The sequence below is a fragment of the Piliocolobus tephrosceles genome, chromosome 1 (genome assembly GCF_002776525.5).
Source record: "Piliocolobus tephrosceles isolate RC106 chromosome 1, ASM277652v3, whole genome shotgun sequence".
NCBI lineage: Eukaryota > Metazoa > Chordata > Mammalia > Primates > Cercopithecidae > Piliocolobus > Piliocolobus tephrosceles.
In genome coordinates this window covers 189553940-189697048 of record NC_045434.1, presented here as the reverse complement: position 1 = coordinate 189697048, position 143109 = coordinate 189553940, and the positions used below count along the sequence as shown (strand labels likewise).

Here is a 143109-nt window from a genome sequence, read left to right as displayed (position 1 = left end):
CCACTCCCTACCCACGACCCCTATCACCCCCTGAAAACCAGCTGGGAGCTACTTCAAAGGCAGGGATCAGCTCAGCTCCTCTCTGTGGCCCCAGTGCCCAGCAGGGCTTGGTACCAAGGAGAGATCCTAAATAACCTGGGGCCTGGGTTCTATGCAGGAGGGACTACTTTGTGGTATCCCAAATGTCCAGCCTGTCATAGATGATATGAGGGAGGAAGGTCACGGACAGGAGCAATTTTATTCAACTGCCTTCCAGGAAACTGAGGCCAATGAAGGGGTAGGGATTTGCCCAAGGTCCCGCAGCACATCAGCCATGAAGCTGGGCCTGGAACTCAGGGGTCCTGGTGCTTGGTCCCCAGCTCTGGCTGCAGCAGCCTTGAACAGTGTCCAGGCATTGAGCCAGGGTGTCTGGAGGCCTCAGGGGCCCACCCATGCAGCTGCTCACTCCACTCTGGCTCAGCCCCTCTGGCCCGGCTCTCAGCCAAAGGCAGCATGAGGCTCTGGCTGCCCCTGCCAAAGGTCATGACATCAGCAATTTGGGGAGGTGGCCAGGCCACTTCCCTACGGGCAGTTCAGACACAGCAAGACCTGGAGTAGCGTCTCTATTGGACTGTGGGCTCTGAGGCTGGTCTCCCAGGTGGACAGTGTCCTTGCCAACCTGATCAGAACCTGGTTAAACCCAAGGTAACAATCTGCAGCCCACAGAGCAAAACACGGTATGGAATATGAGTTCGACAAATGTTCATTAGCATATCATTATTACTGTGACAACGATGAGATCCTACCCAGCACAGTAACTAAAAGCACAGGCCCTGAAGTGCGCCAGTCAGAGTGCAGTCAGGCCTGCCATTTACCAAGTTATGCAAGTTATTTAATTTTTTTATGCCTCAGGTTTTGAACCTTAAAGTGAGAATAATAGTATCTGTCTCTCAGGGCCCTGGGAGAATGAAATCATTTAAAATGCACAAGGTGGCTGGGCACGGTGGCTCATGCCTGTAATCCCAGCACTTTGGGAGGACAAGGTGGGTGGACTGCTTCAGGCCAGGAGTTTGAGACCAGCCTGGCCAACATGGCGAAACCCCATCTTTACTAAAAATATAAAAATTAGCTGGGCATGGTGGTGTGCGCCTACAGTCTCAGTTACTTGGGAGGCTGAGGCATGAGAATCGTTTGAACCCAGGAGGTGCAGGTTGCAGTGAGTGGAGATCATGCCACTGCACTCCAGCCTGGGCAACACAGTAAGGCTCTATCTCAAAAAAATAAAATAAAATAAATGCATAGGGTAATTAGAATGGGGCCTGCAGAGAGTAATCAGAGTTAAATGTTAACTGTTGTTAATACCTTTTTTTTTTTTTGAGATGGAGTCTCGCTCTGTCGCCCAGGCTGGAGTGCAGTGGCGCAATCTCGGCTCACTGCAAGCTCCGCCTCCCGGGTTTACGCCATTCTCCTGTCTCAGCCTCCCGAGTAGCTGGGACTACAGGAGCCCGCCATCTCGCCCGGCTAGTTTTTTGTATTTTTTAGTAGAGACGGGGTTTCACCGTGTAGACCAGGATGGTCTCGATCTCCTGACCTCGTGATCCACCCGTCTCAGCCTCCCAAAGTGCTGGGATTATAGGCTTGAGCCACCACGCCCGGCCGTTAATACTATTAAGTGGCCAAAATCCTTGGGCTAACAGAACACCCCTGGCCTCTCTCTCCTACTCCACATTAAAACACAAACTGACTACATCATCCCTTCCCTGCTTGAAAAGCTTCAATAACGGGCTCTAAAATGTGTCCAAACCCTTCGAATGACAGTAAGGTCTGCTCTTCCTTGTTCTCTGCCTGCTTCCCTAGCTGCTTCTCCCACACACTTCCATTCTTCCCAAGTTCCTTCAGCCATACGCATACTGACCCTGGAACCTGCTGTGCTTTTTCATGCTTCCATGCCTCGTACAAGCTCTAGTGTCTTTCTTTCACCACCTAGCAGATTCCTGCTCAATTTCCCGTGTGCCCAAAGTAGTTGATCTCTCCCGTGTCCCCTTCATGTTCCAGATATCCTTTCATCCCAGCACACATCACCCAGTATTACAATGGACTGTTTGTTTACATGTGAGTTTCTCTCTGGACTGTGAGTGCTTCCAGGGTTGGATTGTACCCTTTGCTTCCTGAATTCTTTTTGCCTGACTCGATGCCAGCAGGCCTGTGGCAGAAGCTCAATGTTTGTGGAAGAAGTGAGACTCCTAACTACCCATCCCTGCATCAGAGATGCAGCTCTGATCAGTCAGTGCTAGGCATGGCAGGGTAGAGATTGAGACCTACTCTTTGTCTTTGAAGGAGCCCCAGTCCCCTGGAGAAGATGAGTCCATGTATTTACAAATAAAAGGGTGCAGAGGCTGCGTGAGTGGAGTGTGGGCCAATCACATTTCCAGGAGACAAATTAGAGGTTGCCAGGTGGGTGTGGAGAGGAAGGAGACATAGGAGGAGAAACAGGGAGGTACTGATTTCATGGAACTCTAGGTGGTGGTTTTGCGTGAACGTAAAATTAAGAGAAACATGAAGCCAGACAGGCCTCGTGTGGCAAGATGATGAGCCTAGACTTTAGCATGCAGGCAAACTCTTCCCCAGTCCCTAATTCTAGGAACTCTTGGCCCAGGGAGGGGTTTCTAGGGCATTTCTTTGTTTCCTACGGCAGCAATGCAAGCTGAGGTATGAACCTAGAAGGGAAAGGCAGCCCAATTTATAAAACACATTTAATTTGACACAGCTTATCTGATTCTCACAAAACTCTGCCCTCAGTGGCTGCCTGGCAAACTCCTACTAACCCTTCAAGGTGTGGCTCAGATGTCCCCTACTTTGAGGCCTTCCCAGATCCACTTAAGCTAAGCTGATCGCTTCCTGATCTGTTTTCCACTGCTCTCCACAAGTCTCTCCGATTTTATACCCATCTCCTCTGCTAGACTGTGAGGTCCTTGAGGGCAGGCAATGTCTCATTCATCTTTGTTTCTTGGTCTCCCAGGCCCAGCAAAGATAAGGCAAGAGTAAATCTGTTGAATCAACAAATGTGGTATTACTGTGACTATTTTGCAAATGGAGAAACTGAGGCTCAAAAGTGTGAGTGATACATTCAAGGCCACCTAAGTGAGGAGCAGAACCAGGACCTAGACCTGGTCTGAAGAATCCATCTGGTGAGGAGGGAAGGCACAAGGTTTCACATAGTTAAGGTCAGAGTTTGGCAAACTTTCAAAGGAACTGTGCTTTGGTTCTGATCCCTGCTGCCCTGAAAACAGCACAGCTGAGGGAAGAACTTCACATTCTGCACTACCTCTGTGATGACCCGAGGTCAGGCCACTTCCTTAACTAATGCAAACTTCCCAGGTGACCATTGTCTACTTTACTCACCAGCTTCATAGCTCTAGGCACAAGCTTCTCAGCCAGACAGACTGGGTCCCAGTCTCAACCTCAACACTTACTATGTGACCGCTGGGTTTCAGTTTCTCATCTGTAAAATGGGGATAATGATGATATCAAACTTGCAGGTCACTGTAAGGGTTAATTGAGATAATGTATACAGAGAATTTTTTTTTTGAGATGGAGTTTTGCTTTATCACCCAGGCTGGAGTGCAGTGGCACAATCTTGGCTCACTGCAACCTCTGCCTCCCGGGTTCAGGCAATTTCCCCACCTCAGTCTCCTGAGTAGCTGGGACTAAAGGAGTGCACCACCATGCCTGGCTAATTTTTGTATTTTTGTAGAGACGGGGTTTTGCCATGTTGGCCAATCTTGTCTCGAACTCCTGACCTCAGGTGATCCACCATGCCTGGCATACAGAGGGTTCAGCATGATGTCTGGCACATGGGAAATGCTCCTTCCTTTCCACCTCCCTACCCCACTGCCCAAATCTTTTATCTCTTCAGGGTTTGGCTGCAGTCTCTCATCCTCCTCCATGAAGCCTCCCTGCTCTGAATGCTGCAACCTTCACTCATTGCCCTCTAACTCCTGCAGCCCTTATTGATGCCACACAATTCAGGGTATTCAATCGAGCTGGATTCCTGTTGGTTACATCCTCAGGATCCGGACTGCTTTCCCCTTCCCCAAAGTCTCAGTTCCCATCAGGAATCCATGTAGTTTCAGGGAAGCTGATTCTACTTTCTCCCTCCCCTATCCCCCCAATTATAAGGGCAAGGCACATGATCTAGGCTAAGCCAGTAAACAACCCTTGCCACTAATTGCTGATTCAGAGGTGGGCATGTAATCTTATTCAGTTCACAGTGACTCTCAGGACTTTTGCTGGGAATTCTGTGATACAGGGTCTCTGTATTTTCTCTCTTGTTTTGGATGTTGTAGAGTACAGATGTGACGTCTGGAACTGCTGCAGTCATTTTGCTACCATGAGAGACAAGCCTGATGATACTGAGGGGGCAGTCATGAGACTGGCACATAAGTGAAGTCCTGACCACACCATGCCTGACTGCTGGGCTCCACTAGACTTTCAGTTGCATGAGTCAACAAATGTCCTTTATTAAGCCAGTTTTCTGTTATTTACAACTCAAAGCATTCTGATTTAAACATCTAGTTAAATGATTTTGTTTAGGTCACCAAGAGATGTATTTATTCACTTATATGTTGACTAGGTCCCTGCTATATACAAGTACTGTGCTGGATGCTAGGATTTAACAATGAATAGCATTAATGTGGTACTAGTCTCATCAGGGAGCCCAAGCATGATGTATGGTATGGCAAAAAGAATTGGAGATTAAAATGCCTGTGTTTAGGGGATGGCTCTGATGTTGTATTTAACTTCCTCAGTATCCATCTTACCTCCTTTGGATAGCAGAACCCTGACTTTTCTTTGGGAAGCCATCTGAAAGCCTGGTCAGTGGACCCAAGACTGGCCAAGAGGCACATTCCATGCTTCTGGCCACAGCAACTAATTCAGCGACGGGCATAAAAGTCAGCCGAGACTGCAAACTTTAAAAACAGGTCCTGTCCTGCTGGGGTCACTAAACTGGGGAAACATAAGCCTGGGTTTCCTCAAGCTACAAAAGAGTGCTAAGACTAGTTAACCTCTGAGAGTTGGTAGCAATAAACTTCTCTGACTTCACCCATTATTCAACTAGATATTATCAGTGCCTCCTCCCATGCCTGGCCCTGGGCTGCATGATAGGGAAAGAGGGATGAGGCAGACTTATTCATTTGCCCTCTTTAGCTGAGTCTTGAAAGGACTCAGCTAAATATACACATTATAGCCATACAAGGGGTAATCAGAGGGCACCAACTCAGCCTGAGTTGTTAGTTTTGTATTTTAAAAGTATGTGACAAAGGCCAGGCGCGGTGGCTCAAGCCTGTAATCCCAGCACTTTGGGAGGCCGAGACGGGCGGATCACGAGGTCAGGAGATCGAGACCATCCTGGCTAACACGGTGAAACCCCGCCTCTACTAAAAAATACAAAAAACTAGCCGGGCGAGGTGGCGGGCGCCTGTAGTCCCAGCTACTCAGGAGGCTGAGGCAGGAGAATGGCGTAAACCCGGGGGGCGGAGCTTGCAGTGAGCTGAGATCCCGCCACTGCACTCCAGCCTGGGCGACAGAGTGAGACTCCATCTCAAAAAAAAAAAAAAAAAAAAAAGTATGTGACATGTTAAACACAGAAAAATTAGAAGACATACTAAAAATTTTAAAACAAAAATCTCCCTTAGTTCAACCACTCAGTTATGATCATTGTTAATATTTTCACCTGTATGCACCCGGATGCTTTTCTATGTACATAAACTTTTAAATTAAAAAAAAAAAAAAAAAAACAAAAAAAAACAAAGGCAATGGAGCCTGGATAGAAAAGACATTAGTGAGAGGCTGGGCGTGGTGGCTCAAGCCTGTAATCCCAGCACTTTGGGAGGCCGAGACGGGCGGATCACGAGGTCAGCAGATCGAGACCATCCTGGCTAACACGGTGAAACCCCGTCTCTACTAAAAACTACAAAAAAAACTAGCCGGGCGAGGTGGCGGCGCCTGTAGTCCCAGCTACCCGGGAGGCTGAGGCAGGAGAATGGCGTGAACCCGGGAGGCGGAGCTTGCAGTGAGCTGAGATCTGGCCACAGCACTCCAGCCTGGGTGACAGAGCGAGACTCCGTCTCATAAAAAAAAAAAAAAAAAGAAAAGACATTAGTGGAAAAGCTAGTGAAAACCAAATACTGTCAGTCTAGTAATGTACCAATGTTAATCTCTTAGTTTTGACAAATGTACCATACTCAAGTAAAATGTTCATAGTAGGGGAAACTAGGTGAAGTATATACAGAAACTCTCTATACTATTTTTAGAACCTTTCTATAAACTTAAAATTACTCCAAAATACAATGTTTTCTTTTAAAAATAGATCCATTCTTTACCCAGACATGGTGGTGCACAAGACCAGCCTGGACAACATATGGAGATCCTGTCTCCAGGAGGAAAAAAAAAAAAAAAAAAGCAAATTCCATTCTGTATTGTTTTAAAACCTTTGTTTATTCACTTAATAAATTTATCATAACATCTTTCTGTCTTAAAATGACTTATTTCGTGATCACATACGACTCTATCCCATGAATGAATCAGCCAATCTCCCCTTTTGTTGGAAATTTAGGTTGTTTCCAATTCTAACCCTGTTATAAAGAATGCTTTCTGCACATACTTAGTCATTTCCTTGGGGTACATGTACAGACTGGAATTGCTGAGCCAGAGCTGCTAGCTAGGAAACACTTACTGAGCACTATGGGCATCACTGTTCTAAAACACCTGATAGACATGAACTCATCCTGTCAACAGCACGAAGAGAGAGGTGCTGTTCTCATTCCCTTACCACAGGACAATTTTCAAATTTCCAAAACATGAGCCAACATATTCTCACTAAACACTCTCTCGGCCCACTGCAGCACCTCACTGGTGTTGAACGTGTACCCCATCATGATCTTTTGTGCTCCCTCCTATTTTGGCCTCAAGATAGGAGCAGGTACAGCCAGGCCAAGGTATGGTTTCAGCAGTTGAAGATGCGCCCCTCATCTTCAACTACAGAATGTCCTACTCTCAGTAAGCTTTGGGGGTGACAAGACCGTCGCTATGTGGTTGGCTGCCGTGTCAGGACCACAATGTCTCCTGCCAGCCTGGAGTAGAATCAGCATCCCTGGGGAAGATAACATTGATTCCCATCTCCACTCAGGGGCACATTTGGCAGCTCAGGAAACACCCCAGTGAAAAGCAACCTGTTTGGGTTTGGTACAGAATTCCAGGGGGATGAGGTGTCACTAAGGAATAGGAATGGGTAAAGATACCTATTCTGAAATAGCTGGTAGCCATGGTAAGGTCCTTTTTTCCTCAGCAAATGGCCTTGGGAAAGGACATAGAAAGGATCATTTATTGGGCAGCTGCTATTTCTCAATTCATATGAACTTCACCACTCTTCTAGATGAGTGCTATGACCCTCATTTTACAGATGAGTTCATTGAGGCTTACAGGTTAAGTGTCTCCCTCAAGGCACACAGTAAGCTACCGTCAGGGCCAAGATCTAACCACAGACCATCTTTGTCATCCCCAGAACTCATGCCCACACCACTAGACACATGACTGGAAAAGAGAGCTGACAGTAAAACTGAGGCACTTCCCCCACTTCAGCCCCACAGCAAAGGATTGCCTGATTCATGGTCAAAGCACAGACTGTGGTGTGTTTAGGGGAAGGAGGAAGAGTGGCACATGGGCTGAGCTTAAAGCGGCCCATCAAATCTCTATGTATGTATCCTTGTCTTTTGCTCTTCTGCATTCTTGACATTATTCATGAGTTGAAAATCTTCCCTTCTACGGTCACTGTGCTTTGTTTGAAAACTTATCTCTAACCAGATACAGATTTCCCAAGAACTCTGGTAGGGGTTCTCTAGGTCAGCAGTCCCCAACATTTTTGGCATGAGGGACTAGTTTCGTGGAAGACAATTTTTCCACAGACCAGGATGAAATTGTTCCACCTCAGATACTCAGGCATTAATTAGATTTTCACAAGGAGCAGGCAACCTACATGCCTCGCATGCACAGTTCACAATAGGGTTTGTGCTTCTATGAGAATCTAATGCCACTGCTGACCTGACAGGAGGTAGAGCTCAGGTGGTAATGCTTACCTGCCTGTCGCTCACCTCCTGCTGGTGGTGGTAGTCATGGCCTGGGAGTTGGGGACCCCTGCTTGAGACCCCCGCTTGAGGTTAAAGCAGCCCAGAGCACCAGTGGCCGCTGTATACCCTCCCTTGTGCTGTGCCCTCAGCTGGAATGCTGCCACCCTCTGCATGGAGTCACCCAGATCCTACCTCCTTCACAAAGCTACCTTCTTCTCTGCAGTCTGACCTCCTGTACTGCATAATTAGCCCTTCCTTTACACTCTGCTTCTCTTCCAAAATAGACTCAAGGCAGTTTACAACACACACGAGTACAAAAATGCTAAACACAGAACTAAGATTGGACTGGCGTTGGAATTTCATTAAGAAACCATGTCTGAGGAATGATTAACAACTGAACACAAGACGTAGTTTTGAGTTTCCTCACAGCCAGGGCAAGAAGGAAAACAGTAGAAAATGAAGCATTTCTTTTTCTTTTTTTGAGACGGAGTCTCACCCTGTCACCTAGGCTGGAGTGCAATGGTGCGATCTCAGCTCACTGCAACCTACGCTTCCCGGGTTCAAGCAATTTCTTCTGCCTCAAACTCCCGAATAGTTGCTATTACAGGTGCGTGCCACCACGCCCAGCTAATTTTTTTTGTATATTTAGTAGAGACAGGGTTTCACCATGTTGGCCAGGCTAGTCTCAAACTCCTGACCTTGTGATCCACATACCCCAGCCTCCCAAAGTGCTGGGATTACAGGCATGAGCCACTGTGCCCGGCCAAAAATGAAGCATTTCCTATCTAGTAGAAGAAAGAAGACCAGGTAAACAGGAAGCATAATGAACTCCTAGCTAAGCTCAGAGGAATTTGTCTGGAAAACCCTTACAGAACACCACACAATCAAATTATTTGCTCCATAGCAACTTTACCCCCAAAGTGCAGATCTGTTTGGCTTATTGGCTTGAGGACTATCTGCACAGGATCTAGACCCATTGTTGTCTTGCCCTTTGATACTTTGTCTTTCCATTCCCAACCTGCTTTCTGCTGGGGGCACCTCAATCTGGACTGGGCACCTGGAAGGGGCCCTTTGTGAGAGCAGCTCATCGTCACACTGCCATGGATGACTCTAAACACAGAGCTGCTGCATTCCCAAGACATCAGAAGCACACTGCTCCCTCTGGAGTTATGAATAATGCAACACCATCAGCCACACAGAGCTGTAGTCTGAGAGAGCTGCCTGTGCCTCAAGAGCCTGCATACACACCCTCCCCGGCCACCTTTTCCAGAACCAGGAGACAGTCATGGAGGACAGGGGATGGGAACCGGCTCCTTTCCCCCAACATAACTCGCCCCTCCGGTCTTTCTGGAATATGGGTGATTCTAAGAGCTATGCAAATCCAGTACATTGGAGCTTTAGTACCAACAATAAGGAAACAGCAGAGGATGACAAAATAGAAAAAGGTCTTCTTACCTGTGGCAGGTCCTTCACTGTAACACAGCAAAGCTACTCGAGTTTCTCCTTTTGTTTAGATCCATGGCTCATAGCCTTTTCTGTATCATGAGTGTCTTTGAGATCATTTCCTCTCTCCCCAGCAAAGTGTCAAAGCAATTGGTACAGTGGTAAGAGGTTGGGGTGTGGAGCTAGACTTGGGCTCATGGTCTGGTTCTGCCATTATCAGATGTCTGAACCTCAAAGTCCACAGACATAGAGATAATAGCAGTACTTACCTCCATGGGGTTATTGAGAAGAATAAATGAGATAGTGCATGTAGAACCTCCCATACAGTTAAGCATTTAATACATTAGACTATTATTAATTATGAAAACACATAAGGAATTCTGCATATAATTTCAGAGGTTTGATTTCTAGGGGATCCTTAGCCTGGTTCCAGATGGTAAGACAACTTTCATCAATGCCTACATTTTCCCTCTGAATTCCATCTGTGTTTACCACGCATTGCTGTGTCCTGGGCAGTCCAACCCACATGAGTATCTTGGACACTAGTGTCATCAGCACCTTTGAGGGGTAGGGATCGTTCCCATTCTACTGATGAGGTGAGATAACTTGCCCAAGGTCGCATGGTGAAGTTGCTGTTGAAATCTGTCTTCTGACTCCCTGTCTTCATCTGAGGAAAGACTTGTGAGGCTTCTGAAGAGGCTGCCTCCATCCTGCTGTGTTCTCTCAGTGACACTTTGTGCACACAGGAGATCCTAAGACACATACCCTAGGCCCTCAGAGCCGGCAGTGACTTCTTTAAAATCAGTTCTGGCAGTGCTGAGTGTCCATGGAAAAGAGCTCTTATTCAGAGCAGCCCTTCCTGTCTGCAGAGCTACGCAAGTAATTAAATCACTTCAGCAACAAGGTCAAGGGGACAGGTAAGTGTTAGAGACTGTGTTTCAGTCCTGACTGCCTCTTATGCATGACCTCAGGAATGCCACTTCACCTCTCTGAGTCTGGTTTCCTCACCTATAAAAGCGAAGGAAAGTTCTGACTCCACAGGGTGCTGTGTGAGGGTTACCTGAAGAAGTCGAGGGTTACATGAAGCCTTTGCATAGTACCTGGCATAACGTCAGTCTTCTGGGAGTGGTAGGACTAGTCTGCATTCTTGGTTTGCAGATTGGAAGAGGAAACCCAGGCCCAAAGAAGCAAACAAACAATAGCTCACCCAGTCTTCTCTGTTTATTCTTCTCACTACACCATGCTGCTTTGCAGGCTGGTTTGACAAACATTTCCCCGCAATTAGATGCATGATGACCGACGGACGAAAGAAAATTTTCATAGGGCATTTAGAAAGCTCAGGGAACAAACAGATCAGTGCAAATCAGTATAAGGATGACACCTGAAAATGACTCTGCAGAGGTGAGGAAGTGGAGCAGAAGAAGGAGGGGCTGGTTCAGGGAACAGGATTTAGTATGTCAGTGAAGATCCTGCCTCTCTCTGTAACAAGATGCCTAAAGAAGAATAGTGGTGCTTCCAGCCAGCTCCCTCTTGTTTTGGGAGCAACAGTCATTTCTCAGAAAACTCACTTGCAAAGGCAGCCCTTCCAAAAGCATGAGAGCTTTAGTTTGGACAAATGATTTAAACTCACTTTTGCTGGAGAGGAAATGAATTTAAACTAGGACACACAGAGAAGCAACAAAGAGTGCTAAAGAAGCAACTGAAAAGGTAGTCAAAGATCTGGCTTAGGGATTAGAAGCCCTGGCTTTCTAGACTATGGACAAGTGTCCATTCAACAATTATCCAGTCTGGCAGGAAGCAGGTATTTTTCTGTGTGTATCTGGATCCAACTAACATTTATCCAATGTCTGTTGCGTGCTAGGTACTAAGCAAAAATCTTCTTCCTATAAATTTCATTTAATGCCATTAAGGCCAAGAAGGTGGCATAACCAACTTCCTTTTTCAGCTGAGGAAACAGGAGCAGAGTGAATAACTAACTGGCTGGGATTTGTCCTAGGTCCCCTGAACTCCAAGCACAGTGCTAGCTCCACTGGACCAAGCTGCCTTGTCTCTGGGCTCAAGAAAAGCCTGCATAGGAGCTGAAGGTCCAGAGGTTACACGCTTATCTTATGTGCACATACTTGGACCTCCCTACCACACAGCTGCCAGTGACCATAAGAAAGGGCTTCTTTTCCTTCCAAGCCAGGTCCAGAATTCAGTATCATTTTTCTAGCTTAGATTATCTTAAAAAATGCCACAACAGGGGATACAAATTTTAACATTTTATTGATTTAGGGGCCAAACAAGGCAGCATTTGGTCAGTTAAGAAAGGCACCTCATTGAAAATAATACATCACAGTGCTATTGAGTGATCCCAGTCACAGGATTTGATCATGGAAAGGACAATCTTTGGATGACATAGCTTAGGACACTTGCTCATTTATTTAAAAGAGTCCCTTCACACACTGCAGATAAAAGAAGGCAAGAGCATAGGATTGTGGCATGTGCTGCATAGCTGTGAGAGGTTACTCATGAGAGTAGGTAGCCTAGTAAATCAGCGGTAAGTCAGGGGAAGGGAATCAGCCTCCCTTTCCATTCCATTCCCTTCCCCCTCCCCTTGATTCCAGTATGCTTGATTTGTTGAGCCACCATCCCTATGAATACACCTTACATCTCTTTCAAATGTGGAGACGGTTTTTTGATCTTACAGTGTGTGGAACCAGGGTCAGTAATCAAAGCCTCCCTGTTGCAAACTATAGACACACAGGACAACAATTTGATTTCCTGTACTCTTGGTCTGGAACCCATGGGGTTCTGAGATAAAAGCTGAGGTCTTAGTGCACTGGCTTTAAAAAATATTTTCACCAGTCCAGAGTAAATGAAAACCCGATTCCTTAGAAATAATACTGTATCTCTCTATTTCTACCCCCACCCTCCAAGCATGGCATTTTTTAAAAAATTAATTTTTCCCTTACACTTTAAAAACTCCCACCTATGTATAAAAGAAACTCCCACACTACAGTAACACTGCTGTTGTTCCAACCATTCCTTTGAGCCCCTCACCAGCCCTCCCTCACCATCCTCACCCTGACCACCCTTTCCTTCTGCCCAGCACCTAAGAGCAGGGATCACGCCGCAGGGTGATGAGCAGTGGTGTAGTCTCGCCTGGCCTTCTGATACTAGGCTGAAATAGAGAGGAAACAAGAGAGAACAAAATGGGTTTTTAAAAACCAAGTACATATCAAAGGAGGCTGGCATGTAAGCCCCAGCAACCAAATGCATTAAACACTGGACATTTCTCTGACAGGTAAAAGCAGAACCTGCTGAGGCTAAGACTCTGGAATTAAACAAAGCAAAAACAGAATTCTAACCATTCTGAGAAGGGTATATGTATTCCCTATGAATCTTCTAGTTCTCATGGGCAGCCCAAATATTACTTGCACATGTTGTATGCACACATGAATCTATGTGGATGGATGACAAATATTTGGGCAAGGATCATGCACATTCAATTAGCAAACATTCAGGGACCTCAACTTTGAGGCCAAGTGCTTACAATTGTCCCTAGTGCAAGGGGAGCTGATTCCAAGATTCATGATGCCACTGTCACCCAGAGAAGGATCCCAGGCCAGGCACATATCGCTGACAGTTTTTGTTTCACTCTTCTTCCTTGCCCATTCCCAGAAGTCATGTGCTTCCCAGAAACACACAAAGCCAGACTGAGTTTCCATTAAGAGTGGGTGGAGTTAGTTTAGAGTCAGGAAGACAAGGCAGGACAGAGGCAGCAGACACTCACTTGGACCAGGCAAAGAGGGAAGCAAGGTGGCCACGTACTCGTGCCCAGTTGCCATGTGGACGGCAGATAAGACCTCTGGTAGTCTCACAGATGGCAGGAGAGCTCAGGTCAGAAGGAGGCTGGGCACTTTAGAGTCCACTAAATCGAGTCAGCAGCAGATTATGCTGAGGCAGGCGACATTATTTACTGGATCTGCCACTGACTTTCTAATGGTTTTTCCAGAGGCTGCTGTTTTTGTGGTCCTTCACAGTAGTCTGTTACTTCATCTGTTTGCCACAAATCAAACCAGAGACCAAAAGACATAGCAGGGAACTTAGAAAATGCTCAATGGTTGGGAAGCTAAGGTTATGAATAAAAGCTGGTTACTGTCACAGGTGGTCTTATTTCTGCATGATCTTTTCTTGGGGGAAGTCCATGGCTATAGCCATCATAAAATTAGGGGTAAAGGGTTGGATCTAGAAGGGAGAGGGTTTGGGCTTAAAAAGAACATATCTGGCCGGGCGCGGTGGCTCAAGCCTGTAATCCCAGCACTTTGGGAGGCCGAGACGGGCGGATCACGAGGTCAGGAGATCGAGACCATCCTGGCTAACACAGTGAAACCCCATCTCTACTAAAAATACAAAAAAAAAAAAAAACTAGCCGGGCGAGGTGGCGGGCGCCTGTAGTCCCAGCTACTCCGGAGGCTGAGGCAGGAGAATGGCATAAACCCGGGAGGCGGAGCTTGCAGTGAGCTGAGATCCGGCCACTGCACTCCAGTCCGGGCGACAGAGCGAGACTCCGCCTCAAAAAAAAAAAAAAAAAAGAACATATCTGATTTCAGTTTTATGTCCTGGAGAGAGACTGGGTTTGAGTAAATACTGATCAAAATAAATCCAAGAATAGATCACACACTGTTTTGTCGACACTTGGAAACAGGCAAACATTAAAAATAAAAGCAAATAAACCTACCCTGGTCTCTCTTTGGGGAAGTAGATTTGACTGCTCTCAGATGCTCAGCCTCCATGTTCAGAAGACAATCTGAATTCAAAAGGACCTTTCACCTGGTTTAATTCTCTGGCAACAATTCAGTTTTCAAACCCAATTCCCAAATAATCGCTACTTTTCAGCATCATGATGCAGATCACAAAAATATTCCAATTTGGCCTGGCTCTTTTTATGATGATACCCTCTCCCAGTAATTTCTATAACCTGCAACGTAAGCGCCTTTTTCCTTCCACCTAGGGGGAAAAAAATTAATGATCCCTGTTCACATGTTGACTCATGTGGGTTTTCATTATGGGTTAGAAAACAAATGGAATTCTCTGTCCATAATGTACCATCAGGAACTGAGACCCTGCCTGACTTCACATGATCCTGGACTTATAATAAGCTGCTGGAAATGGAAGAAATACTATGAGGTTTTGGAATTGTGGCCCCTGGAAGATTACCTGGGTTAGTTTATTTTGGTCAAAAAATAAAATCAAAAGTATGGTTAAAGTAAACAGCTGGGCCGGGTGTGGTGGCTCACATCTGTGATCCTGGCACTTTGGGAGGCCAAGGTGGGTGGATTGCTTAAGCCCAGGAGTTCAAGACCAGCCTGGGCAACTTGGCAAAACCCTGTCTCTGCAAAAAGTACAAAAATTAGCCAAGTGTTATGGTGTGCACCTGTAGTCCCAGCTGCTCAGGAGGCTGAGGTGGGAGAATTGCTTGAGCCCCAGGAGGCAGAGGTTGCTGTGAACCAAGATCACGCCACTGCACTCCAGCCTGGGTGGCAGAGTGAAACCCTGTCTCAAAACAACAACAAAAAACAAGTAAACAGCTGGTAAAGCAACCTAGCCTAAAACTTAGAAAATAGGAGAGTGAACACATACGTACACACATACACACAACACACATACATACAGATGAGATGAGAGTAGCACACACGCCAAAGATAAATCAAGCAAGTGCTTTTTTAATCAATACATCAAATGATATTTTTGCTAGCCTGAGGAAGCTTCTCTTTGCCTGTCCTGTCATTCCCACCCATTCCCTCACAGAGATAGGAAGAAATTTCTTCTTGGACCCAACATTAGATAAACATAACCAAGTCTTTACATGTGGCTTTGGAGAAGGCTGCTAGGATGCTTGCGAACACAACATCAGGGGTCTGGGATGCATCGATAGCAGAGTGGATCCCCCGTTTCCTGTAGTACTCTATGAGTGGGGTGGTTTGAGTGTGGTAAGCTTGCAGGCGGATTTTCAAGGCCTTCTCATTATCATCTGATCGACGAATCAAGGGTTCCCCAGTGATCTGAGAATAGGAAGGACAGCAATGAAAGGCTGGGACTGTTAGCAAGGTTTTCATATTCCACGCCAGATGCAGATTTGAGATGGGACCATTCTGCCCAGGATGCTGTCTGTTCCCAAAGCCCATCAGAGGCAAAGACGGGCAATCCAGACCCTCTCCAATGAAGAACCTTGCTACTCCCAGGAGCAGAGCAGCTGGTGAACAGAAGTCAGAGAGTTTGTCAGAAACACCAACTGTGAGGAAAGGGGCTCATGAGGGGAAGATAGGCAATGACTTTCTCATCTTTGTGCTCAGGTGATCCAGCTTCCAAGATAAACACTTCTAGGGTCAAAAGTAAGGAAGTCAAAGGCCCCTAAGACCAGGAGAATACATCAAAATCAAAGATACATTAGCAGTTGTAATCTTAGTTGCTTAAATATTTAGCATATGTACTAGAGTGTCACCCATCAACATTTTAAAAGTGGCAAGTAAAATGAGAAAGAACTTTGAATGGTAGAATTAGCAGCTTTGCAAAATGTGACTATGTTGCCATAACGGCTCTGGAACCTGTATTTATAGAACCTGGATGACCTAATGAACTTGTTTCATAGGACGAAAGTAAACCCAGGAAATTCTTACTGTTGTCTGCATGCTTTAAAACAGACCATATAGACTCTTTATTGCAAATGGTGCAGTGACCATGTATGAAACCCCAGGACACAGTACAGCCACAGTAACTATAAAAAGAGAATATTTTTCTGGAGGACTGGTCATCAAACTTCTCTTCAGTGCCACACTCTTCCCACTCTCCAATTCTAGGCTTTTTTTTTTTTTTCTGAGACGGAGTCTCGCTCTATCACCCAGGCTGGAGTGCAGTGGCCGGATCTCAGCTCACTGCAAGCTCTGCCTCCCGGGTTTACACCATTCTCTTGCCTCAGCCTCCGGAGTAGCTGGGACTACAGACGCCCGCCACCTCGCCAGGCTAGTTTTTTGTATTTTTTAGTAGAGACGGGGTTTCACTGTGTTAGCCAGGATGGTCTCGATCTCCTGACTTCGTGATCCGCCCGTCTCGGCCTCCCAAAGTGCTGGGATTACAGGCTTGAGCCACTGCGCCTGGCCTCAATTCTAGGCTTTTAAGAAACCTTCTCCTGATTAGCTGATCACTTAGGTGGCCATGATGCCAGAAAGGGGCTGCTCTTGACAGAAGACAGGTACAATCTGGGCACTGCAAAAAAAGCTGGCACCACTGGTAGCAACCTTGAGGCCAAGCAATAAACCACCTGAGAAGACACTGAACAGATCTGACACAGGCCATGATTTACTTGATAGTGTTATTTTTCATGACTAAGTTAGTAATATTGGTAGAAATAAAAGGAAGATGGAAAGACTAAAGGAAAAAGAAAACAGTGAAGAAAGGGGAAGGAAAGAAAAGGACATTTTTTGTCTGAGTTTACATACGTCATCTTTCATGGGCTCTTTTGGAGGGTTGAACTCCTCATGGTAGGAACGGCCACTCTTGGGGTGAATCAGCCTGAAAGACAGCAAATGAATATGAGTTAGGTTAACTGACAGTACGCGCCTGCACTCCACTCTAGGGGGCTCCGGAATGACAAGCAGAGACAGGGACCCTGGATGCAAGGACCCAGCACCCAGCAGAAAATCCAGCTAAATAACTGGGCTTTCAGGAGAGCTTATGCCAGTGGCAGAGTATATTTTCTATTTTGACCAAATATTATCATGAGTATCTGGTTGAAGAGCAAACGGGCTGGCCTAACTACCTAATTCAGGACTTGAGAGAAGGAACTCTGGTGCTGGTCTCACACAGCCATCTATTCTATTCACCCATTTACTCGACAAACATTAATAAGTATCCCATTCAAGCCTTAAGCTGAATTCAGAGGCTACAAAGCAATGAGTAATGATCCCTGTTCACAAGCAGTGCTTAGTGGGAGAGACAAATGTGGAAATAAATAACAAACGTGATAATCCTTTAACAGATTTGTACAAAGTGCTATGGGGGACAGAGGACAAATAAATGAACTCTATTTCCTAACCTAGTTTGGTTACAAAACCAGGAAGGTACTAACAGGAGAAATAATTCCCATGGATGCAAACACTGCCAGATAATGCAACACATCTCTTCGATCACACAGATAAAAGACAGGCTAACCCTGATGACTTGAATTTTGGTTGGTACTTGAGACCAATCCCATTTTGAGAACTTGGAGAGTGGGGTTTCTTTCATTTACCAAAAGTGGTATTTGTGAATGGCAAAAGAGCAGTGTGTGGGAGTCATATTTGTTGCAGCCTGGCTGCTAACCCTAACCCAGGGTTAGCAATATTCAAGTCATCAGGAAAAATGACTTATTAAACAAGTTATGAAATATAGAGCTCAACAAAAGGCATTTATTTGGCACTGAATGTATAGCAGGTAGCTGCATCTCTGCTGAGTCCCCACAGGCAACAAGCCCATGTTCCTGACTGGGAATGGCCACACCACAGGAGCCTAGAAACCTAAGGAAAGGAGGCAGGCCAAGCTCTGCTCAGCAGCCAGGCCTTGCTTCAGTTCTGTGGTTTCTCAATTCTCTGCCAACCAAGTGTTTGTTTGCTTATTTAACTAATGGTTGCTCTTCTCATGAAGGTCTATTAGACTAGAGCTCCCTAGTATTTTTCACCATTTGGCAGGCATAGCAGTATTTGGGCTGGGCCCAGCAGCTTATGCCTGTGATGCCAACACTTTGGGAGGCCAAGGTGGGCAGATCACCTGAGGTCAGGAGTTCGAGACCAGTCTGACCAACATGGTGAAAGTCCGTTTCTACTAAAAATATGAAAAATTTAGCAGGTGGCAGGCACCTGTAATCCCAGCTACTTGGGAGGCTGAGGCAGGAGGATCGCTTGAACCTGGGGGTGGAGGTGGCAGTGAACTGAGATCATACCATTGCACTCCAGCCTGAATGACAGAGCAAGACTCTGTCTCAAAAAAATAAAATAAATAAATAAATAAATAATCTATTCAATTCTATTTAGGTTATTGAAGTAGCACCTCTGTAAAATGTGCTACTTTCTTTTTTGTTAATCACAGCATATTTTGGGGGAGAAGATGGTCCATTTGTGACATAAAGTGGCACTGGATTATGGGCAGGAGGGAGGTGACAGTAGAGAAAATAAGCTATACAGTCATCCCTTGGTATCCATGGGGGGATTGTTCCAGGAGCCCCCTCTGTGGATACCAAAATCCACAGATGCTCAAGTCCCTGATATAAAATGGTACAGCATTTCCATGTAACCTATGCATATCCTCTTGTGTACTTTATTTTATTTCTATTTTATTTTTGAGACAGACTCTCGCTCTGTCACCTAGGCTGGAGTACAGTGGTGTGGTCTCTGCTCACTGCAAGTTTTGCCTCCCGGGTTCACACCATTCTCCTGCCTCAGCCTCCCAAGTAGCTGAGACTACAGGCGCCCATCACCAAGCCTGGCTAATTTTTTGTATATTTAGTAAAGATGGGGTTTCACCATGTTAGCCAGGCTGGTCTCGAACTCCTGACCTCGTGATCTACCCACCTTGGCCTACGAAAGTGTTAGGATTACAGGCGTGAGCCACCACGCCCAGTCTAACTTTTTTATTTTTTGTAGAGATGAGGTCTCATCATGTTGCCCACGCTGGTTGTCCTGCATACTTTAAATCATCTCTAGATTATTTATACCTAATACAATGTAAATGCCATGTAAATAATTGCTATACTGCATTTTAAAACTTGTATTATTTTTTATTTTCTTCAGCTTTCCCACGTTAGATTTATTGGTGGTTGTGTTCTGAATTTTTTTTTTTTTTTGAGACGGAGTCTCACTGTCGCCCAGGCTGGAGTGCAGTGGCGCCATCTCAGCTCACTGCAAGCTCCACCTCCCAGGTTCATGCCATTCTCCTGCCTCAGCCTCCTAAGTAGCTGGGACTACAGGCACCTGCCACCACGCCCACCTAAATTTTTGTATTTTTAGTAGAGACAGGGTTTCACCATGTTAGCCAGGATGGTCTCGATCTCCTGACCTCGTGATCCACCCACCTTGGCCTCCCAAAGTGCTGGGATTACAGGCATGAGCCACCGCGTCCAGTCTGGTTCTGAATATTTTTAATTCACAAATGCTTGAATCCATGGATATAGAAGGCCAACTGGACAATGGAGAAAAGGTTCCTGTGACTGCAGTCATGTACTGTGAGGTTGCACCTTCCAGTATTTGAGTGCCTGGAAGGATTCCTCTGATGCATTCATTCAGAAATGGCATCCACTGGGAGACCCAGGGAGAGGAGAGAGCAGGCTGCTGGGCTCAGCAGCAGCAACTTTGGGAAGGGGTAGGGGCATGAGATGTGGACCAGGATATTTTTTTACCTTCTAGACAGCACAGGGCACATAGCAGCCAGGCTGCAACAAATATGACTCCCACACACTGCTCTTTTGCCATTTACAAATACCACTTTTGGTAAATGAAAGAAACCCCACTCTCCAAGTTCTCAAAATGGGATTGGTCTCAAGTACCAACCAAAATAGCTCCATGAGCCACTGAGTCTGGCTCGGAGGTACCATCAGGGCTGGGAATCTACAATCACTGCTACTATGAGTATGATACTTTATTTTTATTTTTTTTTGAGATAGAGTTTTGCTCTGTCACCCAGGCTGGAGTCCAATGGCCTAATCACGGCTCAGTGCAGTCTCGACCTCCCTACCTCAAGCAGTCCTCCCACCTCAGCCTCCCAAGTAGTTGGGACCACCAACACAGGTGCATACCACCATACGTGGCTAAATTTTTTTGCTTTATAGTAGAGACGAGGTCTTGCTATATTGCTCAAGCTGGTCTCAAACTCCTGGCCTCAAGTAATCCTCCTGTTTAGCCACCCCCCCCCCAAATGCTGTGATCACGGGCATGAACCACTGTGCCCAACATTCAGTGTGACACTTTAAACACCTGTTTTCTCATCCACAAAATTGGGATGGTACCAGGTATTAAGATAATACCAGAGAGCCAACTGGTAGGATAATTAGGAGACAATTATCTAGAGAGACAATATAGAATAAGTTTAAAAACAAAAACAAAAACAAAAAAACAACCACCAACTATTCATATTCAAGAAGCAGAACAATGACTCAAAATTACTAGAAGTGACGTCAGAACTAATTCAGAAGATTGTTACAATGGGGTCCGTATCATCTCAGACTTGAAAAAGATCCTGTGTGAGGTCTGGGGTTCATTCCCCAGCATCTCCAAACAGCTAACATCTGTGTCCAACCTGGGCAACAGAATGAGACTCTGTCTCAAAACAAACAACAACAACAACAACAAAAAACAAAAAACAACAAAAAAAAAAGCAAGATCCGTATTAAACTGACTAATTCCTGCCTCATTTTCTTCTAACCATCAACATGTTTGACTAGGAGGCAGAAAGCAGGCTTCCAGGGCTAACCCTGCCACTCATCTGCTGGGTAAACTTGGAAAAACACCTTCAGCAGTGACATGCTCTGTAAGGAAGGAGGCTCTTCTCTCTGTGAGGGAGGAAGTTACAGTAACTACCTACTTCCAAATGGAGGGACTAGTCTTCTCTCTTTCACCCTTTACAGCAATCCTGCTGTTTGTTCTTCAGAATTTCTGTTCTCTCCCACCCAACCTCAGTTAGAAACCTCCATCACATCATGTGGATCATAAACAGGTTCCTAGATGGTATCCCTATCTGTTTATCCTTGTCCCAATTTACCTTGTACACCAGGACCAAGCTAATGTTCGTAGAATACTGTTTTTGCCACAACACCCAGTGGCTCGAGAATATCTCATGAGTCCTGAACTCCATCAAGTCTACCCTCTTTGGTTTGGCAGATCTCCCCAGTAAAGCTCTTCTCAACAGCATTCCTTCTACCATCCTGCCCCCAAGGCCACTGGGCAGACACATCTGCTACTAGCCTCAGCGAAAGCCCAACCCATATTCATTCTGGCTTCTACTCCCTTCTGGGAAAGTCTCACTGAAATATTCTTCATCCAGGAAGAGTTTGATGTTATCTCTATCCCAGGCAGCCTTTCCTCCCTGTCCCCAGGACTTCCTACTACACTAAACAGCCAAAGTTTCATATACGACTCTCTGAGGTCAGAGATGGGCATCACTATATGGTTATCCTAGAGCCTCTTGTGGTCCTCTGCTCCCAGGGTCTAGTCCTGTGCTATGCAGGAAGCAGGTACTCAGGAAGCTGGGCCCATAGAATCAAAGGTCCCCAGTGTCACCTGGTTCTGCTAATATGTGCTTGGTGCCTCAGAGACCCCAGGCCTGGTGATGTCTTTACTGTTAACCCTACTGCTTCTTGACCTACATCAACTTTGTCTACTCTGTGCCCAGTAGGGATACAAAGAAACAGAAGTTCCTGCATTAAAGGAGCCTATGGAATAGCCAGAGACATGTAACCTGGACATTTGAAAAGAAAATGAATACAAAGTAGAGCCCACTGTATTTCATATTGCTTTCCAGGATATAGTGCTAACCCTGTACTGTCTATTCACTGTTTGTCTCTGTCCTTGAAGGTGTGAACTACAAACACATGGAAAAGACATTCAACCTCATTAGGAAATCATTTTCCCTAATCCAAAAATTTACATGCATTATGATGGCCATAGTATCATTTTAACAGTGGCTAACTGGAAGAAACACAAATATACAACAATAAGGAAATAAGTAAACAATGTTTTGCCTACTATGAAATATCACACAGCAATTAAAAGTAATGGTCATGGATGTCTAGTTCAAGATGGTGGGCTGACCACTTTCCTGAGACACCATTAAAATGACAAAGACATAAAAAAGCTACAGCCCACGATAAAGAGGGGAATGGAGGGTCCATTTGCAGTTGAAAGCTTCTGACATACTTCCGGAAGGCACAAAGCAGACTGCAGTGATTAGTGAAATAGGGTAAAGAAAACCGTAGCCTAAAGCAGCGTTGGTCTGTCAGAACAAACGAATCCAGAAGCAGAGGCATTTCTGTGTTCAATGCTATTATAGAGAAACAAACATGTTAAAACACACACACACACACAAAGTGGCTGTACTATAAGCAAATTCTTCCTCCATTTTCTAAACTTTGTACAGATGGTTATATGATTTTTTTTTTTTTTTTTTTTTTTTGAGGCGGAGTCTCGCTCTGTCGCCCGGACTGGAGTGCAGTGGCCGGATCTCAGCTCACTGCAAGCTCTGCCTCCCGGGTTTATGCCATTCTCCTGCCTCAGCCTCCGGAGTAGCTGGGACTACAGGCGCCTGCCACCTCGCCCGGCTAGTTTTTGTATTTTTAGTAGAGACGGGGTTTCACCGTGTTAGCCAGGATGGTCTCGATCTCCTGACCTCATGATCCGCCCGTCTCGGCCTCCCAAAGTGCTGGGATTACAGGCTTGAGCCACCGCGCCCGGCCATGATTTTTATAATTAATAAAAAGCCAGCAAAGTATGGCAACTCCAGCTGAAATCAGATTTAAGGAGCACTAAAATGGAGGAGATACATATGTAAAGAAATTAACATTTCTTAAGCACCTAATATAGGCAAGGCTTTGAACTATGCATTTTATATTACCTAACACATGCAATAGCTCCTCAAAGCAGGTGTTATCAACCCCCTTCTACATATGAGGAAACAGCCTCAGACAGGTTAAGAAATGTGCCTAGGGTCACAGTTAAAAAGTGACAAGAGGCGGGGTGCAGTGCCTCACGCCTGTAATCCCAGCACTTTGGGAGGCCAAGGCGGGTGGATCTTTTAAGGTCAGAAGTTTTGAGACCAGCATGGCCAACATGGTGAAGCCCTGTCTCTACTAAAAATACAAAAATTAGTCGGGCATGGTGGCGCATGCCTGTAGTCCCAGTTACTTGGGAGGCTGAGACAGGAGAATTACTTGAACCCGGGAGACAGAGGTTGCAGTGAGCCAAGATTGCGCCACTGCACTCCAGCCTGGGTGACAGAGTAAGAGTTTGTTTCAAAAAAAAAAAGAGAAAAAAAAAAAGCGACAAGAGCTGGGAGCAGTGGCTCACGCTTGTAATCCTAGCACTTTGGGAGGCCAAGACAGGCGCATCACTTGAGGTCAGTTCAAAACCAGCCAGGCCAACATGGTGAAACTCTGTCTCTAATAAAAATACAAAAAAATTAGCCAGCCCTGGTGGCAGACACCTGTAATCCCAGCTACTTGGAAGGTTGAGGTAGGAGAATTGCTTGAACCCAGGAGACGGAGGTTGCAGTGAGCCGAGATAGCGCCACTGCACTCCAGCCTGGGTGACAGAGTGAGACTCCGTCTAAAAAAAAAAAATGACAAGAATGAGATGCTATTTGACTTCAAATTCCTTGCTTTTCTTTCCATATCCCAATCCCATCTCACCACTTCAGTGGATGTCACCAAATAAAATCAATCCGTGTTGAAATGGCACTAAGCTTCATGGCTGGGATGAAGCACGAGCAATTCTCAGAGTTTGACAAAGCTCTGAGAAGCATGAAAAGGGACCTTCAAGGGACAAATACCTTCCTGTGATTCTTCGGATCAGCAGAGAGTCTGGGATGCTGAATTCAATCACAGAATCAAGCTTCTCTTTCCGCTTCTCCATGAGGTCATCGAGCTGTAAAACAATGTGTGGCCCACCTAAGCTACCAGAGCTTGGTCAGACCCATCTCCTTCAAAGGAATTAAGAGAAGACAAAGGGCAAGAGTGTGCTCTCATACAGAAATAATATAAAAACTAAGCTACCCACCATTTCTGCCTGCCTCACAGTCCGAGGGAAGCCATCCAGAAGAAAACCATTTTTGCACAAGGGGGTCTCCAAATTCTTCTCAATGAGTTCCACTACCATTTCATCACTCACCTGGAAGTTAGGAACAAAATGGCCTTGGGTTTAAATCCATTACCTAGGTGACTGACATTAGCCGAACTCCATAACCAAAAGTTTGTGTATATAACCTTATTACCAAACAGCAAGTTTTCTTGAACCCAAAGAAGCAAAAATAAGAGCAAATGTGAAATGGCTCCATTTGGAAGATCCAGTTTCACGATTTTATCTCTGTGGTTGCCAAATGCACATTCTCATCTCTTGAAATTCCCCTGTATCCCAAAAAATCTGGGTGAGGGAAGACAGATTCCATTACTTGTTACCTCACCCGGAGAGCTTTGTATCTCAGGTCCTGAAGGCCCCTCCTGCCACTAGAGTCCAGAGTCCAAACTGTCAGATAATAGTTCATCAGCAACCAGTGATCCTCAACGCACAAGAAATGTGAGGACAAATGGCTGAGAGACCACCTGAGAGAGTGCCAGGAGAGAATGGGGTTGACCAAAACACAGGCATCAGCTTTCCCTGTTTCACAGCTGTCATTAGGCTAACAGTAACGAGACTGATGTGTGTACTTGGTTACACATCTGGGCCATCCTGGACATGAGGAAAAATAGAAGTTCACTGAATTGGCAAGATTGGGTCAGAACCAAGGAACTAAGGAGCCAAGCCAACACTCTTCCCTCACTTTTTTTTTGAGACAGTCTCATTCTGTTGCCCAGGCTGGAGTACAGTGGAACAATATTCCCTCACTGCAACCTCCGCCTTCCAGGTTCAGATGATTCACGTGCCTCAGCCTCCCAAGCAGCAGGGACTACAGGTGCGCAGGACCATGCCCAGCTAATTTTTCGTATTTTTAATAGAGACGGGGTTTCATCATGTTGGCCAGGCTGGTCTCGAACTCCTGACCTCAAGTGATCTGCTTGCCTCAGTCTCCCAAAGTGTTAGGATTACAGGAGTGAGCCACTGCGTCCAGCCCAAAGCCAACACACTTCTGAGTCTCTCTAAAACCCCAGTGAGGACCTCTCCCGGTTTTTAGAAACTGGTTTTTCTTTTCTTCTTTTTTTGAGATGGAGTCTCGCTCTGTCGCCCAGGCTGGAGTGCAATGGCACGATCTTGGCTCACTGCAAGCTCCGCCTCCTGGGTTCACTCCGTTCTCCTGCCTCAGCCTCCCGAGTAGCTGGGACTACAGGCGCCTGCCACCACACCCGGCTAATATTTTTGTATTTTTAGTAGAGACGGTGTTTCACCGTGTTAGCCAGGATGGTCTTGATCTCTTGACCTTGTGATCCACCCGCCTCGGCCTCCCAAAGTGCTGGGATTACAGGCATGAGCCACTGCGCCCGGCAGAAACTAGTTTTTCTCTTGGGCTGTTATAGAAAGAAAAGTCTCCAGCCTGTAGTGAAGCCTGCCCATCTTGGCAGCTAATGGTCTTATTTATTGGTGCTAACTGTGAACTTGGGGACAAAGTACATGCTCTGCAACTAAGTGAAGGTTGGAGATAAGCAATTTCATTGCCACATCTCAATTTTTTCTTAGTACAGAGTCTTCTGTCAAGACTCAAAGTCCAAAATATCTAGCTTTCTGGTTTGACTCAGAGATTCAGTTACATGAAGGGAAAACTAGAGAAATGGGCAGGCAGAGGTATCATTTGATACGGCTACAGAATCTCAAAGCCTAACAGAAGGTAACTTGAGGATTAAAGCAAAGCCCAGTTCCTTCCCCAACTAACATTCTAAGATAAAAAAAGACCAGAAGACCGAGCACAAAATGACATCTGAAGGTGATTCTCAGAGGCCAAGTTCCAGAATAACTCAATTATAATTAATCTAGAGATCTTCTTTGATTAGTGCCAGAAAATAATAGATTGTATTTGTCCAATCAGGTCAACTGGCCTAAAGAAAGAGCAAATGTGGCTGGGCATGGCAGCTCACACCTGTAATCCCAGCACTTTGAGAGGCTGGGGCAGGAGGACTACTCCCGGGTTAAGCTCAGTTTAAAACCAGTGTGGGCAACACAGTGAGACCCCATCTCTACAACAAAAACAAAAAGTAGCAGGGCATGGTGGTGTGTGCCTGTAGTTGTAGCTACTCATCAGGCTGAAGTGGGAGGATCACTTGAGCCCAGGAGGTCGAGGTTGTAGTGAGCCATGATTGCGCCACTGCATACCAGCCTGGGTCTCAGAAAAAAAAGAGAGAAAATGCAATTATGGTCCCCAAATAGAAAGGATTACCTTTGTCACAACTGCGAAGGAATTGCTTTGGTACAGAAACAGAACACAGAGCCACAAAGCAGGTTAAAAAACACTTCTGTGACTTCCTAAATCCTCTCTTGAATACATCTCTGAGTTCTGGCCTAGGACAGCAGTTTCATTTCTGGCTCTAAAATTTGGGTATATAACAAAATACATTAGCACAGGAAAACTTCAAGAATACTACGAATGAGTACCATAAATTCAGAACAAAGTAACTTGCACTCTAAAAAGTCTTATAAGGCCAAGCACGGTGGCTCACGCCTATAATCCCAGCACTTTGGGAGGCCGGGGCAGGTGGATCACCCGAGGTTAGGAGTCTGAGACCAGCCTGGCCAACTTGGTGAAACCCCATCTCTACTAAAAATACAAAAATATTAGCCGGGCGTGGTGGCAGGCGCCTGTAGTCCCAGCTACTCAGGAGGCTGAGGCAGGAGAATGGAGTGAACCCGGGAGGCGGAGGTTGCAGTGAGCCAAGATCGCGCCACTGCACTCCAGCCTGGGTGACAGAGTGAGATTTTGTCTCAAAAAAAAAAAAAAAAAAAATTCCTATAATCTGCCACTTTGTTAAAACACCCTCTAGCACATAGTTGTCCAAGAGAATTTTGTTTGATGATGGAAAGTTCTGTATCAGTGAAGGCTGGTAAATACTTGAAATATGGCTAGTGCAATTGAGGAATTGATTTTTACATTAATTAAATTTAAATTAATCTAAATAGCCACCTGTGGTTGGTGGCTACCATATTGGACAGTGCAGATCTAGATTCTGAGGAATATCAACACTCATTGATACCACCAAACCTACCAGTTTCCCAGCATCCATAGTTGCCTTCAGCTTTTTTCCTAGCTCTGAGCCAGAAGCCACCATGGCCCTCAGCATGTCCCCAGTAGCCAAATGGCAGACACAGAAGTTTTCAGCCAGTCTGGGTGCCTATGGAGAGGAAGACAAAAACCAAGATTCAGTTACATTACAGGCTGTGGAGTCAGACTACCTAGGTGTGAACTTGGCCCTGCAACTTACTGGCTATGTAAACTTGGGCAAATGTCTACTTCCTTACCTGTAATGGGGATAAAAGCACCTTATGTTACATTCTAACGTACAATGATTATAGGGTTATGGTAAGAATTACATGAAATAATATATGTAAAGCACTTGAAACAGTACAACTAGCACACAGGAAGCAGTCATAAATATTAGCTATTATCACTATTTCCACTCAACACACTAGTGACAAGTAAGTTTCAGTTTCCCCATTATAAATGGGAAGACTTGCCAGGCACAGTGGCTCACGCCTATAACCCCAGCACTTTGGGAGGCTGAAGTGGGCGGATCACAAAGTCAGAAGTTCGAGACCAGCCTGACCAACATGGTGAAACCCCGTCTCTACTAAAAATATACAAATTAGCTGGGTGTGGTGGCGTGTGTCTGGAATTACAGCTACTCAGGAGGCTGGTAGGAGAATTATTTGAATCCGGGAGGCAGAGGTTGCAGTGAGCCGAGATTGCACCACTGCACTCCAGCTCCAGCCTGCCAACAGTGAGACTCCGTCTCAAGGAAAAAAAAAAAAAGAAAAAAAAAAGGCAGGGGGGTTGGCGCTGTGGCTCACGCCTGTAATCTCAGCACTTTGGGAGGCCAAGGCAGGTGGATCACCTGAGGTCGGGAGTTCAAGACCAGACTGGCCAAGATGGTGAAACCCCGTCTCTACTAAAAATACAAAAGTAGCCAGGCGCAGTGGCAGGTGCCTGTAATCCCAGCTACTTGGGAGGCTGAGGCAGGAGAATCGGTTGAACCTGGGCGGCAGAGGTTGCAGTGAGGCAATATTGCGCCACTGCACTCCAGCCTGGGTAACAGAGTGAGACTCCATCTAAAAAAAAGAAAAAGGAAGAATAAAAATAGTACCAACACTTCAAATGGTTGCTGTGAGGTTTAAATGAGATCATGTATATAATGTACTCGGCACATATAATGTACTCAGCACATAACATGTGCTGAATAAACATTTGCAAAGGGATGAATGTGTAACTGCCATGTACTACAGTTACTGGATCAGGGAGGCAACTAGGAGCTGTTTGCCGCCAGGCAGAACTGGGTTTTCCCCCTTCTGTCACTAAGTAGCTGTATTATCTTGGCCACCTCACTTTTCAGTTTCCTTATCTGTTTAAAATGAAGGCAAAAAAGGCTCCATCTCAGAAGGTAGCTGTGAGGATTAGCTGAGATATATACAAAGAGTACTTGGCATATAATAAGCACTTACATACTAGTTTTAGGAGGCATTATAGCATTTTGGTCCAGAGCATAGGCTTGAAGAGCTAAACTGCCTGGTTTTCAGACTCCACGTCCACTAACCATTACGTAAAATTGACTTAAGAAGTCACTTCACCTTTCTAAGTTTCAAATTTCCTCTAAGTAAAATGGAGATGGTAATAGTATCTATATCACTGGGTTGATGAGATTATATAGAATTCAGTATTTGCAGGCCCTGGCACATAGTAAGCACTCAGTGGGCACTGGCTGTTACCATAACCCCTGTCCTAATCCTACATTCATTCATACAGAAAGAAAACATTTACTAATGCCTTTTCCAAGAACCCTGTTAGGAGCCTGGGAAACAGATGAACAAAAGGCATAGACTATGTTCTTAAAGAGCTTATATTTGGTGAACTATATATGAGAATGCAGAATTAGAACAGGGAGAGACCCTAGACAGCTCAACACTGGCTTTGCAGTGGGAAAAAAAGAATGCAGAATTCACAAGGAATAAAATCAGTTCAAGAAGCTCAATCTTAGCTTTTTCGGTTCAATTGTTTTATAAACTAAGTAGGTTTAGATCCTGATTCAAACAAATCAGTTCACTGGGAGTTTTCTTTTCTTTCTTTTCTTTTTTTTTGAGAGTTTCACTCTATCACCCAGGCTGGAGTGCAGTGGCACGATCATGGCTCACTGCAGCCACAAACTCCCTGGGCTCAGGTGATTCTCCTGCCTCAGCCTCCCAGTAGCTGGGATTGCAGGCACATGCCACATGCCTGGCTAATTTTTATATAATTGGGAGTTTTCTTAGGTGCATGCTTAGGTGCACACAATAAAAGGTACATAGATAGAGTTGGTTTCTGATTCACGGACTGATTCAGTTAAAGCAAAGAAATGATTTCGTAGTAAAATGGAATCTAGAGGGAAGGCATTAAAAACTCTGTACTTTGGATCGGGCGTGGTGGCTCATGCCTGTAATCCCAGCACTTTGGGAGGCCAATGCAGGCGGATCACCTGAAGTCAGGAGTTCGAGACTAGCCTGGCCAACATGGTGAAATCCCATCTCTATTAACAATACAAAAATCAGCTGGGCGTCCTGGCATGTGCCTGTAATCCCAGCTACTTGGGAGGCTGAGACAGGAGAACTGCTTGCACCCAGGAGGTGGAGGTTGCAGTGAGCTGAGATCCAGCCTGGGTGAAGAAGCAAGACTATGTCTCAAAAAAACAACAACAAAAAAACCCAAAACAACACCAAAATTCTGTACTTTGCAAAACTAGTGAATGTCAGGAGCCCTGACAATGAAAAACCAGGCTGGCACTGTGGCCATATATCCAGAGAGTGCTTTCTGCCAATCCTTCTCATTGCTGTTGAAATTAACCTGGGTAAACAATTTGGAGGTCAGGCTTGCTCAAGTGGAAAGGCTGCCCAAAACAGGAGACAAGAGCTGTTAGCACAGAACCTGTTCTATTTTTGTCACTCCCAAACTGCAGGACTCTTATGCACTGTTCCAGGTGATTAGATTCTACAGCTGGATGAAAGAACACACACTAATAGGGAAGAAAACTAATTCCTGGCTGGGCACAGTGGCTCATGCCTGTAATCCCAGCACTTTGGGAGGCTGAGGCAGGTGGATCACCTGAGGTCGGGAGTTCAAGACCAGCCTGGCCAAGATGGTGAAACCCCGTCTCTACTAAAAATACAAAAATTAGCCGAGTGTGGTGGTGGGCACTTGTAATCCCAGCTACTCAGGAGGCCGCGGCAGAGAATTGCTTGGACCCATGAGATGGAGGTTGCAGTGAGTTGAGATCATGCCACTGTACTCCAGCCTGGGTGACAGAGCGAGACTCCGTCTCAAAAAAAAAAGAAAAGAAAAGAAAACTAATTCTTTCATTTCCTGCTTGCTGCCTGGGAGTCAGTGTGGTAGGCTGTAAAGAGCATGTATGGGTTTTGAAGTCAGACAGATATTTATACTTGATTCCTAGCTAAGGCACTCAGTAGCTGTGTGATCTTGGGCTCAGTACTTAACTTCTCAGAGTGTCAGTTTCCTCATCAGTTGAATGGGGATAATGACTACTTCACAGGGTTTTTATGAGGATAAATGAAATAAAGTACCAAAAACATCAGACATGCAGTAGGCATTCAATAAATAAAAGGCTCCCTTCCATGGCCCTTCTTTGCATTACTCTTTATTTACAGACTGCAGAAACTTAATGAAATAACTTTATTATAGTGCCCTCACACTTTAAACTTATGCTTTAGAGCAGCCATTCACAGATTCTAAATCACTGGAGGAATGCTGTGAAAATGCAGATTCCGGCCTGGCTCACGCCTGTAATCCTAGCACTCTGGGAGGCTGAAGCAGGCGGATCATCTGAGGTTGGGAGCTCAAGACCAGCATGACCAACATGGAGAAACCCCGTCTCTACTAAAATTAGCCAGGCGTGGTGGCACATTCCTGTAATCCCAGTTACTAGGGAGGCTGAGGCAGAACTGCTTGAACCTGGGAGGCAGAGGTTGTGGTGAGCTGAGATTGAGATCGGGTCATTGCACTCCAGCCTGGGCAACAAAAGTGAAACTCGTCTTAAAAAAAAAAAAAAAAACGCAGACTCTGGTTTAATAGGGTACAGCCTAAGTACCTGCATTTTAAGCAAACTTCCCGGCCTGGATGAGTGGCTAGGCTCTAAACTACACTTTGAAGAGTAGGGGTCTGAAGTTCACACTCAGTCACAGTCTGTTGCTGTGAGTCAAAGACTGTTGCTGAGCCCAAGAAACAGGTTCAGCACCTCTATGAAAACTCTGTGTGGGGTGGAGGACTCTGGGGTAATTGATGGGAATGCTAAAACCACTAGAGAGAAAACATGGTGGGCTGAGTGGTTCTCAAATTTCAGTGTATTATCAATCATCTGGGGCATCTGCTAGGCCCACCTTTGAAGTTTATGATTGAGTGGCTCTCAAGCAGCACCTCAGGTTCTGATGCATATAGTTTATGAAGCCCTGATGTAGTGGCAGAGACTGAGTTTTTTTTTTTTTTTTTTTCAGATCTAAAGTGGGATTTATTTGCATTAAGCTTTCAGAACATTTGCTGCAATTCGGGTAGAAATAGTAAGTATTCACATAATATGTACGTCTGTAGTCCAGAAAGGTATTTCAACTAAAATATGTCAATTTTCACATCTGAAATAATTCAGACATTACTGAGATAGTATTTGGAAGAGTTTCTGTACAGAAGATTTTTTCAGGCTGACAGTACTTAGTGCTTTAGAGGGTCAGGTAAACCCAGTTCTCTTTTGTTCAGCAATGTCTAATTTCCACTACATCAAACTTGGTCCCCAGTTCCACTATCCAAAAACTGCTTTACATTATGTTGTACTTCGCTGGTACCACATAAAGTGATTACATTATAAAAGGCCTCTAGATCACTTTGTTCAAATTTAACAGCTGGTTTCGGTAATGTTCCAGGAGCAAGGGAACTCTCTCCCACAATTTTCAGGTTGATAAATTTGATTTTCCAAGTATTCTCCACAAAAGGGCAGCGGATGAGTCCAAAAATTTGTTCAAAAATGCCCAAACAAGTGTTTCCTCGATGGACAGTCCCAGCAACTCCAACCATAACCAGTCCATGAGGAGAAGATGCACATTTCAATCCATGTGAATCTAGGTTGGGGCTGAGAAAAAGAAATTCTTCTTTTACTAGTGACAGCAAACGAAGGCTCACGATTTCTGCTCCATGGTAGTCCATAACATTTTGTTCTGATGTGCTGTAATAAAACCTAAGCTTCACATCATGCCAGAAGTGCTGTGGCCTCCATTCATCTCGAGGTGGTCCCAGAAAAGGATTCTGAGAATTAAGGAGTCCAAAGAACCAATGACAGAATTCTTCTCCTAGGCGACGAAAATCAACTTTTTCAGCTTTTTTATCTTCTTTCACCTGCTGTTGAAAGAGTTGGATGTCCTCTGTCTTTGTAACTGGCTCTGGCATTTCCTTCAATTTCAGTTGTGGTTGCTTTTGCCAGTAATCTTTTGCATGCTGAATAAGATTGTATTTTTCAGTAGCTGGAGGTATAACAATCCCCTGTGTTGCCAAGTACTTAAATATAACTTCTCGGTGGACTTTTCTACGCCTTAGAAGTTCTTCTGCACTTTGGCTGTACACTAATATCGCACGAACAGCATCTTGGCGGTCTTCAGGCTGCACCAGGCGGTTAGTGACGGTGTCGCATAGGGCCATGATCTCGTCGTTGTCCAGTAGGCCAAGTAGGTTACGGCAGCCCTCCATCTCTGAAGAGCTGAGTCCCGACATCTCCACCCCCAGGGCTAGGGGTAAAGACGACGGCAATAATGTCGCCCCTACGGCCCACTGGGCGAGACTGAGTTTTGTAGTGGTACAGATCTGGGTTAGGAAACGGGCTCTACCGTTTATTCACTGCGTCATCCTGAACAAATTACATTACCTTTCCTAAGGTCTCGTTTTCTTTATCCATAGAACAGAAAACAGTGTCTATCTGCAGAACTGTTGAGGGGATTTAATAAGATTATATATGCAAAAACATCCAGCATAGGCCTGACAATTAGGAAATAAAGGAAAACTATCAGTCCTAGAGATTTGGTTTAATCCCAAATTCACCTGTCTTCTCACCTTGCAACCATCATCTTTTTCTTAGGTTTTTTTTAGAAATGAGGTCTTGTTATATTGCCCAGGGTAGAGCACAGTGGCTTCACAAGTGTTAGCCCACTACACATCAGCATGGGATTTTTGGCCTGCTCTTTTTCTGACCTGGGCCAATTCACCTCTCCTTAGGCAACCTAGTGGTCTCCTGCTCCTGGGAGGTCAACATATTGATGGTGAATTTTTTTTTTTTTTGAGATAGGGTCTCACTCTATTGCCTATTGCCCAGGCTAGAGTGCAGTGGCATGTTCATAGTTCACTGTGGCCTCAAACTCCTGGACTCAAGCAATTTTCCTGCTTTAGTCTCCCAGGTAGCTGGGACTACAGGCATGCAGTCCCATGCCCGGCTAATTACTGTATTTTTTGTAGAGATGGGGTTTCGTCATGTTGTCCAGGCTGGTCTCCAACTCCTGAGCTCAAGCGAGCTGCCTGCCTCAGCCTCCCAAAGTGCTGGAATTATAGGCGCAAGCCACCGTACCCGGCCTGATGCTGAATTTAGTGCAGATACCTGATCAGCATAGCACACTACAGCCCCAAACTCCTGTGCCCAAGCAATCCTCCCACCACAGCTTCTGGAGTAGTTGGGACTATAGGCGCATACCACTGTGCCTGGCACAATCACCTTTGTGCCTCCAGTCTTTGTCACTCCTGCTGTCAATGTTCCCACATAGGCAGCTAGAATCGGAGGATGAACGGCAGACCTTCAGCAAACTGTAGTTCTTGTTCTATCCCTGAACTAACCCAACATTCATCAAAGTCACTCATCTGGTATCTTAAAACATTGTTGGATATGCTAACCTACCCCCCAACACATACACATTCCAAAACCTTCAACATTTCTGTGATACAATAGGGGAAGAGCCCAAATATCTTAGCCTGGCACTCAGCTGTCCTCCACAATCAACTTCTAAAACCTGCCAAGCCCTCCCAACTTACTTCCACAAGTGCCCTGTGTTTACGTAATGCACCACTGCAGACAAACTGCTCTTATGCATGGTTCCCAAATACATAGCATAAATGCCTCTCCAAGGACCTCAACTCAAGCTCCTCATTCCACAGGAATGCCCTCTCTGCTCCAATATTGGTCTAAGCCTTTTCTGTAGTACACTTCTGAGTACATTTCTCCCATCGAAAGCCTAACTGGGCTGGAAGCAGTGGCTCACGTCTGTAATCCCAGCACTCTGGGAGGATTATTTGAGGCCAAAAGTTTGAGACCAGTCCAGGCAACACAGTCATACCCCATTTCTACAATTTTCTTTTTAATTAGCTGGGCATGGTGGCAGGTACTTGTAGTCCAGCTACTTAGGAGGCTGAGGTCGGAGGACCGTTTGAGCCCAGGAGTTCGAGGCTTCAATGAACTATGACCGTGCCATTGCACTCCAGCCGGAGTGACAGAGTGAGACCCTGTCTCTTAAAACAAAAACACCTCCCCAACTACCCCTTCTCCCGCTGAGGAATCTTATTAACATTAGCTAACTTTCAGCATCTGCATGCCAAGCAATTTTCCATGCACTGTTTTACAGTACTTAGTATGCATAATACATAACAAACCCATGAGGTAGAAACTATTTTTAACTGCATTTTACAGATGAAATTCAGGGACTAAGTTGCCCAAGATCACAGAGCTAGTAAAAGAACTGGCAACAGGCCAGATCACCAAGCCCTAGCTCTTAGCCATGACACTATAAGGCTTTAAGACAAACAACCCACAGAGCCTTAGTGGCTATCCTCCTGGAAGGAAGCATAAGGAGGACTTCAAAGTGCTGGCAATATTCTGTTTCTTGATAATGGGTGTAAGCTACACAAATATGTTCACATTGTAAAATAAATCAAGCTGTTCACTTACGATATTTGCACCTTTTTCTAGGTATCTTATAGCTTAAGTTTTTTGTTTTTTTTTTTAATCCCAGAAACCTGTGTTTGCATTTTAGCTGTCTCTTAACTTATTGGAGAAATCATTACCAGCCTCACTGGGTGAATAGGAGGATGAACGGGAGACCTTCAGCAAATTGTAGTTCTTGTTCTATTCCTGAACTAACCCAACATTCATCAAAGTCACTCATCTGATGCTTCCCACCTGGCACCCTGCACTTGTATGTATTTTTCCATTCATATTCGTTTCTGCCTCTGCATCTAGATTACACAGCAACAATGTAAAATAATGACTACACAAGAGTCAGATAGACATGAGTTCAAATCCTACCTTTGCTACTTTCTACATGTGTGTCCTGGGGCAAGATACAGCCTCTGAGCCTCAGTTTCTCTGTCAGTAAAAAGGATCTCTCTCCTAGTGTTATAGGATTAAATGAGATGATGCATGTAGAATCTTTAGCTTGGGGGCCTGTCACATAACTGAACAATGGGTGACTATGTTGAAATTATTACACCCTCCTGACGTGCATAGGGTAGGAGAAAAATCTAACCTGGGGCAGTAGATAGCAGCAGAAAGAGCAGGAGCTTTGGAGTGATTCAGATGCAAGCTCTGTAAATTACTTGCTATGTAGCCTAGAGAACAAGCCATTCAAACTTCAGTTTCTCCAACTGTAAAAGGGGAAATAAGATGTGGGTCTCAGAGTTGTTGCGAGTATCACTGCAATGACATAACGGATGCGTCTGACCCATAAGATTGCCTAAGCGTGCCTGGCCTCGAAGAATTGGGCATAAGTATGACACATGGAAGAAATGAGGAGGTGCTGGCAAAAAAAAAAAAAAAAAAACCAAGAAACATACCTTTGGTTTTGACCACACCGAAGGAACATCCAACCCCAAAAGGGAGGCAAGGAAATAAAGTTATTTAAATAAAACAACAAACCCAGGTATTATAGATGTTTTAAAACATTACATTAATGCATAAGCGGGTAATTTTGAAATATTTAACCACTTTAGTTAAAAGTGAGGAGTTTTAAAAGTAAACTATTTCAGCCATGCAACATAAAGCATATAAAATACTGAGTTACGCAGGTATAACAAAGTATAGCAAGAAGAAAACAAACATTACTGAGCAGGCACTAGGCACTAACCCCAGGTTAGGGATTTTTCATGTAAGATTGCAAACATCTGCCAATGGGAGCCAAGCAGGCAATGCAACTGTATGAAGTGAGTCAAATGTAAGCAACAGGCAGTGAAGAGGACCGTGCAGGGGACAGGAAGACACACAGACCATCCAAAGCAGCAGTGCCACACAACTGCAAGTGACTGCTGCCACACTGGAATGGAGGCATCACTGCCAGGTCTTCTGGTTTCTCAAGAGAAACTGGAGCTCTGGATTTTTAAGAGAAATTGCATAACTGAAAACGCTCTGTGGTCAACTTACTATTTTGAAAGCTGACAAAGAGAATAAATCAAGCATTTATCCTGACTTTTCTATACCAACCACATCACAGGGTAACCAAACAGTAGATGAGGGGAAGTTTCTGTTTATAGAAATATTTCAGCTAATAAATGATGAGGGAACAATAAAATTAGAATACCATCATTTCACCATCCATAATGAATTACTGAACCTAGACACTGAACAGCATGACTATAAACACCACAGAGACAAGCAAATACCATGTGCCTCCTCAGGGAGAGCACAGCACCCACCACCTGTGAAGTAGTTGGGCCAAAAAATTGAACCTGAATTGAATTAAGTATATAGTAATTAAGTATAAACCACCAATTTACAGGAAATAGAGAGGGCAGAGGAAGATGTTAAGTACACCAGAGAAATACAACTGAAAATTTCCAGACAGTGGTATAATACACCCAGGAAAAATAATCCCATTTCTTTGGCAAAACCATAAGAAAAAAGAGAGAAGGGGAACTTATAAATTAAAAGAAAGGATGGGCACAGTGGCACATGCCTGTAGTCTCCGCTACTTGGGTGGCTGAGGGAGGAGCCCAGTAGTTCATGACCAGTCTGAGCAACATGACAGGACCACCATCTTTAAAACACTAGAAAAGTTAGCCAGGCATGGTGGCATGCACCTATAATCCCAGCTATTCAGGAAGCTGAGGTGGGAGGATTGAGGCTGCCATGAGCTATGATTGGGCCACTATACTCCAGCTTGGGCAACTGAGCAAGACCTTGTCTGTAAAAAAACAAACAAACAAAAGAAACGTAAAATTATCACATTGGTAACACAAAAGAAAATTTGAATAAAAATTGTTAATTTTTTAAAGGATATTATGCTTATGTTTTAAAAAATTATCTTTTAGCAATACATACTAAAATGTTTACAAATGAAATGTTATGATGCCTGGGAGGTGCTTTATAATAATTTGTGAAGGGAGAATGGCTGGAGAAGCAATGACCACCAGTTAATGGTTGGGGCTGGGTAAGGGCTCATTATACCATTCTGTCTTCTTTTGTGTATTCAACATTCTTCATAATAAAAAGTTAAGGTGTATGGAATGTGTCTGCAGGCTACATATTATTGTAGGCTACCATTTGCAACCTCTGATTTATGATCTTTTTTTTTGAGTCAAGGTCTTACTCTGTTGCCCAGGCTGGAGCACAGTGGTGAGATCTCAGCTCACTACAACCTCTGCCTCCAAGGCTCAAGTGATCCTCCCACCTCAGCCTCCTGAATATCTGGGACTACAGGCATGCACTACCATGCCTAGCTAATTTTTGCATTTTTTTGTAGAGATGGGGTTTCGCCACGTTGCCCAGGCTTGAACTTTTTTTTAAACTCCACAAAAATACATACAACCACCAATATTCCTATTGTTCCAACTCTGGAAAGTGTACAGAGGTTAAATGACTTGTGTAAATCTTATCCTTTCAACTCCCAGCTCTAATCACATCTCCTCTATTTCTAAAAAGCCTTCTCTGACCAACTCTCACCATCATGCACCCTTATCAATCAACTCATTAATATAATGTTCTTCTAAACTTCCTGATAAATCATGTCTTACACTGAAATACATCCAAGTTGAAGGAGGGGAGGGGAGATGTGTTACTAAGATAAAAGGGAGTCAAAATTTACTGAGTACTTACTATATAACAGGTTGTCATCTAGGTTGTGGGTGCTTGATACACACACACACACACACACACACACACACACACATATATATATCATAATCTTCCAGTATCGTTGTGAATGTTTAGTTGATGAGGGCAAGAACTTTATCAGTCTTGCCCAATGCTTTATCTCCAATGTTAGGTGCTCATGAAATGTTGAATGAGCAAGGTAGGTATTATCCCCATTTTTCAGGTAAGAACACTGAGGCTCAGAAGTTACATAGCTTGCTAGATTATAAAACCCTTGTACCAGTACTATACTAGGACAGGTTGTTCATTCCATAATTACTGAAATTATTAACTTCAATATGAGTTAAGGAAAAAAAATCTCAGGGCACAGTGGCTTGTGCCTATAATCCCTGCACTTTGGGAGGCCAAGGCAGAAAGATCACTTGTGTCCAGGAGTTCAAGACCAGCCTGGGCAACATAGCAAGACCCTGTCTCTATAAAAAATTGTTTAAAAATTAGCTGGGCGTGGTGGCATGTGCCTGTAGTCCCAGCTACCTGGGAGGCTGAGGTGGGAGGATCGCTTGGGCTCACACCACTGCAATCCAACGTGGACAACAGAGGGAGACCCTGTCTCAAAAGAAAAGAAAAGAAAAGAAAAAAGAAAAGAAAAGAAAAACAACGAAGCATTTGAGCTACTCTGATTATATTTGATCACTCACAGCAAAAGTCTGCAGAGTCTAAGATTAAACATCCTGAAGCTGCAGATTACCCAATAAATGAGTGTGGCAGCAACAGGAAAGAGATGTCAACAATGCTGAGGATAAAGGATTAAGGGATCAGGTACAGGTAAGCTCCAAAGAAGAATCATCTCAGTCTGTGGAGAGAAAAGAAAATTTGTCTTTTCTGACCTAGTGCCCAGGTCACAGGAATGAATGAAGTGTTCCAGAACTTCTTTCCTTAACACCCACATTAATCTGTGACATTCATCCGTTTCCACTAATCCAAGAGACAAGTAATGTGCCACAGGGGGTACCAAGAATGAGTAAGATGGTCTGTTTGCCAAGATTTTTTAAACTTGGCAAGTGCTAGGAGGAGAAAAGCGGGCATAGGGCAGTCCCCAGATTCCCTTTCATTTGGGAGCTGACTTCCCTCTTTAGAGCCTAACAACAGGCAAGAGACAGAGGCTTAGGGCCCCAGGGGCAATGCCAGACCCCAAGCAAGAAGGGAACATCCATAATCCAACCTATGGGCTTCCAAATCCTAAATGAGATCATCAATCTCAACCCTAACCTATGGCCCCATCATGTCCCAGATCTAGAAGGGGCCCAGATGCCAAGTGATGCCCCTGTGCCTGCTAGGGCAGACAGTAACTTCAGACTCTAACTCCATGGCTCCTGAGGTCTCAGGCTCATGAAACTCATTTCACTAACTTGAGAAAGCTACCTGACCTTTCTGGGCCTGTTTTTTAACCTGTTGATTGATAAAGTTAAAATTTCAAGTTCCCTATAAACAACAACAAAATTTTTTTAAAAAGGAAAAAAAAATTAAAAACCAAAGGGAAGGAAGATATAAACAAAAATAATAAAATAAAAAATAAAAAAAATTCAAGTTCCTTCTCATCTAAAATCATTTGAGTCATCCCAAACTGCTTAGCCTCAGTAGCCTCAGGTCCTAACTCCAAGCCAGGTCCCAGGAGCACTCCCACCCTTATTGTGGACACTACTCAAAGTGCGACTCATGGCTCTCCAGGCTATAAACCAGTTCCACACACTAACCTACAACTTTCAAACAGGGAGAGCCTTAGGAAAGTTTCCTCCCATCTCAATTCAACTGGCTCACACAGCACATGTCAGCTCTCCGCTCCACGTGTTGGAGATGCTCCTCCTTCCCTCCCCCTAAGTCATAAATCATTATCAAAATCTCCCGACCTCCAGTGCCTGGAATGTAACCCTGATTCTGGACAATTCACCTCCAACTCGCAGAGAACCTGGGCCATAAAGCTAATTGCCTCCATTCAGCCTGTAATCTAGATGCCTCGGCCCAGGGCTCACTCTACCCCTCAAACCTTTCCAGTCTCCAGCCCCTTAGTGGAACTAATTGGCCCTTAGATTCCCTAACACAACACTTCAACACTGAATCCCTCGACCACTCCAATCCTAACTCAGACTGCCCCGACCTCCAATTTGGACCCTCCCCGAAATGCCTCACCAGAACCGAGACCCCGGCCAGCGTTCCCCGCAGGCCTCAGTGCCCGGCCCGCTCCGGGCAGGTCCAGGGCTTCTGGATCTCCGGCCGCCTTGACCTTGGAGTTGGGCAGGCTCCGCCGCCAAGCCCAGTCCTGCCGCTCACCTGGGTGCCTTTACCGGCCCCGGGAGGCCCCAGCAGCACGGCCCGGATGCCTTTAGGATACTCGGGTTCTGCCGCTGGCACGCTGGGAGCCATGTCCGCCGAAGTCTCACTGCTACCAGCTCGCACACCTCACAAGTCCAGTGCTTCCCAGGCCAACGCACGCACGCCACGCACGTCCCACTCGCCGCTCACACTGGCCCATCGCCGCGTCCGTCAGCCCGTTCCACCCGCCCCTGGGCACGACGGACACTTCACCTTACCAACTGCACGGCGATACTGAGGAAGTTTGCTTTTGATTGGACAGAATTTGTGCGTGTTAAGGAAGGGGCGGGCCAGCATGGACTGAGGGCGGCGGGTGTGCGGGGTGGGCGGGAAAACGCGAAGGAGGACAGGAGGTCTGGCGGAAAGGTATAGTTCGTCGTTTGACGGTTGATGACACCAGCAACTCCATTGAAATCCTATTAAATTGCGCGTGGGAGTTTAAATGGGTAAAATTACTCTTAGAAGACAAATTGGCAATATGTTTCAAATACTCTTTGGTCCGGCAATTCCACTTCCACGAATTCAATGGATAAAATCAAGGATACGAGTAAAAGATTCGTGTAACAAAGATGTTAATTGCAACACTTAGCCCAAAAGCCCGAGACAAACCATAAAATAAAGGCAATTAAATAAATTACAACACATTTGTATCCTGGAATACCCCTGTTGTATAAGATAATTTTACCATGCAGGAAAATGTTCGCCAAGCAAGTTACAAAATTGCAGTTACAACAAAATCCCAATTTTGGCCGGACGCGGTGGCTCACGCCTATAATCCCAGCACTTTGGGAGACCGAGGCGAGCGGATCATCTGAGGTCAGAAGTTTGAGACCACCCTGACCAACATGATGAAACCCCATTTCTACTAAAAGTACAAAATTACCTGGAAGTGGTGGTGCATGCCTGTAATCCCAGCTACTTGGGAGACTGAGGCAGGAGAGCTGCTTGAACCCGGGAAGCGGAGGTTGCAGTGACCCGAGATTGAACCATTGCACTCCACCCTGGGCAACAAGAGTGAAACTCCGTCCCTTCTCAAAAAAAAAAAAAAAAAAATCCCTATTTTGTTTGTTACAAATGGAAACAGTTGTGTAGTGTGATTAGAGGAGTACCTCTGCTTTGTACATTTTAACATATTTTTTAAAGTTCTATAGTACATTCTTAATAAGTTTAAAATAAGTTTTACCTTTATAATAAGAAAAACGTTAACTTTTTAACGTCAGGAAAAGATAGTTTTTCTCAAAAACGATGACCCTCTTGGATATGGAAATAATTTCTACAGCTTTTTGGTGTGTGAAAGTTTCATCCAGCCCCAAGGGCCTCTTTGAACCTTTAGTTAAGAGTGTGTAATGAAACCATTATGCTTCCCCACAGGCTCCTAGCAACTCATTTTCTACATCTTAGTGATGAATTTGCTATCCCTTCAGCTGTGGTCTCTCTCTTTTTTTTTTTTTTTTTTTTGAGTCGGAGCCTCGCTCTGTCGCCCAGGCTGGAGCTCAGTGGCACGATCTCGGCTCACTGCAAGCTCCGCCTCCCGGGTTCACGCCATTCTCCTGCCTCAGCCTTCTGAGTAGCTGGGACTACAGGTGCCCGCCACCACGCCTGGCTAATTTTTTTTGTATTTTTAGTAGAGACGGGGTTTCACCGTGTTAGTCAGGATGGTCTCGATTCTTCTAAGGAAGAAATTTTACCGGCTTCTTCACCAGACACTCCCTTCAAGGCAAGTTAACCTAATTCCTGGAGAGTTAACAGACCAAGGCATGCCCGCTAGGGAACTTTCACCTTGGAACTTCTACCCCCTGGAGGATTGCTTCGAACTCACACCCACCGAGAGGGCATGTTGAAAGCATGTCCACTTGCCACTTTCATAACTTACTTCTGCCCAGGAAGGCAGTAACTCAACTGCCCAGTAGATAAGCCACCAGAGATAACGGAGACCCCCTCCCCCGCTCACTTCCTCCCACCACCTTATGAAAGGCCTGCTTTCCGCTGCAAAAGGAAAGTGGTACATTTAAGGCAGGATGCTTTGTGCCCGTTCCCCAAGCTAACTTCAAAATAAATTCATCTTTTTGTCCCAGACCTTGCTCTTTTTAATTGGACTCTGAATGTTGTGCGCAAATAACCTGCTTTTCAGTTACAAAATGATGGTAGCCTCTAAAGTCAGAAAAGGCAAGGAAATGGGTTTTCCCCCAGAGTCTCCAAAGGAACATGACCCTGAAAATATTTTGATTTTAGCCCCATACTACCTATTTTGAATTTCTGACCTCCAAAATTTTAAGGTAGTAAATTTCCGTTTTTATAGACCACCAAGTTTGCCGTAATTGGAAACTAGCAGCCATAGGAAACTAGTACATATTCTTTGGATACAAGCAATAGAAACAGACTCTAGCTACATCAAGCAACACCAAAATTCCCTGAGAGGATTCAGTTGTACAACCACAGGCCTTGGAAGTGATAGGAGCCAGGGCTGCGTTGGGTAACCTAGATACAAGGACTATGTAGGCCAGGTGTGGTGGCTCACGCCTGTAATCCCAGCACTTTCTGAGTCATGAATGATGGTGACGCCGAACAACCACAGATTTTCCAGATGGGTATCTAAGTGACACTTTTTTTTTCTTTTTGAGACGGAGTCTTGCTCTGTCGCCCAGGCTGGAGTGCAGTGGCCGGATCTCAGCTCACTGCAAACTCTGCCTCCCGGGTCCACGCCATTCTCCTGCCTCAACCTCCCGAGTAGCTGGGACTACAGGCGCCCGCCACCTCGCCCGGCTAGTTTTTTTTGTATTTTTTTAGTAGAGACGGGGTTTCACCGTGTTAGCCAGGATGGTCTCGATCTCCTGACCTCGTGATCCGCCCGTCTCGGCCTCCCAAAGTGCTGGGATTACAGGCTTGAGCCACTGCGCCTGGCCCTAAGTGACACTTTTGTTTTCCCATGATTCAGTATATACAAACTTGGTTTTGTGCACAGAATTATTAAAAATATTGTATAAAATTACCTTCAGGTTATGTGTATAAGGTCTATGTAAAACATAAATGCATTTATATTTAGACTTGGGTCCCATCCCCAAGATATCTCATTAAGTATGTGCAAATATTCCAAAATCTGAAAATGATCCAAAATCTGAAATACTGCTGGTCCCAAGCATTTTGCATTAGGGATACTCAACCTGTATCTCATTAGTGAGTATGGGGAGAATAAACTGAGCACAACTCAGCTCTTCCTCCTTTTTTCTCTTTCAAATGTGCCTGCCCTTAAGCAGCACGATTCCTCCATGTTCTATTAATACATTTCCCACAGTCTAGCCCTCACAGAGAGGACTGTGATTGGTCAGGCACAGTGGCTCATGCCTGTAATCCCAGCACTTTGGGAGACTGAGGTGGGTGAATCATTTGAGGTCAGGAGTTCAGCCTAGCCAACATGGTGAAACCCCATCTCTACTAAAAATACAAAAATTAGCTGGGTGTGGTGGCAGGCACCTGCAGTTCCAGCTACTTGAGAAGCTGAGGCAGCAGAATCTCTTGAACCAGGTCAGGAGTTCAAGACCAGCCTGGCCAGCATGGTGAACCCCTGTCTCTACTAAAAATACAAAAAATTAGCTGGGCATGGTGATGGGCACCTATAATTCCAGCTGTTTGGGAGGCTGAGGCAGGAGAATCATTTGAACTCGGGAGGCGGAGGTTGCAGTGAGCTGAGATTGTGCCATTACACTCCAGCCTAACAGTGAAACTCTGCCTAGAAAAAAAAGAAAAAGAAAAAAAAAAAAAGAAAGAAAAGAGGACTGTGACGATTTTCTAGCACTGCCTGGGACCAGGTAGAAAAGTTTAACTTGGGGGTCCAGATTTCATAACCCCACTTTTATCTCAGTAAATGCATGTGTCAAGCAGCTTTGTCAGTAAAAAGGGTGATATTCTGATCTCCCTCTGCCTTACTTCTGTGGTTATTCCCTCAGTTGGGTCTAAACATGGGTGAGACCATCCCAAAACCCAACAAATAATTTCTTATGGATGCTATGATTTGAATGACTCGGTTCTAACTAATTTCTGTGTCTGTGTCATTCTGCTCAAGACTTTAATTTCTGGCTTGGCTTGGATCTCCTGTTCATCCCTTGGCAATGGTGGAGAGGACCTTAATTGACAGTTCCCTCCAGACTACAGAGAATGGAAGAAGTAGTTTCCCAGAAGCAAATCGTGGTGATTTCCAAAATAAGAGGAAAGAGATACTGAGCAGGCAGAAACAACAGGTGTCCTCTGCAGGGAACTATTGCAAAGGCCCAGGAGAAAGACAATGAAGGCCTAGACTGTGGAGGTAGAATTAATGGGACTTGACACCAGACCAGATGGGGATAAGAATGACTGAGTCGGGGGGGCCAAGTGACTTGGGGGGATGATGGTGCCATTAGTATTCATCTCATTCATTCATTAGCCGATTCATTCAACGTACATTTAATGAGCATTTATTATGTGTCTAGTATTGTGCTAGATGTTAAGGCTCCAATGGTGAATAATAAGGGAAGGGTCAGTCTAGGCGCAGTGGCTCATGCCCGTAATCTCCACACTTTGGGAGGCCAAGGTGGGAGAATTGCTTGAGGCCAGGAATTTGAGATCAGCCTGGGCAACATGGCCTGAGCTTGAGCAGTGGGATATCCTGCCTGGGACTTTGACCCTAAGGGACAGAAAAGAAGGGGCAGGGCTGTTCTTGGTGGGGAGGTGAGAGTCCAGCAGCAGTGGGTGGACAAGTCTGTACTTGGTGGGGAGGTGAGAGTCCAACAGTGGGTGGACAATTGGATAGCCATGGCTGCTATCCAAGTAGTCTTTTCCTGTGCCATGTCTTTGGCTGTGTTCTTAGCTTAACTGCTTTTGGTTTCTACTCATGTTTGAAATTTGTGAGAACTCCAGAAAAATTTTTAAAAATTAGCCTGGCATGATGGTATGCACCTTTGGTTCTAGCTAATAGAGCAGGAGTATCACCATCTTGGACAAACACTGTCATTTTAAAATTCACCTTAATCAAAAACCGCCTAAATCCAAAGGGCATCAGCCTAATGGGTTAGGTCAGAATGACCATAAACCACAAATAACATCTCCAACCAGAAACATTCCAAACTCCTCCTCAACCAAAGACATGCTAGCCCCGAAATAACCCCCTTCCACCTGGGAAGATGCCAGCCCTGAGATAACCCCACACCTGCTGAAAAGATGTCAGCCCCAAGATAACCTCCCCTCTGCCCAGAACATTCCAATCCCGCCATAAACTTCTCCCCCACACATAAACATTCCAAGCTTGTAATAAGCCCCCTCACTCTAAAACCGATATATACTCTTAGTCTATAAGAGAAAGCACTCCTGACTGAAATTGGCCAGAAGCTCAGGATTTTTCTCTAAAACAAGCTTGTCTTTAAGGGGTTAAGTCATGTTTCATGTTTCTTTCCTCTTTCTTTCTTTCTTTTTTTTTTTTTTTGAGACGGAGTCTTGCTCTGTTGCCCAGGCTGGAGTGCAGTGGCCGGATCTCAGCTCACTGCAAGCTCCGCCTCCCGGGTTTACGCCATCCTCCTGCCTCAGCCTCCCGAATAACTGGGACTACAGGTGCCCGCCACCTCGCCTGGCTAGTTTTTTGTATTTTTTAGTAGAGACGGGGTTTCACTGTGTTAGCCAGGATGGTCTCGATCTCCTGACCTCGTGATCTGCCCGTCTCGGCCTCCCAAAGTGCTGGGATTACAGGCTTGAGCCACTGCGCCTGGCCTCTTTTCTCTTTCTTAACTCTTACACTAGCTACTTGGGAGGCTGAAGTATGGGAATCACTTGCGGCAGGAGGTTGAGGCTGCAGTAAACTATAATTAGGCCACTGCACTCCAGCCCAGGTGACAGAGCAAGACCCTGTCTCTAAAAGCAAGACAAAAGCAAGATTTCCACCTTTAGAAAACTCTCCACTTTGGGCTGGGCGTGGTGGTTCACACCTGTAATCCCAGCACTTCGGGAGGCCGAGGCGGGCGCATCACCTGAGGTCAGGAGTTTGAGACCAGCGTGGCCAACATGGTGAAACCCTGTCTCTACTAAAAATACCAAAATTAGCCAGGTGTGGTGGCACATGCCTGTAATCCCAGCTACTGAGGAGGCTGAGGCAGGAGAATCGCTTGAACCTGGGAGGCAGAGGTTGTAGTGAGCTGAGATTGCACCACTGCACTCTAGACTGGGTGACAGAGCGAGACACCATCTCACGAAAAAAAGAAAAAGAAAAAGAAAACTCTCCACTTCTACAGAACTTGCAGTCAAGGGGGGAAAAAAATAAGACATTGATGGAGGCTGTGCTGGGAAAGGTACAGGCTTCAGTAATAATACAATAGAGGAGCCCCTAGCTCAGATTTGAGGGGAAATGGTGTGAAAGTGAGATGAAACCTTAAGAACAAGGAGGATTTGCTTAGAGAAGAGAGGGAAGAAGGGTATTCTAGACAAAGGGAATGGCATGTGCAAAGGTCTGGAGTCAAGAAAGATTAGGACAAGAGGCTGGGCGTGGTGGCTCACGCCTGTAATCTCAACACTTTGGGAGACCGAGGTGGGCAGATCACCGGAGGTCAGGAGTTCAGGACCAGCCTGGCCAACACGGTGAAACCCCATCTCTACTAAAAATACAAAAATTAGCCACGTATGGTGGTGGGCATCTGTAATCCCAGCTACTCGGGAGGCTGAGGCATGAGAATCACTTGAACCTGGGAGGCGGAGGTTGCAGTGAGCCGAGATCGCGCCACTGCACTCCAGCCTGAGGGATAGAGCAAGACCCTGTCTCCGGAGGGAAAAAAAAGAAGAAAGATTATAGAAAGTTGAGGGGAACTGTGATATTCAGCAGAGGAACACCCCTCTTGTGTTGTGGAAACCCTTTACTGCAAGGAACTTGGGGAAAAACAGAGCCACCCTGAAGAAGCTGAAAGGGCAGACTCTTGCCTGCCTTCTTGGCAACAGGGGAGTTAGCACGTGACCAGGCTTGGCCAGTGGGATGTCCTACCCAGGACTTTGACTCTTGAGGGAGAGAGAGGAAGGGACAGGACCTGTTCTTGGTGGGGAGGTGAGAGTCCAGCCACAGTGGGGGGACCATGGACAGTGGTGACTGTCCAGGTAGGCTTTTACTGTGCCGTGTCTTTGGCTGTGTTCTTAGCCTAATTACTTTTGGTTCCTACTCATGTTTGGAATTGGTGAGAACCTCACAATATTCAATAAATTCCTTCACTGCTTAGGTTTGCCACCAAGACTTCTGTTTGGTACAGAGTTGAAAGAGGGTCAGTCTGGCTGGAGTTACAACTCAAGAGGGTAAGGAAAGAAAAAAGGGGGAGAGGAGATAGGGTCCTATAGGAAATTATCTTGGGGGCTTTTGTGGGAGGCTTTGCTTTCCAGGAAAAAGGGATGCACAAGAAGAAAAACCCCCTTCCTGCCTGGCTCAGGGATAATGCAGCACTTAAAATGTAACAGCTATCTTGGGAGCAGGAGGGGAGAGCTGCGAGACTCAGAGGAAAGCTGACCTAGGGTCTGACATCACTGAGCTGCTGAATTAAGCAACTCAGATGTCACCTTCTTCCACACTTCTTGTGATGAGAGATGAACCCCTAATGTTCAAGCCGCATCGATGTCGGTATTCTGATACCCACTGCCCAAAGCACCTTATGTGACACTGCAAGTCACTTAACTCTGCTAGGCCTCAATTTCTCTTCGCAAAATCAGGATGCCAATACCCACTGCACAGGATCACTGTGAGTATCAGATTAGATAACAGATGTAAAGTACTTAGCACGGTGCCCTACTCATGGTAAGCACTCAGTAAATGTTAACTATTACTACCTGTGTCAAAGACATAGAGGCGATGAGTTTGTTTTGTGGGAGGGTAGAGAGAAGAGAATGATGACTAAAAGCTGGGAAGCCAATACTTGAGGGGAAAGAAGTCAGAGAATGACTAGAGACTAAAGAAGAAAACCTGAAATTTCATTCTACCCACCACATCCTTTTTTTTTTTTTTTTTTTCGACATGGAGTCTCACTCTGTTGTCCAGGCTGGAGTGCAGTGGTGCCACCTCGGCTCACTGTAACCTCTGCCTCCCAGGTTCAAGCAGTTCTCCTGACTCAGCCCCCGGAATAGCAGGGATTACAGGCACCTGCTAATATGCCTGGCTAATTTTTGTATTTTTAGTAGAGGTGGGATTTCACCATGTTGGCCAGGTTAGTCTTGAACTCCTGACCTCAGATGATCCACCCACCTTAGCCTCCCAAAGTGCTGGGATTACAGGTGTGAGCCACCGCGCACGGCCACCACATTCTTTTTTCTTTTTCTTTTCTGAAACGGAGTCTCACTCTGTTGCCCAGCCAGGACTGCAGTGGCTCGATCTCAGCTCACTGCAACCTCCACCTCCTGGGTTCAAGCGATTCTCCTGCCTTAGCTTCCTGAGTAGCTAGGATTACAGGCACCCACCAACAAACTTGGCTAATTTTTTGTATTTTTAGTATAGATGGGTTTCACCATGTTGGCCAGGCTGGTCTTGAAATCCTGACCTCAAGTGATCCACCCACCTTGGCCTCCCAAAGTGCTGGGATTACAAGCATGAGCCAATGCGCTTGTCCCATTCTATCAATTTTTATCTGCCCTAGGTAAGGCCTTTATTGATCTCTCCTTCCTTCCCAAGCCTGGCCTTTGTCCCATCTCTTCACTTAACTGTGTTAAATGTGGGGTTCATGATATCAGCTTGACAACCTCAGATTCTTTCATTCAGGAATTCTCTGGATGTGTATCAAATATATCTCTTGGAGATACTCTCATTTCCAGGAGTTCCCAGTTGATATGCAAATTAGGCCTCTATAGTTACTTCCAGACACTTGGAAACCGTGAGTAAAGCTTCTCCAGTCTGCCTCTCCTGTCTGTACTATTAACCACTATGCTATGTTGTCTCTCATATGTAGTGGGACACTGATTTGTGTTTATTGATTGAAATGATGAAGAAGGAGTGTTACCAAAGCCAAATAAAAAGTTTTAGGGAGTGTATTAGTCAGCTTCAGCTAAGTTATATTGTAGCGACAAATAACCCCAAAATATCAGCTTACAGATAGGGTTACATGTTAGCTGCAGGTTAGTTATGTCTCTTCTATACACTGGGGGTGCAGGCTGACGGTTCTGTTCTTGGAAGAGAGGAAAAAGGTACACTGGTATGCTGGTATAACTTGCATTAGAGAAAGCTGATAGTGTATATCTCTTCCCTACTTTGTGCTCAATGATGTCACATTGGTAGCTTGAAATCAGTCATGGTGGAAGTACTTATAATACAACAAGTGGAAAATATTTTCCCTCCAGAAGAGCTGGTTGTTAAATGTTTACCAGCACAGGACTGGAAAAAAAGGAAAATGATGGAGATCTCTTGTTGGCCCTTAAACCTTCTGCTTAGAAATGGCACAGGCCATGGAATTGCTACAGGTCACATGCACTCACACTGTACTTGTCAAAGCAAGTCTCATGGACAAGCTGCAGTCACTGGGGCCAGGGATGTACTTCTTCCACTGGGAGGGACTCAGTAGGGGAGGCAGGGAATATTCATGAACGATAACACAATCTGCCTTCGTGGAGGAGTCAAAGGTGAGGACTGAGAAAAGTCCCTTGGAATTGGCCTCAAGGTGTTTGCCCGTGACTGGGCAACATGAGAGCAGTTTCAGCTGAAGGAAGTGACTTTTATTTTACTCTTGCCTGTGGTGATCAGAGTTCTCCACAGATTAATTTTTAAAAGTTACCATTTACTGAGCAAGGATTGGTACCAAGCCCTGTGATCAGATTTCTACATATAGTTTCACTGAGTCATCACAATACTCTTGCTATGTCAAAACTTTTTTTTTTTTTTTTTTTTTTTTTTGAGATGGAGTCTTGCTCTGTTGCTGAGGCAGTGGTGTGATCTTGGCTCACTGTAATCTCCACCTCCCAGGTTCAAGCGATTCCCCTGCCTCAGCCTCCTGAGTAGCTGGGACTACACGCACGTGCCACCACACCTGGCTAATTTGTCAGAATTATTACATCCCTATTTGATACATGGGAAAACTGAGGCTTAACTCAGCATGGTTAATTGGCTTGCTTGAAATCACACAGCTAGTGAAATCTCCCACCACACAGCATTTTCTTTTGTGGCAGAGGCAGACTGTACTGTTTTCCACAAATATTTGATGTCTCTCCCTATGAAAGGATTATTTGTTTCTGTTCTGTTGAACTTGGGTGAGGGCATATGACTTGCACTGGCCAATGAAATGCAAACAGAAGTATTGTGCATGACAATTCAAGGGAGAAGCTTTTGAGAGCCAGGGCAGGATTCACATGTTCTTTTGGCCTCAGCAGTTATGGCAGACTGTGTTGAGATGGAACCTCCACCAGACTAGGTCCCTGAGAGACAAACCACCTGCAGCAGAGCCCCCTGGTCAATCCAAATGAGCATGTAGCATGAGCAAGGGTTTTATTTATTTTTATTTTTTATTTTTTTGAGATGGAGTCTCACTCTGTCACCCAGGTTGGAGTGCAGTGGCAGTATCTCAGCTCACTGCAACCTCCGCCTCCCGGGTTAAAGCAGTTCTCCTGCCTCAGCCTCCCACGTAGCTGGGATTACAGGCACATGCCACCATGCCTGGCTAATTTTTGTGTTTTTAGTAGAGACAAGGTTTTGCCATGTTGGCCAGGCTGGTCTCGAACTCCTGACCTCAGATGATCCACCTGCCTTGGCCCCTCAAAGTGCTAGGATTATAGGCGTGAGCCACTGTGCCCAGCCTTATTTTGTTATTTTTAAGCTACAGAGGTCCAGTAGCTTAAATTTTCCCTAGTTGTTTCTTCTGCAGCAAAACCTTACCCATCCTAACTGTTCTATCCCTCATGAGGGACAGACCAAGAGGCTGGACAGGAAGCTCTTGCTGAGTATGGCAAGACCTACTTACCTTGGACAGTAGAGATGTAGACTGAGTTCCAGGGGGTTTGTGGACTTTAAGTTTCAGTTGCCTACACAGACCAACTCCCTCCCACCTGGCAGAGAGCCTCTCCCCTGTGCCTTTTTTGGGCTTCACAAACCCACTTGACCTAGGGCCCCTTCCCAATCTCTGTAACAATCTCTTCCTGTTCCTTTGTCTCCCGAACCACAACCATGAGATGTGGTTTTCTAAAGAACTGGCTAAGCCCAAGCCACCTGAACAAGCAAAGCCTTTCTACTACTGTTTTGAGGTCACTGTGGCCAAATTCTGATTTCCATAAAAGTCACCAGCTTCCAAGAAAAGGCTTATGATATTAACAGCAACAAAAACACCCTCAACTGGGAAATGTTACATATTAGACACGGCCCGTGAGGAACTCCTTGTGGAGGGAATCAAAGTGCTGGGATTACAGGTGTGAGCCACCATGCCTGGCCTAAAATTTAATTTATAAATTAGGGCCAGGCATGGTGGCTTGCAGCTGTAATCCCAGCACTTTGGGAGGCTGAGGAGGGAGGATTGCTTGAGGTCAAGAGTTTGAGACTAGCCTGGGCAACATGGTGAAACCACATCTCTACAAAAAACACAAAAATTAGCCAGGCATGGTGGCATGGACCTGTAGTGCTGGCTACTTGGGAGGGTTAAGTGGGAGGATCGCTTGAGCCTAGGTGGTTGAGGCTGCAGTGAGCTGTGATTGTGCCACTGCACTCCATCCTGGGCAACAGAATGAGACCTTGTCTCAAAAAGAAAAAAAAAAATTATAAATTAGGCACAGCAAGAGATTAATAACAATAACTAATAATAAAACAATTATAGCAATACACTATAATTATGTGAATATAATCCCTTTCTCTCTCAAAATATCTTACTGTGCTCTGCTCACCCTTGTTGTGATCTGTTGATCTGATAACTAGGACAGCTACTAAGCTATTAGCTGGTGGGTGGTGTATACAGCATGGATATGCTGGACAAAGGGATGATTCACATCCTGGGTGAGATGGCTCCAGATTTCATCATGCTGCTCATAAAAGCATGCAATTTACAACTTATGAGTTGTTTATTTCTGGAATTTTCCCATGTAATATTTTTGGATCACATTTGTCCTTGGGTAAGTGAAACTGCAGAAAGGGAAACTGGATAATAGGAAACTGCTGTGGTTAGGAAACAGGCTCAGCTACTGTAACAGAGACTCCAAAATAACAATGACTTAGACAAGATAGGCGTTTCTTGCTTATGTCAAAACCCTGGCAGGCAAGCGGGAGTGGATATGGTGGCTCTACCATCAGGGAAGCCTGGCTTTTTCTGTTCTCCTTGGTTTGACATCAACATGCAGCTTCCTTCCTGTGGTCCAAAAGGGCAGCTCCAGCTCCTACCATCACTTCTGCATTTCAGCCAGCAGGAAGGAGTAACAGGGCAGTGGGGGATGTCCCCCTTCCCTCTAAAGGCATAACCTGGAATTGCACCCACTACTTTCATTCTCATGGCACTGGCTGAAACTTAGTTACAAATGCCACAACTAGTGGCCAGGGTGCTGGGAAATGTAGTTTTTATTTTGGACAGACATGTGCCTAGCCAACAAGGTAGAATAGATGCTGGGGAACAATTAGCTGTGTGCAAAAGAGAGTTTACCTTTTGGAAAGATCTCCTGGGGGAAGGGTAGAGAAACGGCTGGATGGTAGGAGATCAGAGCCAAGGAAATAACCTGAACCAAGGCAGAGATATCCGGGATGGAGAGAAGTGGCAGAAGGCTTAGGAGATATGGAAGTTGAATGGACAGGATGTGTGACTAATTGGCTATACTTCTAATTAACTGTACTTATCATAGCCTGTATTTGTGCGATTAGCTATTTAATATCTCCCTCTCAGGCGGGGCTCACACCTGTAATCCCAGCACTTTGGGAGGCTGAGGTGGGCAGATCACGAGGTCAGGAGATAGAGGCCATCCTGGTCAACATGGTGAAACCCCGTTTCCACTAAAAATACAAAAATTAGCTGGGTGTGGTGGTGTGTGCCTGTCATCAGGAGGCTGAAGCTCGAGAATCACTTGAACCCAGGAGGAGGAGGTTGCAGTGAGCTGAGATCATGCCACTGTACTCCAGCTTGGCGACAGAGTGACTCCATCTCAAAAAAAAAAAAAAAGAAAAAAGGCTGGGTGCGGTGGCTCACACCTGTAATCCCAACATTTTGGGAGGCCAAGGTGGGCAGATTACAAGGTTAGGAGTTTGAAACCAACCTGGCTAACATAGTGAAACCTCGTCTCTACTAAAAAAATACAAAAAAAATAGCCGGGCATCATAGTGGGCACCTTTAATCCCAGCTACTTGGGAGACTGAGGCAAGGAGAATAGCTTGAACCTGGGAGGCAGAGGTTGCAGTGAGCCAAGATTGCGCCACTGCACTCCAGTCCGAGCAACAGTGCAAGACTCTGTCTCAAAAAACAAAAACAAACAAAAATCTCCCTCTCCAAGAGGATTATAAGCTCTGTGAAGACAGAGATTGAGTCTGTTTTACTTATCACAGATTCTCAGGGCCAGTACCAAGCAGAGTGCCTGGCATACACTAAGTGCTTATGTGTGAGTGAATGAATGAGGTAAAAGAGGAGCAGCCAAGGACAGTAACAACAATAACTCTGGGGATAAGTTTGATTGAGAAAAATCAAAATCTTAAAGTAAATATCAAACCATTTTTTTTTTTTTTTTTGAGACAGGGTCTTACTCTATTGACCGGGCTAGAGTTTAGTGGCACGATCACAGATCACTTCAGCCTGGACCTCTCCAAGTAGCTGGGACTATACTACAGGTGGGCACCGCCACCTCCAGCTGATTTTTCTTTTCTTTTTTTTTTTTGAGATGGAGTCTTGCTCTGTCACCAGGCTGGATGCTGCAGTGGCTTGATCTTGGTTCACTACAACCTCCCCCTCTTGGGTTCAAGCAATTCTCCTGCCTCAGTCTCCTGAGTAGCTGGGATTACAAGTGTGTGCCACCATGCCCAGCTACTTTTTGTATTTTTAGTAGAGATGGGGTTTTGCCATGTTGACAAGGCTGGTCTTGAACTCCTGACCTCAGGTGATCCACTCACCTCAGCCTCCCAAAGTGTTGGGATTACAGGCATGAGCCACAGCGCCTGGCCTAATAGTTATTTTAAAAAATAATTTCTACTGACTGTAATCTGTCATCCCCTTTCCTAATGGACATTTGTCCCCCTTGGTGACATCTCCAGGTGGTTCCAAAACTTTTCAGTCATTTTTAGTTATTAATGCAGTCTCTTGTTTCAGCCATTAACTTGGTCTTTCCATTTTCAAAGGTCAGTCTCCTTTGGGACTCACAGTCCAGCAGGCAGGCCTTGTGGCATGGAGAGGAGATAGGTCTGCTCTCTCTTCTCTGCCCTCTGGTGGGGCAAAACAAGAAGGAAAAAAGGGACTTGTTTCCTTAGGTGTCCCCTGCTGGCCCTTGACTGATCTCTTCTTTGCTTCTTGAGAGATGTCTGTGTTCCTGTCCTCTCGGACATCACAGCTGCTTAGCTCCTTATCTGTAGACACAGGGTAATGGAGTAGCACACTGCGAAAAGGCTTGCTGCCAAGTACCTCTCTTCTGCAGGTGGCCTCTGGCTCACCCTTCACAGTGCACCTGTTTGCCCCCCACAGGCCTGCTCCCCCATCACATCTACCCTCTGCTGCCCCAGCCCTGGGACCTGTGGACAGAGGCCTGTCTCAGAAAAAATCTCAGAATCCATCTTTCTGCCACTCCTTGCCACCTGATCACTTGGCCTTCCCTCTCCATGCCCTTTCCCCTATTTCCACAGCACCAGGGCAGGTTGGCAACTGTAGTTGCTCAGTAAACATCATCAGGAAGGAGAAGTCAGACGCCCTCTGGTGGCACCCCATGCCTGATGAATGATTCTTTTGGCTCTTCCAGTTAGCTACTGTCCTAGTTAGCTCTGTTCCAGTTAGCTTGTGTAACTGTAACGGATCAGCCTCAACTTTGAGGTATAACACAATCACCATTTCATCATGGTCATGGAATCTGTGGGTCACGAGTTTCACAAGGCACAGTGGGGATGGCTGGTCTCTGCTTCCGGTAGGTGGCCTCCAAGATGGCTCCCAAAGACCCCCTCCCTGCTGGTATTTACCCCCTTGTGTAGTCCCCTTCCACACCATATCAGGTTGGTCTGTGTGACCAACAGAATATGGCAGAAGTGATAGTATGTTGCTTTTGAGGCTAGGTTGTGGAAGATATTGTGAGGCTGGGCAGGGTGTCTTATGCTTATAATCCCAGCACTTGGGGAGGCCAAGGTAGAAGGATCGCTTGAAGCCAGGAGTTTGAGACCAGCCTGGGCAACATAGGGAGACCCTGTTTCTACAAAAAAAATTTTTTTTTTTTTTTGAGACTGAGCCTTGCTCTGTCGCCCAGGCTGGAGTGCAGTGGCACAATCTTGGCTCACTGCAAGCTCCGCCTCCCGGGCTCACACCATTCTCCTGCCTCAGCCTCCATAGTATCTGGGACTACAGGCGCCCACCACCACACCCGGATAATTTTTTTTTTGTAGTTTTAGTGGAGACGGGGTTTCACTGTGTTAGCCAGGATGGTCTCGATCTCCTGACCTCGTGATCCGCCCATCTCAGCCTCCCAAAGTGCTGGGATTACAGGCGTGAGCCACCGTGCCCAGCCTGTACAAAAAATTTTTTTAAAAATTAGCCAGTGCAGAATGAGACTGGGTCTCAAAAAAAAAAAAAAAAAAAAAAAAGAAAAAGAAAAAGAAAAGAAAAGGTAGCCAGTGCAATGACTCACACCTGTAGTCCCAGCTAGTTGGAAGGCTGAGGCAGGAGGATTGCTTGAGCACAGGAGGTAGAGGCTATAGTGATCTGTGATTGTGCCACTCTACACTCTAGCCTGGGTGACAGAGCAAGACCCTGTCTCAGAAAAAAAAAAAAAAGATATTGTGGCTTCTGCCTCTCTGTCCCTTGGATCACTCCCTGGGGGAAGCCACGTGCCGGGTTGTGAGGCCAGCTGCCTCTATGGAGAGGCCCATCTGGAGAGGAACTGAGGCTTCCTGCCAATGGTAACATGCATGAGCTTGGAAATGGATCCTGTGGCCCCAGAGAAAGTAGATGACTGCGTCTCTGGTCGACAGCTTAACTGCAATTTCATGAGAGACCTCGAATCAGAATCACCCAGATATGCTGCTTTTGGATTCCTGACTATCAGAAACTGTGTGAGATGGCAAATATTTGTTGTTTTAAGCTGTTGCATTCTGGGGGTAACTTGCCATGCAACAGTACATAACTAATACACTGCGTCATGATGTCTGGGACCTTAGCTGGGAAGACTCAAATGGCTGGGGGCTGGAATCACCTGGAGGTTGCTTCACTCACATGACCAGTGCCTGAGCTGGGACTGTCACCTGGAGAACCTAAACGTGGCCTCCCCATGTGACTTGGCTTCTCACAGCATAGCACCTGGGTACCAAGAAGGAGTGCCTGTAGATTGAGCTTTCTAAGAGACCAAGGAAGAAGTTACAAAGTTTCTTTTGGCCTAGCCTGAGAAATTGTGCGTTGTAACTTCTGCTGCATTCTCTGGGTTAGCAGCAGTCACCAAGGCCAGCCCATATTCAATGGGAGGAGAATTTGACTGGTCCCCTTGACAAAGTAATAAGGTCATATTGCAGAACCTGTCTTGGGGGAATTGCCTGCTCTACCCTGAGGGAGACAGGGACAGGTGGCTTCTTTTCACAAGCCCTGCATAGCTCCAGCACTGTACGTAGTGCTAGTTCTGCTGAAATAGCACTTCCTATCAGCCCTTAAGGGCAGCTTCTGAGCTTGGAAGGTGGAGCATTTCTCAGCTTTTGTTCTCAGTTGTGGACTCTGGTGTTAATTCTTTCTTTTTTTTTTTTTTTTGAGACGGAGTCTTGCTCTGTCACCCAGCCTGGAGTGTAGTGGCAGTGTGATCTTGGCTCTCTGCAGCCGCCACCTCCTGGGTTCTAGCAGTTCTCCTGCCTCAGCCTCCCAGGTAGCTGGGATTGCAGGCATGCGTCACCATGCCCAGCTAATTTTTGTATTTTTAGTAGAGACAGGGCTTCACCATGTTGGTCAGGGTGGTCTCGAACTCCTGACCTCAGGTGATCCGCCCGCCTTGGCCTCCCAAAGTGCTGGGATTACAGGCATGAGCCACCTCGCCTGGCCCTCTGGTGCTAATTCTACCTTTCTGGAAAAACAGGGAAGGTCTCACAGGCTCCTTCCACCACCAAGTCACCCTATCCTTTCTCATCTCAGCCACTGCACTTAGCCCTTACCTGCACTTCTGTCAGGTAAGTAGCCCTTTACCTACTCTGCTAGCTGGAATTATGGCCCTGTTTTACAGAGGAGGAAGTAATCTGGCCAAGGTCATACAGACAGAGAGTGGTAGAGCAGGAACTCAGTGCCAGCTCTGACCCCTAGGTCCATGCTTTAGGGCTTTTGGGATTCCAGAAAGCCTGCAGGTGTTGGAGCCTCAACCCTCATCTCCTCATGGCCCTGCTGAGGGTGGGGCCAGTGTGAGCAGCATGAAAGGGTGGATCTGGAGGGGACAGGGGCTTCAAACTCTGCCTGAGGGTTGGATCTGGTTGTCAGGTGCACTCTCTGGGTGAAAGGGGAAGAGAAGCAAGTGAGAGAAAATAGATTTTTACTTTCTTTTCAGGCCCATCCCCAGCTGGTGAGTTTTCCAGTGGCTGGAAGACAGAGCCCTAGAGTAACAGCTGTGGACTTACTGCCCAGTCTGTGTGTCATTGGTCTGGAACCCCCTTTCTGTCCTGGAACTTCTGGTTGGAGAGTCCTCTGAGCTCGTGGGGCCCGTGGATGGTGGGTCTTGGAGTGATTTCCAGCCCCAGTGATCAGGTCTCCTGTCAGTGCCCCTCAACTCCCTGCGGTTCCCTACTTCCCATCACACAAACTCTCAAATTCCAGGATGTGACAGTTTCCAGGTCTACTGCCTTCCAGGCACTGAGCTCATGTTGGGGACCCAGAAATAAATGAGATACATACAACCTCTGTCCTCGAGCGGGTCACAGTCTAGTAGGTCACAGTCTGGTAGAAGTAGAAATGAAGAGTTAATTGCCAGATGTCATGTTATAGGGCACATTTAATAAGGGTGAGAACCACACAAAGGTGGGAGTGCCTACCCAACAATCAAAAGAAATGAACCATTGATACACAATGACATAGATGAATCTCAAATCATTATGCAGAACAAAAGAAGCTAGACACAAAAGAGTATATACTCTATGATTCCAACGTTGTCACATTCTAGACCAGGCAAAACTGTGGATTATACAGAGATGGAAATAAGGTCAGTAGTTACTTGGGGTGAGAGGGGATTGACTGGGAAGGGGATGAGAGAATGTTCTGATGTAACGAAAATGTTTGAAATCTTGATAAGAGTGTGGGTTATATCAGAATATTCAATTGCTGGACTGGGCGTGGTGGCTCACGCCTGTAATCCCAGCACTTTGGGAGCCTGAGGTGGGTGGATCATGAGGTCAAGAGTTCGAAACCAGCCTGGCCGACATGGTGAAACCCTGTCTCTACCAAGAATACAGAAATTAGCCAGATGCGGTGGCGCACTCCTGTAATCCCAGCTACTCAGGAGGCTGAGGCAGGAGAATTGCTTGAACCCGGGAGCGGGAGGTTGTAGTGAACCAAGATCAAGTCACTTTACTCCAGCCTGGCAACAGAGCAAGACTCCATCTTGAAAAAAAAATATTTGATTGTAGGCTGGGCACGGTGGCTCATGCCTGTAATCCCAGCACTTTGGGAGGCTGAGGCTGGCAGATCACGAGGTCAGGAGATCGAAACCATCCTGGCTAACATGGTGAAATCCCGTCTCTACTAAAAATACAAAAAATTAGCCGGGCGTGGTGGCAGGCTCCTGTGGTCCCAGCTACTTGGGAGGCTGAGGCAGGAGAATGGCATGAATCCACGAGGCAGAGCTTGCAGTGAGCTGAGATTGCGCCACTGCACTCCAGCCTGGGCGACAGAGCGAGACTCTGTCTCAAAAAAAAAAAAAAATTGTTAAAATTGATAAAACTGTACGCCTAAGTGAATTTCATCATACATGAATTATGTCCATGGCAGGTAGCACTCAAAAGATTCCACAGGCAGGCATGGTGGTTCATACCTGTAATCCCAGCACTTTGGGAGGCCAAGGTGCGTGGATCACATGAGGTCAGGAGTTTGAGACCAGCCTGGCCAACATGGTGAAACCCCGTCTCTACTAAAAGTACAAAAAAGTTAGCCGGGCATGATGGTGCATGCCTGTAGTCCCAGCTACTCAGGAGGCTGAAGCAGGAGAATCGCTTGAACCTGGAAGGTTGCAGTGAGCCGAGATCACACCAGTGCACTCTAGGCTGGGCGACAAAGCGAGACTCTGTCTCAAAACAAACAAACAAAAAATCCCAAAGAGCCCCCAAAGACTCCTGCCTACTGGTGTGCATGCCCTTGTGTTATCCCCTCCCACACTGTATCAGGTTGGTCTATTTGGCAGAAGTAATGGGGCGTCGCTCCTGAGATTAGTTATAAAAGATACTGCAGGCCGGGCGTGGTGGCTCACGCCTGTAATCTCAGCACTTTGGGAGGCTGAGGCAGGTGGATCACCTGAGGTCAGGAGTTCAAGACTAGCCTGACCAACATGGCGAAAACCCATCTCTACTAAACATACAAATAATTAGCCAGGTGTGGTGGTAGGTGCCTGTAATCCCAGCTACTCAGGAGGCTGAGGCAGGAGAATTGCTTGAACCTGAGAGGTGGAGGTTGCCGTGAGCAGAGATCGCACCATTACACTCTAGCCTAGGAGAAAAGAGTGAAACTCCATTTCAAAAAAAAAAAGAAAAAAGACACTGCAGTTCTGTCTTGGTCACAATCTCTCTTTCCCTCGGGTCACTTATTCTGGAGAACCCATGTGTTGGGCACCCCTGTGAAAAAATCCAAGGGGCAAGAAACTAAAGCCTCCCACCAACAGCTATGTAAGTGAGCTTGCAAGTGGATTCTTCAGCTCCAGCTAAGGCTTTCAGATGTTGGCAGCCCTAGCTGTCTGCTTGACCACATGGGAGGCCCTGAGTCAGGCCATGTGGCTAAGCTGCCTCCTGATTCCTGGCCTTCAGAAATTGGGTGAGGTAATCAATGTTTGTTGTTTTAAACTACTAAGTTTTGAGGTTGTTATGCAGCAATAAATGATGAATATAATATTTCAATAAAAGAGACATGTAGGGAAAAATATTCTAAGTGCCCCTGGCCCAGATGGCTTTCCCAGGGACTTTCAAGTGCTTTCTATGACTCAGACTTCTGGGCTCAGCCTCTATGCTGGGGAGATGATGGCCTTAGGGAACTCTGTCTAGACAATAGGAACTTGTGTCTCCAAAATAACCACAGACTCTGCCCACCAAACCAGCCCCATAGCAGCTGTACACAGGGATCAGGCCCACACTTGCTATGCAGAGAGGACTCCAGAAATGCTCCCTGACCATGTGGTCACAGCTGCAGCAGCAATCCACTCAGAGCTCAGATGCTGCCATGGTTTGAATGTTTGTCCCCTCCAAAACTCGTGTTGAAGGTTAATCCCGAGTGTGGCAGTACTGAGAGGTGGGGCCTTTGAGAGGTGATTGGGCCATCAGGCCTCGGCCCTAATGAATGGATTAATTCATTCATGGATTAATGGATTGAGGGAGTAATGGGTTCTCAGAAAATGGAACTGGTGGCTTCATAAGAAGAGGAAGAGAGACCTGAACTGACTTGTGCAGCCCCCTCGTCATGCGATGCCCTGTACCACATTGAGACTCTGCAGAAAGTCCCCACCAGCAGAAAGGTCCTCATCAGATGCAGCTCCTCCACCTTGGACTTAACAGCCTCCATAACTCTAAGAAATAAATTCCTTTTCTTTATAAATTACCCAGGTTCAGGGATTCTGTTATAAGCAACAGAAAATGGATTAAGACAGATGCTAATAACAGCTGCTATTTTTGGAAACTTTTTGTGTCCCAGGTAATAGGCAAAGTGCTTTGCATGCATCTTTTTATTTACTCCTTCCAACAACCCTCTGGAGAAGATATTATTAAACCTACTTTACAGTGGAGAAAACTGAGACTCAGAAAACTGAAGCAAATTGGTAGGGTCGTAGAACTACTAAGTGATGTGGCAGCTTTAGATAGAAATCCAGATTTGTCTAGTTCTCAAACCCAGAGGCAGGGAAGCAGTAACCACAGACTTGAAAACACTTTTTTCATCTATTCTCTGTGATGCTTTTCATGGGAGAATGAGCCACACATTCTGCTATCAGGGAAAAGTCCGCAAATCTCAACCCAGACTCCCTAGGTCAATGTATAAAGAGATTAGACTGGCAGATGCTATCAGAGTCACCAAGAGTCTCAGAGATATGGGAATCTCAGAGTGGGGAACTGAGACCCAAAGAGGCAAGTGACTCCATTCTAAGGACTCCCTGCCCAGTGTCTTTGCACCGCTTTGCCCTGCCTCTTGCCACATGAGACGGAAATAGTTGCCACGTGGGAGAAACATTAGGGCAAACAGTGGTTTTGGAGTGGGGAAAGCGGTGAAAAGGGGAAGTCAGACTGGGCGCGGTGGCTTATGCCTGTAATCCTAGCACTTTGGGACGCCGAGGTGGGCAGATCGCAAGGTTGGGGTTCAAGACCAGCGTGGCCAACATGGTGAAACCCCATTTTTACTAAAAAAATACAAAAATTATTAGCCAGGCGTGGTGGCATATGCCTGTAATCCCAGCTACTCGGGAGGCTGAGGCAGGAGAATCACTTGAACCCGGGAGGCAGAGATTTCAGTGAGCCGAGGTCACACCAGGGCAACAAGAGCGAAACACCATCACAAAAAAAAAAAAAAAGAAAGAAAAACACCCAAAAAACAAAAATTAGCTGGGCATGGTGGCATGCGCCTGTAATCCCAGCCACTCGGGAGGCTGAGGAAGACAAATCGCTTGCACCTGGGAGGCGGAGGTTGCAGTGAGCCAAGATCACACCATTGCACTCCAGCCTGGGCAAAAGAGTGAGACTGTGTCTCAAAAAAAAAAAAAAAGAAAAGAAAAGAAAAGAAAAAAGAAACGTCAGAGGTAACAATGACAAAATTGAGAGCTCATAATTTTGTTTTGGGTCACCCCGACAATGGCTAGAGGCTACATAAAAAAGTGTCATAGATGGGCCCATTGAGAGCCTAGGCAGCCCCAGAGGATGTCGCAGAAGAGCTCTGAGGGCAGTGACTGACCTGTGATAGGTTCAGGTGAAAGCACTGTGCCACTCACTCGCTATGACCTTGGGTTACCCCATTTATTCATGGCGTAACCATAAATAACCATTTATGAACCATCTGCTGTGTGCCAAGCACTGCATTAGGAGCTTGGGATATATCAGTAAACAAAAAGTTCAAAGATTCCTGTCCTTAGGGAACTTAAATTATATACAGATTTAACCTATAAATTTTACAGTATCCTAGAAAGTGAAAGGTGTTGTTAAAGAAGAAAAAGTACAGAGCAGTAAGAGGATTGAGAGTGACAACAGTGCACAGAAAGGCGGGTTGAAATTTTAAAGGGGTGATTGGGTAGGCCTCCTTGAGAAGTGACATTTGAACAAAGACTTGCAGGAAGTGAGGGTGTGCTGTGTGCAGAGTGAGCCATGGGAATATCTGGAGGAAACACATTCTAGATAAAATACATATGGACATATTTAGGTGTAAAGTGGCATTATGTCTGCAACTTACTCTTCAACAGTTTAGAAAAAATAAATAATTTATATCTCTGTCTATCCATATCTGTCCATCCATGTATTCACACACACACACACATATATGTGTATATATATTATATATATATAATATATATATGAATGGAAGGCAAAATTGTTAAAATGTTAACATTTGGAGAATCTAGGTGAAAGATATGTACTATTTTTGGAAAGTTTCTGTATGAATTTCAAGATAAAACTTTTTTTTAAAAACAGGATTTATAGGCCGGGTGCAGTGGCTCATGCCTGTAATCCCAGCACTTTGGGAGACTGAGGTGGGCAGATCACTTGAGGTCAGGAGTTCAAGACCAGCCTGGACAACATAGTGAAACTCCATCTTTACTAAAAATACAAAAACTAGCTGGGCTTGGTGATGTGAACCTGTAATCCCAACTACTCAGGAGGCTGAGGCATGAGAATTGCTTGAACCCAAGAGACAGAGGTTACAGTGAGCCGAGATCGTGCCACCTTACTCCAGCCTGGGTGACAGAGCAAGACTCCGTCTCAACAACAACAACAACAAAAACCAAAAAGGATTTATATTATTATATTTTTAAAAAAGCATTTCAGGCAGAAGGGGTAGGTTGTGCAAAGATCCTACGGCAAAAGAGTGCCCTGAGGCTGGGTACAGTGGTAGGGGGATTACTTAAGCCTGGAAGTCCAAGACCAGTCTGGGTAACATAGGGAGACCCTCTTCTCTACAAAAAAAAAATTTGAAAACTAGCTAGGCATGGTGGTGCATGCCCGTAGTCTCAGCTACTCAGGAGACTAAGGTGGGAGGATCATTAGAGCCTGGGAGATAGAGGGTGCAGTGAGCTGTGATTATGTCACTGCACTTCAGCCTGGGGGACAGAGCAAGACCCTGTCTCAAACAAAAACAAAAAGAAAAAACAACCCCCAAACAACAACAATGACAAAATAAACAAACAATAATAAAAGATGAAAAGAGTGCCCCAGTATGTAAGGGCAACACTCAGGGTGCTGACAAACAGAATAAGCGAATCCATTGGCATTTTTTTCCTAGCTAGAAGTCATCCCCCCTTTTCAGGTTACAACACCATTTTTCTACTGGAGAACCATACTTTCCCCACTCTCATTCCATATGGTAAGAATGGGCTGATCTCATCTTGGGCAAGGGGCTCAAGCCCCAGGTCTGGCCAATCAGAGAAGTGCACATCGAGGAACCTGGCTTAGGAGGCAGTGGCTGGGGTCCAGGGTAGAGTGGAGGATAAGGGTGTGTGTGTGTCAGCGGGGCGCTGAGAGCCTGCCTGAGGTAGAAGCCCACTCTAAGGAAGGCAGCACTGAGACTTGAAGCAGAACAGATCCCCAATGACATTTTTGAGCTCTTGGATTTAGTCTTTGTGTCAACTTTTATCCCTCAGTGACTTTGTCACATAAGGCAATGAATGCCCTTTTTGCTTGAGACAGTTTGAGTTGAGTTTTCCTCTACTCAAAATGAAGAAATGTGTTGAGTGATCCAAATCATCAGGGATAGTCTCTCTGAGGAAAGGACATTTCAGCCAAGACCTAAAGGATGAGCAGCAGTTGGTCAGGTGAAGAGGTGGAAAAAATGGTCCAGAGGAACAGCAAGTGCAGAGGTCCCAGGAAAGGAAGGAGCATGGCAGGTTCAATAAATTGGAAATGCTGGGTGCGGTGGCTCGTGTCCGTAGTCCCAGCTACTTGGCAGGCTGAGAGGGGAGGATCACTGGAGCCCAGGAGTTCAAGACCAGCCTGGGCAACACAGTTAGGCTCTCATCACTAAAAAAAATCGCCAGGCATGGTGGCACGTGCCTGTAGTCCCAGCTACTTGGAGGCTGAGGTGGAAGGACCCTTGAGCGCAGGAGTCTGAGGCTGCAATGAGTTGTGATTGTACCACTGCCCTCCAGCTTAGGTGTAGGTGAGGGAGAGAGGCCTATCTCAAAGAAGAAGGAGAAAGAGAAGAAGAAAAGTAGCAGCAGCAAGAAGAAGAAGAGGAAGAAGAGAAGAAGAGGAAGAAGAGGAAAAGGAGGAAGAAGAGGAAGGGGAAAAAGAAGAGGAAGAAGAAGGAAGAAGAAAGAAGAAAGGAGGAAGAGGAAAAAGAGGAAGAGGAAGAAGGAAGAGGAAGAAGGAAGAAGGAAGAGGAAGAAGAGGAAGAAAAGAAGAAGAAGAAAGAAGCAGCAGCAGCAGCAGCAGCAGAAGCAGCAGCAGCAGCAGCTGGAGGAAGGCTGGGAAAATGGTGACCAGAGAGAGTGTCTGGTAGAGGTAAGGCTGGGACAGGGTCCCAGATGAAAGGCCTTGTAGGCTTTGTTAAAGATCTGAGACTTTGTCCCAAGAGCAAAGAGAGGTCATTGCAGGATTTTTAATAGGCAAAATCTTTACTTAATTTGCATTTTGATATCACCTTCATAAGAACACACTGTCTACAGTGTTTGGGCTAGATTGGTGGAAGGTTAAGAGCAATACAGGGGAATTATTTAGAAAATTATTGCAGACCTCCAGGCTAGGGATGATGACTTTGACAGGGTAGGGACAGTGGACACATAGACATTGGATGGATTTTATGGCAGCTAGTCTCCAAAAGTGAACCACGCCTCCCAATATATGTGCCTTGTGTAGTCCCATCTCACATTGAATCTGGGACAACTCTCTGACCCACTTTAACCAGTAGAATGCCGAGAAAGTGATGCTGAGCCAGTTCTGAACCTGAGATTTTCAGGAGACCTGGCAAGCTCTGCCTTTGAGTTCTTAGGAGTCCTATTCCAGCAGATAAGAGGTCCAGCTCCCCTGCTCTGAGACCGAGTGAAAACCCCATAGTGGGGCCCTGACATACATAAAGAGGGAGAAAGGCCCAGCTATCCCAGTGTCCCAGTTGAGCCTCTGGGTGACTCTAGTTCAGGCTGCCATCTGATTACAACCACATAAGAGTCCTGTCTTAGTCTATTTGTGCTGCTATAACAAAATGCCTGAGGCTGGGTCATTTATAAACAACAGAAATGCATTGCTCACAGCTCTGGAGGATGGGAAATCCAAGATCAACATGCCAGCAGATTTTTTTTTTTGAGGCAGGGTCTCACTCAGTTGCCCAGGCTGGAGTCTAGTAGCACAATCATGGCTCACTGCAGCCTTGACTTCCTGGGCTCAGGTGATCCTCCCACCTCAACTTCCCAAGTAGCTGGGACTACAGGCACACGCCACCAGAGCCAGCTTTTTTTTTTTTTTTTGTATTTTTTGTAGAGACAGGGTTTTCCCATATTCCCCAGGATGGGCTTGAACTCCTGGGCTCAAGTGATCCACCCACCTCTGCCTCTCAAAGTGCTGGGATTACAGGCGTGAGCCACCACACCCAGCCCGTGCCAGCAGATTTGATGTCTGGTGAGAACTTGCTCTCTCCTTCAAAGATGACACTTTCTGCTGCATGCTTACATGGTGAAAGACTCAAGGACCTCCCTTAATGATTTAATCACCTCTCAATGGCTCCCCCTCTTAATACTATCAAACTGGGTATCAGATTCTAACATATGAATTTTGGGAGGACACCAACATTCAGACTAGAGCACATGGTTACCTCTTTGCTTACCATATCAACCCCATGAAGTAGGCAGTTTTATTATCTCCATCCTACAGATGAGGACAATGAGGCACAGAGAGGCTAGGTAACTTCCCCAGGGTCACATTATTGGCTAAATGGTGGAGCCTGGGTTGAAGAGTAGGAAGCATGACTCCTTATGTCCTTGTGGTTGAGGACTCTGCTGTGCTGCCTCTGTGAGGGAGGCTTCCTGAAAGGACTCAGAATCTCTCAGGGACACCAGGAATGGCTGGAAGCCTCAGAGACAGAGGCAAACTCTGGCTCTCTCTCGAGTTCTATCACCCGACTCCAGTCGCTGTGTCTCTGATTGGTCCGCTAACTGGAGGCACAGGGATATGGTGCCCAATTATGAGTCCATCAGCAGTGGGGGAGGTGAGCGGAGCATCTATAGACATGGCTGCCTGGGTCTGCTCTTTCTTGGCGTGAGTGAACAACTTTCCGAGAGAACATGACTACTACAGCAATTTAGAAAGAGGCCCAGCTTGGGTCGGGCTTGCATGACTCAGTGCTCTGCACATCAACCTCTGCCCCTGTGAAAACGCAAGGGGAAATGGAATTCTACCCCACCCCATACTGTGCTGTCCCACTTCCTGAGCATCTGGGCCCTGCTGGGTGTTTCTCAGCTCACCTCCTAAACCTCCCTGTGGGGCTGCTTTTCCCATCCTGCCCCTGCTGGGTATGGTGGTGCTCCTGTAATCCCAGCTACTCGGGAGGCTGAGGCATGAGAATCGCTTGAACCTGGGAGGCAGAGGCTGCAGTGAGCCGAGATCATGATACTGCAGTCCAACCTGGGGTGACTGAATGAGACTCTGTCTAAAAAAAAAAAAAAAAAGAAAAAGAATGCATTTGCTAGTGTACATGCCAGGCACTAGGCAGGGGATTTTACATGTTCACAAATTTCTTACAGCAGCTCTGGGAAGCAGACAGTCTTATTATGCTCATGTTACAGATGAATAAAGTGAGGCTCACAGAATATAAGTGACTTTGCCAAGGTCACACAGTAAATGAGGTTGCCCCAAGAGATGGATTCAAGCTTATATACCCCTGAAGTGTGTACTCCTATTTAAAACAATTTTTTTGTTTTAAATTCCTATGGATACGTAGTAGGTGTGTATATTTATGGATGTGCTCCTATTGTCTAGAGATAGTATAGCCTTCCAGCCCAGGTTGGTTTTTGGCCCACCAGACCTCCTTGTCAGAGAGGGGCTGGGGCAAGGGCTTGATGCCTTCTTTCAAAGGTACACAGCTTTGATCTCTTTGCCTGCTGTGCTTCAGTCTATTTAGGTTAGGGCTCTCAAAGTGTGGTTCCTGGACTGGTAGTATCAGCATCACCTGGGAACTTGTCAGAACTATATATTCTTGGCTGGGCGTGGTGGCTCACACCTGTAATCCCAGCACTTTGGGAGGCTGAGGCTGGTGGGTCACCTGAGGTCAGGAGTTCAAGACCAGCCTGTCCGAGATAGTGAAACCCTATCTTAACTAAAAATACAAAAATTAACCAGGCGTGGTGGTGCATGCCTGTAATCCAGCTACTTGGGAGGCTGAGGCAGAAGAATTGCTTGAACCCGGGAGGTGGAGGTTGCAGTGAACAAAGACCACGCCATTGCACTCCAACCTAGGCAACAAGAACAAAAACTTTGTCTCAAAAAGAAAAAAAAAAGAAATACATATTCTCAGGGCCACCCCAAACCTATTGAATTGGAAACTCTTTAAAAGAGCCTGGCAATGTGTGTTTTCACAAACTCTCCAGGTGATTCTGATGCAGGCCCAAGCCTGAGAACCATCAGAGAATGTGGAACAGAGCTGTAGTCAACAGCCTTGTTTATTCCCCTCCCAGGTGGCTCTGAAGACAGCAGCTGGAGAAAGTGAGAATTTTCAGCTGACTAATTTTTTTTAAATAGTTGTTTTCTCATCACATTTGTTAGAAATGACTCAGGTCTGGCTTCAGAGAAACTGTATGAATTCCTTAATTGTTACACACTATTATTATTTTGTTTACATTTGTGTGTAGCCTAAAAGAGAATGAAAATAAACGCAAAGAAATCCAAATACCACATTCAGCCTCTTAGCATCTTGTCTGTCTAGGGAAGGGTTGTGAGTATAATCCCCAATTCAGTCAACACACTTGAGCTTTGTCTTCTCAGTGCTGGTTCCTAGGCTGGGTTCCCAGGTACAGGCAGGGCGTCTGCCTGCCTGTTCCTGTATCAAGGGAACACAGACAGCTCTAACAGTTAGAATTCAGGGTTCGAAGAGCTGGGGCCCCAGGGTTTGCTCTAACATGATCCTGGGCCTCTCCATTTCAAATTTCTCACCAGTGCACAGCCCTGAGTTTGACTCCAGGCTCTGCCACTTACCTGCTGTGTGATCTTAGGCAAATCACTTGACCTCTCTGGGCTTCAGATGCCTCCACTGTGGAATGAGATAATAGTTCCCACCTTTTAGGCTTGTTCTGAAGATGGGGAAAGTGTATATAGTGCAGTGGTGCCCCTTATTTTCTGTGTGACCTTGAGCAAGTTTGTTAGCCTCTCTATGTGTGTTTCCTCCCTTGCAACACAGGGTTACTAAACAGCACATACCTCTTAGGGTTATTGAGTTAAAAATTATATAAATCTTTTTTTTTTTTTTTTTTTGAGACGGAGTCTCGCTCTGTCGCCCAGGCTGGAGTGCAGTGGCATACTCTTGGCTCACTGCAAGCTCTGCCTCCCAGGGTTATGCCATTCTCCTGCCTCAGCCTCCCGAGTAGCCGGGACTACAGGCGCCCGCCACCACGCCCGGCTAATTTTTTTGTATTTTTTTTTAGTAGAGACGGGGTTTCACCATGTTAACCAGGATGGTCTCGATCGCCTGACCTCGTGATCCACCCGTCTTGGCCTCCCAAAGTGCTGGGATTACAGGCTTGAGACACCACGCCCGGCCGTTTTTTTTTTTTTTTTTTTTTTTGAGATGTATCACTCTGTCACCCAGGCTGGAGTGCAGTGGCACAATCTCGGCTCACTGCAACCTCCGCCTCCTGAGTTCAAGTGATTCCCCTGCCTCAGCCTCCCCAGTAGCTGGGATTACAGGCACCTGCCATCATGCCCAGCTAATTTTTTGTATTTTAGTAGAGACAGGGTTTCACCATGTTGACCAGGATGGTCTCAACCTCCTGACCTCAGGTGATCCACCTGCCTTGGCCTCCCAAAGTGCTGGGATTACAGACATGAGCCACTGCGCCCGGCCCAGAGTTATATAAATCTTAATACAAGGCTGCATGATAGTAACCTCTCTAGGGTTCTTAGCTGTTAGTGCCTAGAGCATAGTAGATGCACAATAGATGGTGGCCGCTGTTATGATTCATTTCTATCCTTAATTTGCAAGTAGCTCTGACCTTGCAAAGGCTGCTTTCCTATTTCTGGTTTCTAGTTACTTCAGGATTTCCATTTCACTGGTGCCTTCAAAGAGTTTGCAGTGGTGACTTTAGGTTGGTGCCTGTTCTGCCAATTTATCTGGTGTCTGAACCAGGGTTCCAGCCACTGCTCAGGTCTCCTGCTGTTTGCTCTTGGCCTGGTGTTGGCATTCTTTGTTCTGAGCTTCATGCCTTATTCTCAGAGCCCATCTCACTGGCGTAGTCAGACAGACCAGAGTGAACTTTCCACTCTGATACTCACTAGCTGGGTAACCTTAGACAAAGGATTTAATCCCAATTTTATCACCTGTAAAATGGGGCTAATAATGCCTGTCTAAAGATTAAATGCAATTATGTGTTTGTACACATTCAGTATGATGTCTGTCACACAACAGATGTTCAAATAATGTTTGTTTACTTCTCTGTCTACTTCTCCCTGTGGAATAAATTCCATAATCACTCGAACTGGTGTCTTAGTCCATTTTGTGCTGCTGAAACAGAATACCTGAGTCTGCATAAGTTATAATGAACAGAAAATTGGCTGATGGTTCTAGAGGCTGGGAAGTCCAAGACTGAGGAGCTGCAACTAGTGGAGGTCTTCTTGCTGCATAATTTCATGGTGGAAGGTGGTGGAGAGGGCAAGAGAGAGCAAGAGGTTGAACTCACAGCCTTGAGCCCTTTTATAATTGGCATTAATCCATTTATGGTGGTGGAGCCCTCATGACCTAAACACCTCCCATTAGGCCCTACCTCCCAACACTGTTGCATTGGATGTTAAATTACAACTCAAGCTTTTTGAGAGACACATGCAAACCATAGCAACGGATACACTGATCTTTATTTTTTTATTAAAAAAAAATTTTTTTTTAGAGATGGAGTCTCGCTCTGTTGCCCAGACTGGAGTGCAGTGGTGCAATCTTGGCTTCCTGCAACCTCCACCTCCTGGGTTCAAGTGATTCTCCCACCTCAGCTTCCCCACTACCTGGGATTACAGGTGCCCACCACCATGCCCGGCTAATTTTTTTGTATTTTTAGTAGAGATGGGGTTTCACTATGTTGGCCAGGCTGGTCTCGAACTCCTGACCTCAAGTGATCCACCTGCCTCAGCCTCCCAAAGTGCTGGAATTATAGGCATGAGCTGCCGCACCCTGTGGTATGCTGATCTTTAAAAGGGAGAAATAATCTTCCCTACTAGTTATCACAAAATATCTACTCTCCTTGTCTTCGTTAGTGTTTTGATTTTATTGGTGGGGTAGGAGGAACAGCAATGTGCCCAACTAAAGACTATGTCTTCCCACCGCCCTTGCAACTACGTGTCATCATGGATCTATATTTTGGTAAACTGTATAAAAAGAAGTGTTTGGTGGTGTTATGGGTTGAATTGCATCCTTGTAAAAAGTTATTTTTAAGTCCTAACCCCCAGTGCCACAGATTGTGACCTTATTTGGAAACAGGACTTTGCAGAGGTAATCAAATTAAAATGGGATCATTAGGGTGGACCCTAATCCCATATGATAAGCATCCTTATTAAAAGGGGAAATTTGGACCCAGAGACAAACACATATAGAGGGAAGATCATATGAAGACACACAGGGAGAAGACGGCCACGTGACTGGAGTGATGCATTACGAGCCAAGGAACTCCAAGGATTGCCAGCTAACACCACAGGCTAGACGAAGCAAGGAAAGATTCTCTCCTAGAGCCATTAGAGAGAGCACGGTCCTGCCAACTCCCTGTCTCCAGACTCCTAGCCTCCATAACTGGAGATAGTACATTTCTGTTATTTTAAGCTACTCGTTTTTGGTACTTTGTTATGGCATCCCTAAGAAATTAATACTGGTGGAATTTTGGGAAGCCTAAATAAAATGATGAACAGGAAAGTATTTTTCAAACTCTCCAGTTTTATGTACTAATAAGGCATTTTTATTATTGCAACGTTTGTGACTATGATTACTCTTGGTTTATGAAGGATAGATTGACTTGGCTGACATGATTCTGACTAGAGATCAGAAGATTTTTATCCTGCTTCTGCTCCATGTTCTTGAAGGCTCAGCACAGCAATCATAGATGCTAAGACAGAGGTAGCATGAGAGACAAGCAGAAGAGAAGCTACCGGCCTTTGGGTTGGAAGTTGGCAGGATGAGTGTGTAACTTTTGCTGAGCTGGGGCCAGAATTCTCAGCCACTGACTGGCAGTCAAGCATAAAGGTTAAAGGTCAGGATTGGCTTGTATTTAAATCTAGTCTTTACCCTTACTTGCTGTGTGATCCTGAGCAAGTAACTGAACTTTTCTGAGCTTTATATTCCTCATTTGTAAAATGAGAACAAATGTGGCTCCTATGACATAGGGTTGTCATGGAGTTTCAGTGACATCACATAACAATCAGGGAAAAAAGAAAAAGCCACAGCCTATCTGTACTCAGTCCAGGGTGCAGATTTTTCTGCTCTGATTACTTACCCTTGATAGACTCCATATGGACAGACTGGATTCTGGTTCATTTCTTCTTACCTCTATTGATTCATTCAGTAAACATATTGAATGTACCTATTATGTGCCTACTAGGTGATGAAGAAAGCTGGTAGGGCAGACCCAGACCATGACATCCAAATGCAGCCAGCTCAAAGAATGATTAAACTAAAAGTAGAGCCAAAGTTATTCGGGTGCTCCTTTCCTCTCAGTCTAATCTTTAAAGGTTTCTGCCATGGCCATCCTAATCTACCCTTCCTGATTGGTAGATACTTGTTCTCGTACTGTGTTGCAAATGGCTACTAATCTCAAAGAAAGGGCCTACAAATGACTGTCCTATAAAGCTGCCTCCTGAAATGCTGCTCCTATGCATAGAAAACAAGAAGGTTCCAGGCAGAAGGGCCCAGAGAAATCAGTCTGAAACCTCTCGGTTCACAGGGGGAAATCAAGCCAGGCAGAAGTGACCCAGATCCAATTAGGGTGACTCAGCCAAGGACACCCAGCCATTATATGTCCCAGCTGGGTAGGCAGCAGAAAATGGCTCTCCCTGCCTCTGGACCCTGCCCTGCACCATCTGTGTACTGAGCATGTTCTAACTAGGTTGTGCAGAGTGTCCTAGGGAGATACTAAGGCAGAACAAGAAGTGCCACTGATTAAAAAATAGTCTATAGCCCACTGGGCACAGTGGCTCATGCCTGTAATCCCAGCACTTTGGGAGGCTGAGGTAGGCAGATTGCTAGAGCTCAGGAGTTTGAAACCAACCTGGGCAACATGGCAAAACCCTGTCTCTACAAAAAATACAAAAATCAGCATGGCATGGTGGCATGCACCTGTAGTCCCAGCTACTTAGGAGGCTGAGGTTGGAGGATCACTTGAGCCTGAGAGGTGGAGGTTTCAGTGAGCTGAGGTCATGTAACTGCACTCCAGCCTGGGTGACACAGCCAAACCTTGTCTCAAAAGAGAAAAAAAAAAAGCCCACAGCCTAGCAGGGGACATGAAGACATGGTAGACCAAAACCCCTTCGGCTTCATTGATTTGAAATGCTGCCTTCATTGTGTACCAGTCTCCAATGTATATGGGACTGTTGTAGACTCTGTTCTGTTTTACCACTGTCTCTTCCTGCTCCAGCACCATACTGTTTTAAAGACTGTAGTTTTGGCCAGGCGTCGTGGCTCACGCCTATAATCCCAGCACTTTGGGAGGCCGAGGTGGGTAGATTACTGGAGGTCAGGAGTTCAAGACCACCCTGGCCAACATGGTGAAACCTCGTCTCTACTAAAAATACAAAATTAGCTGGGCTTGGTGGCATGCGCCTATAATCCCAGTCACTTGGGAGGCTGAGGCAGGAGAATCGGTTGAACCCAGGAGGCAGAGTTTGCAGTGAGCTGAGATTGTGCCATTGCACTCCAGCCTGGGCAAAAAGAGTGAGACTCCATCTCAAAAAAAAGAAAAAAAAAAAAAAAAAAAAAAAAGAAGACTACAGCATTATTTAAAAATTTTTGATATGATAGAGGAAGTCCTTTTTTTTTTATTTTCCAAGAATGTCTTGACTCTTCTTGTACGCTTACTTTTCCAGATGAACTTTTGAGTCAGCTTTTGAGTAACACAGCTATTGAATCTTCTTCAGCACTCTTGTCTATGCCATGTTCCAGGCACTTGAGTAGGGTATTCAGTCCTCGCCCTCGGGAAATCACAAACTAGGTGCAAAGTGTAACCAAACAAGAAGTGTAAAATAGCAACAGGAATCTCACACTATGGGTAACAAGAACCAAATGAGTGAGGGTTCCAGATAGACTAAGTGCTGTGTTCCTTGGGGCCAGGCGAGTCATGGAAGGTTCAACAGAGGTGACATTATACAGGACTTTGATGGGTGAGCAGCAACTTGTCGGTATAGAAGAAATGCTTTGAGTTGAGGAAGTCCGGGAAAGCTTCTTGAAGAAGGAGACACATTTCTCTTGAGAGGTGAGTAAGAGTTTGCCGGGTTCAGATGATGGGATAAAGGGATGGATCGCCTTGAACTGGAAAAGTCACAAAAGGTTCTCTGAAGACATTTTAGATGCGTTTTGAGTTGGAGTCGGGAAGATGCCTGGAAGAGACAATTAAATAAAAAGAATTTTATTACAAAAGTAATACAAGGACATGTCATTTGAACTGGGTTTCGAGAGATGAGGGAGCAGTTCCTGCGGCAGACAAGAGCGGTACCACGAAGTAAGTTGAGGCAGACGCAGAAAAGGCCCCAGTCCCGCTCACTCTTTAAGACCTAAGATGCAGAGTCCAAGTGTCCCACCCGCGTGGCTGCGCCCTGTAGTTCCGATTTCCCAGCGTAGGGTAGTCACCGCCGGGTCTCCGGGGGAGCAGACTGCGGCGCGGGCGGGCGGGCAGAGCTGAGTGCTTTATGTCGGAATCGACCAATGGGATGGCGACACCCGGTTGCCAGGGCTACGGCCAAGCGGAGGCAGGGCCTCGGCGCCATGGGCGGGGCCTGGCTGGGGTTATATAAGCGTGCGGCGGGCGGAAGGCTGGGCGTGGGGGTCGGTGGCTGCTGGGAGGGCAGGGCGCAGGCCGCGGGACCAGATCCCGGGGGAGCGAGAGAGCGGAGGCGCCGAGGATCCGATTCACTCGCTGGGGAGACTTATGGGCCGAAGCCGTGTAAATGCGTTTTAAGGCGAGTGCGGAAAGTGGCCTGGGGAGCCTCGGGGAGCGGACGCCCTCCGCTCTGGTGCTGACCTGCCCCCCCGGCTCCTTCTGCCTCCTGTCAGCAGGGGCCTCGGCTCCGCAACTGCCACTCCTCCTCGGGGTGTTGCACAAGTTCTGAGATCACCGGCTACCCCCCCTAGCAGCGCGCCTGGCTCTGGCCCCCGCGAAGGAGGACGGAGCTTGGTAAGGGGCCCTGGGGGATGGGGAGACCTCGGCCCTGCACTCGGTAGGAGTCACTGCACGCGGTAGGAGTCACTCGGACAGAAAAAATCCTCGGCCTTCCTTTCTGTCCCAGGAGCTTGCGACCCCCACCCACCACGTGGCGCCCTCAGGCACGCCCAGAATTCCAGCATATCAGAATCAGTCCAGCCCCCATTTACAATTGGGGAAAGTGAGGCTCCGAAAAGGGTCAGAGGGTACCCGAGGTCAAGCAGTAGAGAGCGAACTCGAACTTAAGCTCTTACTCTCAGGCTGAGACTCCTTGGCGTGGCCACCGGCTACCCTCTGGGTGGGTGTGGTCAAGACTGGGGGCGCCCTGGAAACTTCCCCACCCAAGTTTCTCAGATTTTCTGTTCCATCTCTCTTTCACTATTTCCTGAAATCCAGAATTTCAGAACTGAGAAGGCTCTCCAAAACAGTTCATCCATTTTACTGGTGGGGCAACTGACTCGGAGAGGCAGTGACATTTGGGCATACGGTGCCTTGTCTCCGTTTGAAATCCGGGATTCTTTATTTTCTCCACCCTTGCCTAATGAACCCCGGGCTTGTGCTGGGGGCGGGTTGTGACGGGATTGGGTTCTCTGGCCTGGGGAGGCGAGTGGGGCAGCGGAGCTGGCTCCCCAGCGGTTCCCTTCATCTCCCTCCGCCCCGCAGTGTGTTGCATACTTTCTAAGGCGGCGGCTGCAGCAGCGGCTCCATCCAGCCCGTCAGCTCCTCCTGCAAGGCATGGCTGGCTACCTGAGTGAATCGGACTTTGTGATGGTGGAGGAGGGCTTCAGTACCCGAGACCTGCTGAAGGAACTCACTCTGGGGGCCTCAGAGGCCACCACGGTGAGGGGCTGGGAATGGGGGTGGGTCCCCGGTCCCCTGTACAGATCAGCTGCCTTCTCAGGAAGGGTCCCTAGGGCCCTCATCTTATCCTTCCGCTTATTTGGTACGCAATCCTTGCTATTTGCAAGAGAGGGGCTCAATTTATCCCCAATTCTTGGTCCTTGCCCCTAAACCTGCCCCTCCTATGTTGCCTTTCTGCCCAGTCCTCCAAGGTCAGAAACCGGGGATTCCTGTCCTGCTGCCCCCTCTCCCTCACTGCCCACATCTAGGCATTACCAAGCCCTGTGAATTCTGCCTCCTTAAATAACCCTCCAATGTGCTTATATGGAACCTCATTTTCTAGCTTAGTCTTCCTCTCTCCAAAGGCCCCCTGACCTCCTCCCTGTCTCATGCCACCCCCTCCAAATGTATCATAGTCCTGTTCAAAATCAGAATTTGGCATTTCCCCACTGCCTACAGGATCAAGTCGGAGCTTCCCTGCCTCCATAGCCCCATTCCCAGTTTTCCCCACTCCCAGTTTTCCCCACATTATATATTATACTCTTTCGGAGCTGAATGACTCATTTTGCATTTCCCAATGATGCCGTGTGCCCTATTACCATGCCTTTGCCCAGGCTATTCCTTCTGCCTGCAGCATCCTTCTCTCAGCCTTTCCCCTTTTTAGCCCTTTCTAGTCATTCCTTTCTTCTCATCAGTGTTGCCTTTTCCTGATCGCCCCAGGCAGATTTTGTATTTTCTTTCTCCATGCCCCCGCACTGCACCTTGTAGAAACTGCCATCTAACATCTACTGAGTGGACTCGTAAGTACTTAAGGGGTTCCTTTTCTTCCAGACCTAAGCTCCTTCAGAGCAACAGTACTGTTTGGTCATCTCTGTCTCTTAGCATAATGTTTGGCACCAACTGGGCATGAGTAAAAAAGTGTTGCATGAAAGGGAAACTGAGTCACAGGGAAGGAACTCTGGAAGGGTCCCTTCCACATTTAAGTAATGTGGTCTCACCCACAGCCTCATACATGTTTGGCCTTTAGCACATCTGCAATGAGCAGTTGTCCATGGGCATCGGTTGCAGTATCAGTGGGATGAGCTTAAGGCTTCATCGAACACCTGTGTTTGGAAGGCAATGAGCTGTAGGTCACAGCTTCTGCCTTTAGGGAGTTTACCCTTTTCTAGAATGGACGGATGCATATGCAGTTTTGATACCTCAGAAGCACGTGCAAATGCTGTGGGAGCATCTAAAAGCAGAGTTGCCTTATTGGTTTGGGGAAGGTGGCATTTGAGTGAAACTTTAAGGATTTTGCCAGACACAGGAGTGGGAAGGGTATTCTGCAGAGGTCATGGTGGGAACAAAGGTTTGAAGGTGGGAAAATGATCCAGCCTACAGCTGGAGTTTTAGCCACATTGAGGGGAGGGGTTGGGGCTAGATCACAGAGCCTTGAATGCCAGACTGAAGAGTTTGCCTTCTGTCCTGTAGGCTTGGGGAGGCCCAGAACACTTTACAGCAGGGTAGCTCTGTGGCCAGAACTGAACCTGGGTCAGGTACTTGGAAGGATCATGGATGGCATGCACAGGGTGGGAGCTGGATGGGGTCTCATATTCATCCACTTCTTGTCATTCAGGATGAGGTCGCTGCCTTCTTCGTGGCTGACCTGGGTGCCATAGTGAGGAAGCACTTTTGCTTTCTGAAGTGCCTGCCACGAGTCCGGCCCTTTTACGCTGTCAAGTGCAACAGCAGCCCAGGTGTGCTGAAGATTCTGGCCCAGCTGGGGCTGGGCTTCAGCTGTGCCAACAAGGTGAGCCCCGTGCCCACGGTGCACTGACCCTCCATGCCCACTCAACACACACATGGTCAGGCTAGTGCAGGTGGGCTCTGGGGAGCAAGAGGTACCTGCAGTTGGTCCTTGCCCTCTGGGAAGACCAGCCACTCAGGAGGGGTCTCAAGGGATGAGGGAGGGAGAAACGAGCATGGAATTTGTCAGCCTTGAAGTTCCAGATTGGAATCTTCTGCGTCCCTGGTAGAAAGCTCATCTTTTTAATGGAGATTTGCAAATTTGTTTGGCACAGAGCTATACATGATGTTCTTCTAATTAAAACAAAACAAACATATCTCCATATTGTTGGTTTCTTTTCTTTTTCCTTTTATAATCATAATAATGTGTGATGGTGCATTTTCTTAACTAGTCCTTGTAGTTTTGTTGTTGCCACCAATTCTGTCTTTCTAATTTGATTTCTGCGTTGTCTTCATTCCCTCCTGCTCTCTTTAGATTTTTTTTTTTATTTTTTTCATTTTTTGAGACAGAGTCTTGCTGTCACCCAGGCTGGAGTGCAGTGGTGCCATCTTGGCTCACTGCAACCTTCACCTCCCGGGTTCAAGTGATTCTCCTGCCTTCAGCCTCCCAAGTAGCTGGGATTACAGGCATGCACCACCACACACGGCTAATTTTTTGGTATTTTCAGTAGAGACAGGCTTTCAGCATGTTGGCCAGGCTGATCTCAAACTCCTGACCTCAGGTGATCCACCCGCCTTGGCCTCCCAAAGTGCTGGGTTTACAGGCGTGAGCCACTGCGCATGGCCACTTTAGATTAACTTTGCTTATCTACTGTCGTTCAGTATCCACTGAACTCCTATAATGTGGTAGTCACTGTGCTAGGCAGGGCTAGCAATACAGAATTGATAGACTGCTGTCCTTGAGTTGAATGCTTGGTTTATTTCCATTCTGTCCTTGCTAGATAAAAGCCTTTAAGCTATAAAGTTTCAACTAATTTGAGCTTTGAAAGTATCTCATTTATTAATTCAGCAAATATTAATTGGGCATTTCCTCTGAGGCCAAGTGCTATTCTAGGTGGGGATTTGGCAGTGAGCAAAATAAAACAACAAAAGCCCTTCCTTCCTAGAGCTTGTTTACAAAAAAAAAGATTAAATAATGAAAATATGTAGTATTTTAGATGGAAAATGCTGTAGAGAGAAAGCAGGAAAGGGAAGTAAGGAATGTTGAGAGAGAGGATTGTACTTTTAGATAGTTTGACCAGGGAAGGGTTCACTGAGACTTGAATACAGACCCAAAAGAGCCAACAGATCAAGCCAGGTGGATAACCAGGGAAAGGGCATTTCAGGCAGCAGGAACAGCAAGTGCAAAGGCCCTGAGGTGGGAACAAGTCTAGTGGGCACTGGTTTGTGATAGTGTCCTTAGCACCATTTTCTTGGTGGTTAGTAATGGTTGCGTAATATGGCTGGATGTTGTGAGGAGAGTTCTAGAAAGGACTATTGGAGTCCTGGGCAGGATGACAGGGCTGGAGTGACTCCAGGTTGGGGAGAGGTGTGCATTTGGCTGGGATGGTTAGAACGAGCGGGTTAACCTGTAGCAGGGACTGAATGTTAACGCCTTTCATGGTAGATGAGGTGCTTCCCCTTGTCTTTGGTTTAGTTCAAGCTCTGCACACCTCATTTTGTGCATGTCTTCCATGAAGCTCTGTGAGGCACACAGGGGGAGAGACTGCTGTTCTACAGTTGAGGAAACTGTGGGGTCAGCCGTCTGTGGGTAGCAGAGCCAGGACATCCACGCTTCCCACTTCTTCCTACAGTATCCTGGACCTCCACGTGGGATGAGAAGGAGCAGGATCCTTTCAGTTCCCGAGGTCTAGGGTGAACAAAAGGACCAAACCCCACTGCCTAGAGTTTTCTGCTTCAGGAACCCCATGGGGAGGTGCTTAGTTCTCTAGAAGAAAGGGCAGAGTAGAGTGTTAAGGCTCAGAGAGACCTTGATGACAACGGAGACTGGAGAAGCATCTGCCCTTTGCTGAGTGCGTCTGTTGTGTCAGGCACTTTGCCAACTGTTTTCTGTACATGATCTCATTTTACTCTTGCAACAGCCCTGTGAGGTAATTATTATTTTTTTAATGGGGATTCTGACCGTAGCCTGGTGAGGACACATTTAATGTATAAGGAAATGAGAGATGGAGGTTCCGCACCAGGGTGGTGGCAGCTTGAGTCCTGCTGAGTTGCCTTGGACTCTGTCTTTTCCAAGGTCGCTAAGGAGAGGATAGCTGAGCTGGCATTCAGCCAGCGATGGATGCCCTCAGCCAACTGCAGGGGCAAGGAGAGACCTAAGCCCCCTCCCTGCGATGGGATCATGCAGACCCTTTGGTGCAGTTCTGGAGAGGTGGCTCCTGGACTTAACAGCTTTTCTTGGAAGGCCAAGGCTGCCCTCTTCTGGTCAGCCATAGCAGGTGGCCATGCTTAAAAGCGTTGTGCCTTAGTGGACACTGACCAAGGGCCTGGCGTGAGCTAGGGCTGGATGTGCAGACAGGCACGCATTGGACGGGTGCTGGGGCCACGGCTTGCTCAGGGACTCTGGTCTACCTGTGCCACCTGCCCGAGGACCACTGTGTCATCTTCCCTGCCCCCATCCCTTGCCCTCTCTTTCTGTCTCCTTCAGTATCCTCCCATCTTAAAAAGGCTTTGCTGGACACCACATCCTCTTCCAGCCCAATCCGTTGCTCTCTTTTAGTGACCAAACTCGACCGAGTTGTCTGCAGTCACCTGTCCGCCCCCACTTTTTCTTTCCTTCAGCACTCCTTCCTTAAGCCATTGCTTCTCAGCCTCCACTTTCACTACTCCAAAGAATTTTCTCTTACCAACATCCCCAGTGATCCGCAGGATCCAGTGAGCACTTTACTTTAAACATGGATTGTCAACTAATAATACATATCAAATAACACATTGATTCATTCACCCCAAAAGAAACTAGGACATCAGCTTTAGGTCTCCATAGATAATCACCAGGATGGTTTTGGTGGATATATAGTATTTTTTTTTTTTTTTTTTTTTTTTGAGATGACGTCTTGCTCTGTCGCTCAGGCTAGAGTGCAGTGGCGTGATCTTTGCTCACTGCAACCTCTGCCTCCCAGGTTCAAGCGATTCTCCTGCCTCAGCCTCCCAAGCAGCTGGGATTACAGGTGCCCGCCACCACGCCCAGCTACTTTTTTGTTTCTTTAGTAGAGATGGGGTTTTACCATGTTGGCCAGGCTGGTCTTGAACTCCTGACCTCATGATCCACCTGCCTCGGCCTCCCAAAGTGCTAGGACTACAGGTGTGAGCCACCGCACCTGGCCAGCAATGTGTTCTTTAAAAAAGACTCAACAGCAACATATGGTCCTACTTTTAAAGGCTTCAGAAGTGTATAAGATGAAAGAGAACACGGCTTCGACCCCACCTCATCAGGCACTTCTTACAGCTGAGACAGCTCCTTCCCATCCAGACACAAGCTGTGAGACAAGATTTGCATTTACAGGAATAGCTTTCTAATCTGCATATTCTTCATCCCCTGGAAACGTTCTCCATCCTCACCTCTGCAGGTCCTGGGCACCATCTCTCCTCGTCTTCTGCCACTCTCTAAATGGTAGCATTCTTCTGAATTCTTAGACCTCCCTGTCTTGTAAACCCTCCTTCTTCTCAGAAGAAGAAGGGTTATCTCCTCCCATGGCTTTAAATACCATCAATATGCCACTGCTTCCCACATTTTAATCTCCAGCTCAGACCTATATATCCAGTTAACTTGATACGAGGAGATGCCTGGAACCTGGCATGTTCAAATGCGCTCCTGATGTCCCCTTCCCCCTCATGAAGGGCCCCCTCAGTCTGCTGGGTGTGGGAGTTCCCTCTGACGTCCTCCTCCTCATCACCACGTGCAATCTGTCAGCCAGCTTGCCAGCCCTGCCTCCAGAACACGTCTCCCCGCTTTTCTGGCACTGGCTCTGTCATCTCCCCCAGGGCGATGGTAATAGCCACTGACTATCACAGTCTATTCCTCCAGAATCCACTTGGGCACTCCCTCAGGTAGCCAGATAGGCATGTAGATGTTGTATTTAAAATGCAAATCTGACCATGTCATTTCCCTTCCTGACCCTTTAGACTCTTTCGCATCACATGCAGGGTAAAACATGTTTCCTTGGCAGCTCTGCCCCCCTCCCTTTGACCTCATTGTCCTCACTGCACTAACTTGCTCTGCTCGAGCCACTCCAGCATTCTCTGTTCCTTGATCAGGCTGAAGTGCTCAGCACCGCTTGCCTCAGAATCTCTGCACAGGCCGCTTCCTCTACTGGAAACATTCTTAGATTCTTTCCTTCCCTCTTGGCTTGGCTGAGGCCTCCTGCAGGGCTCAGTTTAAATATCTGAGCCTGAGGTTGTCCTTTGCCCCTCACACCCAGGTCTCTTGCAGCACGTACTTTTTCTTCCCAGCTCTTAACCACTTGTAATTCTATCATTATTTGGTGCTCATTTGGGACTGCCGTGCCTGTCTTCCCCACCAACCTGAAAGCTCCGTGGTCTCAGAGAGCCTCTGTGCTTTAGTCACCACTTGTTTTATTAACACCTATCACAGAGCCTGGCAACTCAACAGATGCTCAAAAGATACCCGTCAGTGCAGCACTGAGGTTGCATTCCCCGTTCCAGCAGTGAGGTTAAGAGCTGGTGTGCTAAGGGCTGACAGTTAGAATCCCATCTGTGCCACTTAAAAGCTGTGTGACTTTGGACCAATCACTTAGCCTCCTTGAACCTCTGTTCCCTACCTTATGAGATTATTAGTAAGGTTAAATGAGAATGTATATAAAATACTTAATGCAGTGACTGGCACAGGATATGCCTACAGTGAATGACAACACTTATTTAAATATTTATAATTAGGCTGAGTGCCGTGGCTCAACCTGTAATCCCAGCACTTTGGGAGGCCAAGGAAGGAGGACTGCTTGAGCCCAGGAGTTGCCCAGCCTGGGCGACGTAGTGAGACCCTGTCTCTATTTAAAACATATATGGCCGGGCGCGGTGGCTCAAGCCTGTAATCCCAGCACTTTGGGAGGCCGAGACGGGCGGATCACAAGGTCAGGAGATCGAGACCATCCTGGCTAACACAGTGAAACCCCGTCTTTGCTAAAAAATACAAAAAACTAGCCGGGTGAGGTGGCGGGCGCCTATAGTCCCAGCTACTCGGGAGGCTGAGGCAGGAGAATGGTGTAAACCCGGGAGGCGGAGCTTGCAGTGAGCTGAGATCCGGCCACTGCACTCCAGCCTGGGCAAGAGAGCCAGACTCCGCCTCAAAAAAACAAAACAAAACAAAACAAAACAATATATATTTTAAAAAATGTAAAGAATTATAATCAAAGCTCAATCACAGGTCCTCAAAGTGCTAACACTGCTTCTTCCTCTCACATCATGTGGTGAGGCAGGGAACAAAAACACAGGTCCACATCCACTCACATTTGGGGTGGGCCACATCTGCCCCTGGGAAGCAAGCTTTGGTGGCAGCAAGCCCAGCTCTGGAGCTTGACCTTTGTGTGCCACTCTGCTACTGATTGACTGTGTCACCACAGACAGGTGGACCTCGCTGAACTCAATTTTGTCCTCCATAAAATGTAGCCAATAAATATTTCACAGCATAGTCATTGGGATTAAATGAAATAGTGCTTATAAATATCTAGTGCTGAAAAGTTGCTAAATTAAAATTAGACTCTTATTACAAAATGAGAATGGCTAAAAATGACTCTTATGCCTCTCACCATGTTTCAAAACTGGCTGTCTCTTCTCTTGTTTATTCATGGAGAGTCAGACTTGAATTCGAAAGTTCGTTCTGCCACCTATTTGCTGCATAGCCTTTCAGAGCATCAGTTTCCTTCTCTGTAGATTGAAGCTAATACCCATCTGAATGGGTTCTTTCCAAGGGCTGAATAAAAGGGTGAATCCAAAGTAGGGGTTGGCAAACTATGGATGGAGGGCCAAATCCAGCCCCCCACCTGATTTTATGAAGTTTTATTGTTGGCTCACAGCCACATTCATTCAATTATGCTTTGGCTGTGGCTGTTCTGGTGCTACAAAGGCAGTTGAGAAGTTGTGACAGAGACTGTGTGGCTTGTGAAGCCTAAAATATTTACTCTGGTTCTTTATAGAAAAAGTATGCTAACACCCGATATAAAACATCTAATTCAGGGCCTGCTTGTGGCAGGTGCTGAATGAACACAGTTGCTGTCATCATCATCATGAAATTCATCATCGTCATCATCATCATTTGTTCGTATCATTAATGCAGCAATCAGGTGCACCCATGTTCTGCAAAGGGGATGAGGAGGAGCCCCCAAGAGGAGCAGGGCTGAGCCAGCACATCCTGCACACTCAGCACAGGGCTGTGCACAGAGTAGGCCTTTGGAGTGGGGTGATCTCTGTCCAAAAGACCCTTGGTCTGGTGGACTTTCTAATACACCAGCAACATATTTAGTATTTATTAAGTTGACAAATAAAAAATAAAAATTGTACATATTTATGGTGTACAACATGATGTTTTGATATACGTACGCGTTGTGGAATGGTTAACAAGCTAATTAGGCATCCACTCACATACTTACCTTTTTTTGTGTGATGAGAACCCCTAAGGTCTATTCTCTTAGCAATTTCCAAGTGTACCATATGTTGTTATTAACTATAGTCACCATGATGTACATTAGATCTCTTGAGCTTAATTTTCCTGACTAAAACTTTGTATCCTTTGATCAACTTCTTCCCACTGCCCTTCGCCATCGACCCCGGCTATCGACCCCAACTACCATTCTAGGCTGCTTCTCTGAGTTTGACATTTTTAGATTCCACATATAAGTGAGGTCATGCATGTTTGTCTTTCTGTGCCTGGCTTATTTCACTTAACATGATGTCCTTCAGGCTCATCCATGTTGCTGCGAATGACAGGATTTCCTGCGTTTTTAAGGTTGAATAATATTCCATTGTGTATGTGGACCACATTTTCTTTATCTGTTCATCTGTGATGGACACTTAGGTGGCTTGCATATCTTGGCGATTGTGGATAATGCTGCACTGAACATGGGAGTGCAGATATCTCCTCTACACATTGATTTCCTTTCCTTTGGATGTATAACCAGTACTGGATTGCTAGATCATACGGTAGTTGGTAGTTCTATTTTTTGAGATGGAGTCTGGCTCTGTCACCCAGGCTACAGTGCAGTGGCGCAATCTTGGCTCATTCCAGCCTCCACCTGCTGGGTTCAAGTGATTCTCCTGCCTCAGCCTCCTGAGTAGCTGGAACTACAGGCATGCACTACCATGCCTGGCTGATTTTTTGTATTTTTAGTAGAGATGGGGTTTCGCCATGTTTCCCAGACTGGTCTCAAGCTCCTGGCCTTTAGTGATCTGCCCGCCTCGGCCTCTCAAAAGTGTTGGGGTTACAGGCGTGAGCCACTGTGCCCTGTCCTATTTTTAGTTTTTTTTTGAGGAACCTCCATACTGTTTTCCAAGTAATATTTAAACATTTAAATTTGCCAGGAAAATGTGTCAGAAGCCTGTTGTCAGGGCTACCATGAGTCCATATAATGCCTTTGTGAAAATTAGAACACGTACCCTTTCCTTAAGACACTTAATTTTTTTTTTTTTTTTTTTTTTTGTGTGAGACAGAGTCTCACTCTGTCACCTAGGCTGGAGTGTGCAGTGGCCGGATCTCAGCTCACTGCAAGCTCTGCCTCCTGGGTTCACGCCATTCTCCTGCCTCAGCCTCCTGAGTAGCTGGGACTACAGGCGCCCGCCACCTCGCCTGGCTAGTTTTTTGTATTTTTTAGTAGAGACGGGGTTTCACCGTGTTAGCCAGGATGGTCTCGATCTCCTGACCTTGTGATCCGCCCGTCTCGGCCTCCCAAAGTGCTGGGATTACAGGCTTGAGCCACGGCGCCCGGCCGACACTTAATTATTATAATAAATATACTGATTTTCTTAGAATGAGATGCTTTGCTGCCAGGAAGTTGTAATAAATATACAAATCTACTCTGTATTCATTCTGAATGGGACCCCCCATCCCCCAGGATTGTACAGTGCACCACCTGCATGGCTGTACATGGCAGCCCTGCTTATCAAAAATGGTGAATCCATGTAACTCCTGATTTCTATGTATCTGTTGTCTTAGAGCAAGGCCCACCTGTTACAGGCCTCCCTATGCATAGCTGTGACTTTGCCCTCATCTGTGCTTCCTTGGGTTCCATGGGCCAGCAGGCTCTGGTGCCTCCTTACCACCACCTTTGGGGCCCCATAGGCAGAGATGGAGTTGGTCCAGCATATTGGAGTCCCTGCCAGTAAGATCATCTACGCCAACCCCTGTAAGCAAATTGCACAGATCAAATATGCTGCCAAGCATGGGATCCGGCTGCTGAGCTTTGACAATGAGATGGAGCTGGCAAAGGTGGTAAAGAGCCACCCCAGTGCCAAGTAAGCTGAGAACCACTCATGGGGAGGCTGGGCTGTGGGGAGGCTGGGCTGTGGAGAGCCTGGGCTGAGGGGAGGCTGGGCTGTGGGAAGGCTGGGCTGTGGAGTGAGGGTGGGGGTGGGGTGAGGGGGTGGAGCTGGGGCAGGTCACCCTGTCCTGGACCCAGTCACAGTTGCAGGAGGTTGGGGTAGGTTCTCCTGGACTGAACCCAGGATGCTAGGTCTAGCTGGAACAAAGGCAGAAATAACTAGTTAAAGCCCCAGGCGGAGTGAGACCCATGTTATGGAAGCCAAAGTCACAGGCTTGAGAGAGTTGAGGGAGTGGTCAGGAAAGCTTCACGAAGCAAGTGGCATTTGAAGCAGGCCTTGAGGAATGAATAGAATTTGGAGAGGGTATAAAAGTGAACTGCATAAGCAAACGCATTGAGGTTGGAAACAGCATGGGGCATTTAAGAGTAAGCAGAAACTTAGTGTGGCTGCAGCATGCTATGTGCAGGGGGTTGAAGGAGATCCTGGTTGGGGGTGGGGACCTGATGCAAATGGACTTTCAAAGGGGTCAGGGCTGGACGTTTTGCTCTGACTGTGCCTTTTACACGATTACTGGACACCCTTGGAGTTCCCAGGAGGGGCCTTCGGGTGAAGGGTTGGGGGGCAGGTGATGGGCCACTCTAGTCCATCCAAAGCAGCTTCCATTGTGTTAATGGGTCCTCCTTAAGGCTTTGTTTAAAAATGATTCCTCTCATACATGACAAGTTTGAAAGCTCTGACTGGTGTGGAGACTGATTTGGAGGGACTGGAGCTGCCCCAGGAGAGTTGGTGAGGTCTGGACAAGGGCAGGGGCTGCAGGAATGGGTCCAGGGACATTTAAGGAATGGATTGGATAGGACTTGAAGGTTGATTGGCTGTGTAGGGAGAGGGAGGGGTCAGGAAGCCTGTGGGGTTGGGTGGCTCTGAGCCATGTAGCCCACAGCCCTTGATTGAGAGATGTGGCTGGGGCGGGGTGACAGGGTTTGTCCAGCAGAGGGGCACTGCGTGTCTCATCAGGATGGTTCTGTGCATTGCTACTGATGACTCCCACTCCCTGAGCCGCCTGAGCCTGAAGTTTGGAGTGTCGTTGAAATCCTGCAGACACCTGCTTGAAAATGCGAAGAAGAGCCATGTGGAGGTGGTGGGTGTGAGGTGAGCACTGAGAACCCCTGCCATCGCCTCCCACACCGGGCTCCCTGCCTCTTTCCCAGGAATTAATTCTGTGAGAGACCTTCCCCAGGACCTCCCAGCAGGGCCTGTCCCTGGGCCTGGAATTCTGCCATTTGAGAATTTCCTCTGTTTGAAAAGGAAGTTTGGAATGGTCCCTTCCCCAGCCCCAGGGTCCCCAGAAGGTCTTGTCCCAGGAAGTTCCATCCAGGGACCTGGCTTTGAGGGAGTTTTACCAGCCTGTAGGACAAAGGTTTTGCAGCTGCACTCTTGAGGAGCTCCTTTTCTTTTCTTTTTTTTTTTTGAGATAGGGTCTCACTCTGTCACCTAGGCAGGCTGGAGTGCAGTGGCATGATCATGGGTTTCTGCAGCCTTGACCTCCTAGGCTCAAGCAATTCTCTCTCCCGCCTCAGCCTCCCAATTAGCTGTGACCACAGGCATGCGTTACCACACCTGACTAATTTTTATTTGTTGTAGACATGGGGTCTCTATTGCTCAGGCTGGTCTCAAACTCCTGGGCTCAAGCAATCCTCTTGCCTTGGCCTCCCAAAGTGCTGGGATTACAGGTGTGAGCCACTGCACCCAGCTGTGTGCCTCTTTTCTTACAGGGATATGGAATATGGAAGGGGTAATAATGAACTACCTAATGAACAATGAACTACCTAATATAGGACTTTGTTTATTCTGTACTTAGGATGTGCCAGCTGCTGTGCTAAGTGCTTCATGCACATTATCTCTCAGCTTTGTGTGGTGTGGGTCTTGTCCCCGCATTATAGATGGGGAAACTAAAACAAAGCTGAGTAAGCTGCCAAGGCCACCCTGCTGACTGGGAGGCACAGCCAGATCTGGTTGACTGGGGGTCCTGGCTCTCATCCCAGAAGGAGGGATGGGAGGAGCACCAAGTGCCAGGAGACCTTGGATCGAGCCTCCTGTCCTCTCCTCCCTTGCCATATGGCCCTTGGCAACCCATTTAACATTTCAGGCCCTCAGTCACTGCATCTGTAAAATGGGCATACCGTCTCATGTGCCTGCCCAACGTCACTCTTGGCTGGGGCTCAGGTGGTGGCGCTTGGAGCCCTGCATGTCAGCCGAGGCTCTTCCTGTCTTCCCAGTTTTCACATTGGCAGTGGCTGTCCTGACCCTCAGGCCTATGCTCAGTCCATCGCAGATGTCCGGCTCGTGTTTGAAATGGGCACCGAGCTGGGTCACAAGATGCACGTTCTGGACCTTGGTGGCGGCTTCCCTGGCACAGAAGGGGCCAAAGTGAGATTTGAGGAGGTAACCCTGAAGCTGGGAGTGTTGTGCTGGGCTCTATGGTGGGGGAGGGGGATATGGAGGGATTAGATGATGGGAGGGAGACCACTGTGCATGGGTCCTATGCACTGCATGCCGTGCTTGGTGCTTACCTGGGTGATCTCACTACTTATTAACCCTATGCTACAGCTGAGCAATCCGAGGCTCACAGAGCTTACATCACTTCCTAAGCCAAAAGCCACCTGGTCGATCTCACTACTTATTAACTCTGTGCTACAGCTGAACAAGCCGAGGCTCACAGGGGTTACATCACTTCCTAAACCCAAAGCAGAACCTGGTTCTGCCTGCCATGCCCTTCACCAGCCAATTGGAGACATAACCAGGGCACATTTATATAAGTCATAAGGTTCTTTAAGGGGCGGGATAGGCCTCTTCACCCTCAGGTGGGCTGATGAGAAATCGGGTGGGAAGGCAGGGAAAGGAAAACCAACCTTTGGTCTGCTCCCTGTCCATTCTCCTCCATTCCCTTTTCCTTACCCACTGTGAGGTGAAGCCAAGAAAAATGTGTCCTAGCAGTTCCCACTGCAACCACTAGAGGTCGCCTCTTCTTGGAAGGCGCCTCGTTCAGCAATACCGACATCTAGGAATTGACTTTACAGAAATAATTTGGGATAGTTTCAAAGAATTTGCCTCAAAGATGACAGTTCTAGATTTGTTCATAATGGAAGTCCAGTGGACTTCCCTCGTCCATCTAATACTCAGGATTGGTTAAATTATGGTACATTCTTTTGATGAAAACATTTACTTAATGTGGGGAGGTCATTCACAGTCTATTAAGTAAAACAAGTTCTAAAAACGTATACAGAGACCTATCATGGTTATAATAAAAAATAACATTTGTATAAAAAGTAATTAAAGACACTACTCCAAAAGGTTAACAATAATTAGATTCATCTACGTGATAGAATTAGGAGTGATTTTTATCTTCTTTTTCCTCTTCTGTATTTTCTGAATTTTCTGTAATCAAGTGTATTACAGTTGACCTTTGAACAACGCAGAGCTTAGGAGTACCGACCCCTACACACTCAAAAATCTGCATATAATTTCTGATTCCCCCAAAACTTAGCCTACTGTTGACAAGAAGCCTTATGGATAACATAAACAGCCGATTAACAGATATTTTATGTGTGATATGTATTATATACTGTATTCTTACAATAAAGTAAGCTACAGAAAATATATATGTGTATATATATATATATATATTTTTTTTTTTTTGAGACAGGGTCTCACTGTCACCCAGGTGGGAGTGCAGTGACACGATCTTGGCTCACTGCAACCTCTGCCTCCCGGGTTCAAGTGATTCTTGTGTCTCAGCCTCCCAAGTAGCTGGGATTACAGGTGCAAGCCACCATGCTCAGCTATTTTTTGTATTTTTAGTAGAGTTACCATGTTGACCAGGCTGGTCTCGAACTGACCTCAAGTGATCTGCCCACCTCAGCCTCCCAAAGTTCTGGGATTATAGGCATGAGCCACCATGCCTGACCAGAAATAAAATATTATTAAGAAAATTATAAGAAAGGGAAAATGTATTTACTATTTATTAAGTGGAAGTGGATCATCATAAAGGTCTTTGTCCTCATTGTCTTCAAGTTGAGTAAGCTGAGAAGGAGGAGGAGGAAGAGGAGGGCTTGGCCTTGCTGTCTCAGGGTGGCAGAGTCAGAAGAAAATGCATGCATAAGTGGACCCACGCAGTTCAAGCCTGTGTTGTTCAAGGGTCAGCTGTATTTAACAAACTGGTTATTTATGAAAGAAAGACCCACATCAGGGCTTCTGGAATCTGAGTACCAAGTGTGACATGAAGAGTGCCCCTTCCCATCGTGGGGCCATGAAGGAGGGTGATTTACACAAGCATGAGGCTCTCTACTGGAGGGTGATTTACACAAGCATGAGACTCTCTTCCCAGCTCTGTCCCCCTCCTACCTTCTTGGCCAGCTGTCCACAGTTACCAGCTGGGGCCTTAGCAGTGCCAAATCCTTCTTCCGGAAATCAAAGCAGCTTTCAAGAAATAGACTTGGATCTGTAGCAAGTCTTCAGCATAAAGCCCACATTTCTTTTTTTTTTGAGACGGAGTCTCTGTCACTCAGGCTGGAGTACGGTGGCTGCAACCTCCACCTCCCGGGTTCAAGCGATTCTCCTGCCTCAGCCTCCCGAGTAACTGGGACTACAGGCACGCGCCAACACACCCGGCCAATTTTTTTTTAGTAGAGATGGGGTTTGGGGTTTCACTGTATTAGCCAGGGTGATCTTGATCTCCTGATCTCTTGATCCACCCACCTCGGCCTCCCAAAATGCTGAGATTACAGGCATGAGCCACCACACCTGGCCATAAAGCCCACATTTCAAACACATAATTGTCTCCCCATTCTCCTCCTACCAGATTGCTTCTGTGATCAACTCAGCCTTGGACCTGTACTTCCCAGAGGGCTGTGGTGTGGACATCCTTGCTGAGCTGGGGCGCTACTACGTGACCTCGGCCTTCACTGTGGCAGTCAGCATCATTGCCAAGAAGGAGGTTCTGCTGGATCAACCTGGCAGGGAGGGTAGGTGCCAGGTGGGCAGTGGAGCCCTGTTCTCCCCTGAAGCTGGAGACAGTGGTTGGCTAAGCAGGGTCTGGTTTTAGACCCAGTGGCAGAGGATGGGGGAATCTGGAGGATGAATGGGTTCTTGCTTTAGGGAAACTTACAATCAAGTCACCCCACCTCAAGACATTTATTTAGTATCTTTTTTCCTAGATGTGTTCATATTTTGTGAAGATTGAGAGCAAAACAACCTTAGAGAGGATAGATACTCTATTGACCCCATTTTACAGATGAGGAAACTGAGAGCCAAAGAGAATACAAGTGAACAGCTTAATAGCTAGTAAGAGCCTGCATTTGACCCCATGTCTGTCTCCTCTACAAAGTACAGACTCCTACTCACCCTACTGCTTCTCATAATATAATGAAAATAATTAATGACAGCTTACATTTGTTTGAGTCCACTTTACAGATGACAACATAGGCAGGGGAAGGTTGAGTCATTAGCCCAAGGTCACATGGCTGATAAGGGGCAGTGCTGGGATTCAAGTTCAGGTTAGGCTGACTCAGAGCTTCTGAGCCCACATCACCAACATCAGTGCTCTTCCCTGCCCTTCCAGATAGGTCAGACACAGCAGCCTGTGAGTGACAGGTGTCAGGGACTCTGATCTTGAGGCTTTGCCCTCTGCTCTGGGACCCTCAGGCCGGGGAGCCTCAGGACCGTGCGCTCTTCCCCGGAGAGAATTCATGTGAAGGGCGATGGGCTCCAGGTAGAATGTCCTGTGTTCGTGTGTGGCATTCTTCTGGCTTCCTTTATAGACCTGGGGGATGGTCCCATCTGATCCAACCAAGAGACCTGGCTTCTCATTCTGGCTCATCCACTGCGCTATCACGTGCCTCTGAGCAAGTAGCTTAACCTTTTGGAGTCTTGAGTTTGGGTGGGCTGCACTTCTGCCTGTGCTGGGGCATCTAGGGGCTCAGATGCAGGCAGGGGAGTGTGTCCTGGACAAGGTTGCTTGGCTGCAAAGGTGAGTGTTCCCAACATGGCAGTGAACCCATGTCATTGGGAGGATGACCACTGATGGCTTTTGTTGTAGGCCCCACCTCATGGTTGAGGAATGGGCAGCCATTTTGCTTTCTTGCTGAGTCCACTGTTGTGCCAGCCCCACTACCACCCCCTCACATTGCTATTTGTGCTGCCCCGACCCCTCCCCTCCTGCAGAGGAAAATGGTTCCACCACCAAGACCATCGTGTACCACCTTGATGAGGGCGTGTATGGGATCTTCAACTCAGTCCTGTTTGACAACATCTGCCCTACCCCCATCCTGCAGAAGGTGAGCTTACCCCATGTGGGCCTGTTTTCAATTGTGTGTGTGTATTTCAATAACATTTGTTGTGTTTTTATCTAATTTTTAAAAAGTCAAACATATTTATTGTCTATAATAGACAACAAGGGTGACGAAGGTTATCACACATAATCCTACCACACAGAGAAAGACTCTGAGCATTACATACTTTAAAAAATGCCTTATACTTTTTTTATGACATTGGAATCATATTGTTTTGTAACCTGCTTTTTCCATTTATATGGGGTGTAGCTCTTTCCATGCCATTAACTGATCTTTGACAACATGATTTTTGATGACTATATAGTATTTTAACCAATCTAACTCTAGTGGTTGGCCATTTGGTTTTCTCTTTTTGAGCATTGTGAATATATGTTGAGGTTACAGCTCTGTGGTAAATTCCTGGAAGTAGAAACACTTCATATACAGTGGGTTTTTCTGTAATAACAGGGGAACAGGAATACATAAAACATTCCTCCTAGCCTGTGGAACCCAGCCCAGGGCCTCCAGCACCTTTAATGGGCATCTTTGAGAAAAGAAAGAAAACCAGACATCGTTTTATCTTCCCCTCTCCATCGTGTCTTCCCATCTCTCTCTCTCTTTTTTTTTTTTTGAAATGGAGTCTTACTCTGTCACCCAGGCTGGAGTGCAGTGGTGTGATCTCAGCTCACTGCAACCTCCGCCTCCTGGGTTCAAGTGATTCTCCTGCCTCAGCCTCCCAAGTAGGTGGGACTACAGGCACCTGCCACCACTCCCGGCTAATTTTTGTATTTTTAGTAGAGGTGGGTTTCAACCATGTTGTCCAGGCTGGTCTTGAACTCTTGACCTCAAATCATCCACCCACCTTGGTCTCCCAAAGTGCTGGGATTACAGGCATGAACCACCGCGCCCGGACTCTTCCCATCTCTTGACCTTTGTGCAGCCCCTCTTCCTGGAAAGAAACTTTCCTTGCATGCCTTGAAATGCCTAACTAGCACTCAATATGTTTTTCCTTCCCTTCCCATCCTATCCAGTTTTTCTTTTGCTTTTTCTTTTCTTTTTTTTTCTTTTTTTTTTGAGACAGAGTGTTGCTGTGTAGCCCAGGCTGGAGTGCAATGGTGCGATCTTGGCTCACTGCTGCCTCTGCCTCCCAGGTCCCGGTTCAAGCAGTTCTCCTGCCTCAGCCTCCGAGTAGCTGGGATTATAGGCACATGCCACCATACCCAGATAATTTTTGTATTTTCAGTAGAGACAGGATTTCACCATATTGGCCAGGCTGGTCTTGAACTCCTGACCTTGTGATCCACCTGCCTCGGCCTCCCAAAGTGCTGGGATTACAGGCGTGAGCCACCGCGCCCAGCTCCTATCCGGTTTTTCAAGAGTCAATCAGAAGGGTCTTGAAAATCAACTCCACTTTGTGGCTCTTCCTGCCCCTTATCCCTGTGCTGGCCTAGGGAACCCCTGTCTCCCTCCCTCCCTCCCTCCCTCCTCCAGGTGCCCAGGCACCCTGGATGTGCTTGATGGAGCCTCACTCCATGGTTAAATGTGGTTACATCTGCTGGTCGGAGTAGGCCTCCCCAAGGTGCTGAGGAATGCTGAGCTCTCTACTCTGACGCACTAGCATTGCCTGCATTCTTGTGGCAGCCCACATCCTACTGCATTGAGAAGGGACCAGGCCAGCCAGGTTACAAAGCGGGCAGCTGCTGCATCCCTGTTACTCTGCTTCTCTAGTCCCTGTCTGCCTGTTGCATGCTGGCTCTCACCCACTCCACTCCCTTCGGCTCCTCAGAAGAGGAGATGGTGGTCCCAGCCCACTGCCACGTCCCCCACCAGGATCTCTGCTTTGGCTGATCTCTAGTTGGCATTCATGACTTGGACACTGGGATATTTGACTCTCTTTGTGGTCTGTGCTGTTTCTCCTCTGGACGATGCTGCGGTTTCTTCCTTTAGGCTCTTAACTGCTTTCCAAGTCTGGCCACTTGAGCGCCTCCAGAGTTGGGCCCACAGCCTGGCGGTGGAGTCAGACATTGAATAGATGACAATACACATGATAAGTTCACTCCTGTGGTGCTGGGAGTGTGTGTAAGAGGGATTCAGCCTGGCTGGGGGTATCTGCACCTTCTTTCCCAAAGAAGGTCCCCTTACAAATATAATAGTTTTGGCATCTTTCTTTGCATACCTGCTCTTCCTTCCCAGGGACTTTGTGTTTACACCTCGGTATAAAAAGTTGTATGAGGCCGGGCATGGTGGCTCAAGTCTGTAATCTCAGCACTTTGTGAGGCAGAGGCGGTTGGATGACCTGAGGTCAGGAGTTATGAGACCAATCTAGCCAACATGGTGAAACCCTGTCTCAACTAAAAATACAACAATTAGCCGGGCATGATGGCACATGCCTGTGATCCCAGCTACTTGGGAGGCTGAGGCAGGAGAGTGACCTGAACCTGGGAGGCAGAGGGTACAGTGAGCCGAGATTGCGCCATTGCACTCCAGCCTGGGCGACAGAGTAAGACTCTGTCTCAAAAAAGAAAAGAAAAGAAAAGAAAAAAGTTATATGAAACGTAATCCTTGGCTCAAGGTATACATCTTATCATTGCACCATGCATGTTTCTTTTTTTTATTTTTATAAATTCAGCAAATAATTCAGTACTCTCAAAGTGCTACTCTCAATATTCAAAGCACTGTGCTGAGGTCTGCAGAGGAATTGTCTGTGCTTTGGAAGTACAGTTCTGTTGGATAGAAACGTGTGTGTGTGTGTGTGTGTGTGTGTGTGTGTGTGATTAGTATACAAGCTACAACCATGTATGAGAAAAGTACAGAACAAATATTATTGGAGCTTTTAAAAAATATTTTAGTACTGTGCATGTTTCTAAAAAATAAGGAACTTAAAAAATCACAGTTCCATTATCAAATTAAAAAATGAACAGTTCCATCGTGTCCCCCATCATCGGTGTTGAGCTATCCCCAACTGTCTCATAATGGTTTTTATATTGATTTGCTGAAATCAGGAGGCAAAGAAAGTCTGCATGGTGCATTTGGTTGCCATGTTGCGCGCTCTCTCTCTTTTTTTTTTTGAGACAGTCTCGCTCTGTCACCTAGGCTAGATTTCAGTGGTGTGATCTCAGCTCACTGCAACCTCTGCCTCCTAGGTTCAAGCTTTTCTCCTGCCTCAGCCTTCTGAGTAGCTGGGATTACTGGTGTGTGCCACCATGCCTGGCTAATTTTTATATTTTTAGTAGAGATGGGGTTTCGCCATGTTGGCCAGGCTTGTCTCGAACTCCTGACCTCAAGTGATACACCTGCCTCGGCCTCCCAAAGTGCTAGGATTATAGGCATGAGCCACTGGGCCCGGCGCCGTGTCTCTCTCTTAACCCATTGGTTTCCCCATGCTCTGTTTTTCTTTTTCTTTTTTGTAGAGATGCAATCTCCCTGTGTTGTCTAGGTGGGTCAGGAACTCCTGGCTCCAAGTGATTGTCCAGCCTCACCCTCCCAAAGTGCTGGGATTACAGTTGTGAACCACTGTTCCTGGCCCCCACCCTCTTTTTAAATCTGGTTTTTTTTTTTGGTAATTTTAAACTGAGTTGTTTTTCCTGTGGACTTTCCTGCATTCTTGATTTTCTTGATTGGTGAATTTCCTGAATTTCCCCTTGGTGCTTTTGAACATGTTTCTCTGCCTGGTATTTTTTTGTTTTTTGAAATTAGGTAGATTTAGTGGTTTGAATAGCATCTTAATCAGGTTTGGAATAAAAATGCTCCATGGGAGATCTTGTCTTTGTTTTCTTTTTAGCATAATAAGCATCATTATCATTTAACCTATGTTGCCTTCCATGCAAAGTTGTCACTATCTTGACTCATGCATTATTATTCTCTGGCTTTCTTTTCCAGTATAGGTCTATCACATCTCAATCTATTCCTTGAGTGTATTTATAATTTATTGTATTTGTTTTTTTGCTTTATAAAAAGGTATTTTGATGCATGTAACCTGTTTGGGCTTTTTCTCCCTTCAAATCACAGTCTAAGAGCCACACACCCTGCTGCATGTCTCTAGAGTCCATTCATTTCATTGCTGTGTAGCACTCTTTTGGTGAGTATGCTGCAGTTTATTTGTCCATTCTCCTCTCAAGGCATTTGGACTGTCTTTGGGTTTTTGCTACTGTGAATACTGCCACTGTGAATTCTTGTTCCTCTCTCTCTGATGAGTGAGCAAGGAGTGGAATGGTTGGGCACAGGGCATGTGAATGTTTGGCTTCAAGAGACAGTGCCAGTTTTCTGGTGTTGTACTGACAATCCCACCAGCAGTGGGTAAGAGACTCAATGACTGCATTTTCCCCAGCAGGGGGTATTGCCAGACTGAAAACACTTTCCCAGTGGAATGGATGTAAAATGGTATCTCACTGTGTCTTGATTTGCATTTCCCTCATCACTAGCAAAGCTGGACATCTCTTTGTATATTTACTGGCCAAACGTGTTTCCAGGAACTTCTTCCAGGGACTTTGTAAGTTGGCGTTGCCCTTCATGTCTGAATTTCTCCACCGAGTGGTCTGTACCCACTGCCCCTGCTCACTCAGCTCTCTTAGCCCTTCCAACCTCTCCAGTCGGGTACCTGTTCCATGATGCCATGGAAGATGCTCTTGAAAGTCACTTCCATGCTGCTAGCTCTTCCATGTGGCTCTTCTGTCCCAGCAGCTGGTCCTCCTCTGTTTTCATGCTCACCTCTCCTGGCTTCTGTGGCAACATCCTGGGCCTTGGCTACTCTTCTGCTGTTCTCACCTCGTCTCCTTGGCACTTCTCCTGCTCACCCTTTAAGTGTTGACTGTCTCAGGCCTCAGTCCTTGATCTTCTCTGTCTATGTGCACTTCCTAAGTAAATGCTTCCAGACCGAGGCTCTTAGTATCTTCCATACTATCATCACTGCCACATTTCTATCTCTATCCTGTGTCACACCTCTGAGCTCTAGACTTGTACATCCAGCTACCCACTTGACATTCCTACTGGGATTTCACAGACATCTCAATTCACTTGTTCAGAACTGAACTCTTGATTTCTAACTCCAAACTTCTCTTGGTAAATAGCACTGCCACTAGCCAACTGCTGAAGCTAAAAAAGTTGGCATTATTCTTGATTCTTGCTTTCCCTCTCCTTCCACATGCAGTCCACCTGCAATTCTTGAGTGTAGTTCCAAAATACATTTTGAATTCAGTGAATTCTTTCTCTGTCACCACCCTAGTGCAAGCCACCATTGCCTCCTGCTTGAGCTACTGCAGTAACCATTAACTGGTTTTCCGTCCCCTACTCCTACCTGCTTACCATTTTCCACGCTGCAGACAGAACGATCTTTTAAAATCCCAAAGATTATGCCCCTCCTCTGCTTAACACCTTCTGTGGCTTCCCATTGCTCTCAGAATAAAACCTAGACTCTTTACCACAACCAGCAAGGCTCCCACCATCTTCCCAGCTACCTCTGCCCTCACTCCTGTCCCTGTTTTCAGCTCCACTTACCAGCTCCAGCCCCACTCCCCTCCTTTCTGTTTTTGTAACACATAAGTTGTTTCTGCTCTCAGGGCCTTTGCATTCGTTCTGCCCAGAATGCTCTTTCACTCGCCCCTGAGACAGCTGCTGTATTCTCTTTCTTATGTCTCAGCTCAGATGTCACCTCGTCAGGGAGGCCTTTCCTGACTGCCCTCTCTAAAGCAGGCTCACCTCCCTCAATCAGATAATTTCAATACCTTGCTTATTTTCTTCACAACCCATCATAATCTGTTAATTATGTTTTTGTTTACTTGCCTATAGTCTGTCTTCTCCATTAGCAGATAGGCTCTATGAGGGCAGCCACCTTGTCCAATTAGTTTCCTCTGAGTTCCCAGCACTAGACACAGTGCCTGGCACATAGTAGATGCTCACTAAATATCTGTTGAATGAATTGTGACTCAATCATTCAGTAAACTGTGAGACCCTTGAGGGTCTCATATCTGTTCATATCTGTTTCCCTAGTACAGAACTTGGCACACAGTAGGTTTAGTATATGTTGGAATGGAATAGATTTTTTTTTTTTTTTGAGATGGAATCTCACTCTGTCACCCAGGCTGGAGTGCAGTGCTGCAATCTTGGCTCACTGCAACCTCTGCCTCCCGGGTTCAAGTGATTCTGCTGCCTCAGCTTCTCGAGCAGCTGGGATTATAGGCGCCCACCACTACACCTGGCTAATTTCTGTATTTTTAGTAGAGATGGCATTTCCCCATGTTGGTCAGTTTGGTCTTGAACTCAGACCTCAAGTGATCCGCCTGCCTTAGCCTCCCAAAGTGCTGGGATTACCGACATGAGCCACCGCACCCGGCCATTGTTTCTTTCATTTCTATGTCTTTGACAAGGATAAAGCATTGTGTTTTTGTTTATTGTTTTATTCTTTTGGTGTCAATGCCTTTTTATATCCTCTGTTCACTTAATTTGGGAGGTCTTGAAGTTTTTTCTTGCATATAGAGATGAGCTTGCATATGCATGTGTGCATGTATTTAATATGATGTTTGATTCAAATATTTTTGACTATTGGTTTAGTTTTGTAATTCTTTGTTATTCTTTCATAGAAAATTTGACACACTATTGTGTTTTAACTAAGTTTGCTGTAAGTTTTTTTTTTTTTTTTTTTGAGACGGAGTCTCAATCTGTCATCAGGCTGGAGTGCAGTGGCGCAATCTTGGCTCACTGCAACCTCCACCTCCCAGGTTCAAGTGATTCTCCTGCCTCAGTCTCCCAAGTGCTGGGACTACCGGTGCCCGCCACCACACTCGGCTAATTTTTGGTATTTTTAGTAGAGATGGGGTTTCACCATGTTGGCCAGGATGATCTCGATCTCTTGACCTCATGATCCACCTGCATCGGCCTCCCAAAGGGCTGGGATTACAGGCGTGAGCCACCGCGCCCAGCCTGCTGTAATTAATTGTAAGGAAATCTGTTACTTTCTTTTATGCTCTGCTGTTATAGATTATCTTTATTTTATATATATATATGTATTGTCTTATAGAAATAGAATGTTTATTAGAAGAAATTTAACACAAATAGTAAAATAAAATGATTCACTAATCCCACCATTCAGAGATGACTGTTGTTAAATGTACTTTGATTTCTACTTCTTTTGGGTTTAATGACAATTTTATTTTACTTAAGTCAGGGTCACACTCTGTCACGCTGGCTAGAGTGCAGTGGCACAATCATGCTTACTGTAGCCTCCATCTCCGAGGTTCAAGCCATCCTTCCCACTCCAGCTTCTGAATAGCTGGGACTACAGGCACATGCCACTATGCCTGGCTAATTTTTATACTTTTTGTAGCGATGGGGTTTTGCCATGTTGCCCAGGCTGGTCTTGAGCTCCTTGTTTTGTTCAAGCAATCCTTCCACCTTGAGATTACAGGCATGAGCCACCATGCCTGACCTGATTAGTTTTTTAAAAGTTGTCTAGTCTTTTGCTAAGAATAAGCAAGACTTTTTGTTTACTAATGTTATGATTTAACCAATTTTAGCTGCTCTGATATTAAAAGGTGTTTTCCTCAATATACTTCCAAAATATTGGAAATAATCAGAGCTGGGTGTGGGGAGAGAACTAAGCCCAAAAGCTCTAATTTACAATGCTGTAACATTTTGAAAGACCAATCTTGTTTTTGATTTCTACTTTTAAAAGAAGTGTCATAGTGCACTTTGTTTTCCACTTTAAAAATTTAAATATTGTGAGCATATGGTTTTCTTTAAATACTGAGGTGTTAGGTGGACTTTTTAATATATAAACATTTTAAATGTTCATTGAGTGCTCTAAAATGATACATATTTAGTGTATGTATTAGTTTGTTCTCACACTGCCATAAAGGAATACCTGAGAGTGGGTAATTTATAAAGGAAAGAGGTTTAATTGACACAGTTCTGCATGGCTAGGGAGGCCTCAGGAAACCTACAATCATGGCAGAAGGGGAAGCAGGCACATCTTACATGGCTGCAGGAGAGAGAGGTGTTAAGGGGGAACTTCCAAACACTTTTAAAACCATCAGCTCTCATGAGAACTCCCTCACTATCATAAGAACAGCATGGACGAAACTGCCTCCCATGATCCAATCACCTCCCAACAGGTCCCTCCCTCAATATCTGGGGATTACAATTCAAGATGAGATTTGGGTGGGGACACAAAGCCAAACCATATCAGTGTATAAAGATGCAGTTCAAAAAATGTGTATCGGCACTTCACAAATGCAAGATATGATTGAGTATAGGGTGAAATTGAGAGGAGGCAAGTATCGTGGGAGTTTTATGAGAATCTTGGGGGCAAAATTCAGGACAGTTACCCCAGTCCATGCAGAGAGATCCTCCTTTTATTTTTAGGATGGGGCTTTCTTACTTGCCGTTCCATTTTCTAGTTTTTTATGCTTTCAAAAGTGTGAATCTGTCTGGAATGTATTGCAATAGCACTTACCAAGAGTGTACCTAGATTAAGAAGAGAGAAGACTGAAAATTGTAAATGAAAGAGGTGACATTACAAGATACCACAGAAATTCAAAAGATCGTAAGAGACCACTACTAGCATGAATAATTATATACTAACAAATGGATAACCTAGGCAAAATGGATAAATTCCTAGATACATATTACCTACAAAGACTCAATCACGAAGAAACAGAAAATCTGAATAGACCAATAATGAGTTGGGAGATTGAATCAGTAATCAAAAACTTCCCAAAAAAGAAAAGCCCAGGACTTGAATGGCTTTATTGGTGAATTCTACCAAACATGTAAAAAAGAATTAATACCAATCCTTCTCAAACTCTTCAACAATACTGAAGCAGAAGGTACACTTCCAAACTCATTTTATAAGGCCACAATTACCTTAACACCAAAGCCAGACAAATATACCATAAGAAAAGAAAATTACAGGCCACGTTCACATAGATCCAAAAATTCTCAACAAAATACTAGCAATCCAAATCAAATAGCACATTAAATGATCACACACCATGATCAAGTGGAATTTATCTCTGGGATGCAAAGATATTTTAACGTGTCTAAATTTATAAATGTGATATACTATAATACCACAATGAAGTATAAAAATCATATGATTATCTCAGTAGATGGAGAACAAGCGTTTGACAAAATTCAGCATCCTTTCATGATAAAAACTCTCAACAAATTAGGTATGGAAGGAATGTACCTCAATATGATAAGGGCCATATATGACAAACTCACAGCTAATGTTATACTCAGCAAAGATCCTAAGGTCAGGAGCAGGACCAAGATGCTCACTCTCACCACTTCTATTTAGTGTAGTACTAGAAGTCCTAGCCAGAGCAATTAGGCAAGAGGAAGAAATAAAAGGCACCCAAATGGGAAAGGGAGATGTAAAATTGTCTCTGTTTGCAGATGACATTATCTTAGACACAGAAAACTCTAAGGCTGGACATGGTGGCTCACACCTGTAATCCTAGCACTTTGGAAGGCCAAGGCTGGTGGATCACTTGAGATCAGGAGTTCAAGACCACCCTGGCTAATGAGGTGAAACTCTCTCTACTAAAAATACAAAATTAGCCAAGCGTGAAGGTGTGTGCCTGTAATCCTAGCTACTCAGGAGGCTGAGGCACGAGAATTGCTTGAACCTGGGAGGTGGAGGTTGCAGTGAGTCAAGATCATGCCACTGCACTCCAGCCTGGACAACAGAGTGAAACTCCATCTCACACACACAAAGGCTGGTACAGTGGCTCATGCCTGTAATCCCAGCAATTTGGGAGGCTGAGGCAGGCAGATCACTTTAGGTCAGGAGTTCAAGACCAGCCTAGCCAACATGGTGAAACCCTGTCTCTACTAAAAATGCAAAAATTAGCCAGGCATGGTGGTGTGTGCCTGTAATTCCAGCTATTCAGGAGGCTGAGGCATAAGAATCGCTTGAGCCTGGGAGGTGGAGGCTGCAGTGAACCGAGATGGTGCCACTGCACTCCAGCCTGACGACAGAGCCAGACTCCATCTCAAACACACACACACACACACACACACACACACACAAAGAAACCTCTAAAGACTTCACTGAAAAACTATTAGACTTAATAAGTTCAGGAACGTTAGAAGATACAAAATTAACATATGATGTTTCTATATGCTAACTATCTGAAAAAGAATTCAAGAAAACATTTGTACACTGAAAACTAGAAAACATGGATGAAGGAAATAAAAAAGGACATAAATAAATGGAAATATATCCCGTGTTTGTGAATTGGAAGAATTAATAATGTTAAAATGTTCATACTACCCAAAGTGATCCACAGATTCAATGCAGTCCCTATAAAAATTCCAATGATCTTTTCCCCAGAAGTATAAAAAAATCCTAAGATTTGTATAAAACCACAAAAGATCCTAAATAGCCAAAGTATCTTGGGCAAAAAGAAGAAAGCTGGAGGCATCACATTATCTGATTTCAAAATATATACTAGAAAGCTATAGTAAGCAAAACAGCATGGTACTGGCATAAAAACGAACATACAGACCAGTGGAATAGAATAGAGAGCCCAGAAATAAATCCATGTATTTACGGTCAATTGATCTTTAACAAACATGCCAAGGACACACAATGGGAAAGGACAGTCTCTTCCATAAATGGTGTTAGAAAAACTAGATATCCACATACAGAAAAATAAAATTGACCCTATCTCACGCCATATACAAAATGAATTAAAGACTTTCAGATTGACTTTTTTTTTTTTTTTTTTTTTTTGAGACAGTCTCACTCTGTTGCCCAGGCTGGAGTGCAGTGGTATGATCTTGGCTCACTGCAGCCTCCGCCTCCTGGGTTCAAGTGATTCTGCTGCCTCAGCCTCCCGAGTAGTTGGGATTCCAGACATGTGCCACCATGCCCAGATACTTTTTGTATTTTTAGTAGAGATGGGGTTTCACCATGTTGGCCAAGCTGGTCTCGAACACCTGAACTCAAGTGATTCGCCCGCCTTGGCCTCCCAAAGTGCTGGGATTACAGGCGTGAACCACCATGGCCCAGATTGACTTCTTTCACTTAGCAATATGCACTTAAGTTTCCTTCATATCCTTTCATGGCTTGATAGCTGATTTCTTTTTAGCACTGAATCATATTCCATTGTCTGGGTGTACAGCAGTTTATCCATTCACCTACTGAAGGACATCTTGGTTGCTTCCAAGTTTTGGCAATTATGAATAAAGCTATTATAAACACCTATGTGTAAGTTTTTGTGTGACATGCATTTTTAACTCCTTTGGGTAAATGCTAAGGAGTAGAATTGCTGGATCATATGGTAAGAATATATTTAGTTTTGCAGAAAATTGCCAAACGGTATTTCAAGGTGGCTGCACCATTTTGTATTCCCACCAGCAATGAATGGGAGCTCTTGTTGCTCCACATCCACACCAGCATTTGGTGTTGCCAGTGTTCTGAATTTTGGCCATTCTGATAAGGGTGCAGTGGTGTTTGTTGTTTTAATTTATATTTCCCTGATGACATACGTTTATTTGCCATCTGTGTATATTCTCTGGCAAAGTATCTGTTAAATTCCTTTGACCATTATAAACAGAGTTTTAGTTGTATGTTTTCTAATTTTTGAGTTTTAAGAGTTCTTCATATATTTTGGATAACAGTTCTTTATCAGATGTGTGTTTTGCAACTATTTTCTCCCAGTCTGTGGCTTGTCTTCTCTTAACATTGTTTTTTTTGTTTGTTTGTTTGTTTTTGTTTTTTTTTTAGATAGAGTCTTGCTCTGTCACCCAGGCTGAAGTGCAGTGATGAGATCTTGGCTCACTGCAACCTTCACCTCCCAGGCTCAAGCGATTCTCCTGCTGCAGCCTCCTGAGTGGCTGGGATTACAGGCATGCACTACCAAGCCTGGCTAATTTTTGTATTTTTAGTAGAGATGGGGTTTCAGCACGTTGTCCAGGCTGGTCTCGAACTCCTGGCCTCAAGTGATCTGCCTGCCTCGACCTTCCAAAGTGCTGGGATTATAGGTGTGAGCCACCACACCTGGTGATACTGTCTTTTGGAGTGCAGAAATTTTTAATTTTAATGAAGTCTAGTTTATCAATTCTTTCTTTTATGGATTGTGTCTTTGGTGTTGTGTGTTCTGTTCTTTTCTTTTTTTCAGTAGTGCTTGTTACCTTCTAACATACTATATAATTTTTTTTTTTTTTTGAGACAGAGTCTCGCTCTGTCACCCAGGCTGGAGTGCAGTGGCATGATCTCGGCCCACTGCAAGCTCCGCCTCCCAGGTTCATGCCATTCTCCTGCCTCAGCCTCCCAAGTAGCTGGGACTACAGGCACCCACCACCACGCTCAGCTATTTTTTTTGTGTGTGAATTTTTAGCAGAGATAGGGTTTCACGTGTTAACCAGGATGGTCTCGATCTCCTGACCTTGTGATCTGCCCACCGCGGCCTCCCAGAGTGCTGGGATTACAGGTGTGAGCCACCGTGCCTGGCCCTAACATACTGTATAATTTACTTGTTTACCTTCCCCTGCTAGACTGTAAACCCCATGAGGACAAGGACCTTTGTGTATTTTGTTCATTAGTGTTTCCCAAGCATACAGAACAGTGATTATCTAAATATGTGCTAAATGGCAACCTAATTCTGAAACTGGATTTTTGTTTTGGAGTGTATGCTGAATCACGGTAGCATTGGCCTTCAATTTTGATATCTGTGTGGGTTCCTAGGGCCTAGTCAAGATGGAGAATCCAATAGGATACCCTTACATAGAGCTGAGAACCCAAAAGAAGTACATCCTTAGTGTAAGTGTCAACTAGAGAAAAGAGCCCATTCTACAGAGAAGGACAGCAAGAAAACTTCCCTGTTTTGATCTTGGTAGTGATGGGAAGAGAGCAAAAAATTGAGATTTTGCAACCACAAGCCAGCCTTCTCTTGGGCTTGTGGCCCAAATTCACGTTAACTATGGTCTGAAAAACCTTAAGCCTCAAAATAATTTCATCTGGCAGAAGCAAACACATTCTCTCTGGAGGAGGAATCTTCAGTTTAGGCTTCTCACAGATAAGGTTTCAAAGATAAGAATGCTCACAGATAAGATTTCAAAGTACATGAGCTCACAGTCAAAAATCACAACATACAAAGAAACAGGCTGGGCGCAGTGGCTCACGCCTGTAATCCCAGCACTTTGGGAGGCCGAGGTGGGCAGATCACGAGGTCAGGAGATCAAGACCATCCTGGCTAACACATGAAGCCCTGTCTCTACTAAAAATTAAAAAAAAAAAAAAAAATAGCCGGTCATGGTGGTGGGCGCCTGTAGTCCCAGCTACGTCGGAGGCTGAGGCAGGAGAATGGCATGAACCTGGGAGGCGGAGCTTGCAGTGAGCCGAGATTGCACCACTGCACTCCAGCCTGGGCGACAGAGCAAGACTCTGCCTCAAAAAAAAAAAAAAAAAAAGAAACAAGTCACCGTGAGGAAGAACCACAAAAGCAATAGGTAGCAGATCAGACCTGCATTTACTTCATATGTTGGAATTATCAGGTGCTAACATTCTTTTACAGTGTTTGAAGAAATAAGAAATTGAAAATATGACCAAAGAATAAGTGAATATAAAAATATGTTGCAGCAGATTTTTAAAAGGATTAAATAGAACTTCTAGAAATGAAAAATATGAAAATTGAAATTATGGCCAGGGTAAGCAGCATATTAAAGACAACAGAAGACAGAATGAGAGAATGGATAGAGTTGAAGAAAGTATCCAAATGTAGCACAGAGACAAAAAGATATAGGAAAGGCTAAGGAAATGGTGCATAGAGTGAGAAGGCGTAATGTCCAATCATAGTTTCAGGAAGAGACTGTATCAGGATACAGATGCCACACTAGTAATTTGAACACGGAAATTTTAACATAAAGAATAGTTAATTCTAAAGGTGGTTAATTACAATTACTAAAAGGAGTAAAATCAGCTACCACCGCTGGTCCTGGGGGAGAATGAACAAGGGAGGAACTTAGAAACACAGAGGATGAGGGCTCCTCCCTCCAAGGCTGATATTGAAATCTTTGAGGAGAGGCTGTAGTGTCACAGAAACAGCAGTCTACCAGTGGCAAACTTGTCAGAGGGTGACTACCTCAACAATCCATGCAGCACAGAAGCAGCCTGCTGCTGAGTAGGGGAGAATCTTGCTGGAAGGTGCAGGCCAGGGCTGAACTGTGAAGGCCACTAAGGCGAATGCTACCATGTACTTGCTGGGTAACCTTAGGCAAGTTACTTAATCTTTCTGAGTCTTATTTCTCTAGCTTCTCCAGTTGGAAAATGAGGGGGCTGAACTTTAATTACTAATGTTGCTTCTTGTTTTGAAGTGAGGCCATTCCAGTGTATCTCCACGAAGTTAGAGTTGGTTCCTTATTGAAACAGTCTGTCTTCATTGTGGGGTTTTGTTTTGATTTTTCTGTAGTTTTGATCAAGAATAGATGGTACAGCTATTGAATGCCACATTGAGATGGTAAAATGTAAATGTCTAGAGTAACCACTATAAGAATAGAAATAAGATAATATAACTTCTAACACAGAAGGTAATTAAAATAGTTTAGTTTTGATACCAGCATAAGAAATAGACCGGCTGAGGCAAACTGGGAGGAATATTGAAACACACATGTAATTGATAAGAGATTAGTAGACAAAATACATGAAGAATTCTTTTTTTTCTTCCTGAGACGGTGTCTTGTTCTGTAGCCCAGGCTGGAGTGCAGTGGCTCGGCTCACTGCAAACTCTGCCTCCCAGGTCCAAGCAATTCTCCCACCTGAGCCTCCCAAGTAGCTGGGATTACAGGCACATGCCACCATGCCCAGCTAATTTTTGTATTTTTTTTTTAGTAGAGACGGGGTTTCACCATGTTGGCCAGGCTGGTCTCGAATTCCTGACCTTGTGATCCACCTGCCTCGGCCTCCTAAAGTGCTGGGATTACAGGCGTGAACCACTGCGCCTGGCCTGAAGAATTCTTAAGTAAGAAATAGAGACAAGCAAGCATCTCAAGAAAATAAGGAAAAAGGCAACTCAATAGAAATACAGGCAAGATACTTTGCCAGGCAATTCACAAAAGATAAAATGAAAAGGTGCTCAGTGGTAATCAAGGAAATGCAAATAAAAGTGAAAATGAGATACCATTTCATACCAACTAGATTAGAAAACATTAAAAGCATGATAATGCCAACTGTTGGTGAGGATATGGCGTAGTTGGGGCCTTAGGCACTGCTAGGTGGGAGCTGGTGTATCACTACTTTGGGAAAGAAGTAGGCATTATTCAGATAAATTTAAACATACGTATGCCCTACATTACAGCAAGTTCCTAGGCCTATATTGCAAAGAAACTTGGCATGTTTCTGAGGAGCTATATCAGAACGTATATATCTTTATAATACAAAACATTGGAAATGACCTTAATGTTTGTTGGCAGGGTAGCAGATACATAAATTATGGTGTATTCTGTACAGTGAATTTTATGCAGTGTATTGTGAACTTGTAGAGATTACACACTCTATAATTTCATTTATATAAATTTTAAAAGTGTGCAAAACTAAACAATACATTGTTTAGGGTTAGGTACACTCATGGAAAACAAAGTAAGAAAATGATGAACACGAAAGTGAGGATGGTGGCTACCTCTGAAGAGGTTAGGAAAGAGGGGACGTCATTGGAGTGGGCACGTAGGGAGTTTCGAAGATATTGGAAATTTTAGCTTTCTTCAGCTGGGTGGTAAGTATACAGATATTCATTTTATTGTCATTTGTTATATCTTAGACATGATACAAATGTTCTTTTGTATTAATTATTTAACAAAAACTGAGTTTGTCATTTGCTTTATTATTATTCTTTGATAGGCTCACATTTATTCTTTTATCACATTATTTCTAATGTTTAAAAAAACATCCTGGGGATTTCAATTAGTAATAGTTTATTTAATCTAGTTATTAAATTAGGGAGAATTCTCTTTTTTGCTTTACTAAGTTTTTCTAGCTAGGATAGTGTAAACTTTGTATCTTTTATTTCTTCCAGGAAGGTTTTGTTATTATTTTTTTGAGACGGGGTCTCGCTCTGTCGCCCAGGCTGGTGTGCAGTGGTGCAATATTGGCTCACTGCAACCTCCACCTCCCGGGCTCAAGTGATTCTCTTCGGAGGCCTCAGCCTCCCAAGTAGCTGGGACTACAGGTGCATGCCACCATGCCTGGCTAATTTTTTGTGTTTTTAGTAGAGATGGGGTTTCACCGTGTTAGCCAGGATAGTCTCGATCTCCTGACCTCGTGATCCGCCTGCCTCCCAAAGTGTTAGGATTACAGGCGTGAGCCACCGTGCCCAGCTGGTTTTATTATTTTATTTGCATAAGTATTTCTGTGGCCCAAGTACATCCAATAATGTAATAGCTTAATGCTTTCACTACTATTATGAGCGAAAACTTTTCCCTGTGTTTTTGAGCTGAGATGCTGGCTTGCATTCTAAAATTCATTGATTTCCTCTAGTAAGCATACTCACCCTCTTACGATTTTCCAGGTGGGCAAATACATTATCTGCAGTGTAAATATTTTATTTCTTCATCTTCTATGTATTATGCTTTTTTGTTTCTTTTATTCTGATAGCTATTGCTGGCATTTCTCATGATATATAAAACAGGAATGATGACATAAAGATTCAGACTTGGATCAGAAGACATGGGTTCCAGACCTGGCTTTGCCATAGACCAACTGAGTAACCTTAGTTAAAACAAGCTACTTAATCTCTCTGAGCCTTATTTCTCTAGTTTCTGCATTTGGAAAATGACGGGGCTGAACTTTAGTGTGTCTCAATGAAGTCAGAGTTGGATCCTTATTTAAAATAGCTTTTCTTCATTGTAGGGTTTTGTTTTGTCTGTAGTTGTAATATAGAATAGATGCTACAGGCTACTGAATGGTATGTTGACATGTATTGGGAAAATTAAACTTGAACTGTAGATCTATATTTTCCATGTTATGAAGCCAGTGACCAACTTCTCTCCTGTTGTCTGCACCTTTCATTTTAAAGATAAATTGTTTAACTGTTGAAGATGATTCTTTGAATATGACTGTGAATTTGGTTAGCTAAGATTTTGTGTCAGGTTTTTGCCTATATATTCATATATTCACAAGTGAGATTTTGGCTATAGGTTTTTTTTGTGTGTGTGTTGCCCTTGTTTATCTCATTGTTGTTTAAAATATTTTTGTACGAATTATTGATTTTTATTTATTTATTTATTTATTTATTTATTTATTTTTGAGATGGAGAGTCCTGCTCTGTCACCCAGGCTGGAATGCAGTGGTGCGATCTCAGCTCACTGCAACCTCTGCCTCTAGGTTTAAATGATTCACCTGTCTCAGCCTCCCAAGTAGCTGAGATTACAGGCGCCTGACACCACCCCCCCGGCTAATTTTTTTGTATTTTTAGTAGAGACAGACCTTCACCATGTTGGTCAGGCTGGATGACTTTTTTTTCTTTTCTGTTTTTTTTGTTTTTGAGACAGCGTCTTGCTCTGTAACCCAGGCTGGAGTGCAGTGGTGCCATCTCGGCTCACTGCAAGCTCCACTTCCCAGGACTACGAGCTCCTGCCACCATGCCTGGCTAATTTTTTGTATTTTTAGTAGAGACGGGGTTTCACCGTGTTAGCCAGGATGGTCTCAATCTCCTGACCTCATGATCCGCCCGCCTCGGCCTCCCAAAGTACTGGGATTACAGGTGTGAGCATTTTTAAAGGCTGTGCCCGGCCTTTTTCAGTTTTTGAGATGGAGTTTTGCTCTTATCGCCCAGGTTGGAGTTCAGTGGCACGATCTTGGCTCACTGCAATCTCCGCCTCCTGGGTTCAAGTGATTCTCCCGCCTCAGCCTCCTAAGTAGCTGGGATTACAGGCGCCCACCACCATGCCCAGCTAATTTTTGTATTTTTAGTAGAGACAGGGTTTTGCCATGTTGGCCAGGCTTGTCTCAAACTCCTCACCTCAGGTGATGCACCCACCTCCGCCTCCTAAAGTTCTGGGATTACAGGCATGAGCCACTATGCCTGGCCTATTGATTTATTCTTTAAAAGTTGAAGAATTATTTAGGGATTCCATCAGGGCCATGCACCTTTTTCAATGTTTGACCTTGTTTTTTCTGTGGCTCTGTCAGACATATGTGCCTTTGAAGAAGGCAGCTAGGTGCAGCCAGGAGGCTCCTTGTCTGGGACTGCCCAGAATTCTACTAACTCCCAGTAGAGCCTGGGGCAAGTCACCTTCCCTCTCTGAGTTTTCTCATCTGTAAAATGGGAATGCAGTCATGCCACCTGCCTCCCATATAAGGTATGAAATGGTGGTGGTATGCTTTGTAAAGGAGGGACCCCCTGCCCTCTCTCACAGAGGGGCCTAGTGGCTGGGAGCCTGGGCGTCTTGGATTTTTGCAGATGCTTGTCCATTTCCACTCAATTATCAGACTTGTAAACATAGCTGAGATTTACAAGCTTGTTGCCATAGCTTTTAGAATATTCATTTCAAAGATTCCTTTTTTTTTTTAAACAGGCTGGGTGCAGTGGCTCACAACTGTAATCCCAGCACTTTGGGAGGCTGAGGCAGGCAGATCACGAGGTCAGGAGATCAAGACCATCCTGGCTAACACGGTGAAACCCCATCTCTACTAAAAATTAATTTAAAAAATTAAATAGATACATAAATAGTAAAAGCATAGCTTTGCATTATTTCATGTAAAGTTTTAAAATCTTTTTTTTTCACTTTTTTTTTTTTATTAACAATAGTATCAATTCAACTATTCTTAACTGCTTTTTTTTTTTTTTTTTGAGACAGAGTCTCACTCAGTCGCTCAGGCTGGAGTGCCGTGGCTCGATCTCTGCTCACTGCAAGCTCTGCCTCCTTGGGTTCATGCCATTCTCCTGCCTCAGCCTCCTGAGTAGCTGGGACTACAGGCGCCCACCACCACGCCCAGCTAATTTTTTTGCATTTTTTTAGCAGAGACGGGTTTCACCGTGTTAGCCAGGATGGTCGCGATCTCCTGACCTCGTGATCCACCAGCCTCGGCCTCCCAAAGTGCTGGGATTATAGGTGTGAGCCACCGTGCCCGGCCGGGAATGCTAACTTCTTATAATCCAAGGGTGCCTTTTCTCTTTACCATGGAAGAATCTTTAAAATTGATTTTCTCAAAGGTCCTTGTAGATTCATTTATAGAGCATCCCCTCCACTCATCTTTAAACATTAGCTTAACGTTTTTCAATGAGTGGGGCTAAGGGAAATAATTCAGAGAAATTGAAGTTAATTTTATTCATTAACGAAAAGTTTATAAACAAGAATGTTCAGTTATATGAACAAGGATACAGTATTCCTTTGTCTCCCCTTCTTGGAATGTGAACTTCATGACCACAGGAATTTTATTTTGTGTGTGTGTTTACTGCTGCATTTCCAGCTCCTAGATCACAGCCTGGCAATTAGTAGGTGCTCAATAAGCACTTGTTGAATGAATGAATTCCTAAAGATTGGATAGCTATCATTCTTAACTTACATAATGTACATATTTTTCTTTATTAATGGGACTAATAGATTATTAAGTAACTTTTTGTCAAATATATGAACATTATTTCTGCTTATGGAAACTGTGACTTTTCTTTCTCAATGTTACTAATTCCTGCTCTGGCTAGGGTATTGAAATGCCTTTCCTTTTTTCTCTGCTGGTTTTCTCTGTTGCTTCTGTCTATGCCCTTTGGATGACTTCTATTCATATTCTTTTTCTGCCCTTTCTCACTCTTTTTCTTTCTCATCACTCATGTATTCCACATTCTTTAATTCATTTATTTAAAAAATATTATTCGAATAAGCACCTAATGGATGCCAGCCTGCTAGGCATGGAGGAGATGGGGATGACAAGACCTACATGTCTCCTGGGCTCATGGAATCTATAGTCTTCAGGGAAGACAGGCTTGAGCAGATATTTCACAAATATTTACGAGTTATGGTAAATACTATGAAAGCAAAGCTTGAGGGAGCATGGAACTTTAGGAAAGGCTTCCCTGAAGCCATTTTAGCTGGGATCTAAAGGAGATATAGGAATTTGCAGATTTGGGGCCTCGGGGAATAGCAAGGAGGCAGGTAGGAGGTATGGGAAGGGAAGTAGGGTTTAGCTGGGGAGCCCAGAGCAACTGGAGTAACTGGAGCACAGCAAGTGCAGTGATGGGAGAAGAGGCCCCTCAGAGGACACAGTCATCACCACCCACATTTCAGTGGTGACTGTAGGACCTGCCTGGCAGGATCCCTGCCTACACTGTGGCAAATGGCATTGATACCTTGGTGGTCCACAGTCTATTACAAATTTCTGGATTTGGAAATCATTTAAGAAAAAGTCCTATGTCATTGGTAGTTGTGTCTTTGGGCAAGTCATTTAAGCTTTCAGAGCCTCAGTTTTTCTGAAATGGGAGTAATTGTGTCTACTCCATGGGGTCCGTGACCTCTGCCAGGTCCCCCTGTGATTATTGTTGGAAGTCCATCTTTCTCATTAGACTGAGGGCCTGAGGGAGGATGAGTCTAGCCCACCAGTGTACTGCTGGCTCCTATTGCTGGGCATGGCATGGAGTGAGGACAGCTGGGAGGGCTTCATAGACAAGGGAGCCCCAAGGATGGGCTCAGAGGATGAGCTAGATTTGAGGGTCGGGGAAGGGCTGTAGAGGTGTGGACATGCCGACGTCTGGAAAGAGGCCAGTGAAGACTGAAGTGCAGAGATGGTAACAACAACAATCACAACAGTAACAGTTACAACTGTGCTGACTTTCCGTGCACCCTCGCCGTGTGCCGGCCACTGTTCTACACGCTCTTCATACACTAACTCATTTATCCTTGCAGGAACCTTATGAGGTAAGTACTGTTGTTATTCCCATTTTACAAATGAGCAAACTGAGACATGGAGAGATTAAGCATTTTGCCCAAGGTCACACAGCTAACAACTGCTGAAACCTGGATTTAAGACCAGGCATTTGTGACTTCAGAGTGTAAGAAGCAACGAACGCAGAGAAGTGGGAAGGGCCTTAAATGCTAAGTTAGGAGGCCCATCTAGACTTTATCCTGTTGGCTATGGGAGCTGTAGAAGGCTTTAGAGGGAGGGAGTGGCAAGGCTGTTGTATGCCCAGGAGAGCTGGCATGGCCATCCCTTCTTCCTACAGAAACCATCCACGGAGCAACCCCTGTACAGCAGCAGCCTGTGGGGCCCGGCGGTTGATGGCTGTGACTGCGTGGCTGAGGGCCTGTGGCTGCCGCAACTACACGTAGGGGACTGGCTGGTCTTTGACAACATGGGTGCCTACACTGTAGGCATGGGTTCCCCTTTTGGGGGGACCCAGGCCTGCCACATCACCTATGCCATGTCCCGGGTGGCCTGGTAAGAGGGCCCTGCTGGAAAATGGGGGTATGGGGAGGAACTGGGCAGAAATGAGGGAAACCTGAGATTTGAGATTCTGCTTCTGTGTAATCCAATTTGACAAGTAGCTGTTGGCTGCTGATCCCACGTGAGGCCTGTGCTTGGCACCTGGCTGTGGCCGTGAGTGAGGCTGGGCTTTCCTAGAGGAGCTCATAGCTCTGAGGGAGACACAGAGAAGCAGACAGGCCCTCGTGATAATACTGTGCCCGGTGGAAGCGCAGAGCCCTCCCTGAGGCCCGGGCCTCCCTGAGGAAGTGGGAGTCAACTACAGGAGGGGGTGGTAGGGCTTCCCTGAAGAAAGGAATAGAAAGCAAGTGTGGTGCATTCAAGGCTCTCATGGAGGGTGGCTGTGACTGGAGAGGGAGGCAGGGCTAGATCTGGGAAGGGCTTGAAGGCCGAGTGACATGCTTTGAGAGCAGCGGGAGGCATGGACCAGTTTGAAGCAGGGCCATAACACGGTCTGATTTGCACTTTGGAAAGACCACCCTAGTTCCTGTGCACACTGAGGACAAGGGCAGATGCAGAAAGAGCTGACCAGTTGGGTGGCTGCTGTGTGACACAGGAAAGACTTGGTCTGCCTGCTTGCTGAGCCCAGGTCTTTCCATCTACAAAACAGGCGTAACAGTAGTCCTGCCTGCCCCACCAGGCTAGTCCTGGGATCCAGTGAGGCATGCAAGAGGCATGCAAGATGGGGGAGTCACATCCAGTGAACCCTGACTCAGGTCTTACGTTAGGCGTCATACGACTATTTCACCCACACAAAACTGTGTGGGGGTCAGCGTTATCACAGAGGGGTCATTCTTCTGAGGTCACACAGCTAGTCAGTGATGAAGTCCCTCTTTGGGGGGGAGAGGGCTACAGAAAGCAGGAGCAGTTTGCCCAGGCACATTCAATTCCTCTGCTATGTCCAGTCTCAGGACTGTCACCAAAGCTGAAACCTGAAGGCTAAGGAGGAATTAGGTGAGGGTTGATGATGCAGGGAGAGAGACAAGCATGGGTGCAGGCCAGGGAGAGGACATGTGTAAGAGCCCAAAAGATGGCCATAGTGGATGGCCCAGGTGTGTGGGCCAGTGTGGCTGGGAGTGTGGTGGGAGAGGCCGGTAGGGCTGGATCTTGCAGGGCCTGAGGGCAGAAGGAAACTGGCAGCTCAAGGGCAAGGATTTACTTTTGGAAAAGATGAGTCTGGGCCCTGGCTGAGAACTGTCTGGAGAGGGCACGAGCAGATCAGGGAGAATGAAGTGGTGTTACCTGTGGGGATGGAGACCACTGGGCGCAAGAGGATGTTCAGAAGCTGGGCTCAGCAGGGCTCGACTGGGTGTGGGAACAAGATTGCCAACTGTTTCCAGCTCTGATGGTGGAGCCATTTATCAACATGGGTATGTAGGAGGAGAAGCAGTTTGTGGGATTTTTTGAGAGAATGGGATATGATTTTGTTGTGTTTGAAGTCCTAAGCCTGGGGTATGATCAATGTGGGCTTTGGAGTGAGAGTTGGGTTCAGTCCTAGTTCTACCACCTACTAGGGATGTGATCTTAGGTAAGTCACTTCTCTCTCTGGGGAACTGACTGATAACATCATCAATGCAATGGGGATGGTAATGCCTCCCTCATGGGGTTTTTGGGAAGATACAAATAGATAATATAAGTGCCTGGCATGATGTCTGGCACATAGTAAATGCTTGATACATGTGGATTTCTTTCCCTTATTGGGGGTGGGGACCACATGGGAGTAGGAAGCAGTTGAGGAGGGGTCAGCAGCCTGTCCTTGCTCCTGCCCTCAGCTGAGCTCGGGCTCAGGTGAGAGCCCTCTGCACAATTGGGCTGCGTCTCCGGGTACAGGGGCCTGCCAGTCCCATGCTGGCTACGTGCAGCATCCCTCTTTCATCCCTAGGGAAGCGCTGCGAAGGCAGCTGATGGCTGCCGAACAGGAGGATGACGCGGAGGGTGTGTGCAAGCCTCTGTCCTGCGGCTGGGAGATCACAGACACCCTGTGCGTGGGCCCTGTCTTCACCCCGGCGAGCATCATGTGAGCGGGCCTCGTTCCCCCTGGAGAACCCCAGCGGGGCCTCAAAGATGCCTCTGGGAGAAGTGGGGAAGATGGCAGGCAAGGGTACCCTTGACCAGGACTCTGGTGCCCACCCTGCCACCCCCGTGCTCCACCTGTAGTGTTTCTGCCCTGTAAATAGGACCAGTCTTACACTCGCTGTAGTTCAAGTATGCAACATAAATCCTGTCCCTTCCAGCTGTGTCTGCCTCCTCTGCAGCGCAAGCGGCCTGGTCAGCCAGGTGTGGGGGTTTTCTTGGGGTCTCCTCTGGTGTCCTTCCACCTTTGTAAATATAATGCAATAAATAAATATTTAGGTTTTTCAAAACTGCAGCGGAATCTGGCAGTTCGATTCACAAAGCAGCCTGGGCTAGGCCTGGTGCAGGATTTCCCCACCACGCACTGATGAGCCCACACCCTCTGCCTCGGTCCTGAGCCCTGGCTGCAGCGTGCGCCTCCCGCACTGTCACTCACCGTCTCTGACTCATCTCTCTCAACCTCATGGACCTCCAGTCCTGGTGCCATAAGGAAGGGGCTGCTGTCAGGGACTGAGATGGGCAGTTATATAGCTCATAACTGGTGAATGGCCTTTGTGTTAGCCCAACATCCAGCCTAAGGCCTGACCCAGAGTAGGGGCAATGGAATATTTAACACAGCTGTGGAAATCCATACCGAAGATACAGAGCCAAGAATGGGTGTGCGGGAGGTTTTGAGTGCACCCTGCACCTTTGCTCTCCCTGCAGGTTGGCAAGGCAGTCAGAGTAAAAGCAAACACCTGGTGGTCAGTTTTGCTTCTTTGGGCAGTGCCTGTTAGAACAGGGCTGGCCACAGAGTATTGCTGTGTCCAGTGCTGACAGCCCTGGCATCCCCTGAGACTGGCAGTGCTTATCAGGACAAAGGCTTCTTCACACTGCCAGGTTCCCAAATTATGCACCTGGGGTGTGTGAGCTGTTGAGCAAAGGAGTTCAGATTTTAGAGTCCCCCCACAGTGGCTGCAGGGGAATCTAAATATTTTTCTGCTGCAATTAAAAGATTTGAGATATAATTAACATGCAATCAAATGCACCCTTTTAAAGTGCAGAAGCCTTGGCATGGTGGCTCGCACTTGTAATCCCAGCACTTTGGGAGGCTGAGGTGGGTGATCACCTGAGGTCAGGAGTTTGAGACCAGCCTGGCCAACATGGCAAAACCCCATCTCTACTAAAAATACAAAAATTAGCCGGCTGTGGTGGTATATGCCTGTAATCCCAGCTACTCAGGAGGCTGTGGCAGGAGAATCGCTTGAACAGGGACGGGAACGTTGCAGTGAGCTGAGGTTGCAGTAAGCCGAGATCACACCACTGCACTCTAGCCTGGGCGACTGAGCGAGACTCCATCTCAAATAAAGAAATAAATAAATAAAATGGAGAAGTCAGTGGTTTTTAGTGTATTCAGAGTTGTGTAACCATCACCACTATTAATTCTAGAACGTATTTATCACCCTAGAAAGAAATCCCATACCCATTAGTAGTCACTCTCCATTTTCCCCATTCCCAAGTCCCTGATGACACAAATCTACCTTCCATCTCTATGGATTTGCTTATTCTGGACATTGTATTGTGATGGATTTTCTATCTTCACTTGACCTTCTCTCTGGGTAAGCCTGGCCATCCTGCTTCAGTATCTCAGCCAGTCCTGGGAACTGCACATGGCTTTGAGGTCATCTCATGAGGGAATGTGGCATGGTTTGGAGTAAACAAGGTGCTTTCTCAAAGCAGGGGTGTCTCCCTTTCCAGGGATCTAGTTTTTGGTATCTTGACAATAAATAGGCTGAAAGCTTGGGATATCAAGAGACTCCGGGCAATCAGAAAGGGTTACTCTACTACCCCATGATCCACCAAAGCCATGATTTACAGGTGTTACCATACCTGTAATCGTCTATCAGACTCTTTCTGAGACTTCTTCCATCTCAGATTCCAAGCACTCACACTTCTTTTCAGGGGAGGGACATAGGTTTTTCTGCTGGAACCAGGTATCTGCTGTGCAAAGCACAGGAATCCTGGGGAGATCTCATGGCTGGCTGCAGTGAGACCCAGGTGTAGCTGATTCCCTCTTCTGAGCAGGTCCACTGAGGGGGCATTCTGTGGCTTTTGAAATCACAGTGGCCATCGTGGAGTTTGAACAGATTTCTCACTGGAGCCTTTCTAGTGTTTCATGTTCCATTTGCAGCGAGGATGTGAAATTTACTTTTCCAAGAAAGATATGCACAGAATTTGATGTGGCTTGAGGATAATAGTTAATAGTCATTTTTTCCCCAGTGATTTGTTGTTATTTCTTATTTCAATCTTTTTCTAAAGAGAAGAAAAAAGCCTGAAACGTGGAGAATGGTAAGGGGCTTCAGGCTTGTGCAGGTGAATCTAAGCAGGGGTCTCCCAGCCCCCTGGCTGCATGGGCACTACCTCCTCTAAGCTCCCTGCTAAGCAACCCACTGGCAGTGGCTCCTCATGCCTCCTGGCTGCCTTGGAAGCCAGATGTTCCTGTTGGCCTCTCACAGATCCATCCTTCCCCGGGGCCTCACCTGAGGAACATCCTCTTCCCAGTGCCTCCCTACAACCCACCTGTGCCTCCCTGAAGCCCCTCCTGTGTTCATGCTCACTCTCTCTCATTCTCTCCCTCAAGGAGTTAACAGACCTGAGCTTCCACCTTCTCATACTCAAGCCTGGCCCCTTCTTCCCCTTTCCCCTCCACAGTCCATCCTCCACTTAGCAGCCAGATGCCGTACCTCCTGGGATTCCATGTCACCAAGAATGAAATTTAAAGTCCTTGGCCAACTGGCTCTCCAACTCCCACACTTCCCTCTCACACACTGATTCCTGGCCACACTGGCTTCCTCCCTGTTCCTCAAACACTCCACTGCTAGGCATGCATTTACTGTCCCCTCTCTAGAATGATCTTCCTGGGTTATCTGTGGGCCTCACTCACTTCATTCAGGTTCTGCGCCAATGTTTTCTTTAGGCAAAGACTTCTGGATCACCCTTTAGAAAACAGCATGTCCCAGTCTCTCTCTTTTCTCTTAACTGGTTTTCTTTTTCTTCATAGCACCTACCACCATTCAACACACTCTACAACTCCATAATGTGTTCCATAACACAAGGGCAACTGTCAGCCCTTCTAGAATGTGAGCTCTAGGCTCTTGGAATAAACCTGATTTATTTTTTCACTGCTGTGTCCTTATCACCTAGAACGGAGTAGGTGTTCAAAAAGCATATGCCGGATGGGCAAATGAATAAACATGTCTGAATCTGTCTGAATAAACATGCTCTTAACCTGTCTGAATCTGTTTACTCATTTGTACAATGTGGCTGATAACTATATTTCTCTCAGAGGGTTATTGTGAAGATTAAATAAGAAAATGGGTAAAAGGCCGGGTGTGGTGGCTTACGCCTGTAATCCTAGAACTTTGGAAGGCCAATGTGGGCAGATCACGAGGTCAGGAGTTTGAGACCAGCCTGGCCAAAATAGTGAAACCCTGTCTCTACTAAAAATACAAAAAATTAGCTGGGTGTGGTGGTGGGCGCCTGTAATCCCAGCTACTTGGGAGGCTGAGGCAGGAGGATCACTTGAACTGGGAGGCAGAGGTTGCAGTGAGCTGAGATCACACTACTGCACTCCAGTCTAGATGACAGTGCGAGACTCCCATCTCAAAAAAAAAAAAAAAAAAAGATACAAAAAATTAGCTGGGCATGGTGGCATGCACCTGTAATCCCAGCTACTTGGGAGGCCGAGACAGGAGAATTGCTTGAACCTGGGAGATGGAGGTTGCAGTGAGCCGAGATCATGCCACTGCACTCTGGCCTAGGCGACAGGGCAAGACCCCATCTAAGGAAACAAGAAAAAAAATGGGTATAAAGTACTTAGTCCAGAACTTTGCACGTCATGAGGTGCTCAGTAAGTGAGGTCGAAAGGTAATTCCTGAGCATTTAGTGAGCACTTACTGTGGCTATAGCCCATGGTAGATGTTGGTGATGCAGAGGTGAGTCCTTCTGAGTTCTCAGGGAGCTCACAGTGCAGTGTGGTCACAGAGGACCTTGAATTACAAAGCCAGAAGTCCGAACTTAATTCTGTAGGCAGTAGGGAGCCCTCTATGCTTCTGGAGCAGAAGAAGCATGTCAGGATCTTCGGGAAGATTAATTGAAAGTGTATTCAAAATAAAAAACAAAAGGAAAAAAAAAGTATATTCAAAAGGGGTGGAGGAAGGAGACCTTCAGGGCTGGTAGTGGCATGTGCTTCCTTCACCTCTGCCCACAGTCTGAAAGGCAGACACAGCCAGGAAACTTTTTTATTTATTTATTTTTATTATACTTTAAGGTCTAGGGTACATGTGCACAACATGCAGGTTTGTTACCTATGTATACATGTGCCATGTTGGTGTGCTGCACTCATTAACTCGTCATTTACAATAGGTATATCTCCTAATGCTATCCCTTCCCTCTCCCCGCACCCCACAACAGGCCCCGGTGTGTGGTGTTCCCCACCCTGTGTCCAAGTGTTCTCATTGTTCAATTCCCACCTATGAGTGAGAACATGCGGTGTTTGGTTTTGTCCTTGTGATATTTTGCTGAGAATGATGGTTTCCAGCTTCATCCATGTCCCTACAAAGGACATGAACTCATCCTTTTTTATGGCTGCATAGTATTCCATGGTGTGTATGTGCCACATTTTCTTAATCCAGTCTATCACTGATGGACATCTGGGTTGGTTCCAAGTCTTTGCTATTGTGAATAGTGCCGCAGTAAACATATGTGTGCATGTGTCTTTATAGCAGCATGATTTATAATCCTTTGGGTATATACCCAGTAATGGGATCCAGCCAGGAAACTTTGAGGAGGTCAGAGACACAAGTTGTCAACTCTATTCACACCGGCTCAGAGGGAGATGGTGGCTCTCTGGGTGGGAGTCATCCCTCACCTAGGAAACCCACCTGCCCAAGCCAGCTCATTCAAGCTGTAAGGGGAACAAAGGGAGGCAAGAGGACGGGGGTTCCACTCATCCCTTTGCTCCATTTTAAACCCTCTTCCTGGCACCCTCCGGATAAACAGATAAGCCTGGGTAAATTCAATCAGTAAAATGATCTGATTGTCAGTCCTCTGCTGAAAGCCCTTCAGTTGATTCCTACTGCAATGCCAATAAAAGGTAATTTGCCTGAGACCACTGGCCATCCCTCCCACTTCATCTCATGCCACTCTTTTCTCACATTTCAGTTTCTCACATTTACTGACTTCTTTCCTGCCTCCAACTCTTTGCCTTCGCTGTTCCCTTAGCTACTCCAGCGTTGGCTCATTCTCATCTTAAAGGCCTCAGCTTGAATGTTGCCATCTCAAGAGGGCCTTTTCTAAACATCCTGTTCAAAGTAGCCCCCACCAACTTATGTAGTCGTATTTTACAGGAATTAGGTTCTAAAGACAATATTTAAGGCAAGAAGCATATGGTCAAACTTATCATTGAAAAATCCCTTAGAAAACTATCATATTGGAGTCTTGTTCATCACACCCCCTTTCCTTTTTGTAACATGCCAGACACACTTATAACCCCAAATCTCTGCATAGATCTCTCTTCCTCATCCCTTCAGGTCTTTGCTCAAATGTAATGTTCTCATTGAGGCCTTCCTGACTACCCACTTCAGGCTGAGAGTGATGGCGCATGCCTGTAATCCCAGCACTTTGGGAGGCTGAGGCAGGAGGAACACTTGAGCCCAGGAGTTTGAGGTCAGCTTGGGCAACATCTTAAATCAAACAAACAAAAAAACTGTAACATTTCCATTCCCGCCCCAGCATTCTATAATCCCCTTCACAGCCTTACTTTTTCCTCCATAGATCACCCTCTAACATATTATACATTTTACTTAGAATTGAGTTCTGAGGGCAAAGGTTTGTTTATTTTGCTTACTGCTGGGTCCACAGTGCCTAGAATACTGCTGTTTATATAGATGTTCAAGAAATAATCACTGAATGAAGGAATGAATCTTTCAGGCCTCTGCTTGGGTGTCTCTCTCCTTTCTCTTACTTTCTGTGCCTTGATTAGGGGTTCCATCTCTAGGCTTTCATGCATCCTGTATTTATCCCTATTAAAGAACTACTGATTACAACGTACTGTAGTTTTCCTCTCTACATACTTGCCCTCCTGCATATCTAATCCTGTTGATTCCACAAAGACAGGGAGTGTTTCTCCTATTTTCTAGTGTGATCTGGAACCTAAGACTGCTTGGCACAGAGTAGACACTTAGTGTCTTTTGAATAAACCAGTTTGGGTGGTGGTGGTGCGGTATCTCTGAATGAGAGTGGAGGATGTGGCTCCTTGTCAGTTCCTGAATAGGTCTAGACCCTGCAGTGGGAAGACTATTGACTGAAACGAGCTGTGGACCTTTAAAATAACCTCAGGATTACACTTGGGAACAACCCAGCTCCATACACTAGTGAGCCCCAGGCAGGGAGGCATGTAGGACCCCCCAATAGCGCTTTCTGCTTTTCCACTCAGTTAGCTGACCTTGGGGTAGGATTGTCACATAAAATACAGGACATCCAGATAAATCTGAATTCAGAAAAACAATGAGTAATTTTTTGGCATACGTGTCTCATTGCAATATTTGGGATAGTCTTATACTAAAGCATTACTCGTTGTTTACCTGAAATTCAACTTCAACTGGGCATCCTGCATTTTATTTGCTAAATCTGGTAACCCTACTGTGGCAAGTCCCTGTATGCTGCATGTCCCTCTCTGGGTTTCGCTTTCTCCATCTGTGGAATGGGCGCAGTTCTGTGAGGCTTGCCTCAGGGATTCCTCAGCCCGAGTAAATACCCTCAAGGATCGTCCCTTTGTCCTGGTGAATCGTATGGGAAGCGCGCGTGTCTGAGGAGTTTCTCGCTGTGTAAATACAAGAAGCTCCTTCCTCCAAAAGCCTCCGTTTTCTCATCTGAGCATATGAAACCCTCAGAGGTGGAAACGATTGCCTAGCGGAACCATTACTGCTCAGCTTCCAGCCACCGGAACCCCACCTCACCACCCCCATCCCTTGAGGCCACGAACTTCCGGTAGCGAAAAGTCACTTCCGTATTCAAGAGCCTCCTAGGCTTCGAGCCATGCGATATCTCGCCCTCTGGCGGCTGGGAGGAGGAAACGACTTTACCAAACAGGGAGAAGGAACAGGGAAGTCCATTGGTTGAAAAACGGAGAGGCACAGCTCCGTCTTCCAACCTCCACCAATGTTAAACCGAACCTTCGCCGAGGGCGGGGCTCTCACGGGAAAGGGGTCAACCCGGGACGGAGGCGGCGTGGGAAGAGGGCGACCTTGCCTCTGCTCAGCTGGAAAAAGGCCCGGGGTAACACCGGAAGTGGACTCCTTTGCGCATCAGCTACTTCCTCTTCTACTTGAAAAAGAGGATCTAGGTAAAAGAACCGAAAGGCTGTAGAAACTTAAGACTTGTCTCTGATGTCCTTCTCAACCATCTATTTCATATGTGAGGGAAAACACCTGCTGGGTTCACACAGAATATAAGGGACTTTGAAATAATTCTTGATCTCTAGGTAAAGGAGTTTTACATTTTAAAATAATTAAGCGTGCCTACTGCTTGCCAGGCCCTGCCCTCGCCTTCACTTGCATTATTCAATTAATGGACACAGGCCTGTGCAGTGTGTCTTATGACAATGACCCTGACCCTCCACTGCGTGTGTTGGAATCCTGGTTCTGCCAGTTATTAGCTGTGTACCCTGGCCCAAGTTACTCTCTGCTGCAATTTCTGACTCTGTAAAATGGGATAATAGTACCTACCTTATACCATTGTTCTAAAGATAAATAACATATTTAGTCTGGGCATGGTAGCTCACACCTGTAATCCCAGCACTTTGGGAGGCCGAGGGTGGAAGGATTGTTTGAGCCCAGGAGTTCCAGACCAGCCTGGGTAAAATAGTGAGACTCCCTGCCTCTCCAAAAAAAAGTAAAGTTAGCCAGGCGTGGTGGCAAGCTGCGGTCCCAGCTACTCTGGAGGCTGAGGCAGGAGGAGCATTGCTTGAGTCTGGGAGGTCGAGGCTTCAGTGAGCCGTGACTGGGGCACTGCACTCCAGTTTGGGCAACAGAGACCCCATCTCCAAAAGAACAAAAAAAATAACATATTTAAAGCACTCGGAACAGCACCTGACACATGGTAACCACAGTGACCAGGTAAGTTATTTTCATTTACAAATTAGGAAATTGAGGCTTACATATGAAGTAACTTGTCTAGAACAGATAGCAACTAGTGGAGGCAGGTTGGGAAAAGTCTCTGCCTAATCTGAGGGGACTTAATCACTATACCCGCCCAACCCTCTTCCTGTGTCTACAGAAAGCCTGTGATGATCCTAATTGCCTTTAAAGCATCACATATATTTATTTGGTAGCACCCTATTACCAAGTGGCTGCTCTCTGGGCATTTTTGTAATTTTAATGAAGTTGGTGAGGTTCTATAACTTGTCTCTCAGACCAGGGGCAAGGCCTCTGGGAGAAGTCAGAATGAATGGCTTCAAGATCTACCTCCTGCTAAATCCTACTTATAGAAAAACCAGTAGAAATGAACTTCTGAACATGTTAAATTTGAGATCTTGTCAGATATCCAAGTGGAGATAATTGTGATTTGATGTGGTAAGTGCTGTGTTAGTGGAAAGCCCAGGGCAGCAAGGGAGGTCTGATTAAGGACAGATAAAACTGCTGGCCAGGATTAGGACAGGCATGGCAGAAGCAGCAGGTCTTGGTGAATGAGTAGGAGTTGGCCAGGTAGAAAAGTCTGGGGAAGTTGAGGGGAACATTCCAGATGAGGGGACTGGCGTGCACAAGCGAACAGCAGTTTGATGATTCAGAGCCCTTTCTGGGAACTGGAGTATAGGATGGAAGGTAAGAATGGAATGGAGATTGGGGGCATATTACAAAGAAGTGATCTGAGAAGCCCCCTTATCAACTAAGACAGACTCTAAGATTAAGGAAACAAAAGTTAAAAGTTACCTATGGGTTGGGGGTTCATCATATCCCTCCTAACTCTGATTTACAACCCAAGACCGCTACAACTCTGATTGGACAGAGGACCGGCCTTACAAACATTTTTTTTTGAGACGGAGTCTCACTCTGTCGCCCAGGCTGGAGTGCAGTGGCGCAATCTCAGCTCACTGTAAGCTCTGCCTCCTGGGTTCACGCCATTCTCCCTGCTTCAGCCTCCCGAGTAGCTGGGACTACAGGCGCCCGCCACCTCGCCCGGCTAGTTTTTTTTTTTTTTTTTTTGTATTTTTAGTAGAGATGGGGTTTCACTGTGTTAGCCAGGATGGTGTCGATCTCCTGACCTCCTGATCCACCCACCTCGGCCTCCCAAAAAAGTGCTGGGATTACAGGCGTGAGCCACTGCACCCAGCCACAAACATTCTTTTCTGATAAGGAACTGCAGACGTTAAGCCAGTTTCACCAGCTGATAGAGGCTGTACACAAACTGTGTCCTGTGGTTCATCTTTTGATATAAAAAGCCAAATTCTACCTCATTTTAATGCTAAAATTCTGCCCCAAAGTGAGCATGGGATGATTGTTCCATATATGTTTACCCATTGTGCATGCACTCAGCCTCCCTCATAAATATGTATAGCTCTCCCCCCAAATCTGCTGAATATGTATGACTCTGTTGTGTAATATGGACCCTGTGAGGCATAAAACCCAACCTGCTCCTTCCCTCCTCGAAGAGAGAACACATTTGGTCCACACCTCCTGGTTTGCAAACGAATACACCCATAAAGCTCTCCTTTCTACTATTTACCCATGCCGGCGATCTTTTGCACAATAAAGGGTAATGTTCTGGAAGTATCAGCGAGGCATCAGAATTTCTAAGCAGGGAAGAGAGGAAGTCAGCTTTGCACATTATTTATTTGTTTATTTTGAGATGGAGTTACGCTCTTGTTGCTCAGGCTGAAGTGCAGTGGGGCAATCTCGGCTCACTGCAGCCTCTGCCTCCCGGGTTCAAGCGATTCTCCTGCCTCAGCCTCTTGAGTACTTGGGATAACAGGCGTGAGCCACCACACCCAGCTAAATTTGTATTTTTAGTAGAGACAGGGTTTCGCCATGTTGGTCAGGCTGGTCTCAAACTCCTGACCTCAGGTGATCCACCCACCTTGGCCTTCCAAAGTGCTGGGATTACAGGTATGAACTGCTGTACCGGGCTGCAGCTTTGCACTTTAGATGGTATACTAGGAGGCAAGGAAGAGGATGTGATAGGCAGTCTCTGAATTGTCCTTAATGATTTCACATCCCAGTATTCACACCCTGGTGTAATTTCCTCCGCTTGAGTATGGATGGAATTTATTAATTCCATTCTAATGAATAGAATATGTTAGAAGTGATGGGTTGTCATTTCTGAGATTTGATTACAAAAAACTCCCTGTGGCTTCTGTTTTGGGCACCTTCTCTTGTTCTCTTGCTCACTTGCTCTTAGGGAAGACAGCAGCCATCTTGTGAACTTCCCTGTGAATACGTCTATGTGTCAAAGAACGGATGACTAATCAATGGCCAGCAAGGACTTGAGGCCTTCTAACAGCTGCGAGTGAGCTTGAAAGTAGATCCTCCCCCAAGCAAGCCTTAGAACGACTGCAGCCCAAGCCAACACCTGATTGCAGCCGTGTGAGAGGCCCTTAGCCAGAGGACCCAGTTAAGCCATACCCAGATTCCTGACCCACAGAAAGGGAGATAACTAATATTTGTGGTTTTAAGTTTTACCTAATTTTAAGGTAATTTGTTATGTAGCAATAGATAACTAATATAGAGGGATTAGAAGCAAACAGAGAAGTAGGGAAATTAGGAGGGGGTAGTGGTTGTAGCCCATCTCTCTAATAATGAGAACCTGAATTGTGCAGTGGCTGTGCAGGTGAAGAGCAGAAGATGAATTTGAGATATGTCTGGAAAAAGAATAGAAGACATTTGGCAAGGGAGTTGGATGTGGGAAGGAGGGAGAAGGCAGAGGAGAGCGCAATGCCAGTATTTGGTAATGTGAGGGATGGTATTTGCTAGAGTTGCCAGCATGCAGGTCACTGGGGATGAGTTTTAAAAGTGGCTCCTTGAGATTTCTGGCAACAACAAGATAGATCAACAAAGCAGACTCAAGGTTGGTCAAAGAAAACAGCCACTGTGGTCTGGGGAAGAAATAATGCAGAAAAATGGAATCAAGGAAAAGCTGGAGGGAATGCTCTTTCCTTAGTTTGATTTACTTGTCAAAGTGTATGGTATGCCATTCTCCTCTTCATCTAGCCATTCTCTCCACAAATGTTTACTAAGTGCTTTCTCTGTGCTAGGCACTGGGGACACACAAGTAAACACACAAGTCCCTGCCTTCATAGTGTTCCTAACTTGGTTGCAGAGAAACAGTAAGATTGAGGCTAGGACTTTTTAGCCACTCCTGCAGGGCTCTGAGGGTCTAAATCTGTGCTGTCTGTTATGTTAGGCACCGCCCTCCTGTGGCTATGAGACACTTGAAATGTGGCTGGTCCAAATTGAATGTGCTGTAAGTGTAAAATACACCCTAGCTTTCAAATATGTAGTTCAAAAGAAAAGATTGTAAATGATTTCAATAATTTTTGAATATTGAATATTGATTTTAGTATTATCACTGGATAACATTTTGTATGTTTAAAATAAATAAAATAATTAAAATATATTATTTAAATTAATTTCATGTTTCTTTTTAAATTAGTGAATTAATTTAAATAATATATTTTACTTATTTTAGCTATTAGAAAATTTAATAGCTAAAATATGGCTATTAGAAAATTCAAAATTAAAATTATATATTAAATATATCTCACATTATCTTTTATGTTGGACCTCACTGACTAAACCTGTGTTCCTTACCAGCTTTATCTCTCAGTGACTTTCATTTTAGTTAATGAAAGGTTTTTTTTGGTTTTCGTTTTTTTTCGTTGAAAGTAACAGAAACTTTGTGGGGAAATGAAAATTAAAAGTTAGGGGAATTGATTGCAAGGGTCTTCTGAATCAAAGGCATGGTTGATTGAGCAGTCTGGTCAAGGAGCGGGCTTGAGGGGCCTCTGCAGCAGAGCTTCACAGGCGTTAATGTGATCGGACTCCATTTTTGAATTTGACATGCCACATTCCAATTTCTGAGAAGACAGAATCTGACCAGCTCAGTTTAAATCAGGTGTATCTACTCCCGATCCAGCTGCTATGGCTACGGGAAGAATGCACTGTGAGCTGCCCACTGCTTTTTTCCCACCCTTACCCTCCAGCCACTATGTTCCCTAAAAGGCAGCATGAGCTCTCAAATCTCTAGGGGTCAGCAAACCTTTTCTTTCAAGGGCCAGATAGTCAATATGTCTTTCGTTTTGTAATTCATAGGGTTTCTTTTGCAACCACTTCATTTTGCCCTGCAGAGCAAAAGCTGCCAGAGTCAATACATAGTGATTGGACATGGCTGTGTTTCAGTGAAATTTCATTCCCAAAACCAAGAGGTGGGCCATAGTTTTTCAACCCCTCAACTGTACTTCCTGTTCCCTCTGCCTGGACTATCCTTTCACTGCTTCCTTCCAGAAAGTGCCTAGTCATCCTTCTGGTCTCAGTTCAGATGCCACTTCTTGGAGGTTTCCGCTAACCTTCCTCTCCTGACTGGTTAGTTGCTCCTTCTCTATGCTCCCACAGACCCCTGTATCCTATGCATGCACTTCTCATATTCTATTGTCATTGTTCTTTTCTAACCACTAGCTTACTAGTTCTGGGTCTCATTTGTTGTAAATGTACCACCTGGCATTCCTGGCACATGGCACACACTTGAGTGTCATTGGATGAGTGGAAGAAACCACGAACCTTGTGCTTGACACATAGTCAGACTAGATGTCCTGAGATCTTGGGTAGTGGTGAGAATTCTGGGCTTTTAAAATTAGCGGCATGAGAGGCACCTCCTGTAACTCCAATACTTTAGAAAAGCATGGGTGAATGTTTTATGACAGGAGAAGTGGAAAATTCTAAGGGCTGCAAGCCCTGGATAATGTGATAAGCCACACCTCAGCTGGGGTGAAACCAGGAGTGCACTCCTTGGAGGAGGCTTTGTGCTCCTTGGCAAGGTTCCCTGTGGAGGCCCCATCAGGCCCAGTGGGTCATTAGAGAGACAGTGTTGGGTCGAGGGCAGTCTTGGCCCACAGTCACCTACAGTCACAGTTACAGGGCAGCAGAATGGACCTTGCTTGACCCAAGGGCTTGCTGAGTAACATCCAACAGATCCTGGACAAGGGCAAGAGAGGCTGTGAGGCCAAAGACAGTGCTCATGGCCTCTGCAAGGCTTTATCCAGCTAAGCATATTGTCCCTGTTGCTTCAAGAGAGGAAGGAGAGTTTCTCCTTTTAATGTCACACTTAAATGAGACACCTTTGGGCAATACAGACCTGATAGGGCCTTTCCTGGGTGTTTTGCAAAAGAAAACCAAGAGTAAAAGAGCAATGGATCTTCCATGTCATTGTGGACCTTGAATGGCTTACCTGGGCCCCTCATGGGGATGGTGGGCTGGGGCAGGTGACCTGGGACCACTGGTGGCATGTTTTCCATATGATAGAGCTGATGACCAGCAGAGTGGATGAGGAGAGCAGGGCCGGGATGGTGATCACTGCAGCTTGCAAGCCACCCATACTTGGCCAAAGGGATGGGGCATCAGGGCACCGCAGCTTGTAAGCCACTCACGACTGGACAAAGAGATGGGGTGTCAGGGCAGGGGCAGTGGACTTCTCCCCCAGGGCAGGCTGTGCTCCTAGCCCTCAGCAGCCTTGGCCCACACAACATTGGGCTCCCACGACATGGAGGAGGCATGGTGCAGAGCAAACGCAGGCTGGGAGGCAAAGATTGAGTGACCTTGAGCAAGTGGCCAATTGTTCTTCCCCTAGTGTTTGGCACTTAGAAAGTGCTGGGGACCTGCTTGTGGACCCAAAAGGAGAGATGTGATCCTAATACCACCAGATGCTTTACATGCCTTGTCTTACTCAACCTGGCAAGCTACCTCTACTGCTACTGCTTACCAGCTGGTGAAACTGTGATGCAGAGGCTGGCTTCTCTGAGGCTAAAATGTTTATAAGGAGCAGAGGCAGGATTTGAACCCAGCTCTGCATGTTGCCAGGCCTTCATGCTATCCATGTGCTTCCCCACAAGCATGCTGTGAACACTTACCACGAGCCATGCTGTTCCTCCTTCCTGGACCACTTTGCCCAGCGCTTACTCAGTGTGCACGTCTCAGCTTCAGCAGAACCTCCTCCAGGAGGAACCTCTTCTCTGAGTTCCTGAGAGCCCCTCTTGTTCTCCTGAGTCCTCAGCCTGTGTGCTATGTTTGCCTGGTCACCATCAGTTCTTTGAGATAGACCTGGGATGCGGCTGTTGTTGCCTATCTTAGTGCCTAGCAAGCTGTAGGAATTGTTGGGTAAGCGACTGAACGAGGGAGTGAAGAGCACAGTGAGGCTCCCCAGGCCCAGCCCTTCCTCCCCACCCTGCAGGTAATGTATTTCTTTCTTTGGGACTTGCCCAAAACCAATACTTGTCTGGACTGAGCTGGGGAAGGTGGACCTGAGCTAGGCTGAACAAACACGGCCTTCTCTTCCTGGCTGCCCCCATCCCTGTTCAGTTCTGGGCATTTGACTCCAGCCCAGGGGCCAATGCCTCCCTCCCTCCCTCCCTCCCTTCCTTCCTTCTTTCCTTCCTTTTTTGAGACAGTGCCTTGCTCTGTGACCCAGGCTGGAGTGCAGTGGCACGATCTTGGCTCACTGCAATCTCTGCCTACCAGGCTCAAGCAATTCTCATGCCTCAGCCTACCGAGTAGCTGGGACTACAGGTGCACGCCACCACACCCAGCTAATTTCTTGTATTTTTAGTAGAGACAGGTTTTCACCATGTTGGGCAGGCTGGTCTTGAACCCCTGGCCTCAAGTGATCCGCCTGCTTCAGCCTCCCAAAGTGCTGGGATTACAGGCCGGAGCCACTGTGCCTGGCCCCAGGGGCTGTTTCTGGTTCCCCAACATCTGTCTATGAAAATCAGCCAGGCCGGGCACGGTGGCTCACGCCTGTAATCCCAACACTTTGGGAGGCTGAGGCAGGTGGATCACAAGGTCAGGAGTTCGAGACCAGCCTGGCCAATATGGTGAAACCCTGTCTCTACAACAAATACAAAAATTAGCTGGGCATGGTGGTGCACACTTGTAGTCCCAGCTGCTTAGGAGGCTGAGGCAGGATAATTGCTTGAACCCAGGAGGCAGAGGTTGCAGTGAGCTGAGATCGTATCACTGCACTCCAGCCTGGGCGACAGAGCAAGACTCAGTCTTAAAAAAAAAGAAAGAAAGAAATCAGCCAGTGCTTGGTTTGGTGGGAGTGGGGGAGTGACGGTTGGCCGGGAGACACAGAGCCAGGCTTCACACAGCTGTGCCATGAACTTGCTGTGTGACCCTGAGGAAAACATCTCCTCTCTCTGGCCTCAGTTTCCTCAACTGTAGCAAGGGAAGAATGATCCCTACACCCATCACAGGGTAGTATGGGGACTAGAGGATAATAAGGAGCACGGGTTTGGGAGTCACACAGCCCTGGGTTCAAATCTGAGCTCTGCCACATAAGCGGAAAGTCATCTTAACTCTCTGGACCTTGTGTTCTCATCAGTAAAAAGGGGATAAAAATGGTATCTCCTCTTAGGCTTGTTGTGAGGATTAAATGAGGCGACAGCCCATAATAATTATTATGTTAATGATATTTCAAACCAGACCTGGTCTATAATTGGATTCATCTAATCATAAGGTGTACAGGGACTTTGAGAGAAAACAGAGCGTTTGAAAACATGGATTCCAATTGGGTTTTAGAGTTTCAGAGCTGGGAAGGTGCCTTAGAAACCACCTGGCTATATTTCCCCTTTTATAATTGGTAAGAAGACTGAGCTCCCCAGAGTGGGGATCTTACCCAACACCACACTTAACCACACTATTTGGCTAGTAAATTCCTTGGGCAGAGTATGGGCTTGGGCTGGGAAGCTGGGTATTTGCTTTGGGAACCAGAAAACTTTCAAGTGGCTCAACACCCTCCTTGGCCCACCTCTGGTATCTACCTGCCCCTGTCCCTTCCTCAGTCCCATCATTCTGAGGGAAAGCTGGCCACGGAACAAGGGCAAGTGGTACTGTCCCTTGCCCAGCTTGAGTCCAGGCCTTCCCTTGCCTCACAGTCAGGATCACCCAGGCCCCCACCTCCATCCTCCCCACTCGGGGTCTTGGGTTGGCCGCAGAGCTGAGGAGTGCAGGGTCCAGGGAGGTGGCGGGCTTCTACTTACTGCACCGATGGACGGTGCTGGAGAAGTTGCAGGGGGACTGCATAACCATCAGTGGGGTGCTGGGATTTCAGCTCAGGGGAGGTGGAGGAGGCAGATGCTCAAGGACTTCTCAGGGCATTTTATTCCTGAAAGGGAGCCAGCAGGCAGAGGTTACACCCTGGAGCAAGAGTGTTCTGGTCATCTGCTACGGTGGGTTCCCTACTCAGAATGGGGGTCAGGAAATGTGGGCTTCTAAGGGGCCCTGAGTTCACACAGCATACTAAACTGATGCTGTAGACTAACATGGAATAACAATCTTTTATTAAGTGGAAAAAGACAGGTTATGGAACAATAGGTAAAGTGTTTTGATTTATGTAGAATATGCTCACATAGAAAAAAGGCTGGGCTAAGTGCAGTGGTTCATACCTCTAGTCCCAACACTTTGAGAAGCCAAGTGGGGAGGTCACTTGAGACCAGGAGTTCAAGATGAGCCCAGGCAACATAGCGAGACCCTGTCTGTGCAAAATTTATTTTAAAATTAGCATGCCCAATAATAGTCCTAGCTACTTGGGAGGCTGAGGCACTGTGATTGTGCCACTGCACTCCAGTCTGGGTGACAGTGTGAGATCCTGTCTCAATATAAAGCAAAAAAGGAAACCTTATCATCAAAATGCTAGCAGCAGTTATCTCTGGACAGTGGCTGATGGATGATTTTTTTACTTTGTGTCTTGACTATATTTTCCAAATTTTCTATAATGAGCATGTTACAAGAAAATAAAGCGACCCAGGAAAGCAACACATTTTAAATGAGAAAATCTTTTGACCAACAATTTCATTTGTAGGAGCCTGAGGAGCCTGGGGTCCAGGGAGGTGGCAGGAGAAAGGGGTGGGTTTCTACTTACACCACAGAACACATAGAAAGATGAACAGTATGTGAAGGATGATTTTTTTTTTTTTTTGTAAAAGAAAATGACATTTGTTTATACGTAAGCAAAAATGCCTGCAGGACTCTCACTGACTGTTAATAACTGCTGACTTCTGGGACTGGGGAAGGAGAATGAGGAGAATTTCTACTTTCTACTCTGTTTATTTTAAATTTTTAAAATGAGCACAAGTTATATTATAATTTATTTAAAAAGCAAACAAATAACTTTCCTAGTCTCTGCCTCTTTTCCCTGGCTCTCCCTGCACAAAATCTAGGTGTGGGGGGTGGTCAGTGAGGGTCGCTCTGGGGGCTCAGCATCATCAGGGAGGGGTTATTTCTGGTCTGCAAGTTCCCTCCCATCTTGGAGATGGGGTCGTTTCACAATTACAGCTTGACATTAGCCAGTTTCAGCCAGAAAACATTTTCTGGCATTCTCTCTGCACCCAGCATGCAGAACCACAGGACAGGATCCCCACTGCGAGATGCTCATGCCTGGTGGCGGTGGGAGACCCAGCGTCCTTCTTGGAAAGCCCAGGATCAGTGAATCTCCTGGACCTGGAGGACTGACACAGCCCGCCTTGAGTGGGACATGAAGGATGAGTAAGATTGCAACAGTAAGGAAAAGGAGGGCATTAGGTAGGGGGAAGAGGATTCCAAAAGCAGATTCATTAAAGCCAAAAATATGCTTATCTAACGTTGTATGCATAGGTTGTTTTCCTCCTGCAGAGGAAGCCCCTGCAAACAGAAAGGCTGTGGTGCATGGCCATTAGCCTGTATTGGGCTGCTGATGGGGAGGGCTGAGTGCTGAGGACTGGGGCAGGAGTGGGACAGATCAGCTGGAAAGACAGGAGCCACCAGCAGCTGCCGTAGTGCTGCCATATGGTGTCATAGGAAGTCCCCTATCTCTTTCTGTCCTCCCCATAATCTTTCCCCTGCTGCTTGTCAGGGTGTCTGAGATCCCACCATCAGCTACTTTTCTGCTGGGAGGGTTCCTATTATAAATGTGCATAGGTCGTAGACAGGGAGACATCTTAAATAGTAAGCCAGTTACCCTGAGGAACACAGGAGGGTAAATTTTGATGGAGGAATGAAAGAAGTGGGGAAGGACTTTCCAGAGTGTGGCAGAGGGGGGTCCCTAAGAGGAAAGGGGGATGAGGGGGTACCACTGGACAAACTCCAGGAAGCTGCCTCAGGCTAGAACCTTTGCCTGTCCCTCTTGTTGAGCCGATGAGGAACAGGGATGCTTAAGGTGGTGATGAAGGAGCTGTCCAGGGTCATCAGTGAGTCAGAGATGGAGCTGGGGTTTACCCAGGTCTCAACCCACAGCCCCACCCTGGTGAGAGGCACACACCTCCAGCCTCTCTGCTTTTATTGGTGACTTCTTGGGTCCCATATCTGCTTCTCCCTTCTCCCAATGGCAAGAACAGAGTTGCTGGGCCCTAGGACCTCGCTTCTGGTTGGCAGATCTGGCAGCTTGGTCAGGGAGGGCCTTTGGCCTGGGGTATGTGGTGAGCAGAGGAAGCAGGCACAGGGGCTCAGCCTGCAGGGAGTGAGGGGACAAGAGCCCCTTTTCTGGGGAAAAAGATGTAAGAACATTCATACCACTTGATATATCCCAGGGCTTTCTCTAGTGCCATGAAATCAGGGAACCCCCTTGGACCATCAGTCCCAATGCTCTCACTTACCTGGGACTCCCTGCAGCTCCAGCAGCTGCCTGGGCTGGGCTTTGTCCTTGCTGTGGCTGGTGCTAGCTCTGAACTGTGTTGTCAGCAAGGGAGGACCAGGTGTGGGCAGGTATGAAGTGGCTCTGCCCTGGAGGTCCAGGCCAGCTGTTTCTTCTCCTTGGAGAGGATGACAGAGGAAGGCACCCAGCTCCTGGTGCCTGGGGTTGTTGGAACCATCCTCTCTCCTTCTCCGTCTGCTCAGGCTCCAGGTTCCCAGGGGGTAAGAGGAGGCACCAGAATCCACAAGAGGGAGACTGAAGTTTGCATGAAAAGAGCTGATGGCTGGGAGTCAGGAGACCTGGATCTGGCCCTGACTGTGCCCTGCAGGCTTTGCATCTATGTCCCAGTTTTCTTCTCTGTACATGGCAGGGTTGAGATAAGGGGTCTCTCCTCAGCCATGCTGGGGCCCATGATACTGACTGGCATGCTCACCCCAGGGAGGACTTCCTGATTTGATCACCCTTTTGCTCCCTCCTTCTCCTCTTGAAGGAGCTGCAGTCCCCAATTCTGATAGGCACTCTTGTACCCCCGCAGACCTTCTTAGATATGGGACCCTTCATCTCTGAGCACCTCCCTCCTAAGCCCTGGCCCTGCCCCTTCCAGCCTGGCCTATGTTCCTTTTCTTTGCCTGGGCTTGGGCCCTCTCAGCTGGTTAATCTCTCTCCCCTATGTGCTGACTGGGAACCAGGACACCTGAGTTCTGATCTCAGCTCTGCCGTCGGCTGTGTGATGTGGAGCTAGAAACTAACCTTCTCTGGGCTTCAGGTTGGACTGGAGGATCACTCAGACCCTTCCAGCATTCACATTTGATCACATCTAATCCCACAGTTTTGGGAAGCTCACCAGGACCTGAGGTTTTGTGCCTCTGATGCCAGCTTCCTGAAAGCCCTTCCCTGGTCCTTGTCATGACATCAGGGTAGGAAGTCCCTGGGTCTCTGGTCCACAGTGTCAGCCCTTCCCCCACTTCATCTAATTTCAAGGAGCAGGGAGCATTTTGTAATAGAAATATGATAGAACTGTCGAAATTTTGGAAGCAGATTGAAAACTGTTTGTTCTGTTAGGTTGATAGGTGCAGCAAACTACTATAGCACACATTTACCTATGTAACAAACCTGCATGTCCTGCACATGTATCCCGGAACTTAAAAAAAGAGAAAACTGTGCTATTTTGAATTTAGCATTAAAAATAGATTCTTTTCATCAATATATAAAATAAAAACAAAGGAAAATGAACACATTTCAAAATAAAAGTACTTCCCCCTCCTCCCCTCTCCTACTTTTTTTTGGAGGCTGTGCCTCCCTTTTGTGGTTCAGGATTACAGGAAGATTGTGTAGAATCTTCGGTGTCCCAGAGTAAGGGGAAATAACCGTGTTCTGATGGGCAGTGATAATTCAGCACCTTGGTTAGTACTCTACCTTCCTCTCCCACCTCCCACCTTCCTCCTAGCCCTCTGTATTTAAGCCTGTGATATGGGACCTTTGCAGTTGACCTTGTGGTGTGTGCTTAGGGGTGGTGAACAGAGCTGGGACCCAGGCAGGAGGGGAGGAGACAGAGAGTGCTGCCCAGGTGTGAGCAGTCAGCCTCTCGAGATGGCCTCCCTGGCAGGAGGGAAGGCCCCATCCCCAGAGCCCCTGAGCTGAGTTCTGTGCTGCCAAGAGAACTTATCTCTGTTGTTTTCTGTTCCTGCTGCCACCCCAGAGAGAAGGAGCCAGAGCTAATGGCCTTGTTAGATGCTGAGCAGTGCAAGCTGTGAGACCTCACATTAGACTTACAGAATCCTGGACCATCAGAGCTCAGGCCCTGGCAATTAATCAGCTAGAATAGATACCTAACCCTTCCCCAATAGAGATGGGGAAACTGAGGTCCAGGGAAGGAGAGAGACTTGCTCAGGGTCACATGGGGCCTTTCTAACTCCACTCCTGGCCCTGGGAGACACATGAAGCTTGGCTCACAATTTTGAGACTTGACTTACAATTGCACAATTCCATGGTGGCGTGGAGCCTGGTTTAACCTCCCACGTTAAATCCCAGGGGGATCACAGTCCTGGTGGCTGCTGCCCGTCACTGAAGCCATCGTCAGAGTTGAGAAACATTTCCAGAGAGGTCCAGGAAAGGGACTTCTGGCTTTAGCTTTGGATGGACCTGGTCTGATGTCCAGCTCTACTGCTGGCTGTGGGTCCTCTGGGAAGTGATGTTTCCCTGCTCAAACACTGAGATAATGATACCAGCCTCAGGGGTATGTCTCGATGGTTAGATAAGGTGTAAAAAGTACCAGTACTTTGCTTGCTGACTACAAATGGGGGCTCTGAATGGGGTTACTGCCATTCTACCATTTTTATCTGTCCTGGGTAAGGCCTTTGTTGATCCCTCCTTCCTTCTCAAGCCTGGCCTTTGTCCCCTCTCTTAATGTGTTAAATGTGGGGTTCATGATATCAGCCTGACAACCCCAGATTCTTTCATTCAGGAATTCTCTGGATGTGTATCAAATATATCTCTTGGAGACACCCCCATTTCCAAGAGTCCCCAGTTGATGTAAATTAGGCCTCTATAGTTACTTCCAGACACTTGGAAACTGTGAGTAAAGCCTGGGAAGTGGCTAGCATTTCTTGGAGCTGCTGCTGAGGCTGAGTTGGGGGAAGGTGGAATGCGCCATGGAGGGGGTGCTCCGACCCCAGAGGGAGAAGGCTGAGCGAAGACAGATCCACTGAGCCAAAATGAGAGGGCATGGTTTGAGGGCAGTCACAGGGATCTGAGAGGATGGGGGAGGGCTTGGGATACTCTAGTCTCAGAATCACCCCAGTCACTTCCCTGTCAACTGGGCTGCTCTCCATCAGCCAGTCAGAGACCCCTCCACCCACCCGTGCCAACAGCCCCTCCCCCATCCTTGTTCTCATCCCTCTTCCTAGAAACCCAGGCAAGTCAATGACTGGCATGGTTCCCTCTCCCCTCGCCCCAGCTCCACGCTGTAGATGAAGATCCACCTGTGGTCTGCAATCTAACTTCCCTCATTCTGCAGGTGAGGAGGCCGAGGATGTCTTAGGGTGTAAATAACAGAAAGCCAACACCAGTCCAGGGCTCCCAGGGGTGCTGTGCTCCCTGCACACTGCAGAGAGCGCCCAGTGGCCTGGGAGACACAGTAGCAAATGGAAGAAGCTGCTTCCCTCATTTCTGCTTGCCAGCATACTTTCACAAGCCTCTGACTCTGTGACCATGTGCAGCTCCCTGGAGGGATGCTTTGGAGACAAGATAGAGTAGTGGGCATGGCCCCTCGTGTCTCTTACCTGAGTCACTATATTCCTTAAAAGATAATTGAACCTAGTCCTTGCCTTTTCCTGTACGGAAGATAGCGTCTAATGGTTTTCATGATTATGCCTCTGTAATCTATAGCCCAGACACACTCTTACATGCAAACGTTGATGTGACTCTGCTTTAATGTTACTTCTGAGCAAATGAGATGTGATTTTGCATGTACTAAACCTCCACCACCTGTGTATAGCAGTGGGCTAAAATACTATCCTGAGGCTGACTGATAGAACCTCTCTAAAGGGCCACTGCTGGGCTCTAGGCCTATCTATAGTACTCAGTAAGACTTCTAAGTAAAGTGAACCTTAATTCTTTAAAAGCTTGATATTTCTTCTTTAGTCAACAGTCTTTTCCACTTAAGTGTGCACAGCCCATGTATCCGCATGCAGAGCCTGTCCTAACTCCCAGCCAGGATGCTTCCCTATCAGTCAGAGGTGGGATAGACCTCAGCACTGTCCTGGCCTAGGCGGTCCCTTACCCATCATAGACCATAAGGAGAAAGACTTCTTAGGTCAGAGCCAGTCCAGAGGTTCAGGAAACCCACACAGCTCCAGACACTGACTCTGGGAGGCAGCTGGGGGGATAGGGTAGGGCCTCCTTAAGTGCACTGCACTTTATAGCTTACCAGTGAATCATGTGAAATCGGTGTTACCCTCATCGTCCATGTGGGAACAGTCCCAGAGAGGGTGGTCCTTTTTCTAAAGTCACACAGTGATGGAGCCTGGACTTGAGCTGAGGTCCGTGTGGTTCCCGAGACCAGGCTCTTGCCACTGCCCCATGAGCTGCCCACTGCCTGCTCCCAAGACTACCACCACCTCTCCTCCAGGTAAGGACTGACAGCCTTCCCTGGCTGGTAAGTTTTTGGACAGGTTTGTGGTGTGGCACTTGCCAGCATGGGATATGGGACTCTAGGTAAGTCATGGCTTCTCTCTGAACCCCATTTTTCCTCCTCTGTAAAATGAGCATAATACTATTTACCTAGCCGGGCTGCTTTGTGGATTAGCTCTGCTCATGTGTGTGCACTGCCTGGGACATAGCTGGGTGGGCCTGTGTGTTTGTCAGAATGAGTGGAACTGGCTACTGACATCTGTAACTTTAATACAAATTGATCATAACTCATAAAACGGGCAACATTTTAAATAAAAATACTTCTGGGGTGGCCCAGATTCTGGTAGTTGAAGGGGTGGGGTAGGGCTGACAATTCCTCTTGCCCAAGGGAGGCCCCCGCAGGTGGGGGGCCGCCACTAAGAACCCCCTATGTTTAGCTCTTCTGGCTACCTTGGGATGGTGTGTTCAGAGACCCCAAGTGCAGAATCTAGGCCCCAGAACTAGAAAGAAAAGTCAAGGCCGGGGAGACATTTAGGCTGAGTCTTGCAGCCCACTGCTCCAGTTCCCACCTCTGGGCAGGGATAGAACAAAGGGGCAGGACAACCCTGGATGTGGACTCCACCCTCTCCTGAGTTCTTCACGACTGGATGCTGTGGCAAAAAAACGCAGGCGGGGCTTGCTCAACCCACCCGAACTTCCTTCTAGTGAGCCTTTTTGTATGACTGAAGTTGGAAGGAGGAAAATGACATTTCCCAGACTCCCTTGCAGCCAAGGTTCTGGATCTGACTTAAGTTCCCCCAAACAGAATCTCTTGTAAAAATTTAGATTTGGGAACTGAGTGAAGTGGGAGAGGGGCAGGCCTCAGGACATCCATTGGCTGGCACGGACTGTGGCAGAGGGAGCCTAGTTCTGCAGTCAGCAGCTTTCTGGCGCAGTGGCTTCCTGCAGATGGGGGCAGCTTTCCTGGTCACAACAGACATGATGAATCTGGCGCTGGGAGTCGTTCCTGGAAATTCAGCAGAGTCTGCTTCTCCAGCTCTTCCAACAATGTTGCAAGCCACCAGGGGCCAGGTAATAAATCCTTGTCTAATCAAACCAGCTACAAGTGGCTCTTGTTTTCTGCAGCAGGATCCTAACTGAGATAGAAGCCAAGTCTGACGAGGGGTACCAGCCAACAGCCCCTCCCAGTGCTTGGGTCCTAATTACGACAACTGCTTCTGGAAGCCTCCTGCACCCTAGCAGGTCACTGAGGCTTGGCTGAAGAGGGTTGGCTGGACTCTTGTTCAGAGCTGCTGGGGACCTCGATCATCCAGGGAGGCTCGTCCTGCAGTTGCTTTTAGGCTAATGGGCTCTGCATCAGCTTTGGGTATACTCCAACCCTGACCTTGGGCCTGTGCGCAGGAAGGTGGTGGTACATGACTGTAATGTGTGGACTCAACTACCAGGTGCCTTCCACAGGCCACAGCATCATCACTGAGCAGCAGATCGGTGGGAAAAGTAGGAACCATATAGTTCTTGGTGTGGGGGTGGCAGGAGAGGTTGGTTCTCAGGAAACCCTCGGACACTACCTGTGTCCACTGTGGACTGGGGTCAAGGGTAAATGGCCCGTCACTAGCTTGGTCAGGGGCAAGTCTTAGGCCATGGGACATAAGAGGGTGCTGTGTGTCTTTCGGGCTGCCAACTACTGGCCATGCTCTGACACTTCCTGAGGCCAGGGCTGGGCAGGAGGGAGACACTGGAAGGTAGTCCCCTGCCCCTGAGAGGATGGGGCTGAGGGTTGGGCAGGGGTTGCCCTGAGGAGAAGCCATGTCACATCCTTGGATCAAAGCTGTATCCCCATCAAGGTCAGAGCTACAGAACATCGATGCTGGAAGAGAGTTTAGGAAGTAGGGAATGCAACCTCCATTTTACAGACAGGGACATGGAGACTGGAGGGTAAACAACTGGCCTGAGGTCTCCAGTGGCCACAGTGGGCCGTAGTCCAGGTCTTCTATCTCCTGGGCAGGGCTCTTGCAGGTGGCAGTGGCGCTAGGAGGCTGTGGTCTCCTTCGGCCTGGACTAGATGCGGACGGTGTTGATCCGCAGTGGCTGAACGTTCTTGCCATTGGCGTGGCTCTGGCCAGGGCTGAAGTAAGAGCAGAGCTTGCCAGGGAACTTCTCGCGGAAGGTGTAGAGCCAGGACATGTCATCAGCATTGTAGAAGATGAGCAAGCCTTGATCATAGTCCAGGAAGACGCCCACCTTGTCAAGCTTGTCCCGGACGTTGAGCCGCGTCCAGGGCTCCGTGCAGGCGCTGTACTGGTTGCCATCGTGCATCACGATGCAGTAGAAGCCACGGCTGGGCTGGATCTGGATGCTGCCCTTGCGGCTTGCAGCTTCGTGTGCCAGCCCGATCACCCACTGGGTCTTCTCTGCCACCACCACCTCCCAGTAGTGGACGCCACTACTGAAGGCTTCAGAACCCAGCACCGACACCTCCACATCGAAGCGCTTTGGTGAGTCCTGCAGCGGCTGTGGGTGCAGGTTGCCGTAAGCCACAATGGTGCAGTCGTCCGACAGGATCAGGCGCTGGTGGGCTGTGCCTGGGTCCAGGGTTAGGGCGGCTGGCACTGTGGGGGATGGAGGAGGGAGAGGAGATGAGTGGGGAGAAGGCTGTGGACCCACCATGCAGTGCCTTCCTGAGGGCAGAGTTCTGGTTGGTACGCAAGAGGCCTCTGACCTGCTGTGTGACCTCAAATACAAGTCTGCCCTCTCTGGGCCTCATCTTCCTCCTCTGTAAAATGGAAGGGTGGTGGTTAAGGTCCTTCCAGATATTATCTGCAGGGGAGCAGGGGCTACAGCTGCTTGTTCACTGCCGGATGCCCAGGTCGAAGGACATAGTGGGCACTGGCAAATGTTTGTTGAATTAACCAGAATGAGGCCTAGAATTGGGGAATTTTAGAGCTGAGAGGGAGCTTCCAGATGATCCAGTTGCTACTGCCCCCTAGGGGGAATGGGGAAATTTGTGAGTGTGTTCAGGTCGTCTTAACGACAGCTGGGATCCAGGGATGCTAAAGACCACGAAACGGACAGGACAGTTCTGCAAAGGGAAGTTCTGCCCCACACCTTCCCTGACTCCCAGTGATTTCCACATGTCCCAGCAGACATTCATGTGGATGAAAAATCTTTTTTATAAGGATCAGAAACTATAACCTA

At 46.4% G+C, this 143109-nt stretch overlaps 3 protein-coding genes and 1 pseudogene across 6 annotated transcripts in view; 1 reads left to right on the top strand and 3 right to left on the bottom strand.

Moving 5' to 3' along the window:
- Positions 1-9871: 9871 nt before the first annotated feature.
- AK2 (adenylate kinase 2) lies at positions 9872-41115 on the bottom strand. Of its 2 annotated transcripts, XM_023232201.2 has the most exons (7): positions 40873-41115; positions 27454-27579; positions 24326-24436; positions 24099-24193; positions 17030-17102; positions 15400-15595; positions 9872-12711 (listed from the first exon to the last, which is right to left on the bottom strand). In XM_023232201.2, exons 1-7 carry the CDS (start codon positions 40963-40965, stop codon positions 12707-12709), a joined length of 699 nt encoding a protein of 232 aa, XP_023087969.1. In that variant the 5' UTR covers positions 40966-41115; the 3' UTR covers positions 9872-12706. The 2 variants fall into 2 exon arrangements, with proteins under 2 accessions (XP_023087969.1, XP_023087968.1); XM_023232200.1 differs by lacking the exon at positions 9872-12711 and having other exon boundaries at positions 15236-15595.
- Positions 31935-33254, bottom strand: LOC111555824 (annotated as a pseudogene). Its single transcript, XR_002735657.1, has one exon. The product of XR_002735657.1 is annotated as an uncharacterized protein C3orf38 pseudogene (transcript).
- A 34459-nt stretch (positions 41116-75574) lies between the features above and the next one.
- Positions 75575-117169, top strand: AZIN2 (antizyme inhibitor 2). 2 transcript variants are annotated; one of them, XM_023232203.1, is made up of 11 exons: positions 75575-75712; positions 75807-75927; positions 76618-76794; positions 78410-78583; positions 86867-87039; positions 88081-88215; positions 89343-89508; positions 91925-92087; positions 93286-93398; positions 114542-114756; positions 116684-117169. In XM_023232203.1, exons 3-11 carry the CDS (start codon positions 76690-76692, stop codon positions 116820-116822), a joined length of 1383 nt encoding a protein of 460 aa, XP_023087971.1. In that variant the 5' UTR covers positions 75575-75712; positions 75807-75927; positions 76618-76689; the 3' UTR covers positions 116823-117169. The 2 variants fall into 2 exon arrangements, with proteins under 2 accessions (XP_023087971.1, XP_023087972.1); XM_023232204.1 differs by lacking the exon at positions 116684-117169 and adding an exon at positions 97401-97470 and having other exon boundaries at positions 114542-114679.
- Positions 117170-140164: 22995 nt separating this feature from the next.
- The window catches only part of TRIM62 (tripartite motif containing 62), a 35240-nt gene continuing 32295 nt past the window's right edge, over positions 140165-143109 (bottom strand). The window contains exon 5 of the mRNA XM_023232205.2: positions 140165-142523. Within this exon, the coding sequence (XP_023087973.1) occupies positions 141973-142523 (551 nt within the window). The 3' untranslated portion in view covers positions 140165-141972. The remainder of the gene's footprint in view (positions 142524-143109) is intronic.

What these genes read in the sequence shown, in the direction of transcription:
- AK2 (XM_023232200.1), bottom strand. Translation starts at nt 40,965, where the DNA reads ATGGCTCCCAGCGTGCCAGCGGCAGAACCCGAGTATCCTAAAGGCATC. An exon ending in ATCCGAAGAATCACAGGAAG is followed by an intron (nt 17,103 to 24,098) that starts GTATTTGTCCCT and finishes GCTGTCTTTCAG; the next exon opens with GCTGATTCACCCCAAGAGTG. An exon ending in AAGAGCCCATGAAAGATGAC is followed by an intron (nt 15,596 to 17,029) that starts GTATGTAAACTC and finishes TCCTATTCTCAG; the next exon opens with ATCACTGGGGAACCCTTGAT.
- AZIN2 (XM_023232203.1), top strand. Translation starts at nt 76,690, where the DNA reads ATGGCTGGCTACCTGAGTGAATCGGACTTTGTGATGGTGGAGGAGGGC. An exon ending in GGGCCTCAGAGGCCACCACG is followed by an intron (nt 76,795 to 78,409) that starts GTGAGGGGCTGG and finishes CTTGTCATTCAG; the next exon opens with GATGAGGTCGCTGCCTTCTT. An exon ending in CTACCCCCATCCTGCAGAAG is followed by an intron (nt 93,399 to 114,541) that starts GTGAGCTTACCC and finishes TTCTTCCTACAG; the next exon opens with AAACCATCCACGGAGCAACC.